The following is a 144,179-nucleotide window of genomic DNA, read 5'->3' on the forward strand; positions in this document are numbered from 1 at the left end:
ACACCCAAGATCATATGACGTATGATGCATTTCATAATTAAAAATAAATTTCGAGATATTCGAATCAGCTATAGTTATAATTATCATGGAGCAATCGGTCGCGCAATTATTGTAAATGCTTAATTTCGAAATATCCCTTAGCTTGTTAGTCTATTCATGTTTTCTGACTAGAAGTTACTATTAAACCCAAAAATGGAAACGATCTCTGAAATCAAGAAACACATAAAAAAAAAGAAAAATATGAGATGTAAACTTTTAGAAATCTCAGCTACCATAAATTTTTTTACCGAGATAAGCATTTTATTATTTTGTGATACAATAAAAACATCTGACGTTTCGTTTGAATCGAAAATATATTTTATATTTTACGATGTCGGGACTTCATCTTTGTCTGTGTTCACTCTGAAGTGAGATCGGGTTCGTGTTTTTTTTTTTTTTTTTAAATTTCCTAGCGGGTTGTTTTAGTTCTGTGTGTAGAGGGCTTCGCTCAGAGATTTCTTGAATGAAAATATTTTCCGTGCATTTCGAATAGCAAGCACTGCCTAATAAAAATTATTTACGAATTAGAAATATAGAAATGGAAAACATGACGATATATTGTTTTTTAATTTAATGTTACATTAATTTTTTGAATTTCAGACGTGACGTATATATTTGTATAAGATAGGTGGCAATAAATTTGCAATACCTACACTTAAGATCAAAATAATGCATTAGGTACAGAGTACAAGTATCAAAAATTCTGTAAATTTGAAAATAAAATTACTTTAAATCTGTCAAATCGCCTCGCAAATCAATTTTGAAAACAATTTTAACAATTGAAAAGTCTAAAAAAATCGGTATAAATCCAAAAATATAAAAGACTTTTGACAAATTAATTTTTATTATCAAAGTATATTAGTGTTCGTTTGTTTAATTATTGACATAAGCTGTCATTATTGATCCTACGATAAACAAATATTTGAATATAATGTGGTGGCTGCGTCGCAATGCGGCCCGACGACTGCCAACTTATATTAATTGACGGCCTTCTCTAACTATGTAGAGAATTTCGTTTTCAACGGAAAATTTCTAGAACTCTTCAAATATGTTACAATCGCCATCTTGATTTCGAGGGTCTTGCAAAAATTTAAACCGCTCTTTTCGTTTAAATTAAAATTGTGAATTTTTGTTGTCGAGTTGACTTTTTTTTTGTTGAACGTTGTTTTAAATGTTGAAATTATGTTTTACTTGTTTGTTTTTGGATTACTATTTTTGTTTTTAGATTTTTTGTTTGATTTTAAAATGTGTTGTATTTTTGAAAAAATATTTAATAGATTAATATTGTATTCAATGTGTTGAAATTATTACTTGTTGTTGCATGTTTTTTAGCGTTTTTTTTAGGGTTTGTTTGGTTTGTTTTTATGCAAGAATGTTTATAATTATATTAACACTAGCCAACCTGGCGAATTTCGTACCGCCATATTTGTTTTAATTTTACAATAAAAATATCGCTGCAATTAATCAAAATAAATGATACCCTATATTTTAAGGTGGACTAAGTTAAATATCTGTGCATAATTTCATTAAAATCGTCCAGTTCTAGTACTTATTTAATAACTTTGTTTTAATTGAAGAAACGCAAAAAGTTGAGTGAAGAATCGAAAAACGTACAAACATTAATATTCCATATTTTCATATTTTTATTTTCAATTTTTCGTCTTATCTTAATATAGTTCCTAAAGTCGCTGAAATTACTACAAAGAGTGAAGCAACCAGTACTTTTGTGTTGTATTTTCTACGTGATATGTACATTTAATAGGAGACATTATAACGTCATCCACTGCGCTGCATAACAGAGTATTAGTTAGACATACATTATTTCAAATTAATTTCTAATCTGAGGTTTTTAATCTTATAGTTTTCTTAAGATGAACCGCCGAAAAATATTACATGTTTAAAAATATCAAACAGTCGAAAATTTTGTAGTAATAAATTAGATTTGATATCACAACGTTTCTATTAATATATACGTATTCTATATACAAAACTATCTGTTGAAGTATATACCAAATATAAAAGTTTTATATAAAATAGTCACGTCAGTATGGGAGACGTCCTAGCTTTGCTGGGCTCTGAAGTTAGTTATGCAATTAATGCATCAAAACACATGGAAAGTTTAGATGCAGTGGATGTTGTATAATTTGAAAAAAAAAACCGAGTTCAAAAAAAGGGGAAGAAATTCAGTTCTAAAAAAGTATTTTTATTTTATACTAGCTGCCCGGACAGACTTCGTTCTGTCAAAAGTTAACAGTAAAAGATTTTTTTTTTTTGATTAAAACCTTCCATCGGCCTTAAGGAACATACAAAAAATAAATTAGCCGAATTGGTCGAGCCATTCTCGCTTAGCAACATTCATTTTTATTTATATAGATGTTGTTACCTCATAACATTTTACTAGATGTACCGATTTTGATAATTATGATTTCATTGAAAGCTGGTGCTTGTCGTGTAGTCGAATTAAAATTTGAACGAGATCCAAAAAGTAGTTTTTTAGTCATCCGTAATATTGTGCATCGTTCTATTTTTAATTTGAATTGTTTTTTTTTGCTTAGTTTGGGAATAAACACAAAGTTATAGAATGTAGTTATTAGACGAAATAGGTCTAAAATTGAACATTAATTTTCAGCTAATAATGGGAATGTGTACAAAGAGCGTCGTATAGTTGCTATTGTAGGCCAGGGTCGCGTGACTGTCATTTCAATTTGGGCTGCGGAACTCTGGTATGTGCAAAAATATTACAAGTCTTCCTTGTGGCTGTTATTTTTTGTCATACGATAGTTGTGATCCTAAAATGTTAATCTTTTTTTACATGTTTTTTTTTTTTTATATTGTATTTATTACGTGTTAACAGTAAATTTAATATGAATTTTCAATGGACTATTTTTTTTGTCATTGTGTGTTGTTGATTTAGACGACGCTTTGAGGCAATGGTGATTGTGCTATGAGCTAGTTGTTTTGGGTTCAATCATTTACTTTTACAAATATTTGTATGGACCTTACATAATTATATTAACGTCAATCATAATTAAAGTTGGATTTATAATTTTAACATTCATTCTCGAGTTTATCAAATATCACGTCTGTGAAGGTTTGTCAAAGTAATTAATGTTTTTGCAGTCATAATAAACATTATTATAAATATACTAGTTTCTGCCCGCGACTTCGTCCGTGTGGAATAGGAACAATTCTGTCATACATGATTTTTGCGAAACTTTTACTGTTTACGCGGCGCACGCAGCGGAAGATCTCAAAAGGTAAAAACCCCAATTTCGAAACATTTTTCATTGGTGCTCCACTCCTATTGTTCTTAGCCTTTTGACATAGCTTGTAGCCTTCCTCAATAAATGGGCTATCTAACACTGAAACAATTTTTTCGAATTGGTCCAGTAGTTCGTGAAATTAGCGCGTTCAAGCAAACATATTAAAATAAGAAACAAAATCTTCAGCGTTATAATATTAGTATAGATGTATCCTGTGACTGTAATCATACGGCTTATCTTTACGGCTTTTGTTATCTTTATAATAATAAACATCCCAAAGTGAGACTGAGCGCCAAAGCTTATAAATGAATATTAATGTCTTTAACAAACACAAACACCGCGAAAATACGATTTCGCATATTTATACATTTGAGATGTATTCGTAGAGAAACGTTTCAATGTATTTTGGAAAAAGAAACTATGTTTACATACTTAAAAACTTGTAAATTAATACTAATCATATGAATTACTGAGGTACGCGTAAAGGCTTTCAAGTTACTTTAGTTACGCGGTTTTATTTTTTAAATAAACAGACAGAGCGGTATGTCTATTGTTTTTCAAGTATGTTTGAATTGACAAAAGAATGCTGTTATTGTAAATAAAACAAAAAATGCACAAGTTGTTATTACTATAAGTTCTTTTTTAGCACGTTAAGCCGTCGCGCGTCGGTTCCATTTTCTATCATAAATACCTGATAGCGATCGTTACTCATAATATATTCCTCATAACCAATCCGCTGTGGAACAGCGTCGTGGATTAAGCTCCGACCCTACTCCATAGAGGAAAGGGCCTATGCCCAGTAGGGTACTACTGGGCATAGGAATCTTTATACAGGTTGAATCAATCAAACCCGTGATTTGTATGTAAAACGGTATATATGCTGTATTTGTTTGTAGTAATTTTAAGCTCCTTTAAATTTCGGTACTATTGCAAGCGCCATGGTCACGAGTACCTTCTGGTATATTGATCAATATGTTATTAATAAATCAAAGGCCTGTTTAAATATGACTAATACACACACATATAATATACAGTAATATACCATACGTATAGTTATACGTTAATCGTAGCATCATTCCAGCCTATTGCAGTCCACTGCTGGACATAGGCCTCTACAAGTTCTATATTTTTTTAATACCACTAGGTCGACAAACAAGCGTACGGCTCACCTGATGGTAAGAGATTACCGTAGCTTATAGACGCCTGCAACACCAGAAGCATCGCAAGCGCGCTGCTGACCCAATCCCCAATCCCCCCCAGGAGCTCTGGTCACCTTACTCAACAACAGGAACACAATACTGCTTGAAAACAGTATTATTTAGCTGTGATCTTCTTTAAGGTCCAGGTATAAATAGTTATATATGAAAAAGAAAAATTTAATCAATCGTTTTAAAGACCTGTGATTTCAACCTCTCGTTTCTTAGGTTAGATCAATTTAAAAAACGAAGAAATCAACAATTTGATATGTATATTATAATATGACAGACAATTTCAGAACCGGATGAGGACGTTCCTCGGATGCCCTCCGAACTAGGACAAATCCGGTGCTACCCGGATAGAAGCCCTCTGTATGGAGCTAGCGTCGATTCGTATATGGTTTCATTGGAGAAAAACTATTATTAAAAGTTTATTCTAATTCCGATTTTAATGCTTACTGATGTTGATAACGAGTTTAGATAGTTATTGGAAATCTGATATTATATGATAGATAAAAACTCCTGATATAGTTTCATATCTATCAAATAACACTAAAGTTTTTCTTTTTATACGCAAAAAGAAGTGAAACAGAAAACTAAGAACCAATTATAAATCTTCTGATAGTCTATCTGGTATATATAAATGCGAAATAAAGTTTATCAGGAATTAGTGAAATTACTTTTAAAGTTATCTCTGTCAATTTATTGAACACTATTTTAAAAATTATAGTGATATAATTAATGCAAAATCCTGTGAGAATGGATACAAATATTGAATTTATTATGAGGTTAGGTTACCATCCTTTGAACTAAGCAACTTTATAAAAGTCATTTTCTAATTATTTTATATAATTCTTAAACAAAAATAAATAAATATTTATATGTAGTTAATTATTATTTTTATATGAACACAAAAAGGAAAACAAATAAAACAACCGAATAGCGAATACAGAACTCGTAAGCATAACGTTATAAATCACAGTAATTTCACTTACATGTTTTGTGTACCGGGAGTATTCGAAATTTCGTTGATCAAAAAGTTTGCCACTTACTGGCTGATGTTATGTAAGGAATTATATAATAAAACGAGTATTATGGGAGAATTTATTCGGTCTAATTTCATTTTTAATAATAATAAGATAATAATAAATAATAAATAAATATCTACACAATACACACACGGTCGTCTGTTCCTAAAGTAAGCAACTTAATGCTTGTGTTGTTGTTGTTGTTGATAAAAGCCGACTGGTAAAGCTACATTTTTTTTTTCGATAAATATTCTTATAAATAATACAGATATAAATATATAAATAAATATTTATATTACACCTAGACTTGGGGTGGGAATCGAACCCACAACCCTCGCAGAAGAACCCCTTCCCCAAGCAGAAAACGGGGTCACTACAAACTGCGCCAACGGGCTAGTCAAATACAAACTTATGCAAGCAGTTTGTTTACAGGTAAAAAATCGAAAAACAGAAAAGCTGTGACTTAAGCTGACTAGTATTATGGCCTAATTTAGGAGCTATAAAATGGAGCTCTAACATCTTCTTCTACATTGAGAAGAGACCTGCCCATTATTATTATTTTTATAAAGATTTAATAACATATGTTCCGAAATTTTACAAAATTATAGATATTTATAATTCACAACTTAACAACTAAATATTTACAGATAGTTATGGTATAAATCATGTCCGCTGGTGGCAAGAATGCTGGCAGCATTTCGCCATTGAATAGCTATGCCGATTGTCTTGTCACCAGGGGATAATATAAGAATTAATATAATTATGACTATTAAAATGTATTTTTGAATTTTAATAGATTGAAATTGAGAGATATTGAAGATTAAGAGATATTTGATTAGGTTCAATTTGATCTTCAGAAAAAATCTTCTAAAAAATCTTAAAAAAAAAAAAGAAAATTTCTACAAATTCACGTGGCCAAAGGCGATAGAGTATTTACAATGTCATAACACGGAGAATATATTTCCGCCTGGTTTTCTCAATCATAAAAATAATCAAGAGCATCAACTAGGATATGACTCCCGTCAAACGTGCTATAAAGATAAGGCTATTTGTTACATGGCATTAATATTGGAAAAAATCATTGGGTTATTTTATCTCGGCTTCCATTTTCTATCCCAGAGGGACCTTTCTGAATTTCAGGAACTAAGCACGCAGTATCTGAACCTGTAATATTCAAATCATCCCATGATTATGTAATTTCTATTTAATAGAAGAAGAAGTAATAAGCAGTAGTTTTTGGTCCAGAATTGATGATATGGTGCTTTGTGAAAAATTGTCCAAAAATATCTTAAAAGGTCAGATAAGTTTGCTCAGATTTGCATGTAGTTTCAATAATCGAGAATCGTAGTCAGAAAAAAGTAGGGGATCTCGTCAAAATGAAACTACTATCGGAAAATTACTTTGATAGTAATAAGTGTTAAAAATGAGCCCTGGATCCTGGACTATCATGATTACAAACCACACTCCAGTAACCATTTTTTCGAAACCTTTTTAAGCGGGTAATAATCGCAGCACTGCAATTGATGAGCTTATAAGTCATTCCTCTGTCTCATTATCTGTTTATACGGGGAATTACGTACTTCTTGAAAGATTTATACGTAAATTTTGGCTGATTGTGTGGTCCTTGTAAATGTTTTAATTTAATATTCCTCTGTAAATAGTTATATGGGTCGATTAAAGTGCCCAAATGGGACTTAGGATGGCATGATATAAATGGAATGAACGAACATCAATTCTAAAAGGGTCACTTCTGAACTTCTCATCGGCTTTCGTCTGTATAGAATGTCCTTTACGGTTGTAGCGTTGTGTCAGAGATTATTTTTAGTTTAATAATTTAAATAAGCTTACAAATAAAAAGAGATAATAGTGTCTATATATTAATACGTGAAGCAAAAACTTTGTATCCCTTTTTACGGATATTGCGCGGACGGAGGAGTATGAATTTTCGCACACTCATAGTTAATATCGAGAAAAAGTGCGAAATGCTTATTTTTTTAAATTATCCATAAAATACATCTAATCAATAAAATAAAACACATGAGTTCACGTTATTTTTGGCGTAAACTTGTGGAGGCCTATGTCCAGCAGTGGACTGTATAGGCTGTCATGATGTAATGATGAATAAAATAAAACATTACACACTATCATGGCGCGGGGTAAGACAGGGGGATGTAATATCACCGAAACTGTTTACCACTGCGCTGGAGGATGTTTTTAAGATTGGGGGGAACGGGGCATCAACGTAAACGGTGAATTCATCTCTCACCTTCGTTTCGCCGACGATATCGTCATCTTTGCGGAGACGCTGGATGAGTTAGGCCTAATGCTGGCTGGCTTAAACGAGTCCTCCCGACGTGTCGGTCTCTGTATGAACTTGGTTAAGACGAAAGTCATGTTTAACAACCAAGTCATACCGATACCGGTATCGGTCGATGGTACCCTTCTCGAAGTTGTTCAGGATTATATTTACCTAGGCCATACTATCCAACTGGGCCGCAACAACTTCGAGAGGGAGGCCGATAGGAGGATTCGGTTGGGCTGGGCGGCGTTTGGCAGGCTTCGTCGAGTCTTCACTTCGAAGATTCCCCAATGCTTGAAAACAAAAGTCTTCGAACAATGCGTCCTGCCTGTATTAACATACGCAGCCGAGACGTGGACACTGACGAAGGGACTGGTCCACAAGTTTAGGGTCGCTCAACTTGCAATGGAACGGGCTATGCTTGGGGTTTCTCTTAAAGATAGGATTAGAAATGAGACTATCCGCGAGAGAACGAAAGTAACCGACGTAGCCTACAGAATTAGCAAGTTGAAGTGGCAGTGGGCTGGTCATTTGTGTCGCAGGACCGATGGCCGTTGGAGTAGACGGGTCCTAGAGTATTGACCGCGTCTTGGCAAACGCAGTGTGGGACGTGCTCCGGCCCGTTGGACCGACGATATACGTAAGATTGCCGGTGTCGGCTGGATGAGGATTGCGGAAGACCGGGATGTCTGGCGCGAACTTGGGGAGGCCTATGTCCAGCAGTGGACTGCGATAGGCTGAAGTGAGTGAGTGAGTGACACTATCATGTATTTAACACACACACGCTTAAATACTCTTCTGTTTAATTTTCAAACTTATAATTTAAATTAATTATGGTCGAATTTCCGCCGCTGTATGACCACCAGTTTTAATAAATATATAAGTAAAAATAAATTGCCGAAATGTATGAACCGCATGGCTTTAAAACGACTGCACGAAATTGGATTTTTGTCGTTGCCAGGAGAAAGTATATAAAAGACATTAAAATAATCGATTTATCTACAAAAAAAAAAAATAGGATAGTAAAATTAACAAAGCACGAAGATCTATCCATCCATCAAGGTCAGGTACTTTTAAATAAAGTGTATTTCTTAATTTCAATATGTGACTATAAAATATATACCAAATGTTATCCAACAGTTTGTCTAATCCTGATAATATCCTTACCGATCCTCAACCGTGACTGCTTTATGGAAAGCTAAATCTTTGTTATGGTTTGATATTGTAATTTAATTAATCATCAAGCACATACCACGATATAGGTTCTTTTAAATTAGACACATGATATGGACTATTGTGTCAAGAAACAATTATTTTACAATATATTTTATCTGTGACACGCTTATTAATCATTAACAATTCTATTAATTCATGTTTTATATTTGTACCCATTTGTTTCGGTTTAGTACGCCTATTTGATTCTTATTTTTCAATTCCCATTCAAATGTTGGAAGAAATTTCTTAATGCGATTAGGCCGCCTTTTCTACTTTTTCCTATTTTTCTAATTTTGTTTACAAAATTCTAGAGGACAATAATGAATTCATTATTATTATTATTAAGTAAATTTTGTCCTAGTTTTGCTGAGCTGCAAATTGGGCTGAGATGCTGAACTTATTCAAAATCATCTTTAACTCTTTTTAAATATCCCACATGATAAAAAGTATATACGTATGTATCCTAATTTATTATTATATATATTACTAAAATGTAGAGATGAATTACTAATACAATAACGATTAACTTTTTGACATAAATAAATTGTACAAAAAAGAGAATAATGTGTCGCGAAATTTGCCAAACTTCCATTACAAAGAAGGCTGTATAAAACATGGCGTTGTTCGAAACCGGGGACGACGTAGCTAAATGGCTTTACGTACAAAAAACGCTTGTATTATTCCGCAGGTAATTTAATTTGCTTCATTTCGTTAGAAAATATATTTATTCGACAATGTTACTGTATTTAAAAATGTTTTACAAGATTTGCCAATAGATAAATTATGATTTTGATTTGTGCTCGTTGATCGATTAAACGTATATAATAATATAACGTAGATATTGTAGCTTCAGTTGCCTTATACTCCAAAAAAGCATTGTTTGTCCTGGTCAAACATATTTTGTTTTTATTTAGTTGTTTTCAACCCAACGTTGACAAAAATACCCTTCAATTTTGTTATATTCCTGTCCGAGATCTTCTGTTTCAAAATCAATAATTTCTTTATTCGATTATACTTCAAAAATATTGAATCGTCTAATACCCATATTAGTTTTTAATGAATTAATAACAACAAATCTAAAACTACCAGTACCACTGATTCGGAATGTAAATTCTGCTGAGAAGAACCAGCAGTCGTTAAATACCGTCCAACATAGCTCTACCATATCCAATACATTTGTTGTATTTTGCCTGTAATATCCCACTCTGGGTATAGACCTCTTTCCCTATGTAGGAGAAGGAACAGAGCTCCACCACGCTTCTCCAATTCGAGTTGGCGGATATATTCCCAACTATGAGTAACGATCGCTATCAGTGCTCTCCGAGGCACGGTAGGGACACCTACAAGGACTAACAACCAGAACGGAAATAAATATTTGTATAAACACAAATATCCACTCCAAGCGAAAATCGAACGCGCGACCGTCGGTGTTTAGGTGCCACCGACACAGCACACGCATCACTACACCAGAGCGGTCGTCGACATAAATTACATTTATATACTCAGCATGAAGACTCGTTACTGTTCTCATACATATTAAAAATAAAAATCTACTAAATGTTCGGGCTTCAGTGAAAATCGGGAAGATGAGGAATATTGATTTTCGATGTGTTTATGACAGGTCCATACAAAAACAGAGGGGTGAATTATAAAAGCGGAAGAGCCCTGGTTTACGTTGGCGTTAACGAAAACAAAAAAAAAGTTAGAGAAGCGAGTCGGGTTCGTAAAATGGGCTCCTTTCAAATGAAAAATATAACAAAATATTTTTTAACTCGTCATATGTGGTAACCCTTAGAATTATTGGTATATTTTATTTTATATATCCTTCGCATTTAATGACTAGTAACATGTTTACTAATATTATAAAGTCGAAAAGATTGTTTGTTTTTTTTTAAATTATACTCAGCTAAACTACTTTTTCGAATTGCAAAAATTCTTTTTGTGTAGGATAGCCTATTCACCGAGAAAGGATATAGGCTAATTTCTTTTTTCCCTAAATTAACGTGTGTTATACCTCGGAGTACAGCTATATAGTTCAGTATTTTCGTCCGGAAATTTCCTTCATGAGCTCGTGAAATGTATAGGTTTCCGCTCCAAGGATCTCTATTTATATAAATAATAACTTCTGTTTTTGGGTGTTTGGTTTAGCCTTCCCTTTATTTTTGCCTCGGAAAATACGCAATGAGTTCCTTTCTTTGTATAGTCAATTATTCTTCTTCATCATGGTTCACATAGGGATATACTTTTGTATTGGCTATACAAATGTTTGCCGTAGTCTGTGCGTTTATAATAATAATACAAGAAACAACAAAATAAAAATTAAAAATAATAATTGTGTTTGCTGGCAAATGAAAACTACCGACTTTTAATTACATCGACAAGTAATACAACGTAAGTAGACGAAACAAGTTAACAAACGCAATAGTCGTCACTACGATTTTCGAGGGTTTCCCTCGATTTTTCTGGGATTCCATAATCAGACCTGGTTTCCTTATCATGGTACTACACTTGGAATATCTCCTTTCCAACAAAAAAGAATTATCAAAATCGGCTCATAATGGACGAAGATATACCCGAACATACATATATAACGGTCGAATTGAATAACCTCCTCCTTTTTTTAAAGTCGGTTAAAAAATGAAAGATGTAAAAAGGCGGTTTTATCGCTGAAAGAGCGATCTCTTCCCGACAACCTTCGGGTATAGGACACGAAACAGAAACTGCAGTTAGGAAGTAAACAAATAGCGATTGACGTCGACTAGCCCGTTGGCGCAGTTTGTAGTGACCCTGCTTTTTGCTCCGAGGGTTGTTGGTTCAATTCCTACCCCGAGTCTGGGTGTAATATAAATATTTATTTATACATTTATATATATATTATTTATAAGTTTGTTTATCGAAAAAAAAAATGTAGCTAAATACCAGTCGGCTGTTACCTATGACACAAGCATTAAGTTGCTTACTTTAGGAATAGACGACCGTGTGTATTGTGTAGATATTTATTTGTTTATTAAAAAAAATAAAAAATAAAAAATGGCGTTTGTGCATGTATTGTGTGTATTCTGAACCCCTAACACAGGAGTAAATTCTTATGTGGACTATTAAGTGTTAGGCGTTTATGTATAGGCGACAATTAAGTATAGGCTATAGTATACATACTAAGCAGGTGACGATCAATAGTTAACTAATGAAACGGAACTTTAAAGCCGCGATCTTATTAGCTTACAAATTCCAATTATCAGATGGATCCAATTAATTAAGAAAATTAAATTGAAACAGCGATGAAAATATAATAAATAAAATAAATTAAAGAGATTGCTTTTACCCGCCTTTTATTCTATTGCATTGTGATTGAAAGTGATAATATCGGCAACATTGTATTTATATACAAAGGTACGCCTTTTGTGTCGATAGATTAATTGCTTCAGATTGTATTGTGCTACTGTTTATTGATGTACAATATAAATTATATAGGTTTTGTTTTAGAATAGTAAAAAATGAATGAAAAGAATGAAATTAGTTTTCGCGTTGTAATTAACTAAGAAATACAGCAGCCAACTCTGGTTTCTGCGTCTAGGATTTTGGGATTGGTTCCCACTCCAAGTCTCAAGATTCAGCCTGTAACACCCTACTGCTGGGCATACGCCTCTTTCTCCGTGTAGGAGAAGGTTCTCCGAGTTTGTGTGTACATTTTTTATAGCAAAATACGTGTGTTAGCCGGCTGTTACCAAATCACAGTCATTACGTTCTAGTTTCTTCTTAGCTTAGGTTTCTCTTATCAGTCCCGTTTTGTATCATAGATACCTAATAGCCCTTTCTCCTCCATGAAAAAATGGTCTATGCTGTGGGATGTTACAGGCTGAATCAATCGATCACAAAATGTTTTATATTTCAGAAACTCTTAATTCAATCATTCAATGAGACTCGAATTTGAACGTCGAATAATATAAATCAAATTAATTGACAAGCCACAGTTCAAATGACAGACTCTTAAATGTTATTACTGTTGGAGATGGGGAGAATCTTAGAGATATTAAATTTATCAGTTTTTGGTAAATTTAATTTAGGTTTTATACGATATTAAATACGATATTAAATCGGTCACCAACACGCTTGCCCAACATGGTGACTATGGGCAAAACACATGAGTTCACGTTATTTTTGGCGTAAACTTGTGGAGGCCTATGTCCAGCAGTGGACTGTATAGGCTGTAATGATGACGATATTAAATGTCAATTACAAAAATATATACATTTAAAATATATAATACATTTAATTTTTTTTTATGAATTTTGTATTTCAAATTCATTCTGTAGTAAGATTCAAGCGAAACTGACTTCGATGCAAAGGCATACAAAGTAGCCTATACAAAATTAAACTTTAAAATTACAGATAATTTTAATATATGCACTAGTTTAAAGTCAACTTATATACACTATATGTATATTAGCATATATATATATTAGCATCTTTTAATTCTTCTGTCCAGGGAACCGTATTAAGTTTTATGATCCTTATTCTAGCTCATAGTATGGGTCCAAGTCATAATAAATATTTATTATTATAAAATATTATAATAATTTTTTTTTTATCATTACAATTTCAGCGTAACGCACTTTCTAGATAGACTATGACAATATATATCACATTTATCATAATATCACATTTTTTGGAAGAGTTACCGACAAAATTTTTTTTTTTAAATTTTTTGCAATGTACAGAACAATGGAGATATTTTGAACTCCTGGAACTGTTACATTTTTAAAATTAGTGTAGGTTTTGAGAGTAATACACTTAAGCTACTGTATAAATTGCAAATTTTTTATGTTTTAATTATAGACATCTATAATACCGAATCACTTTTGGTTTATATTGAAGACGAAATATTCACAAATATTCATATTTATGGTTGATCAGTTGGCACTCGTGACCATGGCGCTTGCAAATAGTGCCAAAATATGGAAAATTTAAAATCATCAACAATAAACGTAGTTCATATAAATCATACTATAATTATTATTATATTATAACTATTTTCGATTTATTTAAAATCACTAAAGAGGTTTATCTCATATCACTAGAGATCACCATCAAATGGTCACCACCAGACTGGTGATGATCAGTATGTTGTAATGTAGTGATCATCACCAGTCTAGACTGTAAAACTGTTTATACAACATCCACGATGAGAAGAATTATATATATTTGTTTTTACCTTAACCCTTCTTTTCTTTCCTTTTGCTTAGAAATAATACTTTCATAGATACACAGAAGTTTTTTTTTAAATATACTTTGTTGCTATACATATTCTTAGACTATTTCCTATTTTTCTTTCACATTTTGGAAATTTATTTCGATATTTTTTTTTATTTTTATCATTAATTGTTCAAAAATACAAAAACCTCTTATTCATAAGCCTTCAGCGAAAACTCACAAGGATTTTTTTCTGGACAAGCCATCGCTACGCATACCATATTATCACATATTTATACCGTACCGTATTATATTATAGGAATACCTAAATTAATTTAAAAAGTTTTGTGACTATTAAACGCTTAAAGATTTTAATAAACGTCCTTTTGTGTTGTGTACATGTTCTATATTTGCGTTTGTCTAGGTATAACTCTTGGTCTTCAGGAAGCTTATTAACGAATGCTAAATATTGATACTAAAATATTGGTACTTAGCATTCTAGCTAGATGAATGTTTATTTCTAATCTCGATGAATGTTTATTCCTAATCTCGATGCTTGTTCTAGTCTCCTTATTGTGCTTCGGAGAACACTTGAAGCCGTTGGTCCTAAACATTTATTGTCTTCACCGTTTGAGAAAAATTATCCATATCTATTGACAAAGAGTAAGCGTTGAGTTTCTTGTCTGTTCTTCTTAATAGAATTTGCAATTTAACTAATATAAGAGTAATTATTATTATTATTTTTTGAATATCATACCAAAAATATTTAGAATTCCTAATGTGTGGGTAACACAAAAAGAAATCGTACATAGTAATTATTATGTTTGTGATGAATCTTCTCAATGCACTCAATATGATAAATCGCTGGTCGCTACACATTCCCCATTTATTAATTTTATTATAATTTGGTAAATGACGATTCAAAAGTATAAAATAAAATTAATGGAATTTTTGTTTATATGTTAGACATTTACATACACACAAAAAATTTAACATAGTTAAATATGTTCTTTATAAACAATTTTTAATATCATATCAAAAATCGACCGTTCCAGCGGGAATCGAACCTGCATCTCCGATTTACCGTGCTTTAGCCAATTAAGCTATGGAACGATGTATCCGCTAGATCAAAATTTTTGATATGATGATTTTATATTCGGTCTAAGCAACCAATCACTATAAGCGATAAGTTCTCTATGTTTTGTTGATAAGACTGTTCCTACACCATTTCCTATTTCTTATTCAGATTTTATGAAAACGAAATATTAATATGTCAATAAAAATATCTAAATCTATATATATATATATATATACATATATATATATACGTATCAATATCTAAAAATCAAAATCAAAAATAACTTAATTTGAATAGGCCTCATAAGCACCTTCCAATTTTCATCTTACAGCTACTCCGGATTCGGAATGTATGTAGAGTGTATATTGAAGAACCGGCAAGAAACCTCCAAGTTACTCTTTAAAAAATAAACTACGTTTCTATACAAAACTTGTAATATCTTGAATGTATAAAAGCCTATCACTTATCGGGACAAAATCAATATAATATCTCGTGTAACGCTAGAAGCTTTCTTTAACCGAAAGCTCTTTTAAAGCTTCGTATTTCTTTGTGTAGGTAGAAAAAAATCTAAATTGAATAAACATTTATAATTTTTCAGATTAAATTTATTTTTTTACATATTTTATACTGACTTTCATAAGGTACTGATATTGTTATATAGAAATATTTTTAAGATATCCTCTCAAATATGATATACCACTGTTTCAATAATAATGTATGTTTTTTATGTATGTGATAGGTTTGTTAGCGTACATTATTTGTATAAATAAATTATGAACATACTGAACAAAAATGCTTTTAAGGATAATAAAATGAGATGAGGGATAATGATAACCGTACGTATGATAACCTAAAAACAATCGATATAAACTTACTCGCTCCAAAGTGTTCATAGTCCACAAGGCAACGGTAAATTGACGAATTTTACGAGAAAAAAATCATCCCCTAGATTTCACCCCAAAACGAATAACCAATATAATCACCGAAATGAAAATACACTTTCGATTTTCACGAAAATACTTTAGTGATTTTTTGGAAATTTAAATTTGATGCTGGTATTTTTTTGGATTTTTATTTTGTTTTTTTTTTTTTGAAATGGCGTAAACGCCCTTAGCGACCGACTGGCGGCGCTGCGCCGCGGCGACTGAGCTCCCACCCTGTAAAGGGGAGGTTATTCTATACTTGTGTGTTTACATCTTGAATGGGGTGGCACAGAGTAGCTTGTAGCTTTGGTACAGAATCTGCATAGACCTTGTGTACTGAAAACGAATATTACTTTTTTATACAACTAGGTTGGCAAAGAAGAATATGTCTAACCTGATGGTAAGTGTTGCCGTAGCTTATAGACGCCTGCAACACCAGAACCTAGACCCTACTCTCAATCTCACCCAGGAGCTTTGGTCACCTTACTTGCTGCAGGAATACAACACTCCTTGAAAGCAGCTTATTTAGCTGTGGTCTTTTGTAAGGTCGAAGTACTTCTTCAGTTAGGCTGCTCCAGATTTCGAGCAAGATATTTCCTGTTGTTCCTTCGCCTCAGTTAAATGTTAAAGTTAAAATTAAATTTTAAATGAATAAAGAATATTAACAAAAACATCTACTGTTATTGTAAAAGCGCAAGGAACTCTGTCGGCCTGTAAAAAATTATGCGTTGGCCGGGAATCGAACCCAGATCAACTGCTTGGAAGGCAACTATGCTGACCATTACACCACCAACGCCTGTTATTATACTGTAAATTGTACAATTTAATCAAACGTGAACATCGTTCCAATACAAATTGATCAAATGCTACAACTATTTATTCAAGTGTTTTGGCTCCATACTCGCTTGCAGTCTCTCACACATTCGATTCTTGGCATTACTAATCCCACCTTTTATTGCCAGGGTCTGCCTCTCACCTAACGGTTCTGCCACTTTGCGCGATCTTTTGTATTATTCTGAATTAGACCATTGGCTCTCATGTTCTCTAGGACGGCTAGCCATCGCTGTGGTGGACATCCGGGAGGTCTAGTTCCAGGGACAGACATGTTGAGGCACCTTCTTTTTAAGTAATCCTCAGACCGACGCACCACATGGCCATACTACCCCAGGCGCCGCTCTTGGAGTTTATCAGCTATGTCGCGGACCCCGAGACTGCCTCAGATAAGGAGTGGCATATGCGTTCGTCCCGCGTTATGCCACACATCCATCGCGGCATTTTCATTTCCATAACATGAAGCTCTTGAGTGTGCCAAGATAGTGCTGGACAGCGCTCGTTTCCAAATAAGAGTACCGGTCGAATTATGCTCCTTGAGTGTCCCATGAGCTTGGTCGTTATTTGGCGATCACAGACCACTACTGTGACCTCTCGCCATTGTCAATACATATCTTATAGTAATTATAATTTTTTGCTTAAGTTTATAACTTCATTATTTTAATTTGTACGATTTTATTTTGAGTCACTCACACATTAGGAAATTCTAAACATTTTTTTAATATCATATCAAAAATCGACCGTTCCAGCAGGGATCGAACCTGCATCTCCGACTGACCGTGTCGGTGCTCTAGCCAATTAAGCTATGGAACGATGTACTCGCTAGATCGAAATTTTTTATATGATGATTTTTTTTATATTCGGTCTAAGCGACTAGTCGGAGATGCAGGTTCGATCCCAGCTGGAACGGTCGATTTTTGATATGATATTAAAAAATGTTCACTATTTTAATAAGGTCCTTAATAAACGACGATGATTCGTGCTATAAAAAAATACGGAGAGTGAAATCGTTTGAAATAACTGATGTTTACGAACGTGACGTTTTATAACTCTTTTAGCTGGTTTTGTAGGATACCTAAATACCAGCATTAAGTGTACCGATACGAATGGCCAGCTTCAAGTTATCTTTTGATTTTGAAGTTTTATCGTTTTAATTAATATAGTTTGTTTTATTTAATAGAACATTTTAATTTTAAAAAAGTAGGGATTGTTCAATTCGCTTGTGTCTTTTATGCAGATATATTTTATTTTTTATGTACAATTTTGATGTTTTTTTAATCGAAAGGTGGTGTGACCTACTCGTTAGTTCTATAATACCGCATAACTTTTCACTGGGTGTACTGATTTTGATGATTCTTGTTTTAATCGAAAGGTTGTGCTTGTTATGTGGTCTCATTTAAATTTCGAACGAGATTTGAGAACGACTTTTTGAGTAATCTTTGATAATGCGTCTTTACTTGACTATTATTTCGTCTACCTACGTTGTATTACTTGTCGATGTATTCGCGAGCAAACACAATTATCACGGTACCTAATCGATTTTAAGAAGTAAACTCCAGTTGCGTGTGAGGGCTGAACTACATTTTTTTTTGCTTGTATTATATCATTCATATTTTAAGAATTCTCCATTGTTTGTATACTCTGTATCCAGTAAAAAGGAGATACTGAAGGAACGGATGTTATTATATCTCAATGTTAGTGATTATTGTGAATGTGCCGTTTGGTTCTAGGTTTTAATTCAGTTTAAGGAAATTATTATTTTTTTTGTGATATCCTTTTGTATGAAATCGTAAATGAGAACGAATAAAGTATATATCATTTTATTGTAATTGATAAATTTTTCAGTTTTATTGAGATTTTTTAGCCGATGATACAACTGTATGTAATATTTTAACCGACTTCAAAAAGGAGGAGGTTCTCAATTCGACAGTATTTTTTCTACTGGTCTATTTCGACGATTCTTTACTCTTCTAGTATATATTTACATTTTTTTTTTATTTTAGACTTTATTTAAATACATAGAATAATGTATTATGCGATAGCAGCCATATTTGTACATAATTGTGATTGCTCTCAACTGAAAAAAAACAGACCTCATTTACCTCGTAGACGGATGAGTATTTTATTAACCGACTTCCAAAAAAGGAGAAGGTTCTTAATTTATTTATGTTACTTCAGAACTTTCGACTTGGTGGATCGATTTCGAGAAAAAAATTTAATCGAAAGGTGGTGTGTGTCATTTGGTCCCATTTAAATTTATTTGAGATCTAACAACTACTTTTCGAGTTATGTCTAATAATGCGTTTTTACTTGACTATTTTTCGTCAACCTACGTTGTATTATACCGCATACCTTTTCACTGGATGTACCGATTTTGACGATTTTTAATTTAATCGAAAGCTGATGTTTATCATGTGGTCACATTTAAATTTCATCGAGATCTGATAACTAGTTTTTGAGTAATCTTTGATAACACGTATTTACTTGACTATTTTTTCGTCGACCTACGTTGTATTACTTTTCGATGTAATTGAAGTCGGTTTTTTTTCATTTGCGAGAAAATAATTTTTATTGATATAACTAGGTCGGCAAATCAGCGTACGGATCACCTGATTGTAAGCGATTACCATAGCTTATAGACGCCTCCAATACCAGAAGCATCGCAAGGGCGTTACCGACCCTATCCCCAATTCTCCAAGGATCTCTGGTCACCTTACTCACCAAAAAAAACACATCACATTATCATCATCATCACAGCAGCCTTTCGCAGTCCACTACTGGACATAGGCCTCCACAAGTTCACACCGAAAATGGCGCGAACTCATGTGTTTTGCCCATAGTCCCCACGCTGGGCAGTGGGTAGAAGCGCTACTGAAGTTGTCCATCCAAGTTTTTTCTACTATAATTTATAATATAGAGAGGACAGTTACTGTTTCATCATAATTGTGTGTGGAAAAAGTCAAAATCAGCATTAAACTTTTTTTATGTACGCAAGCATATAACATTAATAGTACATTAATACCTACCACTGCTTGAAAAATTTAAATCGAATTGTCACGGCGTTGGTGGTGTAATGGTCAGCATAGTTGCCTTCCAAGCAGTTGATCCGGGTTCGATTCCCGGCCAACGCACACTTTTTGTGTTTTATTTATCTATTCTTTTTGGTATTTATGGGTTGGTGAACGCAGGGCTGGCTTTGTCGCACCGAAGACGTTGCTGCCCGTTTTCGGCCTGTGTATTTCAAAGCCAGCAGTTGGATGGTTATCCCGCCATCGGTCGGCTTTTTAAGTTCCAAGGTGGTAGTGGAACTGTGTTATCCCTTAGTCGCCTCTTACGACACCCACGGGAAGAGAGGGGGTGGCTATATTCTTTGATGCAGTAACCACACAGAATCCGTAACCACACAGCATAAAGGAACACAGAAACACAACACTTCTTGCAAGCAGTATTGTTTAGCTGTGATTTTCTGTAAGTACTATCCCAGTCGGGCTGCTCCATATTTTGAGCAGGAAATACCCTACAGGGTCATCCAAAAATTTAGCGACGCCAGATGTCGAGAATTGCGCGGGACATCCCGTTGTTCAACGTCACGTCCCGATTGGGTCACGCAACGTCCCGAATTTACACTAATCCCAAAACTTCTTCCTTAATTGATAATTTTAACTGAAATGACAGAGACATATATTTTTGTATCTTCTCTGCAGAATCTTCATTCCAAATCGGTGGAAACTTAATTTGTACTATAATTTATTACATAAAAACTAATATAAATTTGATTACTTCTTCTCCTTTTTGGAAATTGGTTGAAAATAGTCTTTCTCGGTAAATAGCCTATACAACGCAAAAATAATAGATAAATAAAACACAAAAAGTGTGCGTTGGCCGGGAATCGAACCCGGATCAACTGCTTGGAAGGCAACTATGCTGACCATTACACCACCAACGCCGTGTTAATTCGATTTAAATTCTTCAAGTACTGGTATTAATGTTCTATTAATGTTATATGCTTGCGTACATAAAAAATGTTAAATGCTGATTTTGACTTTTTCTACACACAATTATGATGAAACAGTAACTTTCCTGTCTCTATATTATAAATAATAGTAGAAAAAAATTGGATGGACAACTTGAGTAGCGCTTCTACCCACTGCCCAACCGAGCCAATACGGGTTCAAGCCACAACGAAGAGGCGATGACATCCACAATGTTTTAGCTTTACATACATAGGATCGAACGTAAAAAAAAAGGTTGTTTTCGTGTCTCGCTCAATATCGTTGGGGTCCTTGATAATATGTGTGGCCAGCTCTAAACAAAGCATGGTAGATAAAGTCTTAAATCACATATATATGCTCTATATATATCACCTATATAGTGACATCCTATCTAGGCAAACTGAAGACTAAGGTTATTTATTCAAGCGTTCAGCAAACATGGTACCACGTAGCGTTACGTTCATGTATTAATTGGTAGACCGACCATCTAGAACCTGTTTTATGAATCATGATTAATCACATGGAAAATAAAGAAGTTTATTGAATGCAAAAAGGTGTGCGTTGGCCGGGAATCGAACCCGGATCAACTGCTTGGAAGGCAACTATGCTGACCATTACACCACCAACGCCGTGACAAATTTCTTGAAAGTATCGTCCTAATACTGATATTAGTATATTACTAGTAGTCACCCAGTGGTCGAATTTGGACCATAATTAGTTTAAATTATTATAAATGAGTATATGTGTGTGTGTGTCAAATACATGGTGTGTGTGTAATGTTTTTTTTTAAATTGATTTAATATATTTTTCATGCATAATTTAAAAAAAAAAATATTAGCTTTCTGCACCCCTTCTATATAAACTATAAGTGTGCGAAATTTCATACTCCTATGTCCGCGCAATTTTTGTAAAATGGGGTACAACCTTTTTGCTTCTCATAATATAATATAGATAGATATATAGGTACTAACAATAGAAACGCACCAATAAAAACACCCATACTTCATAGCGGTTGTGTAAACATGAAATTATAATTAATGCCTTTTATCACATATCTCGTGGCGTTTACTTAAAGGAGAAATTCTTTGAATGATTTTGACTTTTATAGACTTACTAGCTGACCCAGCAAACGGTGTTTTGCTTTATATGTTACTAACCCCCTTAATTTCCCCCCCCCCCTTATAATTTAGGGGTATGAAAAATGGATGTTGGCCGATTCTTAGACCGACCTGATATGCACACAAATATTCACAAAAATTGGTCCAGCCGTTTGGAGGAGTATGGTAACTAGCATTGTGAGACGAGAATTTTATATATAAGATTATAAAATTTCTTTTGTTCTGCAAAATATAGTAAAAACAACTTTTAATAAAATGGTTCTTTGGAACTTTTATCTAACTCTTAACCCGAGCCAGTATGAGTGCAGCGCAAAACGAAGAACCCATGACGTCTTAAATGACTTACCTAAGTACTTACAACAAAATCAAATGAAAAAACCATTTTTTCGCTTTTATTGCTCAATATAGTGAGTGTAATTTAGTAGTTTTGATAAAGTATTGTTGCCTCAGAAAGGGAAGGGTAGAAAAGAGTCTTAAAAACTTATTTGTCCTGGTGACATCTTGTCTAAGAATTTTAAAGACCTAACTAAATATCATTAAAACGTCCAGCAAACGCCGTGTTGGCGCAACGGTCACAGCACTGGTTTGCGACTGTTGCGCTGGTGGTTGCGGGTTCGTGCGGGGGCACGTGATAATTTGTATTGACCATACAGATGTTTGCCATGGTCTGGGTGTTTGTGCAGTTTTTGTGGGTCTCCCCACCGTGCCTTAGAGAGCACGTTAAGCCGTCCATCCCGGTTGTTATTTTGTACACCTGATAGCGATCGTTACTCATATTAGAAATATACCCGCCAACCCGCATTGGAGCAGCGTGGTGGATAAAGCTCTGATCCTTCTCCTACATGGGGAAAGAGGCCTATTCCGTGGGATATTACAGGCTGAAGCGTCCAGCAAAAGTGGCACCATATAAATTTGCGTCCAAGAATAAATCGGTGGACCGACTGTCTGCAATCTGATCTCTGACTCATATTCTTTCTCTTCGTTAAATAAAATAAGTAAGTTTATTATTTGCAAAAAAGTGTGCGTTGGCCGGGAATCGAACCCGGATCAACTGCTTGGAAGGCAACTATGCTGACCATTACACCACCAACGCCGTGATAAAATTCTTGAAATTATCGTCCCAATACCGATATTAACACACAAACAATACCACCTTTATCAATAAGAATATTATACCTCATTGTAGCTGTGTAAACATAAAGTGTAATTCATGCCTATGTCATAACATATTTTCATACACTCATAATGAAGTAATAACTCGTCTACTTAATTACTTGAAGGTAATGAGGAAATCCAGAAAATTCACCGTAAGCCGTTGAGTCAATAAGGCCTTATGAGTAGAAAACTTAAAACTTTACCTGATGATTTCATTGAGAAAGGGTACTGCCGGAAATATCTTTCTCAAAATTTAGATCAGCCTGAAAGTACATCACTCACCCTTACAGAAGATCACAGCTGAAGAACTCTGCTCTCAATTAGTGTGTGTTTCTGTGGTAAATAAGATAGCCAAAGAAGGAATGGTCAGGGCTAGGGTCAGTATTGCAATATTTCTGGTTTTGCAGGTGTCCGTACGGTACGGTATCAACACATCAAATGGGAATTTACACTTGTATATTGCTTTAGTATGCTTCAGTGGGTGACGAGGAAGTAGACCGGCTTCCGCCCGTTACTGATTCACTTAGTATTCCCCAAAACAAAATTCCTGACATACATCTCGCTGCCGCGAACAGGCCTTTTCATCAAACATCAGAAGAGTTGGAGCTCAAACCAGCACGCCGCTGCACTGGAGGCTGGCAGACAAATTTTCTACCATGAGAATCTTAAAAGATAATTGCCTCAAAAATAAGAGTAAGGTGGTACCATCAACTGTGATATCTAGGTATACTCGTCAAAATTGACTATTGAATTTATAAATGTAGATTAGTTTTTTAGACGAGGTAAGGATTATGAGAGTGGTGGTGGAAGTATGTCTGGTGTTTGTTTTGTCTATTTTCGAATCCTTGACATCCCTCATAGCAGTATAAAATATATGTTCCAATTGATAGGTACAAAATTAAAAAAGTGTGCGTTGGCCGGGAATCGAACCCGGATCAACTGCTTGGAAGGCAACTATGCTGACCATTACACCACCAACGCTGTTTGAAAATTTTATGAAATTGAATGAGAGTTTACTACTTTTTTAACCGAAGTCGAAAAAAGGAGTAAGTTCCACGGAGGTTCTAAATGCGACTGTTTATTTATATGTTACCCCGTAACTTTTTAAAGTCTAAATTGTAGAGAATTCTTTCTTTGATATACATTTGATGCTTATCGTTTGTTCTTATTTTAATTTGAACGAAATCTGACAAGTTTTTGATTAGCCCCTAATAATGTGTATTTCATTGATTATTTTCGCAACTACTTAGAGTATATTAATTGCTGATGTAATTTGAAATCAGGTTTTTTTGATTGCGAGCAAACACAAATATAAAAGTGAACACTATTATAAACTATGAATTGAAAACAGACACAGCTGTATAAACAAGCCTTAATTCTAGACGACTGAATGCACGGTTCTGCATGGCTTCCTTTCTTTTGAAATCGTGCAATAATGATTCCCACTAATTTTTTAGAGTTTACACGTCAGATAGTTCAGCCTATTGCAGTCCACTCCTGGACATAGGCCTCCCCAAGTTTGCGCCAGACTCACAGACAAAGACAGAGGTTTTCCGCAATCCTCATACAGCGGCAATTTCACGTGGATCGTTGGTTCAGCGGGTCGGAGGACGGACACTGCGAGCGGAGTTTACACCATTAGATGCGCGGTATAAAAAAATATGGGAAGTGACGTCGTGTAAAACATCGCCAGTTGCGCTGAAATGACGCTTTACAGTGCTTTCAGCTGTAGCAAAGTATACGTATAGGCTACGAGTATTTACTGTATTAATGCAAATAAGAAACGTCAATTTATGTTTTGATTTTTTTAGTTAATTATAATTTCCAAAAAGGAGAAGGTTATCAGTTAATTTTTTTTTCGTTTTTTTTTTATTGTATTTTACCTCAGACGTTTTGACTGGGTTCGATTTCGATGATTTTTCTTGTTATACGAAAGACAGTATGACCTAAGTTGTATTATACCGCATTACTTTTCACTGGGAATTTGATTCATTTGATTATCACTTCAGCGCAGGCCACAGTTGGACATAGGCCTCCACAAGTTTGCGCCGAAAATGGGGTGAACTCATGTGTGTTGCCCATAGTCACCACGCTCGGCAGACGGGTTGGCGACACACACACTTTTTACCAACTTAAGAACAAGGAGGTTCACGATTCGACTGCGTTCCATTTGTCACATCATAACTTTAAAAACTACTACTTTTATAACAATTTATGTGTCACATTAATAATAAAAAATAACTAACTAAAAATAACTTTTAACTGGGTATACCGATATCGACGATTCTTTTTTAATCGAAAGAAGCTTGTCATGTAGTCCCATTTAATTTTGACCGATATCTGAGATATATCTAATAATGGATAATTTAACTGCCTGTTGTACCAACTACGTACATGTACGTACATGGTATCACGTGTGGATTTATATAATTAATGTGTTTTTTTTGTTTGTGCAAACATAACCTTTTTACCAACTTTGTACCTAATAAAGCATGAGTATAGTCAATAATGTGCCTAATCCCTAACCTCTTCAGGCGTGTAACTCGTTGACCTTTGTCAGTTTCTTCAATTCTCTTAAGGCTATGTGTATAGTAACCCTTATCGAAAACCTCGTTGATATGGAATATTTGTTTTTATAGCTTATTAGCTGTGCCAAACAGCTTTCCCCGCGTAATTTCCGATCCTGTGGAATTTTCGGGATAAAAAGTAGCCAATGGGTTATTCTAGATATAAAATCGGGCCAGTGATTTTTACAAATTTTGAAATATTTGTAGGTTTTAATGTTGTAATTGATGTAATGTTAGTGGTAAATTCTAAGTTATAGTTTCAACACATTCGTCATAGCGTTGGTGGTGTAATGGTCAGCATAGTTGCCTTCCAAGCAGTTGATCCGGGTTCGATTCCCGGCCAACGCACATTTTTTGCAAATAATAAACTTACTCATTTTATTTCAAGGAACATGAGTCAGAGATCAGATTGTAGAGAGTTAGTCCACTAACTTATCCTTGGATGGAAAGTTACGCAGTACCGCTTTTGCTGGACGTTTTAATAATATTTACTTTGGTCTTCAAAACTCTTAGACAAGATGACACCAGGACAAATAAGTTTTTACGACTCTTTTCTACCCTCCCCTTCTTGAGGACTGACTCGTTTAGGCAAATAAGAAATTTTTTCGCTTGAACTATGAAAATTTTCTTAAAACAACTACAATTAAATATCGTAAACTCGGTAACGCTAATCTCAGTGACGGGCTTACGGGCCTTAAAAAATAATTGTTAGAGCTATGTTTTAATAAATTTAAACGTCATTACCATGTTTATCATATATGGTAAGAGTTGAAACATAATCTGATGTGCGGTTCCATTGCAGGTTGATGGATAATTTTCCCTCAATAATTAATAATTTATCCTCTGATCTGTGCCTCGGAGAGCACGTTAAGCTGTCGGTCCCTCTTGTTAACATATACACCTGATAGCGATTGTCATTCAGTAAAGAATTCATTCATTCATCTGTAGAAAATATATCCATCAACCCGTAAAGGAATTCATTCATTCATCATTATCTATAAAAAATATAGCAACACGTATTAAGCTCCGATCATTCACCAACATGGAGATAGGGGTCTATGCCCAGCAGTGGGATGTGACAGGCTGAATCGTAATCGTCAATTAATAAATCAGATATTCATTTACTTATTTGATTTAAAATAGTTAAAAAAATTATTCTGTATCAATGTAGACTGCATCTCCGGTGAGATGGAAGTCTGTAACTGTGTTGCGTCTCTCTCTAACACTTTGTATATTGTATTTCTGTTTCATAGCGCTGGTAACGCGTTCAATCGATTTGTTTTGTATGTTACACGAGATCTGTGCGACTGGATTTATCTTGAGTTAGAATCTGTTTTGATTTAATATACTATTTTATAAGAACATAAATTTAATATGGTATTTGTATGTATTTTTTTTATAATACGAAAATCTTTAAGCGATTTAAGCACAAGATTTTTTTATTTAGATTTTGTGTCGGTAAATTTATAATATAAGTTGATAACACACTATATTAGAATAAAATAAATTAATACAATTATGTAGAAAAATAAAAAAGATACAGCCATCATATTTCTTGATTTTTATAATTTTATCTTTACAAAAATCACAAAATATAACTGAAATGTCACGCACGAATTATAATAGTGGCACTTTAAGGTATTATCATTTGAAATTATTATTCACTGATTAATAACTAAATATTATTGACGTGACAACATCTAATAAATCGATGAACGCCGGCTGCATGCACGAAAACGTATGACTCATTGTCCCGTTACGCTCCTTGTACGCTTGCGCCGCATGTACATCCACTCCATTGTCCTATGCATCCGAAGAGATGTTTGATTATGAGGTTGTCACGTAACTGTCGTCCGTAAACCAACTTTACAGACAAGCAATTTTTAATTATATAATTCATGTTATCTACTTGACTAGCCTTTGACGTAGTTTCTAGTGTTTAAGTTTTCTGCTCCAGAGCTGTGATTTTGATTCCCACCTTGATTATTTATACCTATGTATATTTATTTTTATTAAACAGTTATGTATATCAAGTCTGCTGTTACCTAAAACACAAGCAAGTGGCCTACCATAAGAACAAAAGTCGACCCAACATATTGTATGTACAAATTATATTAATACTTAGCTGATCCGTCAGACGATGTCTTGTGTACTTTCAAACGCGTGATGTTAAAATAATTGTTACATTTTCTTAAACTTTCATTCAAGTATCAGCAAACTTAAAACCAAATACGACTGGAATTGTTCGAGGTGTTTGTGTTTAAAATGTCTTATATTCGAAGTAATTATGCTAGTTAAGATTTATCTCAGGATGATACTTCACGTGTGACTTAAAAGTCATGCCTCGAGGGCATTGCACGATTTCCACTCGTTAGCTGGAAAAAATGTACCTATCCCTTTTATTGGTATAACGTGGACTACACAGACTAAGAGTTTTGAGTATGTTTTTCATTTACATTTATTCTTATCTCTAGTATTAACCACCGCTCTGGTGTAGTGGTTAAGTTGTCGCTAGCAGGGAATACCTTACAGAAGATCCCAGCTAAATAACACTGCTCCCAAGACGTATTGTGTTACTGTGGTTAGTAAGAAAGTCGGAGCTCCAAGAGAAGGTAAGGGGTTAGGGTCGGCAACGCGCTTGAGATGCTTTTGGTGTTGCAGGCGTCTATAGGCATTAGCTTACCATTATGCGTACCGTACGCTTGTTTGCTTGTTTGTTTCCTTAGTATAGAAAAAGAGATAAATTAGACCTGAGGAAAGGATATTGGATACATTTGGGTGTAGAATAAAGTCTTGAAGGGTTTGAAATAAGAGATGAAAATTTGTATGGAAGTTCGTAACTCTCGAAGATTAAACCATGAAATTATGCACTTCGAAACTCGATACGAAGTGTTTGTATTGCAAATATTTTGTAATTTTTTAATTATAGCCCAAACATAATTCTGCGCAAAATGAAATAAAATCTCAGGAAATAGCAAGTTAAATTATACATTTTATAATATGAAGTGGAAATTGAAAACTTTTAGCGACAAAAGTATTGAAATATCAAAATGATCGTGAATGCCACAGTTCATGTAATGATTTATTACTACTCTGTTTACCTTTAACGGTCATACTGATCGTAAATACTCTGCATCCATCAATAATAGTCGCATGTATTTTAAGCGTCACTTAAACAGATAAATTAACTTCAAGTGCACCCGGTTTCGTCTGAAACTTAATTTCAATGCACTCCACTTGATTAATTGCGATATTAAAAGGATTACTCATTGTATTGCGTTTACTAAGTGATGCGGTGTACTGAAATTAATAAATTATTCAATCTTGTTAAGTGCTTATTGAAATTAATTATTAAATTATTTTAATAATAATAATAAATAAATAAATAAATAAATATCTACACAATACACACACGGTCGTCTTTTCCTAAAGTAAGCAACTTAATGCTTGTGTTATAGTTAACAGCCGACTGGTATTTTTTTTTTTTTCGATAAACATACTTATAAATAATATATATATAAATAAATATTTATATTACACCCAGACTCAGGGTGGGAATCGAACCCACAACCCTCGGAGCAGAAAGCAGGGTCACTACAAACTGCGCCAACGGGCTATTTTATTTTATTTTAATCTTTTATTCTAATTATTAAATTATATTTTTGGAAATAAACATTATATTGTTAGCATTGCTTGGAATTATCAAACGTTAGCATCAAATTTCTTGTCAATTTGTTTGTTTACACATCTTAGTAATTTGAGATCTAATTATTATTTTTTTTGTAAAGATCACATAAAGAAGCTTGTATGTGCTGTGCTTACTTAATTTTTGATAAAACAATAAAGCACAACGCGTAAGACAACAGCAATACAGCAATATAGTGTGCACACTATCTGATGGGACAGGTCCATGCCTTGAGAGTGTGAACAAAAATTATTACTTTCTAAACAAAAATTATTAAAATCACATGCGATATATTGTGTTTGTACTGTGAAATTTGAGGTTTACTTAACAGTATTTTGTTAAAATGTACCGAATCACATAGCGCCGGTGTGATTTTACGAGCAATATAACACAATGTCAATTTGCTATCAAAAATTGGTAGGGACTTAAGCTTTTGACTTGTAATTGACATATAACATTTTCCTAAATTGATGTTAATGTTTATTTTAAAAAGAAACATTTCTTTGTAAAGGTATTTAAATATATGAGTATATGTGGATATATGGGGTAGCCATATACCATCTAAATGTTACAATGTGTCTAAAATAAAGATGAGTTTATGTATGTATTTGTGCATCATCATGACCAAAAATACAAAAATATCATTATGTCCATTGTCACGTTTCCTGATGTCATGACAATACAGAATAACGACATGACAATGAACTGGTTTCCTATTAGTATGAGATCTGAACTAGACACGAAATTCACCATTTGCGTAATGGATGAAAATAATTTTATATTTATTTAAGTATATTAGAAAAATAAACAAATGAAAAATCCTAGCCAGGCTATATTTGATTCAAAATTTAAATACTTATTTTTATATAAAAATGCACGTACGAGTTTAAAGAATAAATTTAATTCCTACCGACATCGACAGTATGAAGCCTGTAGAAAATGCTAACATCAGGTTGTCTATTATATTACGTGTGGTAGGTATATTAATGTATAGTGTTCTAATTACTTTCAACCACATGTTAAATAAATTAATCTCACATCAAAATGAATGCTGTTTCCTTGCGAATACTCCTTCGGGCGCCTGTTAAAAGTTTGGTTGAAATTGCGGTGTGCGAATATAATACATATAGCCTGACCAGAAATCTTCCAATAACTTTTTCGTGATTTATCTTTAACAAACTATATATAATTTTTATCCATTAAACAGATGTGTGAAGATCACGTCTAGTTCGTATCTTGGACTATATGATGTGATGTAAATTGTTTTGTGTTTCTTTGTGTTATCGTATTATTAAAAAAATTACTACTAAAAGTTTTCTTTTCATGTTGTTAGTTAATGTATCTTTTTGTTCGATTTCTATACAATATGACTGAGTTTGTATATTTGTACATATGGAAACTAGTATTATTAATCTCCTAAGATTAGATAATATTTTGTAATATTTACTAGTCATTAATTATTGATCTTTCTAAGAGTGAGAATAATTCGAACATTTTTTTTATAATTAATTTTAATTTATTTATAATTATCTGTGTCAATACATTTTCTAATGAATATGTTTAAACAGGTTTTGTGTATTAACTTAAAGAGCTCTTTAACTTTTAAATTTGGTAAAGCTTCAAAAAAAAAAAATAATAGTGATCGATTAAGACGATGAAAGGAATATCATTTAAAATATTAGAAGTGAATATAAGATTAATGCAATAAAATAAAAGTTCTCAGGTAAGATTTTTTTATTGAAACACTTAAAATCATCAATTCTTAAGTACACGACAATACTATAACAAGGCATACGACGTACACCCGTCAACATATGGCAATCATTTTGTAAAACAATAGATAAACGTCTATATTATTTACAAACTTAAGTCTACCTATATACAATGTAAGAAATATAACAATTATATAAAAACTATACTTTACATCCCGCAAGGCACCGTTCTAGCACCATTTTTTCATATTTTATATAATTCTGAAAATTTTAAACAATTATTTTAATTTTTTATACCAACTTCGAAAATATATAAGTTTTTTCAATTCTGTTCATCATTTTTAATTGTTAATATCAACATTGAAGTATACATAACATTTAAAAATATTACCTACAATTTGAAACGTTATCACAACAGACAAATTTTATAGATGAATATAAAACAAACGATTTTGTATATACATTTTGATAAAAATGTTTGTACAAAAATTTATAGACTACAGGTCAATACTGCTGACAATATGCAAGGATCACATTTAATATACCACAATTTACATAATACTCTACTCTATTTTGTATTTACATGAGTAAATATATATAAATACATATTTGTAACATTATATAACAGATCTTGTAATATTTTAACAAATATGCTTAGAAATACATCTGTGAATCTTTTGTATTCTATGATATATCTACACCATTTTATTTCCTACATTTTAGATGAATACAAAAATAATTATTCAAATCTCTAAAAACCATAAACTAGTTTTATTTATCATATATATAAAGCTTGTGATGCTAACGGAAGAGGAACTACACACACTGAACGATAAGGCACTGTTGGAAAACACTAAAAAATGTATACTAAAAATAATACTGGATGAAGGCTGTTTTCTCAGAACTCAGTGCAATTACAGCACAGTGTTCACGTGTGCCTTTGTAGATACTACTAACTACAAAGAAATTCAGTCTATATTTGCAACCATAACACTAGTTTCACACAATACTATCGATTAATACATAATGATTCGACATACTTCGGGTCCATTTCGTCTATTTCGCGGCCTTTGGTTTCTGGCACAAAAAGGACAACAAAGAGAAGGCAAAGGACAGATAGCCCTGCGTACATCCAAAACAAACCATGTAAGCCTATGTAATATTGGAAATCTGCAGCAGTTTTGACGTTAACGAAACCACAAAGATGGCTGAAACTAGTCGCTAGTGCACTTCCGGTACTCCTGTATTCTAAAGGAAATAATTCACCAATTAAGAGCGAGGATATGGGACCGATACCAAGAGAAAATGCAATTGTAAATGTAAGAACGCACAACAATGGTATCCAATCGTAAGAGCCCGGTGCCGTTTGAGTTAGATCTGTTGTATTTCGGAAGACGTAATCGTAATAGGCGTAAGAACCAAAACCAGCGAAAGCTATAGACATCATAACGCCGCTGATCATAAGTAAGGGCAATCTGCCGACGTTGTCAATCAACATTCCAGAGAGACAGGAAGCTAGGAGTTGAACGACACTGGTGGCAATAGCGCCACCATGAGGGTTCATCATCCTGAAAGTCTTCTTAAACATTGGTACAGCGTAAAAGTTGAAAACATGCGCGCCAGTAAACCTTTGGAAGAACATTAGACCACAAGTAATTAAGACTGGCCTTGTTAAGCGTTTTGATAGCAGTACTTTGAACCTTCCTGCCCTTCCATCATTGTATTGCTTACTCGCTAAAATATTCGTTCTGATCGTAGCTAATTCCTGTCGAATATCAGCATCTGGGCCTCTCAACCATTGGAGAGATTCCGCCGCCTCTTCTTCTTTTCCTCGGAGAAGAAGAGAAGAAGGAGTTTCCGGGATGAATAAAAGAGCTAAGAAGAGAAGGACTGGCGCTGCTGCGACGACCAGAGCCAGTTGCTGCCAGTTCAGATAAGCTCCGAGAGAGAAAGATATGAGAAATCCAATTTGACTTAATATCTTTAATACCGAACTGAGAAGACCTCTTATTTCTGGCACGGCTATTTCTGTTACGTAAACCTGAAACAATGAAAATATTAGTTAATAAAAACACATTAAAAATATTTGATAAATAATTCATAGAAGTAAAATATTAACAACTGTACTAAACGTGGGTAGTTGTACCAGTTGTGGATAGTCCACGTAGAATGGACCGTATACAATAATTTAGGAAAAATAATGCTTTACGTTAGTAAAAGCGTCATAAAGAAAATCTTTTACAAAAACGCCTTTGTTGGAATGGAAACGGTTTGTCAAAATATTGACGCTGTCTTAAACGAATCATAAAGAACTTTACTACGGCTTGAGTGAGACTAATCGATTTTATTTTTGTTAATATTATTTACAACAAAATTGACGAAACAATTGTTTTATTACGAATAATATTACTTATTCTTTTATTATGAGTAAAGATCTTTGAACTGTAACGTTTATGGAAAAAAATACAATTGATTTCGTATCGATCAAATTTTATGAATGGACCGTTTTTTATTTAGTGCTATACAATTATTATTTAAGTTTTTCGTCTAATATAATCGCGTCATGAGAATCGTAATAAGTAAGTTAATAAGTAAATAAGTGTTTTTATCTCTTACATATAAAAATGAATGTTGCTAAGCGCATAACTCGAGAATGGGACGACCAATTCGGCTAATTTATTATTGTATTATGTATTGGGCCTTAAGGCCCACGGAAGGTTTTGATAATTAAAAAAAAATGTAATTTTTACTATTAACTTTTGACAGAACGAAGTATGTCCGGACAGCTAGTTGTAAATAAACAAAGAATAAATTAATACATGTTTAACAAAAACAAATAATTGAGATAAGTGTATAAAGGTAAAATATGACAAATAATTGTGTGTTTTAGGCGCACTTACTGACGGGCTTAGTGATGTCACACACACTTTCACCTCATACATATTGTAGTAAGGCTTTGAGGACGAATAGGATCTTACTTAGTTCACTACTTGTATTTACGTATTATTTGCATTTCTTGTAGGCTGTATTTGTTCTACACTTGTGTAGATTTTCTGTTCAATTCGTTCAATGGATAGTGAACGTAATATGAAAGAAACAGTAGAAAACAATTGTATACTTAATGAATGGATTTGTATTGAATTTTAGTGTTGTTTTAAAATTATTAATATCGCTTCCGTGTTTTTGAATAAATTACACAATTATCTATGGTACGTCAAATTGATAATGCAGAAAAAATAAATAACGTACTTATTTGTAACTGAGATCTAACAAGTGTTTTCGATTTATTTAAACGGTTTTATTTAGCTCACCCCGTTTGTTTTATTTTTTATTATTCTTGGGTCAAATTTAGTAATTTAAATTTCACCCTCTTCCTGTCAACCGATTAATCTGAAATTTTGTATATACTTTGGATTTTGGTGACAATACAATTATGTTTATTCATTATCATTATAAATTCAAGATGGCCGCCGCTACAAAATGGCGGATAATTTATGTTTTATTAATCCCATCAATATGGGTATCAAATGAAAGGGCTCAACAAGCAGAATACAATATACTATAAAAAATTGAAATCCAAGATGGCGGCCGCTACAAAATGGCGGATAACGTAGGTTTTATCAATCCCATCAATATGGGTATCAAATGAAAGGGCTCAACAAGCAGAATACAATATACTATAAAAAATTGAAATACAAGATGGCGGCCGCTACAAAATGGCGGATAACGTAGGTTTTATCTATCCCATCAATATGGGTATCAAATGAAAGTGGTCAACCAGTATAATCAATGTACTATATAAAATTAAAATCCAAGATGGCGGCCTCTACAAAATGGCGGATAACATAGGTTTTATCAATCCCATCAACATGGGTATCAAATGAAAGGTCTCAACAAGTAGAATACAATTTACTATGCAAAATTGAAATCTAAGCTGGCCGCCGCTACCAAATGTCTGATAACAATTTTTTATCAATCCCACCAATATGGGTATCAAATAAAAGGGCTTGACAAGAAGAATACAGTGCACTATACAACCTCAATATTTAAGATGGGCCTTGCAATAATGAAGCACTAAATGAATTAAACAGAATGCGAAATAAAAATAGGTAAAAAAACTTTTTAAGTTAAACGGTTTTATGTTAAACATACATTGCAATGTTTAAGATAAATGTACTAAAAACCAAAAAATAATAAAATAGATACAGTCGTGGGAATTATAAACATATGCATAGACTAGACTAAAATAAAACCGTGGGGCACGTCAATTGTCTACAAATTATCGACTTAATGTGCGATAGAAGAATCGTTTAATTCGTCGTTAAAATAGGCAGTTGGCCCGCAGACGGTGAGGAAATTACTTACTATTTTCTTGCTCATGGAAATTCCAATAGTTATACACTCCATGTAAATAAAAGAGATGTTTCAACTAGTTTATCGTTGGACATTCACACTGCTGGCTGGCGAGGAATCGTTTCACTGCTCGTAGTTTGTCTTTAATCGACAAAACATATGATAAAAGTACTACTCGCTCACCACTATGAAACCCTAAAACTCGCTTATAATCGAGCTTGCTAGCTTGTTTCCACATTCTAGCCCTACTTATCACACGTCCATCGTTGTCGGTTGAACAACTGCCTAATTATAGTGTAACATTACAAAACAAACATTTTAATCAACGATTGTAGACAATTGACGTGCCCCACGGTTTTATTTTAGTCTAGTCTATGCATATGTTTATAATTCCCACGACTGTATCTATTTTATTATTTTTTGGTTTTTAGTACATTTATCTTAAACATTGCAATGTATGTTTTATCTAATTTACTTGACTATTTTTTGGTCGACCTACGTTGTGTTATACCGCATAACTTTTCAACGCGTATTTATTCGACTATTTTTTCGTCTACTTACATTGTAATATTTGTCGATGTAATTAAATTCGGTATTTTTCTTCGATCAAATACAATTATATAACACCGAGTGTTTGTGGAAAGAGTTCGCCGTTTAGGAGCGGGATTAGTGATTTCCGTTTTATAAGGATGTGGTATTATGATTAATTGTTGTATTTTAAAATATTTATAAAATAGCTGTGTATATAAAAATACGCATAAATAATAAGAAAAGCGTTATAGAGCAATCATTAAGGTACAATAATCTATAATATACCCTAATATTATTTCAGAACATTTGTATTTATAATACACTAGCTGCCCGGACAGACTTCGCTCTGTCAAAGTTAATAGTGAAGATTTTTTTTTTTTCATTTTTATTATTATTAAAACCTTCCACGCCTTAAGAACATACAAAAATAAATGAGTCGCATTGGTTGAGCCATTCTCTAGTTAGCAATACACATTTCTATTTATATAAGATTACTATTTAATTTATAACGTCGAGGTAACAATTTTATTATACATAATAGATGTATGTCTTCTGTTATCAGTTTCACTTTCATTCTCATTGAAATCTGTAATATTCCTCGAACACGATATCTTTAGAAATACAAACAAACAAATCCTTTACATTTATTACATGAGAAAAATTGTAAATATTTATATTACAACTAGCTGACCCGGCGAACTTCGTATCGCCTAACACAAACTTTATCGTATGGTATTAAAGTTCAAATTGACTTTTAAGTATTATCACAAATCTTTTGTATGGGAATAGAAAAGTGTTGTTTTTAGACTTTTTCAGGAAATTTAAATTTTTTTTTTAGAATTTTTCTCTCCGTAAGAACCATCCTCGTACTTCAAGGAATATTTTAAAAAAAGAATTAGCGAAATCGGTCCAACCGTTCTCGAGTTTTGCGCTTAGCAACACATTCAGCGACTCATTTTTATAATATAGACGTAGTCTCCTTAATACACGTGCCATCCATCTTTGTTCAAACAAATAAAAGACCAATAATTATAACATAAAGACATCATCGCTAATGTTTTAGTGAATGTTTCGTGATAAGTGAAAGATTTATCGGTATGAAGTCAGCGTTTCGAATTGCAATAACGTTGTTTATTGTCCATTTGAGAGGTCACGGCTGCACATTGAATATAAATTAGATAGAGACTTTATATATACTTTGACTAGACTAGCTAAACGATTTCACATTATTGTTAAATCTTTTTGGATCATTTCGTGATGTTTTATAGCCTATCAATTGTATACTAATGAGGTTGGTAAACAAGCGTATGGTTCATTTGATGTTAAGGTAGCCGGAGCTCGGAGGCTGACCACAGGAACCACAGGAGACCACAAAAATTTGTGTATGATCTTCTGTAATATTAAGATACTTGTCCAGTTGGACTGATACAGATTTTAAGCCAGATATGTTCTCTGCACTGAGCTCAGCCTCAATTAAATAGGCGTCTTCCTTCATGTAGAAGAAGAATATTATTTATTATAGTCGAATGTATTCTAAGCTAATATCTTAAGTAAAAGCTTGTTAAAACAAACACATAAATTCATAGTATGAATATATATTGGAATGAAATTTATTAAGTCTCGATGTAAATTCAGTCTATTTCTCAATATTCTAGCATTCAAACTTCACGTTGTAGAAATATATGAATGAACTGATCGCAAATAGTCACGATAACATGAAAGTGACGAATTAATTGCTTTATGCTTATTTGAAATTTAAACAGTTGCTTTTCAATAGCCGATGACGTCATTGTTCATGAATATGTGTACTGTACGTCAATGATGGATAACTTTTAGGTACCATAAAAAATGTTTAGTCTGAAAATTTGTTTTCTCGAAGTTCTTACTCGGAATATCTGTTGGTTAGGTTTTATTATTAGTATTATTAGAAAGTTGCATGAAGTATATGCCGCCAATTATGTTTACGCCTCTATATTCTAAGCCTACACCTGTCTGAAATAGTATTCCTGAGAATGTCGACGTCAATAAAATACTTGCTATTATACTATACCTGGAGGCAAAATGTCAATCAAAATACTAAGCGGATTGAAAGTAAAACAGCTGGAGAAAGTGAGAGAGCTACTTTATAAATACTTTTTTTTTCTAATTTTAGTGGTAGCCCTAAAAAACATATCTCATATATAAAATTCTCGTGTCGCGGTGTTTATAGTTAAACTCCTCCGAAACGGCTTGACCGATTCTCATGAAATTTTGTGTGCATATTGGGTAGGTCTGAGAATCGAACAACATCTATTTTTCATCCCCCTAAATGTTAAGGGTAGTCCACCCCAATTTTTTTTAATTTGTAGATAAATTATATATTTTTTATTTTATTATAATTTGTCGTTGAAAAATAGATACAACCCTAAATTTTCAACCTTCTACCACCAACCCCTATTTTTAATTAGCGTTTAGCGGCAAGACAACGTTTGCCGAGTCAGCTAGTTATAGATAAATCATTAAATGTTTTGTATTAAACACAATACATGACATTCCTAGGTATGTAGGCTTATATAGGCTTTTCCGTGGGATAATATTTAACCTCATATACCAAGATACAATCACAGATTATTCACGATTCCAATAAAGTAGTTCCTATCAATCATCACAAAAACCAATTGTCAATCGTTCCCACAACATTTATGTGAACTAAATAATTCAATAGATATGGGAGAGAACGCGATCTTGGAATCAGACGTACGGTACAACTACCGCTAATTTATATGTTAATGTTGTTCGGATACCGTCTATCATATTTTTTTCCTTTATTGCAGAGGTGGAATCAAGCGTACGGTGTGTAACGTATTGATGGTAAGCGAGTAATTTAACCGCTGGCTTTGAAACACACACGCCGAAGACGGGCAGCAGCGTCTTAGGTGCGACAAAGCCGGCCCTGCGGTCACCAACCCGCCTGCCCAGCGTGTTGACTATGGGCAACACGCATAAGTTCACGCATTTTTGGCGCGAACTTGTGGAGGCTTATGTCCAGCAGTGGACTGCAATGATGATGATGATGATGATGATGATGAGTAATGTAACTTATGGATACCAGCAACATTAGCTTTGCCAGCGCGTTCCAACCCGACCCTCCCCAGGAACTCTGGCTACCTTACTCACCACAAGGATACAACACGACTATTGGTGACCAAGGTTTCTCCAAGTTTAAAGCAAGATATATCCAACTAATAAAACTTATATATCAACTGGCCAAATTGGCGCGATTGGCGGAGACTTTTCAATCAGGTTGTAATATTTATATAATGTATATCATATACGACCTCATTTTAAGGACAGATGTTTGTGAGGATTGTGTGGACTACATATAAAATAGAGTTTGCATTGTCTTTCGCCCGGTGGACCGACGACCTAAGTAAGAACGCTGGCAGAGACTGGATGAGGGTTGTTAAGAACCGGGATTTCTGACGCGAACTTAGGGAGGCCGATGTCCAGCAGTGGACTGCGATAGGAAGCGAAAGAGTGAGGGATTTATGAATAATTGCGACGATGCTTTACTAGTGGTAAATGAATGTATGTAAAAAAAAACGCCTCCCAAGTAAGTAAGTAATACAAAATTTGCGTCCAAGAAGTCAGTCATCTAAGTATCAGTTAATATCCGCCTTATCGGGTTTATTTTAGTACCATAAGACAGTCCGTGTCTGAGCGCACGGGAACTGAAGATATCAAGTTACTCATTTTTTATTCATGGCGGGAGGAGAATTTTAAGCATAGGAGTGTAATGACAATCTAATTACAGGAAATGTTTTGTAAAATAAACATACACTGATAGTAATAACTGTTTGTAGTTTTGTTACGCTCTTATTTTTTAACCGACTTCAAAAAATGGAGATGGTTACTCAATTCTCAATATATATATATATATATTGAGTATATATATATATATAATCAAAATTCAAGCATATACATATACACCAAAGAGAAAAACTGACAAGAAAGTCGACGATAATGTTTCTAACGTTTTTAAATATTCAAATAATAATTGCACATGTATTGTTACATGTAATAATACGCAACAACTGAAAATGAGTTACTAAGAAATTACATCATTATCACTTCAGCCTATCTCAGTCCATTGCTATACATAGGCCTCCACAAGTTCGCGCCAAAAATGGCGTGAACTCATATGTTTTGCCCATAGTCACCACGCTGGGCAAGCGTGCTGGTGACCACAGAACTGGCTATGTCGCAGACGCTGCTGCCCGTCTTCGACCTGTGTATTTCAAAGCCAGAACTTGGGTTATCCCGTCATCGGTCGGCTTTTTAACTTCCAAGGTGGTAGTTGAACTGTGTTATTCCTTAGTCACCTCTTACGACACCGACGGGAAGAAAGGGGTGACTATATTCTTTAATGCCGTAATCACACAGCAAATTGAATTAAGAAAAATAAAGAAATTTACACATTACATACATTCCATAAGTATGGGCTTAGTTATCACATTAGTGCAACGCTGAAATGCTATTATATATGGCCTATTGCTTTAAAAGGAAATCTATACGTTTTATATCTCCCGGTATACGAGTAACGTATATACGGGACAGCACAAAAAGATTTCGCGATACGGTGCTACTGTGAGTACGACGGCCATAGACGTGAAACACACTGTTGCAATGAACGTACAACATTGTATGATAATAAAATTGATGTTCAGTGATGCGATGTTTTCATACTTATTAAATTGTATCTTAAATGTAATCATTTATTACTTGATATTTTACAGTCTATGTTATTAATAAACAGTCTGTGTAATGGAAATAGTTTTGAAGTAAAACTTCATTACGCATGCTTGACTCGGGGAGTAAGCTGGTGAATGCGTGACGAGAGCGTTATGAAAAATGTGGTCGGGAAAGCGAACGGAAGCTGAGAGGGAGATAAAAATTAGCGAAGATAGGGCTGGTCAGCTGTGTCGCAGGACTGATGGCCGTTGGAGTAGACGGGTCCTGGAGTGGAGACCGCGTCTTGGCAAACGCAGTGTCGGACGTCCTCCGGCCCGTTGGACCGACGATCTACGTAAGATTGCCGGTGTAGGCTGGATGAGGATTGCGGAAAAACGGGGTGGCTGGCGCGAACTTGGGGAGGCCTATGTCCAGCAGTGGACTGCCATAGGCTGAAGTAATGAGTGTTTTAGTACAAAATTAGTGATATCTTGCATGAAATACAGTGTCACTAAGTAAATACATTATAACATACATTAATTTATTAAGGATTAAGCTCAGATTCTTCTCCATCATAGAGAAAGCCATCTTGCAGGCTGGATCAATCAATTTAAATCTTTATAAATAAAAATCTATCACTATCGTATACATATGTACGGGAATAACTACTGACCGATCGTTCCGAATTGGATAAACTTATCATGATTGTAATTGTCTGGATAAAGATGGTATAAAAGAACATTTAACAATAATGTATGTTGATATTCACAAAAAAATATTAATTGAGGTGGGGCACAGCAGAGAATTTCCGACTCAAAATATGGAGCAGCCCGACTGGGGTAGTACCTCGACCTTACAGAAGATCACAGCTAAATAGCACTACTCTAAAGCAGTGTTGTGTTCCTGTTGGTGAGTAAGGGGACCAGACGCGTTTGCGTTGCTTCTGGTGTTGCAGGCGTCTATAGGCTACAGTAATCGTTTACCATCAGGTGAGCCGTACGCTTGTTTGCCGACCTAGTTATATACAAAAAAAGCTTCACAAAGATAGCCATCAACTCGTAAAAATATATACATGAAAATATTGTTATTTTTATTTCTTTTTTTAGTTGTACAATCTCAAAGGTAGTGTGTCTCAAATAACTTTTTACGTGTCTTCGTTTCTAATTACATATATCCGTTTCTATGTATGTGTATGTGAACGATAGCGTATGTGTGAATGTGTAATTTTTCACATGTCGTTCATAATTACCGGTGATTGATTGTACTTGATGATAATAGCTGTATTGCGTTTTAAAAATGACTACCTTGGAAATACATATAAATGAAATTATTGTAAGTATATTTATGTTTGAAATTGGTGTTTTATACACGTAGATATTATAGAGACACATTTTTGTTGGTGTTTCTAGTAAATTTAGTCACGTATTTATTAATTTATTTTGTTTGCAACTTGTGTTCGAAATAATAAAAAATATTTGAAAAAATCTTAGAAATTATCCAAGTTGAATAATTGTTTGCTCACAAACGAAAAAAAAAGACTACAACTACATCGACAAGTAATACAACGTGGGTAGACGAAAAATAAGTCAAGTAAATACGTGCTATTAAAGATTACTAATAAAGTCCTAATCAGATATCGATCAAACTTAAATGGGACCACATTATACGCACCACCTTTAGATTAAAAAAAAAATCATCGGTCCCAACCAAAAGTTCCAACGTAAAATTCATAAAAAAATAGTCGAATAAGGAACATTTTTTTAAGTCATTTAAAAAAGAATTAGGTACGAACAACAACACAAATGACGTATTGTTATGTCAACAGTGTTTTAGACAAGTAAAAAAAATATCAATCATAGAATTATATGTGTATATATAAAATCTACAATAAAATTAAATCAAGGTAAAAAAAAAATTAGTAACATATGGACTCTCGACTGTACTCGAGATCAAAGTTATTGACCTTCATAATTTAATAGTATAAAACACTCGCTTCCCGCTGTCTATGCGCAACGGATTTTCATGCGGTTTTCTTTAGTAAATAGAGTGATTCCAAAGGAAGGCTTATATGTATAATACATGCATAATATAGTAGAGAAACACAGATAATTTTTGCAACCGTGCGAAGCCGGGGCGGGTCGTTAGTTTTGATAGAAAAATCACTTTTAAATTAGTCACGAGAAACTGCAATTTTCTACTACGTTGACGTAATTGGTCATATCATACAAAATAATAAACAACGTAAACGCTATAATTACACTTACATTAATTTAATTAAAACCATAATTACGTTATTAATATGTGAACATTTTTTTTATCTATGTAATTAATATTTTATTTTCTTTTTAAGTTTTTGTTGAATTTCGTAGTTATTGTTTAAGTGTACCTGGGTGACTGAGCTTAGCTCGGTATTTTTAGTAAATCGTGTTTTTTGAAAATCATATTTAAATACGAACTATGTATTGATAAAATATTAATAATATCATCCGATTTTACCGACATAATAATAAAAAATATGAACTGGTTATTTAAATAAAAAATCATGAGTGCAATTGGAATAAAAAGAAAAAAGGACATGGGGATTTGAACGGTCTTCTCGGTCGATCCCGACCGTACAACTTTATTGACATTTGCGAAATTTACCTTCGTATTCTAAAGATATTGTAGCCATTTTTTCATTGCCTAAAAACAGGGATAAAACGACATTTTCTAAAAATGAATCCTAGCTATATCGATTTATCGCCCCCGAAATCCCCTGCATACTAAATTTCATGAAAATCGTTGGAGCCGTTTCCGAGATTCAGATTATATATACAAGAATTGCTCATTTAATAGTATAAGATTATATTTTACTATTATTATATACTTGTATTATAGCATGCATTATCTTTTTTTTATGCAATTAAGGCAGCAAAACACCCGATGGCAAGTGGTTACTCACGACAGGAATAAAACACTAGGTAATTACAGTATTGTTGTATATATACAGGGTGACTGGTGAATTACTATCAATATTTGAGGACGTGTTATTTGAGGATCATATATGACGAAAAAAAATTACATATAAAATAAATATTCATAAACTTCTAAGTAAAGTTAACCAACAGTTATCTCGCTAATTACGCGTCGTCTGGACGCCCTAGCTGCGCAGTCGTCACAAAGCAGGTGGGTAAGGTATATGTACATTTAGTTATCGCGCGGTCGTTTACCTACGTCCAAACACCGCCAAGTGTTAACAGGGTAGCAGGCTACTTTTGATAAACCAGTATGATCCAATCCCCCTTCATACTTTAATTTTAGCTTAGGACCAAACTAAGATTAGGCCGACCCCTTCCTCTTGATAATTTGATAAATATTAATTTATTACGTAAGAATCAAAACGAAAAAATGAATACACGTTTGGTTTGTTTCAATGTTTATTTTTATTTGTACTTTAGGTAGGTACTAATAATTTTTATTTTTTGGTAGTAATAAACTTTGGTTTTAATTATGATCTTTACCGAAATAAGATTTTCAGTCCAGAGGCTTAACAAAAAAATAAATAAAAAACTACATATTCAACTACAATATTAAAATTTATCACCGAAATAACGAATGTTGTTTACGAAAGCAAGTGACACTAGTCGGCACTCGCGCGGTTGCCCGCGATTTTTCAAGGTATTTTCACTTTGCGCATTTTTGTAATTTTACCTAAGAACTATCGAGACAGACATGATCGACCCCCTCTCCCCCTAAATCGTCTTACGTAATAAATGAACCATACTTATTGTCTTTTACACGATATAACACGAACGGGTCACTTTTAAGTACTCTGCATTTGTGTATTGATAAGCCATACCTAATTACTTATGACAGGTCACATTCACACGAGACATACTAGGTATACGCGTAAGATCGATCACTAGGCGCGCGCGCGGGAAGATGGACGTACTCCGGCATACAAACCTTATGGCGGCGCTCGCCCGACTGACCTAGTGACCTACTAATCGAATTTAGGGGGGAATTAGAATTGGCGGGGGTTGCGGCGGGCGGCGGCAAGCGGCACAGTACAAGGCCAGGGCCGCACGCGCCGCCATTATGGCTGACAATTAATGTGTCTACATTTCACTTATTTAAATTGAAATGTGTGGGAATTTTGTCAAAAATTAAGTACCTATTTTTTTTACATAATTCGAATGAGAATCATGTACCGAGTATCCTCTGTAAATATTGATAGTAATTCACCAGTCACCCTGTATATGAGTATATAGTAAATATTAGTAACAATAGAAATATGGTTCGAAAATTAAGAAGGCTTTTATGGCAATTTCTGTAAGATGCGTTGGTGGTGTAATGGTCAGCATAGTTGCCTTCCAAGCAGTTGATCCGGGTTCGATTCCCGGCCAACGCACACTTTTTATTATTTATATATATTTTTAACACACTCAATATAAATTCTTAAGCATAGTATGTAATGATTTTCTATACATTATTATTTTTACGATTAAGTTTGAACTAAATATTTTATTAAAACGATGTCATTAAACACCTGTGTTCTAATAAAATTGTTTGGAGGTTGAATGTAGAATTGTAGCAAAAACTGTTTGAATTTATCTGTCACGAATAATATAGTATACTCGTATACATACAGTACATGCTTAACGCGATTTCATCCTTGTTCGTTTTTAAACCTGTCAATCGATTTTTAAAAGTATTTATTTTTTACTTCCATCCATTAGTTTTAAAATAGGAATTATGGAATAATTAATAAGAAAAAAAAAATTGAAATCAAAAGGAATTGAAAAATATAATGTCAAAATATGGAAGCAGTATACAGCGTATTTGCAAAAGTGTTTATTAGCTCCGACCTTTTTATTTATGGCATATATCCGCCAACTCGCAATGAAGCAGGGTTGATAATGCTCGATATGTATGCTTTTAGAGGCCTTTAGGAAGTGTTGTGATGTTACTAATAAATCTCATAACAAACCTGAGTAATCATGGTTATACAGCAGACGATCATGCCACCGCAGAACGAGGTCACTGATATCATATCGACACTGGTCGACAGCGCCGTCGCAAGCCAAGCCACGGTGTACGGCAATGCTGTCATGAGCAGGACCGAACGCCGGCCGATTCTCATCGCCATGCCGCCAAGTATACCGCCGATTAGGGCACCTGTAACAAAAGGTATTCAGTTGTATTTTACTTGACTAAAAAGTTGAAAGAAATATAATAATCCCAGAAAATTCATTGATTGCTGGGGCATAAGTACGAACACATTAAGCCCCATGTTATTGATATTAAAATGTTTACAATAAAATAACTAAAAGTGAATCGATAACTGATAGAACATTTTAATCCTATTAATGTTTTGTGAATATTGACTACTGAGACATTAATACAAGCTGATTAAGACTTACACTATCGACATTAAAACATTTAATTGCAGATTGCAATTAAATAAGGAAAAGTACATAGACATCGTCACTTATCACTTAAACCTATCGCAAGTCCACTGCTGGACATAGGCCTCCACAAGTTCGCGTCAAAAATGGCGGGAACTCATATGTGTTGCCCATAGCCGCCACGTTGGGCAGTTGGGTTTGTGAACGCAGGGCTGGCTTTGTCGCCATAGACATACATTTTGTTTATTTATGTGTTTTTGTTACCAATTCCTGCAACCTAATAATCTAAAACTATGCTTTAAAATTAATCAATGTTCGTTACGAAAAAAAATTACTTAGGATCATTTTCTTTTTTGTTCATAGTAATATTTTCTCTAAATATACGCCTAATAATATAATATACGAATCAAATAAATCACAATTTTACACCATTTGTATACTATATTTTCATATGCCACCGATCGTGTTTTGTTTAGTTTGGTCATAAATATGGCCGCGCGGTTAATGAACTCCTTACTAAAAACCTAGTGCCCCATATGTCTGTAAAATGTTGGACAAGGAAAGCAAAACAATAGCTACACCCGAATTGGCACAACTAGGAAGCAACCCAGTAAATTATAATGCAAGCAACACTGTTCAATCGTCAATACCACAATAAGTACACTTTGTTTACTCCGATCCCACCAAACTTCTCAAATAAGAATGGCGCCTTTACAGTTTATAGTCAAAGTAAATATATGTGGAAAATGTTTATAAATCCACTTCGCACTCGAAACGGTACGGAACGAAAATAAACAGACGACAAATGTACTATTTGTGTGTTGCAAACGTTTGTGTCTGGGACTTTTTCGTAGTTTGATTTTTTGTTGATCATTTCTTGGGGCTGCCGTGGAAAAATTATGACAAGAAATTTCATGTTTTATATGAGAGAGTATTCTGGTGACTGGTTTTCTGTGCTTAAAGGTCTCTCCTCTATTACACTTTTTAACCGATTTATAAACCGACTATTTTTTTTAATTATGTATGTTCGAACTTTTGACTATGTGGACCGATTTCGATGATTTTTTTTTTTAATCAAAAGGTCACATTTACATTTGATGAGATCTGATGAGTACTTCTTGTGATATTTCTAATAATGCGTATGGCTACCCACATTATGTAATTGGTCGGTGTAATTGAAGTCGGCTTTTTTTCGTTTCGCGAGCAAACACAATTATTTATGTTTATTATTGATTAAGATTTTTGATAAGACATAATTGTGTTTGCTCGCAAACGAAAAAAACCGACTTCAATTACATCGAAGAGTAATACAACGTAGATCGACGAAAAAATAGTCAAGTAACTACGCGTTATCAAAGATTACTCAAAAAGTAGTTATCAGATTTCGATAAAATTTATATGTGACCATATGACAAACATCAGCTTTCGATTAAATTAAAAATTATTAAAATCGGTACACCCAGTAAAAAATTATTGCGGATTTTCGAGAGTTTCCCTCGATTTCTCTGGGATCCCATCATCAGATCCTGGATCCTATTATGGTACCAAACTAAAGACATCCCCTTTCCAACAAAAAAATAATTATCAAAATCGGTACACCCAATAGAAAGTTATGCGGTATAATACAAAGTAGGTCGACAAAAAAAGCGTCAAGTAAAAACGCATTATTAGATATAACTCGAAAAGTAGTTGCTAGATCACAAATAAATTTAAATAGGACCAATTGACACACACCATCTTTCGATTAAAAAAAATTGTCGAAATCGGTCCACCCGATCAAAAGTTCTGATGTAACGTACATAAAAAAAAAATACAGTCGAATTGAGAACCTCCTCCTTTTTTGAAAGTCGGTTAAAAATACTTGATCGAGGTTAAGACGTGTTTTTTAATGTTTATTTTTATTTCAAAATACAGTTATGACTTACTCTGTCTTTTGGGTTCTAATTATTTAAAATCGACCTCGAGAGCGAAAAATTAACAATTTTGTTTAGCCTCGAATTTAATTACTTTCTCAAAGCGTTTTTTTTTTCTTAAATTTTAGTTAAAACTTTATCATTCCGTAAAGAGTTGCTACTGTTTACACACTTAATATAAATTTATACGTACACGTGTAGCTTCTCTAAATACAGTAATGGCGCTTAAATCCACATATCGGAATGCTATATTTCAGACTTGTTTATTTTCAAAAAACAAAAAAACATCAGAGTCTGCCATTTTGATTTTCTTCGACGGTAAAAAAAAGGTCTGGAGTTGGTATTTTTAATCTCATCTCCTTTATTTTAGTTAACGTTCTCTAACTTATTTTGATAATTTAAGACTGAATCATTTTGTTGTATCTTTGCTTTGACATAAAATACTTTTGTACATTAAAATAAGAATTAATTTTCTGTATAGATACTTGAAGCAAGACACAGATAGGTATTTGAATGGCCTTGACAACAGAATATGTAGATTATAATTGTGTTTGCTCGCAAACGAAAAAAAAACCGACTTCAATTACATCGACAAGAAATACAACGTAGATCGACGAAAAAATAGTCAAGCAACTACGCGTTATTAAAGATTACTCAAAAAGTAGTTATCAGATCTCGATAAAATTTATATGTGACCACATGATAAACATCAGCTTTCGATTAAATTAAAAATTATCAAAATCGGTACACCCAGTAAAAAGTTATTACGGATTTTCGAGAGTTTCCCTCGATTCCTCTGGGATCCCATCATCAGATCCTAGTTTCCTTATCACGGTACCAAACTAGGGATATCCCCTTTCCAACAAAAAAAGAATTATCAAAATCGGTATATCCAGTAGAAAGTTATGCGGTATAATACAACGTAGGTCGACGAAAAAAGCGTCAAGTAAAAACACATTATTAGATATAACTCGAAAAGTAGTTGTTAGATCTCAAATAAATTTAAATGGGACCAATCGGCACACACCACCTTTCGATTAAAACAAAATTTGTCGAAATCGGTCCACACGGGCAAAAGTTCTGATGTAACATACATAAAAAAAAAAAAAAAAAAAAAAAAAAAAAAATAAATACAGTCGAATTGAGAACCTCCTCCTTTTTGGAAGTCGGTTAAAAATGAAGTCTTGGGCTCACGTCTAGTAAAATGGAGTTTTTAATTTTCTACGTGACATTGGCGAAATCATCTGTGCTCATTTGGCACAACTGTAAGCCATTAACCCAAAAGAAGAAGAAGAGTTATTAATTAAAAAAATATTTAAAATGTAATTTTTTTTTTTCGACGGTAAGACAAAATGTCTTCAGAGAACTGCGTTTCTCGCTTCAGCCTGTAATATGCCTGTACAATGCGGGTTGGCGGATATATTCCCTACCATGAGTAACGATCGTTATCAAGTGTGCATGATAACAACCGGGACCAACGGCTTAACGTGCTCTCCGAGGCACGGTGGGGAGACCCACAAGGACTGCACAAACACCCAGACCACGCAAACACCCGTATGGCCTATATTTGTCATGTGCGGGGATCGAACCCGCAACCGCCAGCGCAACAGGCACAATCCATGGCTGTGACCGTTGCGCCAACACGGCGTTGACTTGACTTTATCTCACTCAGAGGATACTGCATATATCTCAAGAGTTAAGAAAACAGAGATTTTTATTTTTTCTTGTTGAGAAAACAACAAGAAAAAATAAAAATAAGCAAACAATATCTCCTTATGAAAATAACAAGAACAAAAGATTAATTTACTTGTTAGTCGCTATTGTAGTGTAAAACGAATTGTTTTAATTTGCTTTGTTAGTGAGATCTAGATCTGTTACCAGACCTTCGGCTATTTTTCCTGCATTTAGAAAATAGAACTGTGTCAAACATATAACTATTTATTTTATTATAATATTTATATTTTACTATAAAATTAAATGTAATTATGAAGAAGGATTGAATTGAATGGCTAAATTATATTTCAAAAAATTTATACCCCTTTAAGAGTTTAAACATTTAAAAAAAGCTTAGGCCGTAAAAAGAATAGAATGACTCAGTGCGTAACACATCAGCGGAATGCAATCAATCAGTACTTAGCTTCGATTCCAGTTAAAACAAACGTCAAATATTTCAGTTTCTTTGTTTCGATAAATCTCCTGTACAAATAAAACTTGATGTGCGGACTTCGTACGATTCGGGAATTTTGTGTTTTAAAAATAAAATGTGGAACGATTTGTGGTATTTTGAAGTTGTAAAACTGTGTTTATGTTACATGAAGTGATTAATTCTATATTTAAATGACATGACACGAGAGTGATTAGACCGATGTGAGAAAGTTAATTTTGACATATGTAGAAAGCTGTTTTTTTACTTATAGGAAAAAAAATATTTTTCTCATTCTTATCATAATACTTTATTTATATAGTATTTAATATAAAAACTTACAACTTACTTATATTATTTTATTTTACATTATAATAAAAAAAAAATTCATAGTTTGTCAATACAGTAAGTTTATACACTTACGAATAAAAAATACTGCATCATATTATTAGAACCATTCAAAATAAAAATAAAAACCATACAATTTATTCTCAAAACGCCAAGATTGCTATCAAAATAATCTTGATCCTTAGCGTAAAATTATTAACTGCCCCAAATAACAGGTGAGAAATCCAAAATGGCGGATAATTGATTCGCGCGCAATTTTAACACTTCGAAATGATGCCTTGTGGGCTTAACAAGCTTTCGGAACTCCGCCTATATTCAACAATTGTGCGATTTTTTTAAGCAACGACTCCTTTGTATAATAAAATTTATACACATAGTCAATATTGTTTTATATTTCGACAGTCTCTTAATTTTAATAATTTACTAATTTCATAATTTTTTTTTTTTTTTTTTGAAAGAGTAACTAGCGTTTCTTGTCGATACTTTTTCTTGCAAATTCCGATTCGGTGGTAGCATCTATTTTTACTGTAATTAACTAATTATAAATAATATAATTTTAATTTTTAAAATTATGATTCAAAATCTATTTAAAACCTACTTCAATAAAGTAATATTTGATTTTACAGATATTATTTTAACCTTAAATATAACAACTACCAAGCGGTCAGAATATTTGTACTCTGTTCGTCAAACGTAACAATAAATCACCTTGTTTTGATAATGCATATCATTCAATTCCCACGATTGTTACCGGCAAAGTAACAGACGTATAAAATGAGTCGATCATTAAAATAGTGTTAAAAATCTCAGTTATCAGCCCAATTACCGGACACACAAGAAATCGTGTCTGAAGGCCCGAAAACAATAATCTTGTAAGCTAGTAAGAGAATTGATTGTATGTTTGTTATGGAATTCTTTGTAAATTATAACCATAAGCAAATTTAAAATTCCTTCTATTAGTTCACACCGTCCCATTATCTATACTAATATTAAAGCTGAAAAGTTTGTCTGTTTGTTTGTTTAAACGCGTTAATCTTAGGTACTACTGGTTCTAATTGACAAATCCTTTATGTGTTGGATAGCCTATTTTTTCTTCTTCACTTTAACGTGTGAATGCGCGGGTCACAGCTAATTTAGACTTGTGTAAATATTGTCCAATTAATTTGGCAACATTAAATAAATAAACCCTTCACACTCAACGGCCCCCAGTAGGATTTTCTCTTGTGTCGGGGGTCCGGAAAGACACAAAACACAAGCACAAACGCCCAGACCACGACAAACATCTATATGGCCGATACAAATATCTGTCGTGAGCGGGGATCGAACCCGCGACCGCCAGCGCAACAGTCAATACTGTGATCGCTGTGCCAACGCGTCGTCATACATTGATTTAGTATAAGTGAAATCATTAAAAATATTTTAATGTTACTCTTTTTATTTAGAAGTGTATGTCTGAAATGGCGTTTAAGCCTTTATTGCCTTGCATCGACTAACCTAGCCTTGCATCGACTCTAAAGAGAATCACGATTCTAAAGAGATTTCACTTCAAAATCTTTAAGTACAAAAATATAACTTTTAAAATTACAAAGACATTATAAACCAAATACAAAATTCAAACCAAACGTTTCGTAAATGTCTACATACTCGTAAATCATAAGCAATTATCGTCATTACAAAAGGCGCAGTCTAATAGATATGTCAATAATGTATTTAGTGTACATTTATAGGGAGAAAGTCGGTCTTACTCGGTAATGATGTTAAACTCAATCGCGGAGCATCAGTCTTGGTCGTACATACTTTATTTATGACAAGTTATTTATCGCGGTTTCACTTTCGTTAATGTATCTAAGTTGATTTTCATTTATTTATTTATTTGGGACAGCTTACAAAACATACATTGACGACAAGTTGGCGCAATGGTCACAGCACTGCTTTGTGGCTGTTGCAAATAATTGTATCGGCCATACAGATGTTTGCCGTGGTCAGGGCACACAGGAGTTAATCTTAGTGGGTTCCGTTTAGTGTAAAGTATTTATTTATTGAAGTGCAACTTCTTTAGTCACATAAGAGTAAATTTTTTACGGATGAAACGGCAACGTTTTTTCGATTGCGCTGGAACGGGAATCTAAAGCTTATATTTGTATAAATATAAACGAGACTTAAAAATTAGTTTGCCAAAGAAGTTTCACTTCTGACATGTGTACTTTGTACGCACGCATTTTTTTATTTTTATTTAAACACTAATACAGAATATACAAAAAATTCTTTACAATAATTTATTAAGTGTTTATTAAGTGTGGTGACTATGGGCAAAACACATGAAGTTCACGTTATTTTTGGCGTAAACTTGTGGAGGCCTATGTCCAGCAGTGGACTGTATAGGCTGTAATGATGATGATGATGATGTTATACTTACAAGTTGCCACGTCATGGTAAAGGACAGTCTCAAAGAAGTAATAATAATAATAATAAATATTCATAAATATTTACACAATACACACACGATCGTCTGTTCCTAAAGTAAGCAATTTAATGCTTGTGTTATATATAGGTAACAGCCGACTGGTATATGGTAGTGGAAATTAAATGCAATTGATACCTTTTACAAAGAACGGAGATTAACAATTTGATTTCAGAAAATAGCTCATAATTAATTTTGTGACTAAAACTTCTATATTAACTAAAATAATATAAATAATAATAATAATATAATATATCAAAAAAATTCTGAATATCATGATGATAGCAACTTATAATAACATGAAATTCCCTAGATATACAGTTCCGAACTTGTAAAAAAAAAGTAACCTAACCTAACACAAGTTTTTAAGCTTAATATTTATACATCCTTGAATAGATTTCAAAGTGTATAAATGCTATTTTATTGTAATCTAAAACAATACAAATAAACATTTTGTCGTAGTAATATAACCTCATAGAGACAATAAATTTAACGTTTTAAGAGTTCTACTACTTAGAATATATGCAAACTTCGTTCAAAACAAAGACAATTTCACGTTACCATGTGGGAATTTGTTGTAAATGCGAAATTATCGTAAAATTCTCGAATTATTACCGTATTCCGAGAACGTAATAAATCTTTACAAGGGCTGATACTTACGTAAAATAATTAAATTTAAATAAATATTTTTTGAAGTAAAAACTTCTATTGGCGCACCGCACATTTTTTCGTAGGTAGTAAGTTAGGCTGATCCGTCACGCTCTGAGATGAAAGGCTCGATCGGGTGAACTCGGGACCGCCGAGTGTACCCGAGCGAGAAAGTTACAGACAGCTACTCTCGATATTTCACTACAGGTAGGTAATAACAGCTATTTAATAAAATATATAATTATTTTAAAAATTAAAGTGAAAAGTTGTCAATAATCCCATTTATGTACTCGTATAAATTTTGTTTTATTCGCGTAATTTATTCACGCCTTTTAATAGTTAAACATAAAATAGATAAGAATTTATTTTTAATTTAAATAAATTTAATAAATTATTTCTAAATCTAAATAGAATCGATATCAAATATGTATAACAAACTGACAGAAATAAATCACGATAACAATAAATAGTCAACCCTAATCATCTCAATCTCACATAAAATTTACGACTGTCCTTATTAGAGAGACTATAAGGCCGAATATTGCTCGCACAATGTCCTTACCTTATTACCTTATTTACCTTACCAGTCAGACATAAAGTCCATATTAGAGTTTAATTTAGTTTATTTCAAATAATTTATTACGCTTTTACGTTCTAAAGTATGAAACGGTTTCAGAACTAAGTTATGTATGAAACGCTTTTGATTTGAACTAAGTTTGATACGCGGATTTACTTGTGTAAGTTTTTTTTGTTAAAGTCATTAATTGACATTACTATTTTTTAGTGTGATGTAATATAGCCTATAAAATTATAAAAAAATCTACCTACTATTAGTCACTAAGATTGGTTTATGTTACGATTACTAAGCTGCTATATAGCCTAACACTTTACAAAAACAGCCTTTTTATTTAGTACGCAACAAAGCATCATCAATATGTTAATGTAGGTGGTTACGAAATAAAGATATTTGTTTATTGTATGTATTCTTAAAGTGAGTGTATTCTTAAGTAAGTAAGGATTTCCATAAAACAATTGAAAAAACTGTGTTTAAATATTCAATGACCGCAAGATCGCGTATAGAGAATCACGTTTTTACTATTTCCATAAATTTACGTTATTTATTAATAATATATTTCTTACTAACTGTGCTCCGCGGCTTTACACGTATTAAAAAAATACCCTATATCCTCCCCCAGTAAATGGGCTATCCGCCAAAAAAATTATTTATCGATTCGAACCAGTAATTCTTGGAGAATAGAGCGTTTAAACAAACAAACAAACTTTTCAGCGTTATAATATTAATATAGATATTTTACTCATAAATAAATACTATGAATCCATATATGGTCTAAGATATATTGTAATGAAAAAAAGTTTTGAAGCATTAAAAGCAGGTTTAAATTGTTATCAATACGGCACCTTGACAGGACCACCAAAACAAGTTACTAGGACCAAGGTGCATTTATAAACAGCCAGACCAAAAATTTAAGCTTAATTTTGAATTTGATCCAAGCGGGAATCAAAGCCGAGACCCCTTCCGTCTTAATAACACTTTTTTTTAACCTCGGGATAAAATCGGAACAAAAAAAACCTTATGATAGTATGCTTCAAAATTGTAAATATTTTGTTTTGTAATAAAAATACATTTATAAGTATTAAGCACTAATTCGTAGCGAAAATCGAACCCACAACCTTGGAGGTGAAAGCTGTCACTGCCAACTGCACCAACAGTCCAGTTTTACATTATTTATAGACATAAATCTTTCACTGAGATCATTTTATTTTCCGTTAAAACAAAGCTTCCGATATATATTTGTTATCGCCATTTGTACGAGCTTTCAGCGCTTTGTTTATGTACGAGACGAGGAAAGCTCGTATCGAGAATATTTCTATACAATATATCTGTTACTGATATAATGTGTGCTTTTATTGTTTTGGTTTTAGTTTAGCGAAATATGACAAAAATAACTTTTGTAAAGTCTGTTGATTGCATTTTCATGTATTCTAGTTAATTGTTCTGTAAATATTAAGCTACTGGCTAATGGTCTTTTCTACATTGGCTATAGATGATAGCGTTAGCAGCGTTTTCGATGCACCAAACCAGCCCTGCGATCCCCAACCCGCCTGCCCAGCGTGGTGACTATGGGCAACACACATGAGTTCACGCCATTGGCACTAGGGCACTACAGGAAATTTCCTGCTCAAAATATGAAGCAGCCCGACTGGTGTACTACCTCGACCTTACAGAAGATCACAGCTAAATAATACTGTTTTCAAGCAGTGTTGTGTTCCCTCCTGGGGGGGATTTGGGAATCGGGTCGGCAACGCGCTTGCGATGCTTTTGGTGTTGCAGACGTCTATAAGCTACGGTAATCGCTTACCGTCAGGTGAGCCGTACGCTTGTTTGCCGACCTAGTTATATACTTTTGAAACTTTAATTTTTGATTAATTCAAATAAATAAAATCTTCTGATTCAAATCTTTGACATACCTACAGAACGTGCAAGCAAACACAGTATATGATATCAAATTGGCATACGTTGGACAATTTCGTAAGTCTTTATTAAATTACCGCATATATTTATTGAAAACAAGCTATATACATTCAAGTAACAGAATTTTGAATGGTTACATTAAGCTGTATTCGCTCGGCCTGTGTATTTCAAAGCCAGCAATTGGATAGTTATCCCGCCATCGGTTGGCTTTTTAAGTTCCAAGGTGGTAGTGGAACTGTATTATCCCTAAGTCGCCTCTTACGAAACTCACGTGAAAAGAGGGGGTGGCTATATTCTTTCTGCCATAACCACACAGCATATTTCGGTTTTATAAATATTAAATAAAATCGATAATTCGAACAACTTCCAGCATGAATATTATTGCACGTATTAAACATGCAAATTATAACAAAAATACTGGTTGAAATGAAACCGTAAAATGTTTAAAAATGTAACAATTTTGTCACGCATTCTCAACGCGTTTAATCATGATCTCGATTCACCACGCCCTCGCCGTTACGACGGGAATCGAAGTTGTTCCTGCGCGGAATAATTACCACTTAATAACACAGACTATCGTACTAACACAGCTTTGTGGTATAAGAAAATCGTAATATTGTACGACAATTTACTGACTTCAAAAAAGTAATAACGACTAAAACATCCTGTATATAACATATAGTTAAAATAATTAATTTTCATACTTTATTGTTCATCAATATTTTCACTATTTTTGAAAGTTGTATGTAAGAGATCGCTTAGAAGCCGCCTATACATTTTTAAAAGTTTTTTTAAAGTCATAAACATTGTTATTTTTTTTTGTGTATGTTCAAATGTGCAATAGTGTTAAATAAATAAATATGATGGGAATTTATATGGGAAATGTAATTTATTATACAATACACCGAGAGCAAATTAATGTAAAATAGGACACACACAATAAAACGAGGAATATGAAACAGTTGTTTTTCTACAATAGTTACTTTACATATATAAAACACACATTATATAAATAAACATATATTATAGTGTTGTTAGGAAAAAAATAAATTTTACTATAATTATATTATTAGGTATAACCCGCATTGGAGCACCGTGGTGGATCCTTCTGCATGGAGAAAGAGGCCTCTGCCCAGCAGAGTGCAGTGGGGTATTACAAGCTGAATCATCATCGAATCCTCATATTAATAGTTATACAAAACTTTGTGTTTAGTCTGGGTGTTTGTTCTTGTGGATCTTACTAGTACGCGTCATAGAGCACGTAAGAAGACGTCGATCATGTTTACTATGATAAAAAGTTATAACTCTAACAGGTCCTATTTGGCAGTATCTTTCAATCTCCATTCATTATCCAGTGAAACGGAGAAATTGTTCGCCCCACGGTATAAAATTTTAACAAATAATTGTGTTTGCTGGCAAACGAAAAAAAATCTACTTCAATTACATCGACAAGTAATGCAACGTTGGTAGACGAAAAAATAGTCAAGTAAATACGCATTATCAAAGATTACTCCAAAAGTTGTAATCAGATCTTGATGAAATTTAAATGTGACCATGAATAACATCGGCAACGTGATAAACATCGGCTTCCGATTAAATTAAAAATCATCAAAATTGGTACACCCAGTAAAAAGTTATGCAAATTTTCGAGGGTTTCCTTCGATTTCTCTGGGATCCCAGCATCAATTCCTTATATCAAAATCGGTGTGCCCAGTAAAGAGTTGTGTAAATTTTCAAGGGTTTGCCTCGATTTCTCTGAGATCACATCATTAAATCCTGGTTTCCTTAAAATAATACCACATTTAAGATATCCCCTTTCCAACAAAAAAAGAATTATCAAAATCGATTCATAAACGACGAAGTTATCCCCGAACATACATGACAAAAAAATATATATACGGTTGAATTGAGTAACTTCCTCCTTTTTTGAAATCGGTTAAATATAAGTATTTTAATAATTAATAATTGCGCTTTATCGAAAACTTTACATATTTAATCAGACGATGGAACTTTACATATTTAATCAGACGATGGATATTTTGATAGCTGTTTTAATATAATAAAAATAAGAATTATAATTAACAATTTAAAGTAAGCAACAAATACTTGTTAGGTTTAAACGTCTGTCGTGTGTACTGTTTTGTGAGTAAATAGATTAGAATCGCCAGCGGCCTGTTCAATAGTGTCGAGTTATTATTGTAACTGAATGGAGCTAGTCGTCGGAATTCCGCTAATTATTTACATAAAATATTCAGAATGTGGGTCACGTGGTTACAAAATAATACAGCTACAACAGAATCCGTAAATAAATGTTATTTTGTAAACATTTCATTGTTTAATTGAGATAAGAACTATTTCTGTTCGGATAGGGTAAACAATTTATTATTTATATTTTCTGAAATTACAACTACTCTTGACGGACAGGTTTCGGAATAACAGAAATGTTTTCAATTTTTTAATATTTTTGGTATAATTTTTTATGGTATAAGGTTGTATATAAAACTAAATAGATATTTTAACTATTGAATACGAAATATATAAGATATTTAAAATTAAGATTCAAAGATGCTTTTGAAGCCTGTTCAAATAAAGTTAATTTTGATTTTGATCTTACATATTCTGTAAAGGGTTCCATATTATTATTTAATATTATTTAATTTATGTTCAATTTATTTTTGTATTGTCGACCTCGCTAGGTTAAATTAGTATAAATTTATATTTACAGAATCTTTGTTAGCTCCTTGACACTCCTAAGGATTTCGTTAGTAATTATTATGTGACTACCTATTACAGTTTTAAAGATACAGACCTGTCAGAAACAACAGACCTTACAGAAGATCGCAGCTAAATATTACTGCTACAAATTAATATTGTAATCCCGTGGTGAGTAAGGTAGCCAAAGCTCCATTCGTTTCCGTTAGTCGAGCCGCTAACTTGTTTGCCACCCAAGTGGTTTAAAAATAAACCTCTAATATTACCTTTTTTCGCGTAAATCGGACAAAATAAGGAAAATAAAAGAAATGCAAGTCCTCTAAACACATATTACCCTGTAGCGGACTATTGTTTTCAAATAAAACGCTACACGCATTCCAGCTGTGTTTAAATAAAACATGCCCTTGCTGTGTAACACGTGGATTCCTAACAACTGATGGATATTTACTTCCAGGTCATACGTCATAAACTACTCCTGAAAGAGTGACTTAATACCTATATAATATTGCCTGTATTTGATCAGCGCAGTTTAGAGCATAGAACTACTTTTATTTATTTGTTGACTTTATCGCTCAAGTATATCAAATATATTGAGCATTAAATAAAATTAACAATAACATTACTTGGAGTAATCTATACAAATAAATAAAATTGGAGTGTCTCTTTGTAATATTAAAATAACGCTTTTTACTAAATGCATATGGATGTATACACGGTACATATACCAAAATAACATTTTTTACAATTTATGTCTGCCCCTTTGTCCATGTGCCTGTCTGTCTGTTTGTTCCGGATAATCTCTGAAACGGCTGGGTCGATTTTGACAGGACTTTCACTGGCAGATAGCTGATGTAATAAGCTTAGCCTATTTTAATTTTAGAAATTTATTTATTTTATAACTCTGCGAACTGTATGATATTTTTTTTTGTTAAATTCCACACGGACGAAGTCGCGGGCACAGCTAGTTTAGGAAATAAACTTGTTAAACTTAAAAACAATTTGATTTCATAGTTACAGACGAGAGAGGCAGCCTCTTCTGCGTGCTCTCTTAAAGTTTCTCCTGGTTTCAATAAACGTAATTTCTGATTCCGTGGGGGTGTCATATCAAGACAAACCTATGTTGTACAAGATCTCCAGCTATCCGTTAATTCAGTAATTTTTACGCAAAAGAATAACAATAAATCACCGTCACATACATTCCCATTAATAATATTAGTACGATAAGATTCAAACTGTACATTTGTTACGGCTTATTTATTCAATTTTAAGATGTTTTTCTTCAAATTGTACTTCAAATGATGCGTAGTAAATTGCTAAGTGAAACCCATGTTTTAGTTAAGGCAAATACATTAATTCACAAACAATTACATTGTCCGCACGTATGCACTTAGAAAATGTTTCAAGACTGGTTTAAATTTGTTTGGACTTGGATTTTAACCAACAATAAAGATAGTAGATTGGATAATGTGTTTAGTTTGTTTGTTTACTTTTTATGTAAATATAAATGACATTTATCTTAAAAAAATTCTCATGCTTAACAATCTGTGGGGTCAAGGAAAAATGAGATAAGTCAAAATATTTGGTGAATATGATTTTTGCAATATTTTGAAATAAATAAAATTAAGTTGTAAATAAACCATGTCTGTCCTAGTGTAATTACTTTGTAATAGTTTAGTTACTAACAGTGGTTGTCTTAGTCTAACATTAAATGTTTGTGTTGTTTTAGGTTAAGGTGTAACAATGAAAGTCCTACTATTTTGCCTGTTTTCAAAATTAAATTGAGACTGTTATCTCAACTGCACTGATCAATCAATCTGCTACGTGTGTTCTCCACTCTACGTGACATTGGCGGAATCAACCGTGCTTCTCTGGCACAACTGAAAGCCATTAAACCAATCAATCAATCAATCAAGATTTTTGCATATGTTGACTTAAAATATTAATATGTCTCATGGCAAAAAGGAGTTAAGTCACTAATATACTAAATATTAAATAAATTACAATTTTCTAACAAATCACATCAGCTTTCTTGTTGATTGCACGTTGTGAAAAGTTCAAATATATGTACTTATCTCCTTTATCCTTAACACCAATTAAATATAAGCAAACACACATTATCATTATATGATAAAGTGATTCACTCGTTTACTATATATTAACATTGATATTATTTCAATTTTCTCGTGCGTGTCACAGTGTAATCTTATATAGCCTATAATTAAATTGTAAAATATTTGATTCGAATAATTGGTTTTAACGTGTAAATTAAAAAAAAAATGCTTGTTTTACATAACTAGATTTTATTATAACATTTATTTTCATTTTCTTCATTGAATTCAAATATTATTAATTATTGCGACGCGGTGGACCTCATCAAGCTATCCCAGGCCATACCAACAGATCAAGTTGCATCTGTCGAGAAGCCTGGGCCCCCTCTGCCGATTGATGACAACGACGAAGTCTCTTCTTAGTGCATACCACTCTGTCGCCCTTGGCGTATTTTGTGATTCTGTGTTCGACTTTGTTATTTTGTACTTATACACATATTGGCTTATATTCCGCATTACACACACTCATATTTTCACACATACACTCCACAATATCATAAATATCAGATCTCGAGCAGAGTTAAAAATTGGTAAGAAACCCCGCATGGAATTATTCTTGCCTCCGTATTTGATCAGCATAGCTGGTATGGCTGCCCTCCGCGTTTGCTGTGAACCTTCGTTTCTACAAAGCATGTACCCATGGCTACCCTAGACTTGTTATATGACGTAGATGACTCATATAAGATTAAATGCCATAAAATCTCGTATCCTGAAGAATGCTCCAATGTAATTTCAAGCTTTTCATTAAAGATCTTGAGCTTAAATATAAGAAGTTTGCAAAAAAACTTTGACAACTCTCTTGTTTTGCAGAAACGATTGGGTATTAGCTTTGACGTTATCATATTAAGTAAATGCTGGTTAAATGAAGCTTCTACAATTAATCAACTTGAAGGCTACTCATCTTTTAACTCTAAGTACTTCATAAATAAGTCCGGTGGCGTGGTTGTTTACGTAAATCATAAATGGTCTCCAGTTTATACGGAGCTTGATATAGATGGGGCAAATTGCGTTCTTGTGGAGGTCCCTAACTCCTACAAAGTACTGGGAGTGTACAGGTCTCCGAGCTTTAGGAATGCGGAAACTTACATAACATCCCTTGATTCTGCTCTTAAATCTCTCTCCAAGGGCCCATGTTTTGTTTTAACTGGAGATCTAAATATAGATATAATGGATACAACGGTTGCTAATACTCAGACTTCGGAGTACCTTTGTACTTTGGCGGAACACGGTCTTATCTCTTGCATTAACATTCCTACACACTATAAAACCTGCCTTGATCACATATTTGTGTCTGTACACTGCCGGGCAGAATCGGTTGTCTGCTCCACCGACCTAACTGACCACGACGTTACAATGGTAGGAATATCACTCGAAAACGTAAACAATGTCCGAAAATGTCACACTAAAACTGTCATTGACTACGACTCGGTTAAGTCAGAACTAAATCTAGTTGATTGGTGCTTCGTTTTATCCAACCGTGACCTTGAGGATGCTGTGGAAACATTTTCAGCAAGGATCTCAACTGCTATATGCAACAACTCTAAAGTGGTAAAGCTTAGCCGTTCCAAACACATTTTGCGGCCGTGGATGACCCCCGGGCTTTTGAGATGTAGCAGACACAGAGATAAACTTCATTTGGCCTCGCGTAAGGACCCCATGAACGATATCAAAAGACTTGTTTACACTCGCTACAGGAATTTCTATACAACGCTCCTCAGGAAGCTCAAATCTGATCACGATCGAGAAGAATTGGTTAAAAATATGAATAAGTCTAAAAAACTTTGGGGCACTATTAAACGTATTACTCACAGCGCCTCTGGAGCCAAATCAGCGGATGACCTTTTTAACATTAAATCCACTGTTCTCGAATCCCTGAATGAGTGTAATACCTATTTCTCGAGCGTGGGATCTCAGCTTGCTGAATCGATACTGAGTGAGCTACAAGCTACCCAGGAGATCCTGGCTGGAAAAATAGGCCCCGCTAAGTGTAATACCATCTCGGGCTCATTTTTCCTCGCCCCCACAGATGCTGTTGAGGTTTCAGGCCTCATCAAAAAGTTGGACTCGAGTAGCGCTCCCGGTCACGATGGGGTATGCAATAGTCTCCTAAAGGCTATTGTCGATATGGTGTCGGAGCCTCTTGCTGCACTTTTTAATCTGAGTATGGAGTCGGGATTGTTTCCCCGGCATTGGAAGACGGCTGCGATCGTGCCGATTCATAAGGGAGGACTCACGAACGTGCCGAGTAACTATCGACCCATATCTCTCCTTGGAGCTTACTCCAAATTACTCGAACGAATAGTCAACAAGCGGCTTGTCCACTTCCTTGAGAGTAATCGACTTCTAGAAGATCTTCAATTTGGGTTCCGCCGAGGTAAATCCACGGAGAATGCGGTGGGACATCTGATTGATACTATCGTATCACATTTGGACGAAGGCAGATGTTGTATCGGCGTCTTTTTGGACCTGGCGAAAGCATTTGACACGGTTTCGATTCCCATATTGCTAAGGAAGATGGAAGTGTTGGGTGTACGTGGCACCGCGCTGGATTGGTTCTCTAGTTACTTGACGGGAAGAACTCACCGGGTGAAAATTGGTAACAATATTAGCGATTCTAATCTTGTTTCATTTGGCGTTCCACAGGGTAGCATACTGGGCCCTACGCTATTCATAGCATACATGAATGATATTTTTTCGCTTGAACTTCCGAATGGTAATGTATTGTGTTACGCTGATGATACAGCCTTGGTTTTTCACGGTGACTCGTGGCAGCAGGCACAGGATATGGCGGTTTTAGGGCTCCGCCGTATATCCACATGGCTAAATAACAACTTACTGACTCTCAATGCCGACAAAACAAAATTCATTAATTTTTATAAAACGGCTGCATCCCGGCCCCCCGGATTCTTTAAGCAGCTTAAAGTTCATAGAATATCGTGTATGACTCAAGGGGACTCGGAAATCTCGGACTGCGCATGTGAATACATAACCAATGCATGTTCACTTAGATATCTAGGCGTCATATTAGACGAAAAGCTTAACTTCAAAAATCACATTTCAATGACAGCAGGCCGGGTTCGTAAGCTTGTATACACGATGAAGCTGCTGAGGGAGTCCGCCGATACTCAGCTACTTAGAATGGTGTATTTAGCACTTTGTCAGTCCATATTGAGCTATTGTATACTTGCGTGGGGTGGCTCTGCTAAGTCTTTTTTTTTTTTTTTTTTTTTTTTTTAAATATATAGACTAGCGCTTGACTGCGATCTCACCTGAAGTCAAGTGAAGATGCAGCCTAAGGTGGTGCGCGCTTGCCTAGAAGATGCCTATTCACTCTTGATTTAAAGATACCCGGGTTATAGTTCGTTGGAAAAACGGAAGCCGGAAGGGCATTCCAAATTTTAGCGGTGCGTATTAGGAACGAGGAAGCAAATCGTTTAGTGCGAGATCGTGGGATTTCAACCACATAGCGGTGCAGATTCATGCGATGCCTTGCGGTTCGGTGGTAGAAAGGTGATGGTGGAACCAAATTGTATAGTTCTAGAGCACACTCTCCGAAATACAACCTGTAAAATACCGACAAACAGGCAACCTTGCGCCGATGTTCGAGACTTTGAAGTCTAGAGCGAACCAGCGATTTGTCACCGATGAGTCTTCTGGCGCGTCGATCCACAGAATCCAAAGCAGCGAGCTGGTACTTGGCAGAGCCATCCCATAAGTGGCTGCAGTACTCCATACACGATCGAACTTGTGCTTGGTAGAGAGTAAGAAGCTGTTCCGGTGTGAAGTACTGCCTGACTTTATTGAGGATACCAAGTTTCCTACCAGCAATTTTTGCCTTGGATTCTATGCATTGTCCGAAGTTCATATTAGACGAAATATTTATGCCTAGAAGATCAATACTATCGGTGATAGGTACAGATACACCCCGGAAAGTCGGAGCTAATGGGAATGGACTCCGTTTAGCAGTGAAAAGACACGCTTGTGTTTTGGAAGCATTAAACTTGACTAGGTTGGCGTCACCCCAATCGGATACCTCTTTCAAAGCCAAATTCATGCGTTCAACCAGGGCCTCTCTATGCTCATGAGTTTCAGCCCCACCAGCTCGGGGACCGGACACGTATCTCTCCGTAACAGTGCTGTCATCCGCGTATCCAAAGATACCGGGCCTGAGGAGGTCATTTATGTGGATCAAGAAGAGGGTTGCAGAGAGAACTGATCCCTGAGGGACACCGGCATTAACCGCCATCAAGTCAGACGAGGAGCCATCTAAGACCACCCGAAATGATCGCCCACTCAGGAAATCTGATATCCAGTCACACAAGCTCGGGGGTATTCCGTAAGCTGAAAGCTTGCTCAATAGGCTCTCATGCCAGACCCGGTCAAATGCCTTCGATACATCGAGTGAGACAGCTAGCGCCTCTCCGTGCTTGTCCAAGGCTTCGCCCCAGATGTGCGAGGCGTACACTAAAAGATCCCCCGTGGACCTGTTGCGGCGGAAACCGTATTGCTGGTCCGACAGGAGGTCATTCGATTCGAGGTATGCAAGGAGCTTATCGTTCAGTATGCGCTCCAAACTTTTACACAGTATGGAGGTGATAGCGATTGGTCTATAGTTAGCCGGGTCGGCACGACTACCCTTTTTAGGTACAGGTTGTACGTTGGCAATCTTCCATGCTTTAGGAACTTGAGCGGATTTTAGAGAGAGGCGGTACAAGCGCGTGAGAATAGGAGACAACTCAGGAGCACAGTGCTTAAGTACTCTTGCTGGTATGCCGTCAGGACCACTAGCCTTATTCACGTCCAAGTTACGGAGTACTCTCAAAACCTCAGTTTGGCGAATGCGTAGTTCTGACATAACAGAGTCGCAAGGTGGATGTCTGGGCGGTGAGGCACTACCTGCATCAAGGAGCGAATTTTCTGCAAACAGATTCGCTAAAAGGTTAGCCTTGTCTGTCGCAGTAAAGGCCAGCGATCCATCTGGTTTAAGCAGAGGAGGCAGCGAGGGACGGCAGAAGTCTAACTTAATACTGTTGGAAAGGGCGCAAAGAGCTGTTTTGAAAGTGTCATTGCGAAGGTCTCGACGGTACCCTACTTCTGAACTCTTCCGGGAAGCTCAAGTTCTGAGTGTCCGGAGGCTTTTTCTAATGCGTGCTGTCACATATGTCCACATGCAGAATTTGAGATCTTTAGATCGCGATGATATGATTCAAAAGCGAATTTATAAAATGTCTAAACCTCGCGTCAACACGGCGTTTGCAAAGAGATTTGCCAGATTTCTTCTACCGCACATATATAATAGATTATCGGGACTCTGTGATTTGAGGCACGGCTCTATTAAAGAAGCTAAATCTCAGGTTCATAGGCTCTTGTTATCCTGGGATTACGACAAGTCGGAAGAAATACTTCGTGTTTAGGTAATTGTAGTGGACTGTAATTTTGCTTGCCGTCCGACCCCAAGAGACTAACTATTCGTAGAACTTTTGATCCTTTGACTCTTCTGCTCGAGCTCACTTTTCACACACACACACACACACATACACACACACACAAACACACACAAACACACTCAAATACACACATACTAACGATACACGTAACGTACACACTTCATGATATATCGTACATACTGACTGACAACATTCAGTTTAAAGTTAGTGACAAGTTAGTAACATTGCAAAGTATTTTTACTTGTAACTTTTGGGTTGAGATTTCTGTAATTTAACTGTCAATCTCACTTTAACTACCAATATAGTTCTAGTTCTGGCTCATTATAGATACTCGTATGTTTTACCAATTCACGCGCAAATTAAATATATTCTATTGTAATTCAGTTATCAATAGTTAGTTCTAAATATACCTATTATCTTCTTAAGCTGCACTACGCCTGGTAATTATTTATTTGAGTTTTTGAATCCCACGACACAGGCATTGCCTAGTGTGGGATTCACTGTTCTTTTCATGTAATGTGTATCATCTTTACAGTTAAATAAACTATTTTTGATTTTTTTTTTTTTTTTGATTTAGTAAACCCACAAATCCTTGTTCTTTTATTCTTCTCTCGTCAATCTTTTACAGTAGACCATTATTAAAAAACTTTAAACGAGCCAAGCCGCGGGTACAAGCTATTCTTACATAAACGCATACTTCAACTTTAAAAAATAATCCTTCTTCGGCAGTTGGTCGACATATCAAAGACATCTTTATTATAAATAAGTGTATGACATTACATTTAAAAGATGAAAGATATTTTTAATTTGTGGACATATTAACAGCTTAATAAACTAATGTACGTACATAATAAGAAACATAAAAAAAAAAAAAATTAAGATACACAGACCTACGTCTGTTCCGAAGGTAATCTATATAATTATTATGTTTTAAGCAACATCCAGCTAACATAGACACATTTTTTTATCTATAAAATTAAAGACATTAAATTTTCTATCAAAATCAAAATATATTGTTCTTGTTCGATATCGCGTGAACAAAATCCATTACTCGTGTTCATATTGCCTTTATGACATTATAACAGCCATGTTAATTTGAATATGATCTTAAAAGGTTCATTTTATCAAGTCGGGCATTACTCATTTATCATTTCATTTTTATTATTGATGATGTAAAAAAGATAATAATTTTGAAGATAAAATTATTTATTCTTGTTAGTCTTACTTTAAAAAAATATTAATTTGTAAAAAGAAATATAAAATTTAAATTTCAATAAAAAAATGTGGTCGCAAACTCTACAAGAATTGTTCTTATCAATGTAACTCTATTTAATTTTTATGAGTCATTATGAAAGACCTAAATATGAAATACATTTGACATTATAAACAAGATGGTAGGAGGCAAGTAGACATTAAAATTTACAATCATTAAATTACAACTGCTATATTTAGCCAACAGTCTGTTTATATATTTTTATTTTTATACTAGCTGACCCGGCGAACTTCGTATCGCCTAACAGTCGATTCTTTAATTTTATTAATTTTTTTTTTAAATTTTTCTCTCCGTAAGAACCATCCTCGTACTTTAAGGAATATTTTAAAAAAAGAATTAGCGAAATCGGTCCAACCGTTCTCGAGTTTTGCGCTTAGCAACACATTCAGCGACTCATTTTTATATTATAGATATGCATATTTTTTAAAATTAACTTTTCATTTTATTTTTTATTATTTCATTCTATCATCTTTATTGTACCTAGATTGATGTACCTGAACATAAAATTATATTTAATTTAATAATATTAGTACAATTGCAACATTTTCAAATAATTTATGTATGGACCATCAGTGCCCATCAGTTTACAATCAGATGAAATATTCGACAAGTGCCAAAACGAATATAACTTGACATTTTCTAAAATACTAGCGACGTCGCCCGTCATCGCGCCATTTTCAGTTACCGTCTAAAACTACCGTCTGACGTAATGGTTCACTAATGTATGGGAGATTGTGTGACATATCTTGTGTCTCAGTAATGTATTGCTAATATTTTAATTGTTTTATTATTGGACTTGCTAACAGACGATGTCCTGTCATGCGAGCTGTCAAACATGTCATTTCTCATTTTTTTTATATTTTCATTTTTTAATTCCCTAAGAACATTCAACAAAGTATTTGTAAGATGTATAGCTATCCAATCTATCTTTAATTAAAAGTAATTTTCGGTTACTTATCGATTACATATAAAAAAAATTAAAAAAAAAAATTAAAAATTTTGCCCAAAAAAAATTACAAGGGAAATTGTTCAGGATAAGTTTATAATAAAATATTATCTAACATTAAGATTTACCTCAAAGGGAAGCAACGATTTCACAAGAATATTACAGATATCAAGTAACAGTGATTACAGTTCCTATATTCACAAAAAGGATTCGTTTACGGACCTGAATATAGAAACAAGTAATGATTTTTTTTTTAATAATAGGACTTACCAAGTAAACTCAAGCTAGCAATCCAGCTAGCCTGCTGATCGCTCACTGTGAAAGAGTCATTGTGATGCCTCGCATCCTGCATGGACGCTATAGCTGGCGACATGTACCCCTTGCTCAGTCCAGCCGCGAAGGGACCGAGGGACACTGCCAGGGCTGCCAGAATCTAGAAAAATATGGATTTATTAGCTGTGTCTGTTATTTACTGGTTAACATCCTTAGCTGGTGGGAAGTTTAAAATAAAAATTCAGTTTTTTATTCGGCTTTAAAAAAAGGAGATTTATAATTCGTTAATGGTTGTTCTGATTTAGACGGTACTGTTGTTGTCCCATTAAAATTTGATCGAGATCTGCCCAAAACTTTTTGAGTCATCCCTAATAATACGTATTTAATTGATAATTTTTTCGACTACCCGCTTTGTAATTATTACTTGTCGATGTAAATTAAGGACAGTTTTTTTTTTTATTTGCAAGAAAACACGATTATTAAATGTTTGACGCTTGTTTCTATATATGTGTTATAGGTAACAGTCAGCTGATATTAATATATATTTTTTTTGATAAACATACATATAAGTCATACACATGTAAACAAAAGAATCGATCGAGAATTGAGCCCAGTAATCCCCTACTTTACAGGATACACATTTTATTGATTTATTTTATTATTTATTACTTAATGAAGATATCTTTTATATTTTAGATAGAAATCAATCTGCTCCCTAACGTTATATCAATCAGTCGTAGTGATGTAACGGAGATGTTGTGTTGCTCTGCATTCGATGTGGGGATCGATCAATGTTTCAAGCGTCGTCGTGTAAGTGCGATAATGGACGCTAAGGATGTTATTTATTTATCGATGATTGGTTATCGATTCAGAGATAAAAATAATTTGTTGAGGTGTAAAATATGTCCGGTGATTTTGTGTTACCAACAGTCAGTCGGAGATACAGGTTCGATCCCCGCTGGAACGGTCGATTTTTGATACGATATTAAAAATTGCTTATGTCCAGATTACCGTAGCATAGAGACCCCTGCAACACCAGAAGCATCGCAAGCGCGTTGCCGACCCTACCCCCAATCCTCACCTCACCCCAGACCTCAGGTCACATTACTCACCACAGGAACACAACACTGTTTGAAATCAGTATTATTTAGCTATGATCGTCTATAAGGTTGAGGTACTTCCCCAGTGAGGCTATTTCAGATTTTGAAAAAGATATTTCCTGATGTGCCTTACCTCAATCAAAATTTTTGATGATTTAAATTTATTATAAAGATTTATATATTTTAAAAGAAAATATTATGAAGATAATTAGCTACAATTAACTATAATATGTATTACTGCAAGTTAGTGAATATTACACTACTACGCTTCAGCCTGTAATATCCCACTACTGGGCATAGGCCTCTTTCCCCATGTAGGAGAAGGATCAGAGCTTAATCACCACGCTGCTCCAATGCGGGTTGGCGGATATATTCCCTACTATGAGTAACGATCGCTATCAGGTGTACATGATAACAACCGGGACCGACGCGCGACGGCTTAACGTGATCTCCGAGGCACGGTGGGGAGACCCACAAGGACTACACGAACACCCAGACCACGGCAAACACCTGTATGGCCAATACAAATGTTTATCATGTGCGGGGATCGAACCCGCAACCGCCAGCGCAACAGGTACAATCCATGGCTGTGACCGTTGCGCCAACGCGGCTAACTACTATTTTGAATGAAATAAATAACGATCCTATAGTAAAATATGAGACCGAGGGTCCAAAAACATGTTGATTAACATAATGTGAAAATACTCGATGGAGTATGTTAGTCAGTTTTGTCACAAGTCTTGATATCTATCTAAGTTTTCAATATTTTGTGACTTGGATCTTTCTTAAATACCTAGTAACTGTTCACAATAACAAAAATTTTATATATGTACTGGGTATAGTAAAAAAAAAATCGAGAAGAGTTTTAAATTAAAAAAAAAAATACGACTACAAGTTTGACAACACAAAGATAAAGCAACAGTTACAATTTAACTATACCAATAAAAATAATTATGTAAATTACGAAGAACCAGAAAAATTCTACCATCACTCATTAAGATATAAAACGTTTAAACAACCTTCACACTTAAAACAACCACTTAATTAAAACAGAATCCAGAGCGGAAGAGATCAAAAAAACAAATTATGTCGTAAAAAGTTTTCTAATATATCTTATCGACGTCGATAAACAGACCCGGAAGTTTCACATCACTAGTACATTTTAGGGATCAACGTCCGACACACTGCCATACATTCGAAACCAAATATAGGTCCCAATATACACATATATATTTCCTATAAAATAAGATCTCCATAAATACAATATTTATACACACATACATATTTTATTGGTTGTAAAGTTTGTTTATAAATTTTATTAGAAATTGCGTCAATAAACTACGTAGGAAGTATAGTTTGATATTTTCACGCGGTAAAAGGAATTCATTCGACTATAAATATTATTCATAGTCAAATAATGAAGCATAAATTTTAATGATATTAAAACTTGTAATTATATGTTGTATAGTTTTATGCGTTAATTTTAAATTATCTGACTTTATTGTAATTAGAAACTAGTCAAAATACTGAACAGAAATTGTTTGTAAATCTTTTACTGGAGGCCAAAGGTCTAGTCTCTATTTAGCAGAAAATTTGGAGGTAAATCCATTATACTATCTTCTGCAGTTTTGCTGATAATTTCCCTTTGATGAGTGACGATAACTATCAGGTGTCAGATTAGGCAAAGGCCTCTTTCTCCGTGTAGGAGAAGGGTATTTGTGACAGTAATGTACTGTCACAATATTAATCCAACACTCTGCTCTGGAGGGCACGTAAGGATTGGCAGACAATTTCTCTGTCGTGACTATCTATCTCTGTCAGTACCTAAGATAACGGCTTTGCTTACTCTCCAAGGCAAGGAACCACAAGGTTTTAAATTTTTTTACTTAAATGCAACTATTTCTATCCTTGTTGCCAATTCCGATTGGTTATCGATCTCAGGAGCGTCAGCATTATTACCATTTTTCATATCATCGTAACATAATGCTTCCTTAAATAGAGTATAATGAAATATGATCATTAAAATACACACAACACACACAAAGTGTCATAGATAAAAAACTTTAACACTTAGTATAAAAGTGGTATCACAGATTTCGTTTGTGTATTTAAAGTACTCTAGTATGACATTTCCATTATTCAAAATTCTAAGTTAAAGTACATAATAAAGTACAGCATCGTTTTATCAACAGAGAATTATTAATTCTCTTAATCACCGCTATAGAATTAATTAATTCGTGAGATTAATTTTGTTAATTAATATAAATTTGAATGCATTTATAATGTAACTAAATCTTTTCAGGGTTTTTGACTCGTTTTCACCTTTTTTTTATATACAAATAGGTCGACAAACATTCGTAAATTATTACCGTAGCTTATAGACGCCGGCAACACTAGAAGTATAGAAGCAGGAGCTCTGGTCACCCGACTCACCACAGGAACACAACACTGCTTAAATACACCACATGATGTCACTTCAATACATATTACTGGTTGGTTCCGGCTAATATTTATTTTCATATTCTTTAACCTTTTATCTATATAAATAAAAATTAATTGTTTAAATGTGTTCCTAAACACAATTTGATAACGACTAAACTGACCGGCAAGTTATTTTTTTTAATGTGGCGAAAATCCTTATGGAATACAATATATTAAAATTAACTAAACGTCTTACGTTCAGCTACTATAAAATTTTCAAATTTCAGATTATTTGAGGACAAGAAAATAATTGTATTTTATTATGGCCTATTTATTTCAACTTGTTACTATATTTACATTACATTTTTATTTAAATTATATTCTATTGTGTAGCTACGGTAGTAAATAATATAGCGACCCCCTATCTTCCCGTGGGTGTTGTAAGAGGCGACTAAGGGATAACACAGTCCCACTGACACCTTGGAACTTAAAAAGCCAACTGATGGCGGGATAACCATTCAACTGCTAGTTTTGAAATACACAGGCCGAAGACGGGCAGCAGCGTCTTCGGTGCGACAAAACCAGCCCTGCGGTCACCAACCCGCCTGCCCAGCGTGGTGACTATGGGTAAAACACATGAGTTCACGCCATTTTTAGCGTGAACTTGTTGAGGCCTATGTCCAGCAATGGACTGTGATAGGCTGAAATGATAATGATGATGATGATGATGGCCTATTTACTGGCTAAAATTCCGATTCCATTTCAGATCCTTTGTGCTAATATGATTAATTTATTTTAATTTATATACATAGTTATTCAAAGCTAATTATTTGAAATATTGTTTAATTTCAATTGTACACGTTTTATTCGGAAATAAGGTTAATGAATACAAAACGAGAAACCGCAAGGATTCCCTTGATTGGAACGAAGCCCGTTGAAGCCGTTTCACAGACCTATTTACTAGTGTATAGATAATAATGTTGTTTGAAGTTTCAGTTCGTTAATTTATATAACGATTAAGTATTCAATTCGATTCAGTTTGTTTTGGTATAGTTTCAGAATACTGTTTAGTATATTTCTGATACTATTAAACGAGCAATTCTTGTATATATATTATAAGCAAAATTGAAGGTAGAAGTGGGAGACAGGAGGCGTGGCTTGGTCGTCGTTCGATGTTTTGAAATACTGAAGTGGCAACAATAGCAAGGAGGGTAGCAAGCACACCGCGGAGAGCTCACTTTGGCTCCGGCTCGCGTAGCGATCACTTGTTAGGCAGAACTCTTGAATTATATTTAATTTAATTGTTATATAGTTTAGTTTGTATTAAAGTAGTTCTAATTTTGCTATCTTGTTATATTTTTCGAATGAATATTAATTTTGTTAATAATTAATAAATGATTGTTTTTGTGGTATTATATTTTTTTATTGATAATTGAAATAATCGCTAAAATCAGAAGTGGGATAGTGCTCTGTAGCGCTATCCGCTTTTGGTTGTCCTGGCGGTACATCTAGTATAATTAATAAATTACTAGTGACGGTACATCTAGTATAATTAATAAATAACTAAAGTACTTGCTTTGAGAAATGTCTGATAGACGTAATACTAGGAGTCGTACTAATAGAGGTAGGGCCGCGACGGATATTCGAGATCAGCTCGGATTAATCCTGACACGTCTTACTGCATTAGAAAATAGTGCAAATGTGAACGCTACGCGTGGTACGGAGCACTCGGTGCCACAGCTCGCTGGCATTGAAGCTGTGCAGGGGGAGCGTGACGACGTGGTGGTAGCAGCGAGTGCTGGTGCACGTGCTAACGCGCCATCGTCTTTTTCCTCGCCACCTGGGTCCCACGTGGGCTCAAGCAGTATCGGAGTCACAACGTCCGGGCTTGACGCTACAGACAGGATCATTGGAGCACTAAGCGCATTGTCAAAAGTAAGATCTAACCATTTTTACATCTCAAATTTTGACCCCAATGTTAATGACATCGATTCTTGGTGTGATGAGGTAGACAGGGCGTGTGAAATAAACGGCTGGGACGATAATGAATGTTTGTCTAGAATTAGTAATTGTCTTAAAGGTGATGCCAAGTCTTGGCTCCAAGACTGGGTTACTAACGATCGGAGTTGGACTAATTTTAAAATAGAATTTAAGCCCTTATGCGCACGAAGAATCGATGTTGCTAGCATTTTGTTTGATGTAATGTGTTCAAATTCCGATCATTATGCCACGTATGCAGATTTTGCAAGACGTTCACTATTGCGCCTAAATATTGTTAAAGGTCTAAGTGACGAACTAAAAGTTGCGATCATCATACGGGGTATAACCGATCCTCAGATTCGCGCAGCGGCACTAAATTCTAAACTATCCCCTAAAGATTTAGTAGACTTTTTTTCTATTTATTTAAAGCCGAAGCCCTCCAATGATGCTGTGCGTAGTGTACGAAATATTAACGAACGAAACTTGCGAAAACGTCCATTTAATAATCACAATTCTAAGGGCATAAAATGTTTTTCGTGTGGTGATGTAGGTCATACTCAAAAATCATGCTCAAAACGTTCAAATATTTCATTAAATAATAAGCGTACATACGACAATGTCACTAATAGTAGTACAAAGGAGACGTTCAAATCGTGTTCTTTTTGTAAAAAGACGGGACACGACGTAAGTGAGTGCTTCTCAAAGCAGCGTTTAGAAATCCGTAAGCAAAAAGTAAATTTTTGTCATAAATTGGAGGGTAGATCGACCGATAACGATGTAGTGACTGCAGTAATACAGAATGTTCCTACCGACGTACTTATAGATAGTGGTTCGCGTGTTTCCCTTATTTCCTCGGCACTACTTAAACACTTTAATTGTCGACAAATACCTACATACCAATTATTACGGGGCATCGGTAATCAGAATGTAGAATCAACTAGTTACGTCACTTTAATTATCGAATTTAATGACATATCTTTAGAAGTTGATTTTCTTATTGTACCCGCAAGTTGCATGAATGTACCCGTAATCATAGGTACGGATGTATTAAACCGAGAAGGCGTTGCGTATATACGGATTAATAAACAGCAGCGTTTGACGCGTGTCGACAAAGCGATATGTATGAACAATGTATTACCCGTTAATTACAGTGAAAAAATATCCGTTAATACACCCCTCGAGGGATCTGATCGCGATAAATTACTTTCAATTATTGTCGAGTTTAAGAATAATTTAATAAGTGGCACAGCGGTGTCAACCGTTAGTACTGGTAGCATGCATATACAGTTGACTAGTGATACACCAGTTAGTTACCGGCCGTATAAACTTTCTCTTGACGAGAAGATTAGGGTGCGAGCTATTATCCAAGATTTATTAGAAAAGAATATTATCCGTGAATCAAATTCTCCGTATGCGAGTCCTATTATCCTTGTGAAGAAAAAAGACGGGTCAGACCGCATGTGCGTAGACTATCGCGCCTTAAACGCTATTACGGTTCGCGATCGTTATCCCTTGCCTCTTATAGACGATCACATTGATCGACTAGGAAAGCATAAATATTTTAGCTGCCTAGATATGGCGACTGGATTTCATCAGATAAAAATTGATGATGATTCCATACCGAAAACTGGATTCGTAACGCCTGAAGGTCATTACGAATATCTAAAAATGCCTTACGGTCTTACAAATGCGCCAATAGTCTATCAAAGAATCATATCTAAAACTTTACGATTATTTATCGACTCTGGCAAAGTACTAGTTTACGTTGATGACGTTTTAATCTTATCGAACTCTGTTACTGAAGCCTTACATGATTTAAAAGAAGTCCTGAGGACGTTAACGGCTGCAGGATTTTCTGTTAATTTAAAGAAAAGTACATTTGTGACTACACAAGTAGAATACTTAGGTCGCATAATTACTCAAGGTCAGGTTAAGCCGAGCGATAGGAAGGTACAAGCCTTAGTCAATTCGCCTAGACCCACAAACGTGAAGCAAGTTAGACAGTTCTTAGGTCTTGCTGGATACTTCCGTCGGTACATAGCCGGTTACGCTTCTAAAACTGCGCCTATTGCTCGACTGACGCGTAATGGAGTTCCATTCGTGTGGGGTGAAGAACAAGAAGAGGCTCGAAAATATTTAATAAATTCAATTACTTCTGAGCCTGTATTAGCTATATTTGATCCAAATTTACCTACCGAGCTCCATACGGATGCCAGTTCAATCGGTTACGGGGCTGTATTGATCCAGGAACATGCAAACAAAAAACGGCGCGTGATTGGATTTTTCAGTAAAACCACACAAGGTGCGGAATCACGCTATCATTCATACGAGCTAGAAACACTCGCCGTTGTTAAAGCGCTTCAACATTTTAGACAATATTTATTAGGGATTAAATTTAAAATAGTTACCGACTGTAATGCACTTAAGCTAACCGAGCGGAAAAAGGATCTTGTTCCTCGTGTCGCGCGTTGGTGGATATACATGCAGGATTTTCACTTTACTATTGAATACCGAAAAGGTTCTTTGATGTCCCACGCCGATTACCTAAGTAGGAACCCAATAGATGTTCTTAATATCGATAAACCAAAAAATTGGGCACAAATTGCACAATCCGCCGACGAAGAGACTCGTATATTAATTGATAGAGTAAATAACAATGAATTAGATCAGTCCCGTTATGTAGTCTGCAATGACTTGTTATATTATAAATACAGTTCGGTTGGTCACGAGCCTAGATTACTTTGTTTCATACCCAAGGGGTACAGATTGAGTTTATTGCGTATCTTTCATGATCAACATGATCATATAGGTTTTGATAAGACGATCGAACTTATATTACGTCATTTCTGGTTTCCTGGGTTAATTTCTTTTGTTAGAAAGTATATTGCGCACTGTTTGATTTGTATATCATCCAAAAGGATACCAAGGGCTCCCCATCAGCCTATATCATCATGGTCTAAACCTGATTCTCCGTTTAGTACAATTCACGTAGATGTATTAGGCGCACTACCTGAATCTAATAGTTTTAAATTTGTTCTTATTATTGTTGATGCATACTCAAAATTTTGCTTACTTTATGCAATTAAACGACAGGACTCAGATGAACTAACCCGAGTCATGTCTAACGCTCTTTCATTATTTGGCGCACCTAAACAAATTGTGTGTGACCGTGGGCGCATGTTCGAAAGTTCACAGTTTCGTAAATGGGCAGACGATATAGGTAGTGAAATTCACTACATTACCCCTGAAATGCACAATGAAAACGGTCAAGCCGAGCGTTACTGTAGAACAATATTAAACATGATCAGGGTGGAAGTTAATAATAAAAATAGTCTGTGGTCCGATTCGTTATGGAGGATTCAACTCGTCTTAAATTGCACCCAACAAAAGACTACGCGTGTCTCCCCAATGCAATTACTTATCGGCATAGATGGTACCACACCTGTGATAAGATCTCTCATACGCGACGTTGCCATAAATAATTCTAGTCCTAATCGTGAGGCAATGCGAGAATTACATCGTCAAAGAGCATCTGAACTGATGGAGCGCAATAAAGAAAGACAAGACGCTTACGTTAACAAACACCGAAGGAATCCTCGAATTTTTAAACTTAATGATTTTGTGTTTGTCTCTAAATCTGCACAGGCACGCGGCAAACTAGATTCTGGAATGCGTGGTCCTTATCGTGTTGTGAAAATTTTGCCTCATGGACGCTATGAACTGCAACTATTAGGAGCGTCCCATGGCAAAACTACTCGAGCCGCAGCTGAATATATGACAGCGTGGCACGGGGAGTGGACGCCGGAATCGTGTGCTGCGTTTTTCAACAGTTAGTTTGACTGGTTTTCTTTGTTACTGTTTAATTTTGACGACTTTTCTTCGTATCATGATGATTACGAGTGATGTGCTATAAATAATGTTATTATTATAAGCACAAAGGATCACTCGGCATGTTAACTGGGTCATGCCGAGTTTAAGTGGACATGTTAACTGGGTCATGTCGTGTATATAGCAGACATGTTAACTGGGTCATGTCGTTTATTTGGCTGACATGTTAACTAGGTCATGTCATGTATATAGTTGACGTGTTAACTGTGTCATGTCATCTATATTGCAGATATGTTAACTGGGTCATATCGTGCATAGATTAATCGATTCGCAACATGTTAACTTGGTCATGTTGTACTTGTGGTTGGTATGATAACTTGGCCATGTCAACCCTACTTTACTCTGACACCACACGCGATAACATGATAACTTGACCATGTTATCTTAGAATTACTAACTTAGCTTAACAAAAACAAACACTATACATAGTCACATTGGAATGAAACACCAAAAATATATGTATGTGTTAGAGGATGATACTAACTGCTTGCTTGTTCTGTTTTGTCTATTTTGACTAACATAAAAGTTTATGTACAAGTTACAAATTAAAGGTTACTCTAATTATTCCTTTACAGCGGATGATATGAATGATCCGGAATTTTTGCAAGTTGAAAATCCTGCAATAGCGGAAACTATGGATAACCATAGTCTTGAGGTGAACGTGGACGTTCACCTGTCAGGAGAGGCCGTATAAGCAAAATTGAAGGTAGAAGTGGGAGACAGGAGGCGTGGCTTGGTCGTCGTTCGATGTTTTGAAATACTGAAGTGGCAACAATAGCAAGGAGGGTAGCAAGCACACCGCGGAGAGCTCACTTTGGCTCCGGCTCGCGTAGCGATCACTTGTTAGGCAGAACTCTTGAATTATATTTAATTTAATTGTTATATAGTTTAGTTTGTATTAAAGTAGTTCTAATTTTGCTATCTTGTTATATTTTTCGAATGAATATTAATTTTGTTAATAATTAATAAATGATTGTTTTTGTGGTATTATATTTTTTTATTGATAATTGAAATAATCGCTAAAAATATATATATATAGAATCTGAATCTCGGAAACGGCTCCAACGATTTTCATAAAATTTAGTATTTAGGGGGTTTCGGGGGAGATAAATCTATCTAGCTAGGATTCATTTTCAGGAAATGCCGTTTTATCTCTGTTTTTAGGAATTGAAGAAAATATCGTTAGAATACGAAGGTAAATTTCGCATAAGTTAATGTAGTTGCAATAGCTCGGTGGGAAATCGACCGCTCGAGATCAACCGAGAAGATCATGGTTCAAATCCTCATGTCCCTGATCAATTATTTTTTCTTTTTCTTTTTCTAATTGCACTCGTTATTTTTTATTTAAATAGACTGTTCTTATTTTTTATTATTGTGTCGGTAAAATCGAAAAATATTATTCATATTTTATCAATATGTAATTTGTATTTATACTTTATGATTTCCAAAAAACACGATTTACTAAAAATACCGAGCTTAGCTCGGTCACCCGGGTACTATTTCTGAAATGATATCATTTTTTTCGTCATTAGTAGGATGACATACAATTATGAACGTCAAAAAAATGCCAATATAACTACACATTTTTTTGTCTTATCATCAAAAAATGAATTACATTCAGTAATGAGTTACTTAATTAATTTACTGGTGACAAGAGGGCTGGTGCATTTTTGTCCAGAGAATCGGCATAGCAATTCAACGGGGAAATGCTGCCAGCATTCTTTGCCCAATTCCACGCGAACATGATTTGTACGGTAACTATCTGTAAATATTAAGTTTTTAAGTTGTAAATTGTAAATATGTAAAATATTGTGTGTATGTAAATTTCGAAATAAAAAAATTACCTATTTAGTAAATCTCAAAATCTAATACACTAATAATAAATAATAATAAAAAAAAGTTCAATAACCAGAGTATAAAGTATAGCCTTTATAAAACGCTTCAGCCTGTAATATCCCAATACTGGGCATAGATCTTTTTCCCCATGTGGGAGAAGGATCAGAGCTTAATCCACCACGCTGCTCCAATGGCGGATATATTCCCTACTGTAAGTAACAATCGCTATCAGGTGTACACGATAACAACCGGGATCGACGGCTTAACGTACTTTTCAAGGCAACACCCAGTCCACGGCAAACATCTGTAAGGCCAATACAAATGTTTGTCATGTGCGGGGATCGAACCCGCAACCGCCAGCACAATAGCCACAAATCAGTGCTGTGACCTTTGCGTCAACGCGTCGTTTATTTTGTTTATAAAACAATATAAAAAGTCATTCGATTGCTAGATTATTTCATATACATATATAAAGTTTAGACCATATAACATCACGTCATAGCTACTAAAACTACTGTTTTCATTCGATAATTTACGTTACAAATGAAATCAAAAATAGCTTTATTCAAAAAGGCTTCAAAAGCCCCATCGAATCGTCATCTTACGAATTAAAAATGAAATTATTGTAAAAGTGACGGTACCACTGATTCAGAATGTAGCTTCTGCAAGAAACTCCGCAGTTAATCTTATACAAAAATGAACTGTGTTTAATGCAACATTTGTAATCATCATCATCATCATCATTGGCCTTGGTCTTTATATTGCAGACGATTTAGACAGTATCAGACAGACACTGTGTCGCCTAGGACACTATTCAGGAAAACGCAGAGTTGCTCTGCGCCACCCTCTCGACCTCACTGGCTAGGTCCACAGGAACGACGAGTCGATACGTGTGGAGCCAGTTCAGCTGCAGGAGTATTTCGCATTTTAGAGCTATGCCACGAATGCTTGACGAATACCCCAGTCCGGGTTTTAAATGGAGTTTTCCTTCTCCAGGGCCCTGATGATTTTGAACCAGGTTTATCCCTCGGTCGCCTTTTATGACCCCCGCGGGAAGAAAAAGGATGGTGCTATTCTACTCGGCCGACACCACACAACACACTCATCTTTATCATCTATGTAATCCTGCATCGAATAATAAGCTTTAGCTATCAATTTCTTTTTAACACAAACTTTGAATTTAATTTCGGACAATTATGAACAGTGTAACTCACCTGTCGTCTATAGCCCTGCCTCCCGTCCTCCCCCCGCATCATCATTATCCTCGTCTCCGGAGTAATGTTCGTCATCTTATCCACGCACACTTTTTCACTCATATACACTGTTTTACTTACACTGGCACTAACTAACTACAATGACAACTCTAAGCGTAGAGTTGTTACGTTCAGTCGCACATTTTTATCTGTAACAAATAATATTATACATTAGTATTACATAATATACTACATAATGTATAAAATTAAGTCGCTTCACGCTGTTTGGATGCTTAGATCTTTTAAACTACGCAATGGATTTTGATGCGGTTTTCTTTAGTAAATAGAGTGATTTACGGGGAAGGTTTATATAGATAATATATAAATAATATAGTAGAGGGATACTGATAGTTTTTGCAACTGTGCAAAGTCGATTTGCTAGTTTATAATAAAATATAAAACATAGTTCATTAAATATTAAACTGGTTATGAGTTGAATGATATAATGACTCAATGACAACAGTGGATTTAAAAGATTTCAACTCGTGTAATCATTTTCTATATATCATGTTAAAAGAAAATTACAAATTAATTTCTGTTTTGATATAAATATGTTTGCTTCACAAGCTTCCTAACTTTCTTTCAAATGAGATTTACTTACTAAATAGTGGGAAGTACCTAATATATTAAGTTTAAACTAAGAATTTTTATACCGTTTCACTTGTAAATATATTATGACATAAATGCAAAAAACATATCTAAAAAGACGGTAAATACATATAAGCATATAATAAAATAACATCACAAAATTAAAACAGATAAAGTAAGAAAGTAATTCGTTACTAATACGGTGTCAATGTTTTTTTTAAACATTTTATAGTCATCATAAATAAGAGAAAATATAAAAAAGTCGTCTTCAAGACTGTAAATTATTAACATTTATAATTGTAATTGTCTGTTATTGAAGTTGAAAGAAAATTAAACCCTTTTTTATGATCCCAACAAACAGAAAAAATCTTAAAAAATATAACACTAAAACAATTTCACAAAGATAATAATAATAAAAAAAAAACAGAATTTAAAATAAAAAGAGTCACTACCTCAAAACTGTAAAAGTTTACTATATAAAACTTTTAAAAGTTATAAAACTTAATTATGCACACGTAAACAATTTTCCACATTTATTCGTCACAATAAAACAACAATGACCAATCGTTGTGTCCCGACACAAGTGTGAAATACAACTGAGATGGCCGGAGATCGGTTTAGCAATCCGTTAACAATGAAATGATAGACAAAAGCGTACGTAAGAGCACTCGTCACTCGCCATTAGCTTGTCAAAATAATGGTTTCATTATTATAAACATCATTGATGTTTTTATACAATATTTATTATGGAATATTTGTTATTTCGCTAATGTTAATAAACAAGTGTTTGTCAAATATTTGTTCTCAGTAATATTCAATTATTTTTAATGAAGAGAAATCTTTTTTTGGCGCTCCGCACATACGTTTTTTGTAGGTAGTAAGTTAGGCTGATCCGTCACGCTCTAAGGTGAAAGGCTCGAGCGGGTGAACTCGGGAACCTCCGAGTGTACCCGAGCGACAAACATACAAACAACTGCTCTTCGCTGCTAAACGGTGAAAAGCTCGATCGGGTGAGCTCGGGACTTATTATGTTATTGCTTGATCGCGATAGCCAGCTATTTTCACTTCTGCCGTGCGGTCTTAAGCACTAAGTTTTTTTTAAATTAATTTTGACTTTATTTATCACATGGCTGGACTGACGATCTACGTAAGGTTGCCGGTAGAGGTTAGGTGAGGATTGCGGAAAAACGAGAAGTCTGGCGCGAACTTGGGAAGGCCTATGGCCAGCAATGGACTGTAATAGACTGAACTGACTGTTTTTTTTTTTTAATAATTTAATAGTAAATACAAATTTATTACAAAATATATTACTTAAGTACAAATTCAAGTGTTAAAACTAATAATAGCGGTGTTAATTATGTTAATTACACGTTAATTACTATTTGTTTACTAAAACATCTTATTATTGTTTGGTCTTTTAATGCTTGTTTGTTTAAACACACGTTTGCTAATAAAATATGCTATTATACTTAATACGTGTTTAAAAAAAAGAAATTGTTTCGTTTCTTAATCGACTTAAAAAAAAAGGAGGTGGACGATTTCATTGTATTTTATATGTGTGTTTTCTCGTCGTAACTTTTTACACGATTGACCGATTTCGATAACTTATTGTTTTAATCTAAAGCCGGTATTTGTCGTGTGATTTCATTTAAATTAAATTGATATTAGATGCGTACTTTTTGTGTTACCTCTGAGTATTTTTTCGTCTGCTTTACGTTAGTCGATGTAGTTGAAGTTGTTTTTTTTTCTTTCGTTTGCAAGCAAATACAATTATTTGTTTAAGCATTCGCTAATAAAATGTGATATTATAATTAATAGGTGCTTAAGAAAATGAATTTGTCTTTATTTTTCTTTCATAAGCAGTATAACTTCAGTAGTTTTCCAGTAGACTTCTAAAGTCACACGTTTTCAGAAAAATGTTACACTCAGTGCATGGTTCGACGTCACTGCTGTGTTACTGTTTCACTTCCAACATTTTTACATATGACCCTCCCTTCCTTATATCGTTTCTTAAACGTAACTAAGTCAATTTATATATATAAAAAGTATGTGTGTACGCACGTAAAAAGTTATACTTCATTGGCTAACTAACTCGCTTCAGCCTGTAATATCCCACTACTGGGCATAGGCCTCTTTCCCCATGTAGGAGAAGGATCAGAGCTTAATCCACCACGCTGCTCCAATGCGGGTTGGCGGATATATTCCCTACTATGATAATAATCGGACCCACTAAGACTGCACAAACACCCAGACCACGGCACGCCACGGCTAACTAACTACTCGTTGCTAATTTCTTCTTCGTTGAGTGGCTAACTTCAGGGTGTCGGTTTTTCGTGACGGTGTGCGCGCGCATCGTACAAAATTTACTCTCATCATTTTCCCCAACGCGCTAAAAGAAATATAACTTGAAAAAAAAACAATGTTTACCATAAAGAACACGAATGTCAATTTAACGACATGCCTGCATTTATGCCTAACCACATAGTGATTAATTTAATCATCTCATAGAATTGCAGAGGTTAGGTCATCTACATGATTTTATGTTGCATTGTTTCTATAAAATAAAGTATACAATAGCATATTTATTACGTATGTAATTTGTGGTCGCCTGGTGGTCGAAATCCGACCATATTAAATTAAATTATACGTTTGAACATTATTAAGGTCCTGTTTTCAAAGACTATCTCTTAATATATAAAATTCTCGTGTCATGGTGTTAAACATTGAACACCTTCGAAACGGTTCGACCGATTTTAATAAAATTTTGTGGGCATATCGGGTAGGTCTGAGAATCGGCCAATATCTATTTTTCATACCCCTAAGTTATAAGGGGGGGGGGGATTAAGCGGGTTAATAACATATATGGCAAAGAAACGTTTGCGGGGTCAGCTAGTACTTCTATAATAATACACAAAAGAGTATATATGCGTATGTATGGCAAATACATGGTTGTGTGTATTTTTTTTAAATTGATTTAATGTATTTTTTATCCATAATTTTTAAAAATATTAGCATTCTGCACTCCTTCTCTATATAAACTATAAGTGTGCGAAATTTCATATACCTCCCGTCTGCGCAATTTTCGAAAAAAGGGGTACAAAGTTTCTACTTCACGTATTAATATATAGATATCTTTTTATCTAAATAATTTACATTTTTGCTGATACTTTTATGAACAGATCAGTAGTCAATGGATTTTTTTTAGAATTTGCAGTTATATGTATAATTATGTAGCCTATAAAGAACCCTTGCTAGTTGTTTGTTAGTTGGATTTAATTAAACAGTAAAAATTAGAACAAGATTAAAGACAGATATAAAAATAATATCGTCACAAAGTTACTTGATCTAAAAGATACATAGGCTTAAAATATATACAACTATTACTGCCAGTACGTAGTATCAGTAAAATTTAAAAAAAAAAATAGTGAAAACGCGTGGGAAGTGCTGCAATAAATCATCTCATGTAATTATAATTATAAATTCAGAACCAGAACTTCCGCTAAAATCAATAATAAATGTTACTGTGTTAGTTCAAGAAAACTGATAAATAAACAAATGAGTGTTAGAATTTAGGCTTCGTTTATAATTATAAGCAACTATTTTGAGTTCATAGAGCAGTATTGACGCAGTTTGTAACGCTTGCTGTCTAGAGCAAGCGTTACCATGGCAGTGATACGCTACATATTCTGTCAAAATAATATTATGGTATTTAAGCTTAATTGTCAGGATAATAACTGAAGTATGTGTTTTATAACCTCTAGTATTCGAAGTACTTATTGAATAAAAGTACAAGTGTGTTTATTAAAATATAAACAAATTTCAAAAATTACTCGTGTTTAATCCAAAAATTACTGTATTTAAACACATATATTGGAACTTATAACATTTCAATAAAAAGAGTACACCTAACCTGATTTTTAAAGCATAGTATATTACATCTCCAAATGGCTAACTATCATAACGTACAAAGACCTCAAGCATAACCGGGTCAATGGTAAGCGATTATTTTAAATCGTACACAGCTGGCTACATGAAATTATATACAAGCAATAGTAAGCTTTATTTAAACACGCTATGTCCTATAAAAGCTTGTATAATTTAGCCTTCTAAATTCATTTGTTTATGTGCCACGACTCAAGGTATTATAACCGGATGCGTGTAATTTCTAAATCGATAAATTTGACAACTTATTTTATAATTATCTATATTTTTATACAAAAATAATATGTCTTTTAACTGTCAATATTGATATATGTATGTTAACAGTAAAAAGAACAAAAACGATAAAAAAAAACAATTACATAATAGAAACAATAAAAAAAAAATCAAAGAAGGTAGGTAGTCTTATCTCTTTCTTTGGGGATTAAAAACGGCATAGAAAACGCGGTTAGGCTGTATTTATTACATCTGAAAATACTTTTAGTATTATTGGAATAGGTAATATTTAATGCAAAAGAAACTGTCTTTTTACCTTTTCCTAGTTTTATTCTAAATACTATTGGAACTAAACGGTACGATCGGTTTACGGAAGCTTAAGACAAAAACACAATGAAGTTATTTATATTCCTAAAACGAATGTCTAAATTCGAATCTTTACGAGCTTAGAATTAAGGGTAGCTGTAGACTAACGACGTTGAAGAAAAATATATGCATGCAATCATTTGAGATGATAAAAAAAGTTAATTAACGTATTAAAAAAAAAGAAATGTAGTACATTGAAATATACGATGTCGATTCAGCCCGAAACATCCCACTTCTGGGCATAGGCCGCTTTCTCAATTTAGGAGAAATTTAATCCACCTCGCTGCTTCACTGCGGGTTATTTAATTCGTTATATAGTATGAAACAAAGTCGCTTCCCGCTGTCTCTATGCTTAGATCTTTAAAACTACGCAACGGATTTTGATGCGGTTTTCTCTAGTAAACAGAGTGGTTCCAGAGGAAGGTTTATATGTATAATGCATGCAAGATATAGTAAAGGAACACTGAGTATTTAAGGTTGCTAATGTGATGTAAAACAGATATTTTTGCGCTTACATTAAATATTTATTTTATATTTTATATTTAGTATCATCATTGCACCTGTGTGTGGCAAATTGTAATAATATATTAATACACACTGCTCATTTAAACTTTACACAAAAAAATAGTCTTTTCTAACTTGTATCTCCCTCTCAGCTTCCGTTCGCCTCGCCCAATCACACTTTTCGTAACGATCTCGTCACGCATTCACCAGCTTACTGCCCAACTTAAGCGTGCGTAAAAAAATACTTCAATAAATTACATTATAATTATGTACATAATTATGCACATGCGTGCATGTGCTTGTGTGCCCGCCCTTCGTCTACCAGTGAAACAATAAAATTAACAAGAATGCACTCAACAGATTGTTCATTTCACTCTAATGGCACTTTCAGACATAATACAGCCGATTTAAACACTTATTTTGATGTTACAGTTTTGATAATCTTAAACAAAAGTTTAAAACGACTTTACGTTGTAATATAGTCATCAAATGTTTACGAATGGTAAGAATTCACCTAATTTCTCGAGTTATTTTAGAAATTTCATTGTTATAATAAATTTGAGAATAATAGTTTAATTTTTGTTTAGAAAACTATAACGGATGTTTTTTTCAAATAAATCATTTTTGTTTTAAACTACAGTTAAAATTAAAAGAATCTATTTTAGTTACTTCAGTACCTCACTGTAAAATTAATTATATTTGCTTAAGTTAACTGGCTCGTTGGTGCGGTAAACAACCCTGCTTGCCACTCCAGGGTTGTGGACTCAAATCCGGCTTCGAGTCTGGATGCAATATATAATTTTATTTATAAAATGTATCTGTATCAGTCGGCTGTATAACACAATCATTAAGTTTCTTACCATAGGAACAGAACGTGTGTGTATGGTAAAAAAATGTAACAAAACATTATTTACATTATATATATAATATATATTTTCCTCAAATAATAGTCTTAGTTACCACAAATTCTTAAATTTGTCGATTTTTCGATACTTAGAACATAAATCAAAGTAGACGTAACTTAGAACATAGTATTAAATGCGAATAAATTAGAAAAACCACAATTCTCACAATAGATATTACCTATTTCAAAATAAATTTTGTGTTACCTAAATACCGTCAAGTAGAATCAGATCATTGGCAGTGCGTTTGGCAGGTGCGTCACTACACGTAGTAATAACGTATAAATAATGCTCTGATTGTAGTACGAAGACCTTTGTGGACGTAAATATACATTCGATTACTTAAAAATATCAACTAGCACCATGATTCGTTGAATAAAAGAACGTTCCAATGTAACAATTGACCAATTTAGAATAAAATTGAAACAAATCTGGTACCTTTTACTCGTTGAAGGATTTAATGAGAAGGAAAATTTGAGAATTTCTATCTTTACAGAAACAAACAACAGATAAACATCTGCTTATCTGGGTCCCTTGATGTTAACTTTTCCAGAAGCACTTGTTGCTTTGAAAGAACAATAACGAACAATCATATGAACTACTTTGCCCTAAAGTTGCCTGGAAGAAATTGCTTTTAAACAATAAGGCCGCCTTTTGTACATTTTTCTACTAATTATTGTTAATGTTGCTTGGTTATTTTATTTCTTGCTGTTGTGATAAAGTGTAAATAAATAAATATTAAATGCACGGTTAAAGGCTATAGATTTTAATTAGTTGTTACTTTTTTCAATTATTTTTGTCACTAGTTGAGGAATGAATGTTCAGGCTTGCAGTAGGTAGGTTGGTATCTTGTTACGTACGCACTCAAACACAACCCAGCCCTAAGATACTAATCATACAACCCTTATTTCTAATCATTATTAATCACTATGTCATCATTTAACATATTTTAAATTAATTAAAAATACAAAATATTATACATATTTACAATTCACAACTTAAGAACTAAATATTTACAGATAGTTTTGGTATAAATCATGTAATCATTTAACTGAGGTGGGGCACAGCAGGGCCTTTCAGAAGGTCACAGCTAAATAATACTGCTTTAAAGCAGTGTTTGTTCCTGTGGTAAGGTGACCAGAGCTCCTGGAATGTGGATAGGGTTGGCAATGCGCTTTCGATGCTTCTAATGTTCCAGATGTTTATACGCTAAGTACGGTTACGGTAATAGCTTATTATAAGGTGAGTCGGACGCTTGTTTGCCGACCTAGTTGTATAAAAAATAATAATTACACTTCCCTACCGCTTCTCTTTTTCTTCACTATGTCCTATGCCCAAAGGTTGTCTGGAAGAAATCGCTCTTAGCGATAAGACCGTCTTTGTACATCTTTCTTTTCATGTATCACTTTTGTTGTAATGTTTCTTTGTGGTGTACAATAAAGAGTATTTATTATTATTATTATTATTGCTAGCACTTGTAATCATAAAATCATTAGTCTAATTGTGATACTTTTGTTCGAGGACGCGTTAGCGCAGCGGTAATAGCACTGGCTGTTGCGCTGCGCGGGTTTGATTCCCGCTCACGACAGACATATGTATCGACCATATAGATATTAGTCGTGGTCTGGGCGTTGTGTTTGTGTATTGTATGTGTGTCCGGACCCCTACACAGGAGAAAATCCTACTGGGATCCGTTGAGTGTGAAGCGTTTATAAATTCTTAAATTCTAATTATTTTGTCTTAATATGTACTAACATTCGTAACTAACCGTTACCACCATAAGACTAGCTAGTAAGCTAATTGTATTTAATATTCATTAATTCGTAAATAACCAAACATCCCTTAATATCGTACATCACGTGTTACGGCTTGTGTTTCGAGTACTTGAAACCACCGTCCACGTTATCTTCAAGTATCACCATGTTGAACGACATGGGTTGAATAGAAACTTTGTTATCGATATGTAGAGAAAACAATGTGACGTGAAATATCAATATTAAATGTGTTAACATATTTAGTGTAATTTTGTAACATGATTTATATCACGCAGTAACTGCATGAACTGCAACAAACTTCCAAGCCGAACAAATCATTCTAATCTCTGTATCGTCAAAGATAGACGTCACCTAGACTTGAAAACTAGTCTTAGTGTTACATTTAATAATAATAATAATAATATTCTGTATTGCACACCACTAAAAGATACAAACAAAAGTAATACAATTAGTGGAGGGCGGCCTTATCGCTAAAAGAGGGATTTCTTCCAGATAACCTTTAGGACAACCATAGAAAAGCGGTTAGGAAGTGTACAAATAATTGTTATAGAAATTAGAATAAATAACAATAGAATATAAAATTATACATATAGATACATACGTATATGGATACATACGTATATGCATACATACATACATAGTAAAATCATTAAAATAATTCTAGTTTGGTTTTAATTAAAAGTGCTCTGATCATGACTTCCGTAATTAGTTTTGAAAAAGACATTTATTTGTCGCACCGAAGACGCTGCTGCCCGTCCTCGACCTGTATATTTTTTGAAATAGCCAGCAGTTGGATGGTTATCCCGCCATCGCCGGTAGTGGAACTATGTTATCTGTTAGTCGCCTCTTACGACAGCCACGAGAAGAGGAGTGGCTATATTCTTTACTGCCGTAGCCACACAGTTTATTTACGATAGACTTCTTAAGACAAAACAATTAACATCAGCGGTGTCAGTTTCAACAACACTGAAATTATAGTCAGACATTCGTGTCGTCTAAATAAAGCTGACAAGTTTAAATCTAGAAATATACTAACGTTGCTCTGCCAGTCACTAAATTTAAAAATAATTTTAGATTAGGACACTCTAATCACCGAGCGGTTTAAAATATCCTTTACTCCCAAACCTATCAAATGTGTACAAATACTTTCATAAAAATCGGTCGAGTCGTCGGAGAAGTGCGACACGAGATTCCTATAGATAAACATTATATTTCTTTCCGTGTGTAAATATTGTGGAAATGAGTATTTTTGATTATCAAGTTGATTTTTTAATATGTATAGGAAATATTTCTGCTGAAGTTATACCGGTAAATTGAGTCTTCAGTAAATTTTTAATTTACGTTTTTCTCTTGATTAAAATATAACTGTTTTTATATCTTTTTCTCCGTTTCAGTTGAGTAAGTTCATATTTATTCCATATGTGGGTATTTGTGTGTGTGTGTGTGTGTTTGTTTGTATCTATATACATATTTTTTTTATTTTTTTTTATTATTACAGCCTATACAGTCCACTGCTGGACATAGGCCTTCACAAGCTTACGCCAAAAATAACGTGAACTCATGTGTTTTGCCCATAGTCACCACGCTGGGCAGGCGGGTTGGTGACCGCAGTACTGGCTTTGTCGCACCGAAGACGCTGCTGCCCGTCTTCGGCCTGTGTATTTCAAAGCCAGCAGTTGGATGGTTATCCCGCCATCGGTCGGCTTCTTAAGTTCCAAGGTGGTTGTGGAACCTTGTTATCCCTTAGTCGCCTCTTACGACACCCACGGGAAGAGAGGGGGTGGCTAAATTCTTTAGTGCCGTAGCCACACAGCACATTTTTACATATACATACATATTTAGTCTATTATTAATTCACACCTATAACATTTCATTTATTTTGATGACGTGTTGGCGCAATGGTCACAGTACATGTTAATGGTGTGGTGTGCAGGCGATTTCGGGTTCGATCCCCGCACATGACAAACATTTGTATTGGCCATACAGATGTTTGGCGTGGTATGGGAGTTTGTGCTCGTGGGTTGTGTTTTTCCGAAGTGTGAGGAAACAGAATGGTCTAATAATTTTCTATACATTTAGCTTACAATGTAGTTGAGCTTTGTAATAAAAAGTAAAGACGAGTCGAGACGCTTATTAATTTACAAAGAAAAATACGTAAAATCTACTGAAATAAAGTCATAATCAACGTTTGTTCACCGCTTTGAAATAAACAGAAATCTCAATAGCCATCGCGTTTCGCTGAAAAACTAAAAATAAACAGTTCTCTCTGAATAACCCGTATCGACTTCAATGAGTTTTTAAATAATATCCAGTGAGTGGGTTCCTTAAATAACAATCATAACAAGTGCATTTATCTGGATGTAATCCGTGCGTGTATCAGAATGAAAACACTACTAATTTCGACTACAAAAAAAAAAAAAAAATCCGTTTTTTATTTTGACTACAAAAATAAAAAACGGAGTATTTTGTCATATGTAATAATTTATGATAAAAATACGAGTATATATCGATTGAATTGTTACTTTTTATGTGTCTTACCTCATATCTTTCTGGGATGACCGATTTCGATGATTCTCTTTTTAATCGAAAGATATTGCTTGATATGTGGTCCTATTTAAATTTAATTGGGAGCTAATGAGTACTTTTTGAGTTCGTTTTTTTTTTTGAAACACAATTACGGCAAACAAATTAAACAGCTTTGTATTATAAGTATAGAAATTTATATTAAAAATACATATTCATACATCCATTAAATCCGTCATACATCTAAAGACCGTATTTAAGATAATAAAAGTGAATAAAGGAGATACCATAAAAAACGATTTTAACGCTTGAGGCGACCATTACACATACATGTTATCCACAAGTAAATTGCCTTATATCTACGTGTTACATCTTCATACGATTTTTTACACGATCCGATTCGATATCTCTTTGATACGACATTTTTACGAGTAATTTTTTTATATACCTATTCCTAAAAATTCGTATTAATTTGAATTTTTCTTTCGACTACCTACATTGTATTACTTGACGATTTAAATTATTACGATGTGAATTTTAAGTTATTATAATAAACCAGATTTTTTTTTTTCGTTGGCGAGTACACACAATTAATCACATTTTTAATCCAACAAAGATAATAACACAATTCTGATGGGCCTATAAATAAATAAAAATTTGGTGATGTTCTGTTATTTTTTCATATATGTGGTTTCAGTAACTGTTAACTGTTTATAAAATTGAATATGTGAATGTATCGATTCATTATTATATGTATTTATTAGTTATACGAGGAGTATGTTTCATATTTCTTGCCATGCACATATTTAGTGTCATAACAAATTCAACAGAAATTAACGAGATAACAAAGAAACTCTCGTTTAAAAGTCACTGAACTAAAAAACGAATATAATACATAATTTACTTTCTGATAAAAATTGTAAATAACACACTCAATATCGTACGATCCAAAGTCGCCACAACTAAAATACTTTAATTATAATCGAACATTCATTACCGGTCGATCAAGAATCCATGGTAATGGGACGCGACGCCGTCAAATGACTGTTGTCGTTTAATCTATACACCATACCATACATACACACTACAATATACATGGATAAACAATTGCAACCCTTAAGATCTAGTATTTAAAAGCTATGATACCTTGAAACTATAAAACTAAAGGCAATTGTAATTTGGGTACGAGTAACACCTACGCTCAGATGTAAGATTTGATTGCCTTTAATGAGATTTTAATTATCAAGATTTCGTGATCATTGAAATAAGGTTTTTTTCTGTAATTACTTTTAATATGTTGTACTTGAAATCTACAACTATATTAGCATATTTTGTTATGAATATTACGATAACCTGTCTTATTTACACACCACAGAAACACGAAACTTCTTGAAAGCAGTATTATTTAGCTGTGATCTGTAAGGTTGTAGTACTACCCTAATCGAGCCAATTTTATTTTGAGCAGGATATTTCCTGCTTGTGCAAAGATTCTATATAAATGAATAAATTTAAATTTACATCAATACAAAATAAATAGATTGTATTCGTCATCACAGCAGCCTTTCGCAGTCCACTACTGGACATAGGCCTCCACAAGTTCACGCCATTTTTGGCGTGAACTCATGTGTTTTGCCCATAGTCACTACGCTCGTCAGATTGTATTAGACCGTCGCTATTCCTAGTTACCCCGTACTCGATTTGCCGTACCTCTTATACCAAACCCCAATGTGGAATGCATAAGACTCAAAAATAATTCGAAATCATTTGAATTGATCTGAAGTACTACAAAAATACTATAAGTAAAAGATATAACAGCGAAAGCCGTGGAATTTTTCCGTTTTTTGTTCTGTACTACTCCTTAATACTGTTATTCACAAACACATGTATTCGTCTGAATCTGAAATTATTAATGTGTGACGATTTATGAAAGCTGACAATTCACATATTTATTATTCTCCTTTTAACTGAGATATTGTACAAAATGGCGTATTGAATTTAATAAAAATGATCAGGATGATTTATTCTATAAAATGTAATATATATCTAATATATAAAATTCTCGTGTCACAGTTTTCGTTGCCATACTCCTCCGAAACGGCTTGACCGATTTCGATGAAATTTTTTGTGCTTATCCGGCATCTATGAGAATCGGCCAACATCTATTTTTCATCCCCCTAAATGTTAGGTGTAATCCACATCTAAATTTTTTTTTAGACAAAATTTTTAATTTCTATTTTTTTATGAATTAAAAAATACATACAACTCTAAATTTTCAACCCTCTACCATCAACCCCTATTTTTAATAGCGTTTAGCGGCAAGACAACGATTGCCGGGTCAGCTAGTGTAATATATAAAATTCTCGTGTCGCGGTGTTTGTAGTTAAACTCCTCCGAAACGGTTTGACCGATTCTCATGAAATTTTGTTTGCATATCGGGTAGGTCTGAGAATCAAAAAACATCTATTTTTCATACCCCTAAGTTGTAGGGGGGGGGGGATTAAGGGGGTTAATAAAATATATGGCAAAAGAACGTTTACGGGGTCAGCTAGTGTAAGAATATTTGTTTACGAGCATAGCCGTTGGAGGATGATCGTCGTCAAATAGTTTTATTACTCATCGTTACTTTTAACAATGTGAATAGACCTTGACATTTATTCCCAATAGTTTAGATATAAATAGACACCTCTCAACGGACCCTACTTCCACGTAGGGTAGGTGGTGTATCAATATTTTTACACCCTAAAAATAAGATTCCTAGCTTTTCCCGTATAATACGTGATTATATATCTTACACATACCTCTTCAACGTTTTTTTGTCTGAAATTGGTGTACCTACGCCTCTTTGTGACTCTCAAAAGCGTGGAAGAAGATAAGTTAATGTCTTCATATTATTACGCCGTATTACTGCTTATCATACATGTTGCTACGAATGTTCCAAATGTGATAATTCTTAGATTATCAAAATCAAAATCTTTTGTGCATATCCGAATTTAAATCAATTGCCCTTCCTTCGTACCTTCATATTCTATTTAAAAGGGTGGCTGCCTAAATCATTCCTTAATAACTACATATGACTTAAATATTGCTAATGTGAAATGTAATGAAAATTTATAGATAAATTTAACACCTAAAGCTCTGCAATGTTAGCCTAGATTTCAACTTGCCGCTGTCTTATATCGATACACCTGTTTCATTCAGTGATATCTTGACTCTGCATGTCTTTGTCGTACACCAAATGTTCAGTGACGTTGCAGACGTAAACGGCGTAACAATAAAATAATATGTATGTCAACCCGATATCATCCATAATTTAATATATTATTGTTAAGGTTGTGAGTTACGACCAATAAGTCGTTAAGTAGAGAATGAACGAATACCATAACACTCGATCCATTAGAGTTTACAGCTCGACAATTGATGATGTTAATAGAAATGAAATTGAAAATGATCATGAAACGGTTATTCGTATTAGAAACGTTTAGCGAATTTCATTTGGAGCAAATGAAGTTAATTTGTTTTATTTATTTATTTATTATTTATTACTACTTTTTGCACAATACATTAAAGAATAGTACAAAAGGCTTATGTTATGTCCTAGGAATATTTCGCGGGACTGTTATTTTACTTATTATCATTTTATTTACGTTGTAAGGTTAGTTAATAAAAGTGTAGCACTATTATTAGCTCAATGTGAGTTTTATTTTTGTTGTAAAACATGCTAATAAATGAATACACAAAATTATATATTCTACTCTGTAATGAGATAAGATTATATCAAAAAAGTCCTCTTAACAACAAATATAAATATAAAAAATAGTTACCTTACAACCAAAAAAAAAAAACAGGAAAATAGATTGATTATTAACTTTTTGGAAAAATACTCAAAAAATATATTTGAAACCGAGAAAATTCCCTCTTTAAAGAACTATGGGTCTCCAAAGCCCATATAAACCAATCATCCCATCAGACCCATCACGTTTACTCAAGCACGTGTCCTGGTAACTACATCCGGAAGGTGTAACTTTATGCAATCGACGCTCGTATTTGAGATGCATCCATCACGTGTTCGGCATCTATCTTAAAACGTGACCCTCGTTCTTGATCTTTCTTTGTATCTCCTCTGTCACATGTTTGAATTTTCTCTGATTTTATATTTCGACTATCTGTGCTTTTTTTAACCGTGGATACTTTTGGCGGATAAATTTTATGAACTGGGTTAAGAAAAATGTTATCCATTAAAATGTCGTTAATCTTCTATTACAAATGAAAATCTCCTTAAATTATTTTGCTTATTATTTTCGCCGGATTTTGATAAATAACTTACAAACTTACTTACTACTTACTTTATAAAATTATTAAATAATTATATAATATAAATGCAAATATTAATTCTTCAAAGAGGGAAATGAGCTCGTAACGTAGCTAACGTAAGCTTGTAGATAAATTTTAATCACCAAATAACATAACATATTTTTGATAAACACTTTTTGCTTAATTAGAAATCTTCCACTATACCGAATATAGGCAAACTTTATCATGTTTGATTTGTACACATTAAAAAATAAAGTTAAAACGTAACACATAAATCGTAAAAAAAGATTCGTTTATAAAAATTTCCTATTCGTTATAAGAATATCTATTTAGAGAGTACAATCAATTTACTTGGCATCACTGTCACAACAGTTTGCACCGCTCTGATCACGCTCTGATATATAGCATCTTGAGCGCTCTGGAAACTACTGTTTTATCCTTCCATACAGCATTATTGTTTTGTTATGATTCAATTTTAACTGATTTAAGAACTGTACGACAATTACTGGACTCTTCGATATTGTCTTGATTTGATTAGTGTTGTAGTTGATTGGAATTATTCTTTTGCGGTCTGATTTTAGAATTTAAGTGCATAAAGGTTTTTATTTTCTCATTTCTGCATTTTTTTATATTAAATAGTATTTTGGTTTGGTATTTGGGCAGGTTATTTTCATTGTACTTAAAGGATTTTTTTTGGTCAATCGATGGTCTAACTGATATGATTAATTTCAATTTACTTTCAAATTAACAAAAATGTCGATGTGCAATTAATATTTTATATCGTTTAGTTTAGACCTAACAGCTTGTAGATATCTACCAACCTTCATCACTTTCTAATAAATAATACAGCTAAATCCGAATAGGCTTTAACTATCAACGAACTCAGAACAAGAAAAGAAATGTTTAGTTCTATCTATCTGAATGTTGCTTTATGATTATTCTATTAAAGGTGGAGATGAAACACGGAAAATTGATTACCATACATTTAACCATAAAAGTACAATGCCCCGTTGTCAAGTTGTGGTTGACATTGAACACCATGGTTGAATTCGCACGGTATGCCATGAAATGGCAACGTTAATGCAAGGTACACTTTGCGGTTTGCACACATGGTATACTCGCGATCGCTTCCTGGAAATGTAGTGAAAGAATCTGGTAATCTAATACTTTTAGTTTTCAATTTTGTTACTTTAATTCTTTTTTTTTATATTACCTAAATTTTACTAGCTAATTACTTTAGTCTTCTCTTTTCTGAATATCATGAAACGACTGTGTCTATTTAAGTTGTGTGACAAAACTTTACTTATATAGATCAACAAATATTACATAGAAAATAATATCGACACGAGGCTATCTATCACATAGCTAATAAAAAGACTATACAAGGAAAATATACAAATCTACGCTGTGAGTCTCTTCTTTAACTTGACAATGAGATTGAATTACATGTACTCAGCATGCGTTATACGCACGGGGTTCCTAGTCTGTGATTAGACAGTCATCCGCTTGCACTACGCAATCTGCATTTGCGGTATGCCTGTACTCAAGACACATACTGTTCTAATAGTTCTACTAATATCATATATATGAATGTTAGTGTGGATGGATAAAGATTTGTTACTCTTTCACGCAAAACTACTGAACTAATTGTAATAAAACTTAATACGAAGAAGGTGGAAGTGGAAAGAAAGAAAGAGATCCAGAATAAATACATTGGCGAATCGGATTGGAAACTACGCGAGTGAAAATGAGGTACAGCTAGGGTTCTTTATATGGTAACTGTTCAAGTGAGGAACATGAATTGATCAGTAACGAATTCTTTACAAAATAAAAAATTAGACCACCTTACGAAATACTATATAATCTTGATATTGAATTTTATCACAACTAGATCGATAAAAAAACGTACGGGTCGTCTGTTGTTAAGCGATTACCGTAGCTTAAAGACGTCTGCAACACTAGAAGCATTGCAAGACCGTTGCAGATCCTACCCCCGTTCCTCCCAGGAGCTCTGGTCACCTTACTCACCACAGGAACACAACACTGCTTGAGAATTATTAAGCTGTGATCTTCTGTAAGATCAACATACTTCCATAGTAAGATATTTCCTGCTACTATCCTACTTCAGTTAAAACTGTTTCAAATTTTTAACCAACATGACATAATAAAGTTTTTTAACTCGTTTTCTATATCTTTATCACTTTATTTTCACGTAACACATTTAAAACTACGGTCTTCGAAAGCGATTACGATGGATGTAAAGACAATAGGACTTTGCACGATTTGTTTCATTTTGAAGTCGACCGAGTTTTCTATTGTAGTGACGTAGGTATATCATTGTGTTAAACAATGCGCTTGCTATTCTTGTTCCGTTGAAATGTTTTATGTACCTTGTTATTTAACTGAATCAGTACATCCTAGTGCTGGGCAAAGTGTTTTTCGTGATATATGATAGAGTTTGAGAAATATTTACCAAAAACTAAAGATAGTTGTCAGGTACTTAAAGGCAAATACAACTAACTGAGGTAGGGCACAGCAGGAATTTCCTGCTCAAAATATGGAGCAGCCCGACTGGGGTAGTACCTTGACCTTACAGAAGATCACAGCAAAATAATACTGTTTTCAAGCAGTATTGTGTTCCTGTTGGTGAGTAAGGTGACCAGAGCTCCTGGGGGGGTTGGGGATTGGGTCGGCAACGCGCTTGCGATGCTTCTGGTGTTGCAGGCGTCTATAAGCTACGGTAATCGCTTACCATCAGGTGAGCCGTACGCTTGTTTGCCGACCTAGTGACATAAAAAAAAAAAAAAAAAAATCGTTGATTCTAATTAGTTCAGTATTGTCCATAACGAACGAATAGAAATAGCTGATCTGTGAGTCGAGCTATTCGTCGATTGATTAAAAATATTTATTAATGATGATTGGTAAAATATAAGTTTTTACATGTATTGTATATTTTCCGTTTGCACTCGGCTTGAGCTTAGGCTAGTGGTTGTTCTAGTTCGGAAAATGTATGTATTACTAGCTGTGTGGTTACGACATTAAGAACACAGCCACCCCCTCTCTTCCCGTGGTGGTCGTAAGAGGCGACTAAGGGATAACACAGTTCCACTATCATCTTGGAACTTAAAAAGCCAACCGATGGAAGAATAACCGTCTAACTATTCACATGGCGAAGACGAGCAACAGCGTCTTTGGTGCGACAAAGCCAGCCCTGCGGTCACCAACCCACCTACCTGCCCATCGTGGTGATTATAGGCAAAATACATGAGTTCAGTCCATTTTTGGCGCGAACTTGTGCAGGACTGTGTCCAGCAGTGGACTGTATTAGGCTGGTGATTATATATTACTAGATACTTCAATTTTACTTCCCAATCTTATTCATAAATTTTGCCCAACTGTGGGATGCTACACCTTAAAGTTTTAAATTCCTTATTCTTCCATCGCTTCAGAACAAGCAATTCACAAATAGATGCAAAGAAAACAGTATAAAGTGTATTGCTAGTCTGTTCGTCTGTTGATATCAGATGGTCGTTGACCTTTCATTATAATTAGAATTAAAGTATGATACGATCTTGGAATAGATCCAGAGATCTCTCGAAAAGATTGTGACATCAAATGGTCAAAATTATACGAATAATTTAAGATGTAATCCTATCTCTTAATGTTCGGATTGAGATAACCGAAATTTAATTTAACCGGGTTATCTGGATACGATAAAAAGTTTTCTAAAGTTTCCTTTTTGAATGTTTTTATGATTAATTTGTTTTATGTTTATATTTTTGAGAAGGCCTGTATCCTTATTTTTACAGTACAGTACAGACCGTAAATTACTTATAATTAAATGCTTCAGGCTCAACAGTTCCAATAGATTAAAATCTAGGATCTTAAAAGACTAGCTCGTTGGCGCTGTTTGTAGTGGGTCTACTTGTTGTTCCGCGGATTGCGGGTTCGATTCCCGCCTGAGTCTGGGTGTAATATTTGTATTTATATATGTAATATTTCTATGTACATTTATCAAAAAAGTATTTAGTTATATCAGCCAGCTGTTACCTATATTACAAGCTTTACGTTGCTTACCTTAGGAACAGACGATTATGTGTGTATGTTATAAGATATTATTAAAAAGACATGACACATACACAAGCGTTCAGATCACATCTGCATGACCCATACAAACCATGTGTCAAGAACAAGAATTAAATCTATCACTTCTGTGATAGCCGCTAGTTACTTAAACCACTACTACTCACTTCAGCCTGTAATATCCCACTGCTGGGCATAGGCCTCTTTTCCCATTTAGTAGAAGGATCAGACCTTAACCCGCCACGCTGCTCCAATACGGGTTGGCGGATATATTCCATAGTATGAGTAACGATCGCTATCCGGTGTACATGGTAACAACCGGGACTGACGGCTTAAGGTGCTCTCCGAGGCACGGTTGCAAGACCCACAAGGACGGCACATACACCCAGACCAAGGCAAACATCTGTATGGCCAATACAAATGTTTGTCATGTGCGGAGATCGAACCCGCAACCGCAAGCGCAGCAACCACAAACCAGTGCTGTGTGCCAACTTTCCTACTCATATGTAAAAAAATTAAGACATATTATGCAATCACATAAATATAAACAAAAGTTGGTTATGTAATGCTAATATAGTTGCCATAACACGCCAGGTGTGCTGCGAAATGAAATAATGTAATAAAAAACAGTGATTTTTTTGGTCTCGTATCGCAGTAAATCTATTTTACGAGACTCGTTCGAATGCACTGCAATATGCTATAAAATTTCAACAGTAAACTCTTTTTTATTATATTTTATGGCAGTATATGTTTTTTTCAAACTTTGTAACAAACATTTGACCCAATATCGGTGACACATGACACCAAGATTTCATTTTCTTTCTCTTGCGATTTATTTTCATGTTTGATAACATTTACGATAGCATTCTAATTAAGAATAGGCTATTAAAAAGAAATTTATTCGTGTTATTTTGTAGTTGGAAAACAAAAAATCTTGAGCAGACAAAACTATTTAGCATTTATCGAAGTCACTTGTCATTGTGCCAAAACTTATAAAAACAATATAACTAATAGACATGTAGAATAACGTTTTAGACATTTCCACACATTTAAAAAAGTCCACTAGCTAGCTACATTACGCAACCAATTCAAAAGACCACCTAAACTGACAATGAGCGATCACAGGCTCAAATCACCGTTGTACTTCTATGCCACTAAGTTCTTCATACAGGAACAGACAAGTTTGTGTGTTATAATTCATACTTCACTTTGAAAACTAGGCTATAAATAATTTCGTCTGAATTGGGGATATTTGTATATTACGAAACTAATTCTTAAATATGTTTATCATGACTATTACTATGAAGCATGGCTGGTTCAGTATCACTCTTCTTTTTACAGAAGAAACAGAACAATTCTTTTTCAACTTAAGTCTGGAAGAAATTGCTTTAGCAACCGCCTCTTGTACATTGCTCTCGTAAGTCATCACTCTGTACTTGTAAGATTTTAGGGTATGTAATATAAAGGTTCTTGTTGTAGTTAATGTTGACATAATCGCTACGATTGTTTGCAACAGAGAAAGTCAATAACAATATATAGTTTGTGGCCTATATTTCCGAATCACTTGGTTGGACGCGTGACGCCGTCGTATAATCATCAACACATTCTAAACTTCAGTATCCAAAACGCTTAATTCAACAAAAAAGAGTCCGCAGAAAGATTTAACGTTCTCTATTCTGGGAAAGCAATAAAACTTAATATTCCAGATGGTATACGAATTTCCTTAATAATTATCAAACATTAAAAATTTACAAAACTATTAACGTTTTAAAAAGAATGTACCAATTAAAAATGTATAAATTATAAATAAGTTTTAAATAACTGTTTTATTTAAATTAATGATATAATTGTATGTTACTTTATACTTAAATATTATATATATCTTATTATATACCTACTTGTTCTTCAGTCGCGGCTTCGTCCGCGTGGATTACATAATTTTGAATATTCCGTTTTCTCCCCTTAAAATAGTAGCCTATCGCCGAGTTGCACGAAAAGAAATTAAAATTTAAGTAGTGATTAAACTAATTTAATCACAAGAATTGTATGACATTCAACTCGGCGTAAGTCACTGAGTAATAATAAAAAAAGTAAAAATTGGTCCTATAGTTTTTTAGTGCCTCGATTACCTACAAAATTTTAAAAATACAAATATTTCATAGTTACAATATTAGTGAGGTGTCTAATGTACAAATATGTGTAATTATATTATGACTTAATTGAAGATTGTTTCTCAGAAGCATATTATGTATTAGAATAATTCGTACGAGAAAATAGAGATTATAAAATGTAAATAGTTTTATTTATCATTTTTTGTATTGTGTGAAAGACCTTGGCAATATTTAAAAATAAATGAATAATTTCTCATTCTTTCATATTCATACATATTCATACAAATAATACATAATAGTAATACTTACTACTAAGTTTCGATTTTATATAAAAAAACGAGTGTGCTTTAGACCACACGACTGAAGTAAAACTTACAAACGTAACTCTCTCTCTTTCTATCTTCACTAACTTATATCTCCCTCTCAACTTCGATTCGCCTCGCCGGATCACACTTTTCGTAACGCACTCGTCACGCATTCACTAGCTTACTTCCCCAATTTGAGCATGCGTAAAGAAATTTCACTTCAAAAAAAAAATAAACTCCTTATTCAAACGGCCTTTAATAAGACGAAAGTCCTAAAAATTAGGAATCTGGAAAACCCCATTATAAGAACACAAACATCTTGACCATCCTATGCTTTATACGGTTATTTGTCTCAAGCGCTGACCAAATATTACTTCTAGATAATAGCTAATGACCACTACATTAATAAATGACAAACACATGAAAATATTTGCAAATTTTTTTAGTATTTTTAACACACTAAAAAACCAAACATAGATCATAATCAAACAAGAACAAGCTCATATTATTTCTTACTTGTATTATTTATATACTCAAATACAATTTAGAAAGTAAACAATCATTTTTTTTTACCTATTTATTTTATTTCTCAAACCTAGAATTACAAACAGAGCATAATTCATAGCAGAAAAAATAGAAAAAAAAACTCAATTATTAAATAATAATACTTCTCAAATTTTTTGTACTTATGTTCTAATTTAACTTCAAAATTATGACATCATATATTTAATTTTTACGATTCACACCGAGAAGGAATTAAGACAAATCGTGTTTCTCGCTACGTGACTAAAGGCACAGGCATATTTTTATCGCCAGCCTGATTCTGTTAACTAATGAGTAATGAGTTACTGTTTTGATCTATGAGGCTAGTTAAATGTGAAATGTTTATAAATAAGTGTGATGCTTCGGGGATTTTTGATGTAACAAAAATGTTTTTTGGTTAACGAAAATTTTCGACTTATTTTTTTTTTTTTGTAGCAAGGAGGTTGTGAATGTTCATATACATATGAATATATCTTATATATTATAACATACACACACGGTCGTCTGTTTCTACGGTATTCTTGTGTTATAAGTAACAGCCGACTGTTATTAATATTTTTTTAGATATACATAGAAATACTATCGAACCCGCAACCTGCATAACAGAAAGTAGAGCCGCTACAAACTGCGCCAACGGGCCACTTAACTGTATTTTTAGTAGGAATTGACTTATAAATTTTATTAAAAAATGTGTTGTATGTAAATAATAATGTATGTGTATTATGATAATGTGAAACAGAATATTTAATGAAAACATTTGGATTGATAAAGAAATAGTATACAATTCTGCAATGCTAACGTAGTATTAATAATAATAATTATGGCATTTTTTTGTATATTCACTGAGGGCGTTATCCCACCAGACACAACACCCGTCTGGTTGGAGGATCCTTCCTTTTCGATGGGGGGTGATTTGAATTGAAAAAATTTGAAAAAATTGAATAGGGAATATATCCGCCAACCAGCAGTGGAGCAGCGTGGTGGATTAAGCTCTGATCCTATATGGGGAAAGAGGCCTTTGCCCAGTAGTGGGATATTACAAGCTGAAGCGTACTCGCAATAAAATAAATTTGCACAATTTGATGACAAAATTTAACGTCTTTTAAAATGTTCTAAAATGATAAATATTTTTTAATAAGAAAAAATTTCTAAAATAAATTAAATCATGCCCTAAATGTTGATATTACAGTACTTTCATTTACCTTCTCGCCAGCTATTTTTGCCAAATGAATAAAGTATATCACATAAGAATAAGTTACGTCTGCTACTATTCATAAGTAAGCTATTTAGGATAAAAAATTTTTGACCGATGAATTTATAATTAATTGCATAGACAATCTGAGCACAAGTCGGTGGTATCAGATTGTATTATATTACAAAACAAGCTTCAATTGTTTCGATTATTCTGTTTATTTCAACATCTTTCTTCTTAATCGATATATGTATGATTTATTCAGCCTGTAACACTCTGTTCCTGGTGATAGACCTCTAACATCGGGTATTCGAAGCGTTAAAGCTAACACACACAAATTGTTTTACTGCGGGTTGGTTCAATCAAGTAACGTTCATTATCAGACGCTCATAATATGAAGCTAATGGATTGCAAGTTAAACGTGCTCTCCGAAATACGGTGGAGAGATCTACATGGACAGACACTCCGATTATAGGCTCCTGGGGGGATTGGGTCGGCAACGCGCTTGCGTTGCTTCTGGTGTTGCAGGCGTCTATAAGCTACGGTAATCGCTTACCATCAAGTGAGCCGTACGCTTGTTTGCCGACCTAGTGACATAAAAAAAAGACAATATTAGAACAAATACAAATATCCATACTACGCAGGAATCAAACCAGCGAATACCAGTTCTTAGATATTTAAGCGCACCATTGCACTAAAGCGGTCGTCACTATAAATATATACAGTAGACGTAAACCTACATTTTCCCGCCATCAAACATCAACACGAACTGTGAAACGTAACCGCAAACGTAATATACGATGTTTAAAAGAAATATTTATCCTGTCACCGAATGTCGTACAAATGTTTAATCTTTATCTTTATAGATAAACTTGACGTTATCTGTGAATAAATATAAATAAAACTTTCGGTCTGCGTGTCACTGTCAGTTGACACTTGGCTACTCATGGAATAAGGTAATTTACAGACTCCGCTTTACACGCACAGTAATAAACGCTATTTTGTTGATCATCATCATCATTATCATCATTTCAGCCTATCACAGTCCATTGCTGGACATAGGCCTCCACAAGTTTGCGCCAACAATGGCGTGAACTCATGTATATTGCCCATAGTCACCACGCTGGGCAGGCGGGTTGGTGACCGCAGGGCTGGCTTTGTCGCACTGAAGACGCTGCATACCTGCTCGTCTTCGGCCTCTGTGTTTCAAAACTAGCAATTTTGTTGATAAATAATGGAAAATAGAGGTCTGCTGTTATAGGAGCATCACGAAAAATTAATGTATAGATTTCATTTTTAACCGATTTCAAAAAAAGGAGGTTCTTAATTCGATTGTATTTTTAAATATGTGTGCTCATAACTCGTATCTGGGTGCATCGATTTTGACTATTCTTTTTTTATCCGAAAGCGGTGATTATCGTGTGATCTCAATTAAATTTGATAGAGGCTTAATGTGGACTTTTTGAGTTTTCTCTTTTAATGCGTAATCATTGACTTCTATGTCAACTACCTACGTATTACTTGTCGATGTGAATCGAAGTCAGTCGGTTTTTCGTTTGCGAGCAAATACAATTATCAGCAATAAAGCCTTACTAGTTTAACTTGACACTTGGGTCTTATCTAAAATTATGTTTTGATATCTTACGCACTATAAATATACGCACATAGCTTCCGACGATCGCAGCAAATTGGATTTTCGGTGTGTTCTTTATTATCAGAACAAGGCCTACCTAAAACAAAAACAAAAAAAAAAATCAGTCAATTATTTTAACATTAAATTACTATAGTCACAGTGACGCAAAAATAATTGACAGTTGGCTATTTTAGATACCACAGTCAACGTGTTATGCTATAAAAGTACAAACCCAGCACAAGGACGCTTGTAAACTGATTTTCAATACTGCACTACAGATAGAACTAAATTTAATATAGTGTTGTGTGGAGTCGGGATTGTTTCCCCGGCATTGGAAGACGGCTGCGATCGTGCCGATTCATAAGGGAGGACCCACGGATGTGCCGAGTAACTATCGACCTATATCTCTCCTTGGAGCTTACTCCAAATTACTCGAACGAATAGTCAACAAGCGGCTTGTCCACTTCCTTGAGAGTAATCGACTTCTAGAAGATCTTCAATTTGGGTTCCGCCGGGGTAAATCCACGGAGGATGCGGTGGGACATCTGATTGATACTATTGTTTCCCATTTGGACGAAGGCAGATGTTGTATCGGCGTCTTTTTGGACCTGGCGAAAGCATTTGACACGGTTTCGATTCCCATTTTGCTAAGGAAGATGGAAGTGTTGGGTGTACGTGGCACCGCGCTGGATTGGTTCTCTAGTTACTTGACGGGAAGAACTCACCGGGTGAAAATTGGTAACAATATTAGCGATTCTAATCCTGTTTCATTTGGCGTTCCACAGGGTAGCATACTGGGCCCAACGCTATTCATAGCATATATGAATGATATTTTTTCGCTTGAACTTCCGAATGGTAATGTATTGTGTTACGCTGATGACACAGCCTTGGTTTTTCACGGTGACTCGTGGCAGGAGGCACAAGATATGGCGGTTTTAGGGCTCCGCCGTATATCCATGTGGCTAAACAACAACTTACTGACTCTCAATGCCGAAAAAACGAAATTCATTAATTTTTATAAAACGGCTGCATCCCGGCCCCCCGGATTCCTTAAGCAGCTTAAAGTTAATAGAATATCGTGTATGACTCAAGGGAACTCGGAAATCTCGGACTGCGCATGTGAACGCATAACCAATGCATGTTCACTCAGATATCTAGGTGTCATATTAGACGAAAAGCTTAACTTCAAAAATCACATTTCAATGACAGCAGGCCGGGTTCGTAAGCTTGTATACACGATGAAGCTGCTGAGGGAGTCCGCCGATACTCACCTACTTAGAATGGTGTATCTAGCACTTTGTCAGTCCATATTGGGCTATTGTATTCTTGCGTGGGGTGGCTCTGCTAAATCTAACTTAATACTGTTGGAAAGGGCGCAAAGAGCTATTTTGAAAGTGTCATTGCGAAGGACTCGACGGTACCCTACTTCTGAACTCTTCCGGGAAGCTCAAGTTCTTAGTGTCCGGAGGCTCTTTCTAATGCGTGCTGTTACGTATGTCCACATGCAGAATTTGAGATCCTTAGATCGCGATGAGATGATTCAAAAGCGAATTTATAAAATGTCTAAACCTCGCGTCAACACGGCGTTTGCAAAGAGATTTTCCAGATTTCTTCTACCGCACATATATAATAGATTATCGGGACTCTGTGATTTGAGGCACGGCTCTATTAAAGAAGCTAAATCTCAGGTTCATAGGCTCTTGTTATCCTGGGATTACGACAAGTCGGAAGAAATACTTCATGTTTAGGTAATTGTAGTGGACTGTAATTTTGTTTGCCGTCTGACCCCAAGAGACTAAACTATTCGTAGGACTACTGATCCCTCTGACTCTTCTGCTCGAGCTCACTTTTCACACACACACACACACACACACACACACAAACACATACACACACGCGCACACACGAGCGCACACACACGAGCGCACACACACGAACGCACACAAACACACACAAACACACTCAAACACACTCAAATACACACATACTAACGATACACGTAACGTACACACTTCAAGATATATCGTACATACTGACTGACACCATTCAGTTTAAAGTTAGTGACAAGTTAGTAACATTGCAAATTATTTTTACTTGTAACTTTTGGGTTGAGATTTCTGTAATTTAACTGTCAATCTCATTGCTACCAATATAGTTCTAGTTCTGGCTCACTATAGATACTCGTATGTTCTACCAATTCACGCGCAAATTAAATATATTCTATTGTAATTCAGTTATCAATAGTTAGTTATAAATATACTTATTATCTTCTTAAGCCGCACTACTCCTGGTAATTATTTATTTGAGTTGTTGAATCCCACGACACAGGCATTGCCTAGTGTGGGATTCACTGTTTCTTTCATGTAATGTGTATCTTTATAGTTAAATAAACTATTTGATTTGATTTGATTTGATTTGATTTGTTAGATTACTATTAAAAAAAAAGTAAAATGCAGAGAGTAAATATTATTTAAAAAAAAGAACTAGTTCCGCGCTTGATTTAATGCTTATATTTGACTAAACATTAATCTGAAAAATTCTACTAGTAGTAGTAGTCTACTAAACTAAGTTTCATATAATTTAAATTTCCAACCAATAATTTTAAGTTGTAGGGTTAATATAAAACGTTCAGTCTGTACGCAACTTAAAGCTATCGGTTCAATATTAACATGTCAATGTAAAAAAGCTATTTCGCTTTCAATTGCATAATATTTATTAGCTTATTTTATAACGGATCTTGTCCAGCCGGTGTTTTATTTTATTATATTAATCTTGATAACTTACATAACTTTAATTATTTTTTCTTTTACTATTTAAAACGTAGGGTCTTTTTAGTAAGTCCACAGGCAACAGTGTTAACACCCTTCATCAAGTTTTGTGTACGAATATTCGTTGTTTTACTGAATAAGTTGACTTGGAAACTAATATATCTTAAAATAAAGTCGTTCTAATCTATACTTAATAAATAATTATATTTCGTGAATCACTAAAACATTAATATCGCTAATTAAAAGATTGACGTAAAGATTTGTATTGTTATCATATTAATTATGTGTATAATCTGTACATAAAAGTATGTATGTAATAAACAATACTCATAAATAATAAGTGTAGATATTAGTCTAAGATATTTTTTTTAATTAATTGTTCCGAAAACAAAACAGTAAAGAAAAGAATATTACTTGTTTTATAAGCAATAGTAAAATTAGTTACAATAACTTTATTATATACAATCGTTAATATACCGATGTTGCAAAGACTTGCTTAGACCAAGAATATCGTCAAAAAAATTCTAATTGTCTATATATACAGACAAATTTATCAGTTTAATAACATTTGTGTATAAAATGGCAACGCCATTATAAAAGTCGCGAACGCAAAATTATCTTAAATTAGATATTAAATTCACTTACGTATTACGATATAATCACAATCAACAAGATATCTTATCCTAACGGAATTCGAAGGAAATTAAAACTTTTATGTATAAAAAAATAACGTAATTTAAAAATCAATGTAAAAAATTTGTAAAAAATGTGGAATCATACAATGTAATTTCATATAACAAATGGAATTTGGCAAAATAGACAACGTAACTTGTATGAAATAATCCTTAAAAAGGTTCTTCACATAACTTTGCCCGAGCAATTACGAGATTATATAATAAGTATGTAAATAAATATGTTAAAAACTAAATATATGTATATAAAATACACAGTATTTAATTTTTAATATTAATAAATGTACGATTCAGCTTCGTTAATATGATACTGCTGGGCATAGGCCTCTTTATCCATGTAAGAAAAAGATGTATGGAGCTTATAAGAGGAAACGTAGATTACTACGTTTAACTTATACGTGTTTTTTTAGTTAAGATATTATTAACCTTAATTTTTTTAATATTTTAGGAATAGACATTTTCAGAATATTATAACATAATACTAGTAATAAGCCTTTACTTTACTTTAGTATAACTTGTGTCGTAATTAGCGCCAGTGATCTTAAGGTGAGTTTAAGCAATCCTCACAATGATTTACATTACAATTTACTAAGCGCTGCAGTCACGACTGTACACTGACAGTTGCTCTCTCATTTGTTTTATACTAGATAACCTGCGCAATTTTACCTTTCTATATGTTTTTTATTAGGACTCATATGGTGATGTTTTATAGCCTATACCACTCATCGTAAGCCATTAAGGGAACAAAAATCAAACAATTAAATGGCAAAAAAATAAATATACAAACTTAACCAATTAATATGAAAATCCTGCATCTGGAAACATAACTCAAATCCAAATCAGAACTAATATCAATATGAATTCTACAAACATTTGCCATATGCTTGGACAAAATCGACCAACTCAGAACCCATTGTCCTGACTACTTTACCAACCCATCTACAAAGTAGCTCCAACATTAGAAACAAACACACAAACACTACAAATTTGTAGATACAGACACATTTATATTAGTGCTGATTCATACACTAACAAGAATCTGTCAGAACCTGTCGTGACTCTGCGTCGTACTTGATAATGATACCGTTCTACCTAGCAATATATTTATTAAATATAATATTAGATAGAAAAGTTTACCGAGTTATTTTAATAGGAGGCTGTAGGAACACTTGATACCGTTACGAGATCGCCAGAGAATTACCACTGGTACTTGAAATTATGTGTGTGTCCATTGTAAAGTTATTTGGATAATTCCCTAATGAAGATTGACTGACAATGCACACTTTCAAAGCGGCCAAACCTGCACACGTGTGAGAACAATATAATACAGTCAATTTAAAAACTCATGGATTGATAACCTTTTTGTAGTTGTTGGTATTTTTTATTAAACAAAAATTAAAAAAAAAAACACAAGTTGGAGTAATCAGATAGATACGACAGAGCAGGCGGGGTTTCTGAATAGTTTAGCCACATTTATAAAAAAAAATTAGACCATATTAGGTAACAGCAATTTATACATCAAGCAATCATTATACAGTCCAATTTTTTTTTAAATTTTTTATCGTTATATAACTAGGTCAGCAAACAAGCGTACGGCTCACCTGATGGTAAGCGCTTACCGTAGCTAATAGACGCCTGCAAAACCACAAGCATCACAAGCGCGGAGCTCTGGTCACCTTACTCACCAAGAGGAATACAATACTGCTTTAAAACCATATTATTTAGCTGTGGTGTTCTGTTAAGTCTATAATGTAACTTCTATAATGGTTTATATACGAGTTTCTTTACTAACATAAATACATCAAACGTTATTAATTATTGTAAATAACCAAAATAATGTAAAACTGTCTTACTTTAATTGCAATCATTACCAAATTACAAAGCCTTGACTTTACTTAAATATTTGTCAAAATCATTTATATTTTTTTTAAAAAATACCTCAAAATTAGTGTGTTATAAATCACAGTATAGACACAAGTCATAACAATAAGTCAAAAATGTCGGTGCATACAACAATGAAAACGAACGCCGTGTCAAGTGTCAGTACAAGGCGAGCTTTCTTCCGAACAGAGTATTATACTGCACATGTGCTGCCATACGAAAAAGCACCTTACACCTTTACATTAAGGTCCATCTACCCTCTAAACCAAACCACATAAGAATCTCACAATCAATGCCTTAATACCTTGCAATAAAGGTCATTGTATTTCTACATGTTTTTTTATGTGTCGTAAAGAATGAGATTGTTCAATAGATACACGGTAACCAATACGTACATACAATAACAGTAAAAAATTTAATGTCTACGTTTACAAGGTATATTTGTACGGCGGCTATTCTGATGTACATTTTTTATTTATTTAGTAACCTCACTCCACGTTCTCTGGCATGTAACGTAAAATTTGTTATCATAGACACCTGATGGCTATCGTTATCAATGCTAGGGAAATTATCCCTCCTTTATTCCATCCATCCTCCATTGACCTACCATATGCATGTTAGCAGCATGGTCAATTAAGTTCCAATTTTGCTAAGTTTTTCCATGCAGTAGCATGTTTATAGGCTAAATCAATAATAAAGATTAATCTAATATATAAAATTCTCGTGTCGCGATGTTTGTAGTTAAACTCCTCCGAAACGGCTTGACCGATTCTCATGAAATTTTGTGTGCATATTAGGTAGGTCTGAGAATCGAACATCACCTATTTTTCAGCCCCCTAAATGTTAAGGGTAGTCCATCCCTAATTTTTCTTTTTTAGATACATTATTTTTTTTGTTTTTTTACGATACAACATTAAAAAAATACATACTTCCCTAAATTTTTAACCCTCTACGCTAAACCCCTATTTTTAAATAGCGTTTAGCGGCAAGACAACGTTTACCGAGTCAGCTAGTAATTCAGATTATTTCAATAATCCGTTTTATAAATTATATATCAATTATAAAAAATACAAGAAATCGAACATGAGATTACAATTTCAATATTGACAGTACAATCTACCACAACCATACCTAGTTTTAATCAACTTATAAGCAGAAGAGGTTTTACTCAGTAGTAGGACGTTAACAGACGGGTTTCAATTAATACTGTTACCAGCTTTTTTTATGAATTATTAAAAAAAAATTCAAACGTTGAATCACCATTTTACAATAAAAAATATTGACAGTTTACTATCCAACTAGATTATAAAATCGACTACAAAATTTTGTGTAAATTGAAAGTTGAAACGCGTACGTATCAACTCGATTCAGTTATGGATGAACGATTTTTTTGTACGTAGAGCCGAGTACAAAGGCCTTCCCGCTTTTTGAACGTAGCTCTAACCCTATACACTTTCAGGGTCCTCTTGAAAATAGAAGAACTAGCTCCCTATGCAGGCGTGCGGTTTTAGTGTTTCATTTTTTAGTAGATGAGAGATCAAACCACGACATTTGGCAATATATCATTACATAGTATAAAGCAAAGTCGCTTCCCGCAGTTTGTATGATTACTTAGATCCTTAAAACTGCGCAATGGATTTTGATGCTGTTTTCTTTAATAAATAGAGTGATTCCAAAGGAAAATCTATATGACATGCATAATATATTAGAGGAACACTGATGGTTTTTGCAACCGTCCGAAGCTGGGGCGGGTCGCTAGTTGTTAATAAACAAAATGAATTAATAAAGATAAAATTGTCATAATGACGTTGACATTTCCATAGATAAAGCAAAACGTCATGTTGGGGAGATCATTCGTTTTGTTTCAACTAGATATGTGAAAACTTTAAATCATGAGAATGTCAATCTGGAACAAAGTCGAGCGATTAGTGATGCAATTCAGCCTGTAACATCCCACTTCTGGGCATAGACCTATTTTTTCATGTAATAGAAGGAGCTTACTGGTCACAGATGATGAAAATCATACAACATGGACTTGAATTAATGGTACCAATTACCATTACTATCAATTTTCTTAGCGATATAATTATAGAAAACTTTATGTGACGACCTTCATATTTAAGGAGAAATTTTAAGATGTGTAAGAATTCTGCAATCGAATGTACAAGGCCGATGAGACGTATTAAAAAAACCTTTGTCTATAAATAAAATTTTATTAACTCAGTATTGAGATTAACTAAAATTGGGCAGTTCTAATTAAATTACGTTCAATTGTTGTCTTTAGTTATGCAATGTCAATATTCAATATTGGCATACAAGCACAATTACTTTTTTTTATTTGTGGATGTTTGTAACTGGCCGGAAAATTAAACTACACTGAAAAAAAATTAAACCGACCAAAAATAACGAAAATAGAAAAGGTCTTTTTAATATAAATCATTATGAAAAATTTGTATGCTAATAAATGAAAAATCTAATCAGTAAAAATGATATACAAACTCTTAAAATGTTATCAGTCGAATTGATATACAAACTCTTTTGTTTTATCGTTAGCTTAAAAACTCATTAAAACACAGTTCATTGGCCAATTACGATCAGATGATTTATTATTAAAATCGTCCTCATAAATTAGAAATTATATAAAAAAATAAACTACATAATGAAATTATATAAGCGTATGACAGATAATTTTTGTTATTGTAAAGCAATAAAATTACAATTATGATTTTATCTATTGCTCGATATATTGCTATCTCTCCGCCATTGTGCGTTACAAAATTCTTGTCATTTTTAGAGATATGCCTTGTTTTACAACATTTTTTTAACTAACGGGATATTTACCATGTTTCTTATCAATCATTTTGGGTTTCCGATATTTGGCCACTTACAAGCGTTTTATGATCACCGGTGCACTGAAATGAATGTGTGTGAACGTGAATATTTACGTATAAACCCTATTTTCACCCGACTGCCAAGGAAGGGTTATGTTTTTCGCGCGTATCTTGTATGTATGTATGTATGTTTGTATGTAATATTCTTTATTACCTCATATTTCCAGAACCACTGAACGGATTTACATAATTGAGGTATCGTTAGGTTCGTCTTAGCTGCCCAAGTGTTCTTAGATAGGTGACATTAAAAAAAAATCAAACATGGCGGCTGCGCAAAGCCATTGTATTATTATATACTTTATTGCACTCAAAAAATACATGTAAAAACAACATAAGAATAATATTTATGGCAAAGGTGGACTTATCTCTGAAAGAGATTTCTTCCAGTCAACCCATGGTCATGAGTAAGTGTTTAATATAGCGAGGCAAACGGTGCAAGAAGATTTACAAAGAACGTAGTCGGAGACATGCACAAAGAGAGAATGATTTGACTTATCCTTCAATTTCATGCCTCCGACTGCATATTATCTACGACGTTGCATAAAGTTTCGAAGGACTACCGTATTAATATATTTTAAATGTACAGCACAAAATGTTTGATATTGTTTCTATTTATTTCGCTGACTTTGTGTGCATATTGAATTTTTATCTTGTTCCAGCTTTTTCAGTTGATTTTCTATTAATTGTTCTTCACGCAGGCGGGTTTTTTGTTTTTTTTTTTTTAATTATTATTTTTAACATATTTGGATTCTACATATTCTGAAATACATGTCTGGGTGAGACACTCTCCGATGTCAAAACCCCCTTTCTATGAGTTTCTTCTACTTAAATTTTATCAACGAAATTAATATTAATACCTCTTTGTATGTGTAGTTACTAGTTATATTATTATGTCAGTTAGAAAGCGCTTTGAAAACCATAATAGGTGACTGTTCGCTTCAGCCTGTAATATCCCACTGTTTGCCCATTGCGGGAGAAGGATCAGAGCTTAATCCACCACGCTGCTCCACTGCGAGTTGGCGGATACAATATGATGAGTAAGATAAAAATATCGCATTTAAATAAACAAGTTGTCAAACATCAAATATTTCGTTAAAATCTCATTCCGTTGTAAGAGGTGAGCAAGCCGGTGCAATTACAAGGCCCTAAACTAAACTATAAAATAATGTTTAAACATCACTAAGCTTTCTACTATAAATTATAATGTGTCAGTTTTATGACGACCCATGAAAGCCTATCGTAACCTTTACATTAAGGCAATGAGCATTACCTATATATGTTTATATAATGGCGGTAGCTTCACATTAAAAAAAAATGGTAAAATGACGATTCGAAGGTACTTTTAAAGTCTGAATAAATATATTTTTGATTTTGTAAGCACGATGTACAGTAAAACTGTTAAATTATATTTAAAAATAAAGTAGATATTATAGTTAATTAATTTAACGAATTTTGGCGTTGGCGCAACGGTCACAGTACTGACTGTTGCGCTGGCGGTCGCGGGTTTGATCCCCGCTCACGATAGATATTTGTATTGGCCATATAGATGTTTGTCGTGATCTGGGCGTTTGTGCTTGTGTATTGTGTGTGTTTCCGGACCCCAACACAGGAGAAAATCCTACTGGGGGCCGTTGAGTGTGAAGCGTTTATTATTTCTAAGCCCTTTTCTCGGTCAAGATCCAGCCTGTAATATTCCACCGCTGGGCATAGGCCTCTTTCTCTATGCAGGAAAAGGATCAGAGATTAATCCACGGTGCTAAATCCTTCCCAGAGATCATCCTTCTCCTACATAAAGAAAGAGGCCCAAGCCCAGCACTGGGATGTGTGTGGACAGGCTGAATCGTATTGTATATTAATCAGATCTTTATCTATAAAGCATGTTTGTTAAGGGTGATCAAGACTATAAAACATTTCATTTTCGACTTTGTTTTATTGATTGGGTTAATATCAAGTATTATTTATATACAAAAGGTGTTCATTTAATGCCCCTTTATTATGAAGAACGTTGATTAAGTGATATGACTTTAAAAATTCCTACACCTGTTTGTAGAAACAGTTGAACTGAAAAGTATCGAAACACACTGCAAATATATTCACACCGTTTCTTCAACTCGTATAAAATTAAATGTTTTATATTTATATGTATTTATATGTATTTTATTTATATGTTGTTGTAGTAAAATAGAGAAAAGTGAAAGTACAGTTACACGTAAATATTTATAGTGGTATAAAACATAAGCCGTCCCATTAGATAGTAATGAAAACATACCGCTGTATACAACATTCATAAACTCTTGTTTCGTTAAGTGTACATTGTAAGTAGCAAATAAGTGTACATATATTGTAACTAGAAAATAAGTCTGCATGTATTGTAGTTAGCAAATAAGTGTAAATATAATAAAAATAATTACTATATAAAAATATAAAAAAGCAATATATAGAATAGTCTTGGTCAGTGGACTCGCGTTGAGTTTTAGAAATTTTAAGATTAGTTATTAAGGCTTCTAGGATTCTAGAGTTGCGGTGATTATACCGATGCATGTTAAAAAAAAGATATACCTATATATATGGAATAACAAAAGCACGGGCATAATAAGCCTGTGGATATATCACTAAAATAAAATAAAAAATAAAAAAACTCTTGTTTTTGTACTAAAATTGTACAAACTATAAAAATAACACGGGCGATAATAACACCTGTATATAGTATGGTATCTAAGTTTGAACTTGAACTTATTCAATTATTATTTATATAATTATTATTATTAACATTCTTCTCCGATCTTTCTGGTCTTGTTGTCCATCCTTGTGGGTCGCCAAATTGTGCCTCGGAGAGCACTTGATGTCGATCTCGATTACTATCATAGATTCCTGATAGCGATCGTTACTCATAGTAGGGAATATATCCTCGAACCTTACAATCTTTAAACTAAAATCCTTTTCCTTCATTAAGAAAGAGGCCTGTGCCCAGCCAGCAGTGTGATGTTACATGCTGAATCGATCGATTAAGGTTAAATCTTATTAAAGTTATCAAAGGAAAACTTGAGCAAGAGAATTACATAGTCAAAACAAAACACCCATACATACAATTTATTCGCAAGATTACCTTTAAAGTAGTTTTTACAGTTAACAAAGTAAAGAGAAAGTTCATTGGCTAACTATAAATACCTACTAATCTAGTACACTTTCAAATATCTTTAACTTTCTTAGCTGTTCTTGGATTATCATTATTTTATTTCTTAACTAGCTGTGCAACGCGGTTTCAGTCTATATATAGCCTTTCTCGGTAAATGGATTAACTAAGATAGGGTACAGTAGGAACTTCCTGCTCAAAATATGGAGCAGCCCGACTGGGGTAGTACTTCGACCTCACAGAAAATCACAGCTAAATAATACTATATTAAAGTAGTATTGTGTTCCTGTTGGTGAGTAAGGTGACTAAAGCTCCTGGGCAGGGATTGGGGATTGGGTCGGCAACGCGCTTGCGATGCTTCTGGTGTTGCAGACGTCTTACGGCCGAACCCAATATTCAATCTATCTCTGGTTATGTCCTGCTAGAGACAGAAATATCTATCTATCATTCATTTTACTGACCCAATAAACTTGTCGACGATAGGCAATCTTATCCTTCAAAGCTGTCTATCGACGAGAGGGAGGATAGCTTACTAGAGATAACAGTTCGTATGAAAATGACAGTGTAAGCGTCCCAATAATAATAGAGTTCTATCTGTCAGTAACGTTGGTTATCTTTAGTAACAACAATATCCGATCTATAGTTTCCGGGGGATAACTAAGATTTATTAATTGAAAAAGTATTTTCTTTGTTTAAAATAAAATTAATTTCGAGTGAAAAATAATGGCAGACTCAAGTTCAAGTAGCAGTTCAAGTGATATTGCTCTTTTGCAACAATTAATTGCTGTGCTGTGTGGCTACGGCACTAAAGAATTTAGCCACCCCCTCTCTTCCCGTGGGTGTCGTAAGAGGCGACTAAGGGATAACAAGGTTCCACAACCACTTTGGAACTTAAGAAGCCGACCGATGGCGAGATAACCATCCAACTGCTGGCTTTGAAATACACAGGCCGAAGACGGGCAGCAGCGTCTTCGGTGCGACAAAGCCAGTACTGCGGTCACCAACCCGCCTGCCCAGCGTGGTGACTATGGGCAAAACACATGAGTTCACGTTATTTTTGGCGTAAACTTGTGGAGGCCTATGTCCAGCAGTGGACTGTATAGGTTGTAATGATGAACAATTAATTGAATAAAAATAATAGGTTTCTTGTGAAATAATACTTACTTTACTCATCTTGTGAATAAAACAAACAATTTGGTGAATGATTGTACCTATAATTTGCAATGATTTGTATAATTTGAATTTTGATTTGTAAAAAAATTATACAAATTCAAACGAAACAACGATTCAATAAAGCGTAATGGCGTCGTAGCGTCTTTTCGTGTCGTGTTAAAACGTTCCGTTACTAGATTTACCATGGATTCCATATTAAAATAATGTCATTTATTATAAATTAAAAAGTCTGTGTAAAAATTAATTTTTCCATATTTTTATAAAACAAGATTACTTTAATATGAATAAAATTTGTATGACAAATTTAAATACTACAAAACATCTGTGTAACATAACTGAGGCCGTCTGTGACGCTGCGTATACTGGAATGTAAGGAAGAGCTCAGGTAGCCGGTCTATCTACAGCTAACTGGAGATAGTAGTCCCCTATGCGAATTATTGGGACAACTACAAAGGATAGATAGTTAGTTATTAGCAGTCGATGATAACTACCTATCTCTATCTTTAGATTGAATATTGGGTTCGGCCGTTAACGACGAGCTACGGTAATAACGCTTACCATCAAGTGAGCCGTACGCTTATTTGTTAAGTTTAAGTTTAGTTTTAATTAATTATTATTTATTATTTATTTATTATACAACAACAAATTATTTCTTCATATAAATTCTAAGCCTAGTGTTGTCTGGATAAAATCGCTCTCGGGCGATAAGCCCGCCTTATTGTCTATTTTCCTTTCTACTTATAAATTTGTACTAAATTACTCTTAAAAAAAATAAATTTATATTAAAGTTACACCGCTAAATATTTCGGTTCGATCGAACACGCTTTCAATTTAACAACAACACATATAAATCTAGACGAGTACCCAACAAAACGTAAATATATATAACAAAGTGGAGTACATTGAACCCCATTTTTAAACAGAAGTGACATTCACTCGGCAGCAGAGAAATTAAAAAAAAGTACACTGTAAAGTTTGTCTCGAGTAAAGTCTAAATGCTTATTTAAACCTGTTTTGTATTACACGAATCGCGTTGTTCTGAACTCGCCGCCTTGTTACACATAAGTGATGATTATGGAAATGATATCAAACTTTTAAAAGACTATTTGGTATTGTATATTATTTAGCTTTGGAATGTTTGAAATAATCCTTCTCCTACACGGGAAAGGGGCCTATGCCCAGTAGTGGGATATTACAGGCTGAAGCGTATGTTTGAAATGAAGACAGTTACAGATATTTAGTGAATTTTCATACGAAAAAGCTTGGGGGATCAAGTGAAACCAATAAATCGTGATTATCATATCTATTTTAACTAAAAATTAATTTCTATATTTTAATAAGATTAAGTTCAATAAAAAAATTAGTTACATTAAGATATTCTTCCTTTTTTGAAATTTGTTTAAAAAGTGTGTGTGTACTTGTACGCACGCAAAAAGTTATACTCCATTTGCTAGGTAACGTCACGTTGCTAACTTCTTCTTCGTTGATTAGCTAGCTTCAGGGTGTCGGTTATTTTCGTGAAGCTGTGTCCGTGCGTCGTAATAATTTACTCTCATTATTTTTATGACTAACACACCTAAAGAAGTATAACTTCAAAAATAGTAATCCTTATTAAAAGTTGTGCCAATATACTAATGAAAGGAACCATAAAAATATAGCAATACAATTATACAGTCATGAATATATAAGCAATCACGTTTTAATTAGACAAATTTATCACCGATATCATTTACTATGACCATCTCTGTTCTGTTGCATAGAAAGTGTGTGGGAATTCCGTAACGTAACATTGTTAGAGCGTTCTAAAACAATACGTTGTTGGCGGCAACGAGAAACATTTATCAAAGCTATTTCCACACACACGTTGTTCTTTGACGGTCCTACGATATTTGCAAACGTATGTGGAAAATAGTTTGTAATATTCCGCAGCTGGACAAAAGATTTACAAAAGACGCGGAAATTCATATATTGCAGTGGAGTTGTTCCGGAATTTTTTCCGACATGTTGTAATATGGTTGACGAGTTAACGCAGTGGTCATTCTTCGCTCACGACCAATGTTAGTGAAGGCTTTATAGGTATTTGTCTTATTCTGGAATTTCTGTGTTTAAAGTAATTCCAGATTCCCGACACAACATTTCAACATCGTTGGACCGTTTAGTATAGTGCGTTTAACGACGTTTTAATCATCGGTCACATGAAAAATAACTTTCATAATCCAGTAATCCTAATCATTATTTGAATGGGAAATAAAGAAGTAATATGAAAAATTCTTTCAACTGTCATTTTAGCTGTAAAGCGGTGTTCTAAGTCACGGGAAGATATGTAACGTGACCTCATACAATAAGGCCAATACTTCACGATTCAGCATGTAACATCCCACTCCTGGACATAGCCTCACTCTCCGTGTAAAGGTAGGCTCGGAGTTTAATCCATAACGAATGATTGGTTTAACGATAATATAATTTACGTTCAATTCGTTTTATGTTTGTTTGTTAATAACGAACGGCGAATTTACGATAACTAATCAAAAATGTTATAATTTTTAAGTAACAAATGTCAAACTAATTAAATTTTGTAACTAATTTAAATAATTTATTATAACATATCTTAATCACCTAATAACATATTTTATACAATTTCAAGGCTATAAAATAGTTTTATTACAATTTAAATAACTATTAACGTATTAAATTAATTTTGTTAACACATTACATACATATTCGAATGTAAATGGACTACACATTTAAATATTTTTTTCTAATTTATGTAAAATAAAAGACTTATGTATTCGTTTATATTTACATAACAGCTTTATATTTAGATAATAACTGTTTAAAAGTTATTTTGTGTGTATAATACATACTGAGTTAGCGATTTTAATTAAATTATCTGGTAAAGTTTACATCATCATAAAAGCTCGGTTTGATCTTTGCCGCTAGCGCTTAAAGCTTGCAGTAAAAGCGTCAAAAGCTTTAAAAGGAACTATAGTTGTGTTTGAGTGGGTTTTGAGTTATTGCAATTCAATCTCATAAGTAAACAAATTTTATAAAATGAGATTTATGTTCAAATATTTCTGAAGTACCTAAAACTTTTTTTTTGCTTGTCGAGAGCGTTACGAAAAGTGTAATCGCACGAGGCAGACGGAGCAAGAGAGAGAGGTATGAGCACACATTTTTCTCTCTTTCTCTCATAGTTACATTTAGTATATCTTAGACTCAGTGCAAACCTATTGTGCAGAAGTTTTACTTCAGTCGTGTGGTCTAAAGCACACTCTTTTTTTAATATAGTTTTTAGAAGGTAACATTTAAAAAATAAAAATCAATTTAAGCATATTAATTATGTACATGCATACTCGATAGTTCCCAAAAATGAAGTTAAACAACAACAATAAGGCGGCTTTATCGCTTTATAGCAATGTCTAACAATCTTACGAGTTTTATACATTAAAAGATTAGAGATTTTATAAGATTGTAAACGTAAATAACAAATTAGCGTGTTTCCTTGTTGATCAAAACAATTTAAAACTTTCTTTAAATAATAAGTCTGTTGATTGGCAAATAATATAGGCCGTAAAACGTAATACTATAAATTACTAAGAAGCAAGATAAGCGACATTGTAATAGCGTGTTGGATTAAGCTCTGATCCTTCTCCTATATGGAGAAAGAGGCCTATGTTCAGCAGTGGGATATTACAGGCCGAAGCGTAAGACAAGCATCAAACAATTAAATTTTATTGAAATTTACGGCATTTTTTTTTTAATTAAAATATTATGTTATATTTTATCGGCATAACGTTCACATTATTTAAAAAAAATATCAAAAAATATCGCTTCTAAATTATTAAATAATAAAGATTTCCGATACAAATTTTATTTAAAAAGGAAACTTCTCATCTATTTTTTTTTTGTCTTTTCCGCATTCCAATCTCCAGTCACACAATTCTTTACTATTCAACACTAAATACAAGAATTATTTACCTGACAGCGATACAATAGCAGGTCGTTCATGATCCGTTAAGTTTAGATAAAAAACCGTAAACATAAATTTCACCTCAAAACCTATGGAAATAAGACTAAATATTCTATAAATCATTTTACCAATAATCTACGTTCCAGGAAATAATTAGTCAGAACAAAACTTTAAGAACCTTTTCGTTTTAACTTTTTTAAAAATGTGTATCGAAAAGTGATTGTTAAATTGTTTTTAAATCAGTGTGACATGGTTCTATGGAATTATACAAATTTTGTATTAAAATTGAACATTTTGCCCGAACGGTATGGATTTACATACAATAGTGTTTTGCGTTTATTTATGGAAATATTTTTGTCAAATACTGTCACAGATAAAAAGGTAATGGAAAGGGCATCAATCATCCCTACTTTATCGTTGGACATACAAGCAAGCGACTTCAAGATTGTAGCCTTTTTTGGATACATACACCAAAGGTTTAAGGGGTCATGCTTGTTTGAATATTTCCTAATACCACTAAGGCCCTATTTACTGGTGGCTGATGAAGTTTGTTACATAATAATAAATAATAAAATCTTCACACTTAACGGTCCCCAGTTGGTTTTTGTGTCGGGGATCCAGGAAAAAACACAATACGTAAGCACAAACGCCAAGACAGACATATATGTGGCCAATACAAATTTCTGTTGCGTGGGGAGAATCCAACCCGCCGCGGCAGACAGTGCAACGGCCAATGTGACTGCACCAACGTGTGTCACTTATCAAAAAAGGAAATGTCCTTTTTATCTTTTTATTTTATCTGACAGAAATTGACAACTGAAGGATTTGATGATATAAAAGAAAACAATGTCATAAGCTTTTATCTACTGGGTACAGTTATACCTCAGATAGTTTGCCGGTGAAGTATGCCATTACATTTTTGAAAACTACTATCGAACACTTGTTTTGCTAAAACAGACTTCAAAAGTCCACGATGGCTTAACAATAAAGTGATTGAATCTTTTATTCAAATAAGTATAGGTATTACAAAATATTTACTAGAGGTGGTAATTAAAAACCTTAACCGATTTGTCTTATAAAACATATTTCAATGTGTACACACACGTATTAATTAAATAAACACAACACACACACACACACACACACACACAAAGACACATACACACACACAAACACACACACACACACACGCACGCAAGATGTCAGATAATAATAATAATAATAATAAATAAATATCTACACAATACACACACGGTCGTCTGTTCCTAAAGTAAGCAACTTAATGCTTGTGTTATAGGTAACAGCCGACTGGTATATAGCTACATATTTTTTTTTTCGATAAACATACTTATAAATAATACATATATAAATATATAAATAAATATTTATATTACACCCAGACTCGGGGTGGGAATCGAACCCACAACCCTCGGAGCAGAAAGCAGGGTCACTACAAACTACGCCAACGGGCTAGTCAAAGTCAGATATATAAATATAACACAAAAAGTCAGATATATAAATATAACACAGACAAACATTCACATACATAAACATTAACACTGTATTGATGGCGGGAAATTCCCGTGGACGTTTTTTTTTTCAAATAAAAACATGACACATACGACAATACAATTATCAAAATGAATCTTAAGAGTTTTGTTTTATAGAAAGAAAAAGATATGTCGGCAGACCACCTGATTGATTGTAAATAGAACACAAATACACAGCAGCTTCAAACAAAAATATAATAACAGCTTTGAAACTTCAAACTTTATCAGTTCAGCTTATTGCAGTCCACTGCTGGACATAGGCCTCTCCAAGTACGTAAGATTGCCGGTGTAGGCTGGATAATGATTGCGGAAACCCGTGATGTCTGTCGCAAACTTGGGGAAGCCTTAAACTTTATGCGCTTAACTAAAGAATGTAATTTGAAACAGAATAATATTCTTTTCCATTTCATTTTGTATTATCAGTAAAGAAAATGTGTCTTACATAAGATGCCTGTGTATTACTATAATTTTAAATAATTTTTTTAGTCTTTTTTTTAATTTTAAGTTTAATAACATTGCATCGTCATCGACAAAGTCACCATTGAATTATTTATTTATAAATGAAGGATACAGGCTGAAAAATATAACGTTATGACATCATAAGAGTACAATACAAAACGCAAGACTCAAAACGAGTAATCTAACATCTACTTTGAAATAAACTTCTATAGAAAGCAATGGTAGTTAGAAAGGCCTAGGTTTTGTAATTGCTGTAAACATCTGTGCCTAGATATGCTTATTATGCAAACGGAAACGGAACTAGGCTATGATTCATGAATATTTATATCTAAAATTACTCTCTGCTTTCATATTTGAGGAAAATTTATATGACAATACAAGTTTCTGAAATAACAACTTTTCATTATTACGTTATTATGTTAAGATTTGTAATTTCGAATTGAGAAAATTGTAAAACAATTCAAACTTTTTTTTGCGTGATACAGTTCAATGACCTCTATGGCGTTTTAATACTGTCACGTATCAAGTACGTAGTTAAATAAGATTATACAATCACATACTGAACTATTATTTATATTCCGATTTTGTAAGACAAAATTGTAAGACGTAATTATTTTTATCGCGATATGGTTCAATGACCTGTGTGTGTATATTGTTTTATTGCCATTTATGTATTTTATAATTAAGTTATATTCAGCCTCCTATATTAGATACTATTTATAACTATGTAATCATACAATCATCACGTTTTATGTTAATTATATATCTTAGTTAAAAGTCTAAACTGTTCAAGGTGGCTACGTGATGGACATTTCTTATCGAGATCAGATGCCCTTGAGGTACTTAACAAAATTTTCCTTATTTAGATTATTTAGCCCTTGATCATATCCGTTTCTTTGTTCCCGTGACAATGATTCCTTAAAATCCATTTCCAGACAGGAATCTTAAATGAAAATAAATAAATTGAATTTTTTACTGAAAAGAATAAAGCTTACGATTTTGGAGGTTTCCTAAAACGATTAACGAAACTAACCTTGAAAAAATCACAAAAAATTGATATATTGTACTATACTTATAACTTTATAATTTGTCTCGTTCAAAATTTTTGCGCTCCTACACACACTCTCTACATTAGTTCCAGTCAAAGATTGGCTGGAAGAGATCGCATTATTAGAAGCAATTTAAAGTTTTTTTATTTTTTTAATATCATATCGAAAATTGACCGCTCCAGCGGGGATCGAACCCGCGTCTCCGACTGTCCGTGTCGGCGCTCTAGCCAATTAAGCTATGGAACGAAGTACCCGCTAGATCGAAATTTTTGATATGATAATTTTTATATTCGGTGTCGTCCAGTCGTCGCGGAATCCAATTTTCGATATGATATTCAAAAATGTTTAGAATTCCTAATGTGTGGGTAACACAAAAATAAAATCGTACATATGAAATTTAAAGTGTCCATTAAAATGAAATTGATAGATAAAGCGGTTTCTATGTAGGATTACATAAATGATAAAGATGTGTGGACTTAGTGACGTTGTATTTCATGCAAGTTTTACTAATTTTGTACTAAAACACAGCTTCGATTTTTCTCTGTAGAATCTACATTCCGAATCGGTAGTAGCTTCACTTATAAAAATAATGATCAATTTTATAATTTTAATTTGTAAAACGACGATTCGAAATGCTTTTGAAGTCTATTTGAATAAAGGTTTTTTTGTTTCTGATGTTATCGATAAATGGCCAGTTTCAATACTCTATCTATCTCTAAATTTGCTTACTAGAGATAGAATTTTGACGTTAACTCCATATAAATTGTGTCAAAAATCTATCGCTAGTAAGCAAATTTAGAGATAGATAGAGTATTGAAACTGGCCAAAAGCCGCCTTTTGCAAGTAATGCATCTTGTATTTTCCTAATGTCATGTATTGTCACAACTTTGTACGGGTGTGCGAAATTGTAAATAAATGCTGCAACTGCATGCCTTATCTTAGTAAATTTCAATTAAAACATATACCTATACATCGTAAATAATTTCTTATCTATAATACATAACATCAAAGAATTACTCAATCAAAAACTATAGTTGATTTCATTTTAATTTCCCAATTTACATTACATCGGTATAGTATTGGTACATTTTAATCATAAATCAAGCCCTTCAAAGAACATCAGTCAAAAGTTTTGTAATAAAATGTGTGTCTACGTTATTAGAGAATCCGAACGGTGTACGCTATAATTATCTTAGCCAGATGCGTATCTCTTGTGTAATAGGCGATCGATTAACAGACGAGAGAGATACTTTGCAGTTATCCGCTATGTTGAACGACGGATTATTGCAAAGTTCGTGTATAAATATGTTTGTAATTTTGCAAATATTGCAGCTACTATAATCACGTAAATGTTAAATAATAAAAAAATGTTTATCATAATTTCGATAGAATATAATGTTATTTGACATTTTTGTTCACATTTTATGTATTATTAACATTATTATTGAAATAATTTTGCAAGCTTTAAAATATATTTAATACACAAACTGTTTACGTTAATTTTTATTTCGATTTTTTTTTTTTTTTACTTTTAAATACTTTTTTAATGTCTGTCATTTATTTAATACTAAATCATTATTTTACATACAATTATAATTTTGCTACCCCTTAAGGAAGATATTATAAAAAATAACAAAATTAACTCATTAATTTTTCAATACGCATCAACACGTTGAAAAATAAATTAAACAAACGCTCGCTTTCGAAGGAATGCAATAATATTTATTACGTGTTGATAAGTTTACCAAACCAGCGTAGATTTATAAACAATCCGCTGATAGTTCGAATTACTGCGGCTTTGATGAAAATTATACCGTATTTAGATTACTTTTTCCGGTAAATTAAATTTTTGCTTTTTTAGATCTGAAACATATATATAAGTTTATTCTTATGGTGACTTTTTTAATTCTGAAACAATGGTTGAAAAAGTAACGAGTTTTTTTTAAGTACCACTGGCGCGTGCCACAGATAAACTAATTGAGTAATTTTAATTTTTTATTGGATTCAACCTGTTAATTTTTACTCTGTGGACTGTAGCTTGATAAGTTAGATTATTCTGTACTAATACTCGTTGCAAAAAAAATTAAACCTTTCAACGTTTAACTTGACTTTATAGCTATGAATAACTTAAAAAAACACATTATTGTGAAATAAAAAAACATCATAGACATGATAAGTATATGCATCTGAAATTGAATATCTAACAAAATTATTTTAATTTCTAACGAGTTAAAAAAAAAACTAAAAAAATAATTGTAAAAGACATTTCCGTCAAATTGAAGCGGAAACAAGGTCAACAACCTATTAGTACGTGTACTGTATCTGTTTTATTCATAAAAAAATACAGTAGCTACGAAGAAAATACAACAGACAGATATAGAAAAGCATTACCCTCCTTTCGTTTCGTGTGATCCGGTTAAAAATAGCCAGCCTATCTGGCAGACTATCGGCACTAGTGTAGTCGATAGATTTCAATTACCTAGTTACAAAAAGTTTGAATTGATCGTTCACACATATGTGAATCCTTTAATTAGGATGTAGAAAGTTATTATATTAAATAGTTTTACCAAAGGATCTGTAACGTAAAATTAATACTTTTCAATAATTTTAATATGACATAAGGTTTGTATTATATCCTCTAAATATTAAAAGATCGTACGTCGTCGTCGTACATATCAAAAGATCAATATTTTTAAGCGTTTATAGAATGAATCCACAGCCAGTTTATTTTTAAGAAAATAAAATATATATACGCTAGCCATCTCTATCGCCTTATTTTAATCTATTAAAACCTTTTTAACCGACTTCCAAAAAAGGAGGAGGTTCTCAATTCGACTGTATTTTTTTTTTTTTTTTTTTTTTTTTTATGTATGTTACATCAGAACTTTTGCCCGTGTGGACCGATTTCGACAAATTTTGTTTTAATCGAAAGGTGGTGTGTGCCAATTGGTCCCATTTAAATTTATTTGAGATCTAAGAACTACTTTTCGAGTTATATTTAATAATGTGTTTTTACTTGACGCTTTTTTCGTCGACCTACGTTGTATTATACCGCATAACTTGCTACTGGATATACCGATTTTGATAATTTTTTTTTTGTTGGAAAGAGGATATCCCTAGTTTGGTACCGTGATAAGGAAACTAGGATCTGATGATGGGATCCCAGAGGAATCGAGGGAAACTCTCGAAAATCCGTAATAACTTTTTACTGGGTGTACCGATTTTGATAATTTTTAATTTAATCGAAAGCTGATGTTTATCATGTGGTCACATATAAATTTTATCGAGATCTGATAACTAATTTTTGAGTAATCTTTAATAACACGTAGTTGCTTGACTATTTTTTCGTTGATCTACGTTGTATTACTTGTCGATGTAATTGAAGTCGGTTTTTTTTTCGTTTGCGAGCAAACACAATTATTTAGAAACAGGCTATTGTTTTATAGACGATTTCCTAAAAGCCATTTTTTTACTTGACGAAGACGCCTTTTTATACAAAATGGACCACCGTGGTAGAACAAAATTTCATAAATTTTGACCTATCAACAAATATGTTTACTGAGAAATAGACCTTATAATTTCACTTCAAAATTCTTTTTTGATTGATATAAATTTTTTTAAGGATACAAAAGGTGAGAGTCCTCTAAAAGAAATATAATCAAGTCATTCCCGTGAAGACGAACTAAAATTTTATAGACACGACATGACAAAGTTATAATTACCATTGTAAAACGTAGTTAGATATATTCTGAACCCTATTTTCATTGGAATAAGGATAAATTTAAATAGCTTACTTGTTATATATATTTGATATATTTTTGCTATTGAGTCGTGATGATGTGTGGTCCAGAGTAGTTAGAGATAATTGAGTTTTTTTGAATTAAGAGAAATTAAGTTGTGGACAAATTAGGATCTTCTTTTTTACTTCATAAATTATTACGTTTTCTACGCGGAAGCCTTGACATAATCGTCCTAATAGATTCTGATTCTGATTCGCTTCAGAGTACATGTAGTGTCTGCACTACATGTACTCTGAAGCGAATATAATTTTTACGTTTTATGTATGATAATGGTGGCTTATTAATGGTAAATTTATCATGACACACGTCAAGCTTATTCGTTATAAATCTGGTAATATAAACTCCGTGTCATTATGTCATGTCATGTCGTTATAGGCACTAAATTGAAATTAGTTTGATTAATATCGTACTAAATATGACCCCTCCTCGTGTCTTCATATGCTAATAAATTTAACAGGATTAACTGAGGTAGGGCACAGCAGGAATTTCCTGCTCAAAATATGGAGCAGCCCGACTGGGGTAGTACCTCGACCTTACAGAAGATCACAGCAAAATAATACTGTTTTCAAGCAGTATTGTGTTCCTGTTGGTGAGTAAGGTGACCAGAGCTCCTGGAGGGATTGGGGATTGGGTCGGCAACGCGCTTGCGATGCTTCTGGTGTTGCAGGTGTCTATAAGCTACGGTAATCGCTTACCATCAGGTGAGCCGTACGCTTGTTTGCCGACCTAGTGACATAAAAAAAAAAAAAGGATATCTACTGATATAAAAAATATTTTTGGAACTTTGTTATTTTCAAAATTGCGCAAATTCCTTTAAGTGTTTTGAGATCCCAAAAACTATTTTATATATCTGTAGACTGTGTACAAGTAAATGGTTCGATTACTCGATTTTGTAACGCAGCTTATCGTCTGCATGCTATATAGCGTCTGCAACACCAGAAGCATCGCAAGCGCGTTGCCGACCCTATCCCCAATTCCCCCCAGGAGCTTTGGTCACCTTACTCACTAACAGGAACACGACTCTGCTTGAAAACAGTATTATAGAGCTGTGATCTATATTATTACGAATCCTCTATCAAAAAACATCTGGTATTGTTCCATATTCAATAAAAAATTTAATTTAAAATAACTGACATCAGTACATAAACTAGTTATATTAGCATTTCCTCAATATACTTGTATTATGCAACATTAGAACTGCGCCCGATTGTATTAGCGTTTTCAAAAGTCGTCCATATTTTTTGTCATGTTCAAAAGTTCCTTAAAAATTTCTGTTACGTGAACAAAGCTCCCATTTATTATTTATTCCGCATTTAGAACCAACTCGTGTCATTTTTATATATTTTTGTTCGTCGAATTCTCGAAAACGAGTTTGTATGTTTTTATATTTGAAGAGATTTTCAACTGACATTTAGAGCTAGATAAATCTATTAACATATAATAAAATTGAAGTGTGTGTGTTTTATTAAGTATATTTAGTTATTTACATGATACTACAACGCAAATTAAAAATTATACATATTTACAATTTATAACTTAAGAACTAAATATTTACAGATAGTTTTGATATAAATCATGTCCGCGTGGAATTGTGCCAAGAATGCTGGCAGCATTTCCCCGTTGAATCGCTATGCCGATTCTCTGGGCAAAAAATGCACCAGCCCTCTTGTCACCAGTGGAGGCAATAAGGCGAGGAGTTATCTCATTTAAAAATTTTTTAGCACTGCTACTCCAAGGTCCAAGTGTTTCGACTGCAAACGGCACAAAGATGTAAATAATAAAACAACGCAAATGATTTTAAAATTGTGGTCTATCTATCTGTAGTTTTCCTGTTTTTTTCGGGCTAGTCTCTGTAACAGCTGAATCGATTTTTATGGGACATTCACAAGAAGTTAGATGAGATGAGTCTAGCAACATATAAATTACTTTTATACCGGAAATCTCGCGAAATCAGGATTTACGCGGGAAAAACCGTGTTATCCACGCCCGAAAGTGGTTTGTTTAAAAGCGCCGATTTCAGGAGCAGCCGGTTCGAATTGTAAAATAATTTTTGTTTTGGATAATCCATTTACCGAGGAAGGTTGTAGGCCGTTTTTCCACAAATCAACGCGAGTGAAAGCGCACGGCGCAGCTATTGTATGATAAAATTATTTCTATAACTTCATATTTTTTATATATCACATAAAAATTACATTTATATTTATAAATATCTTTTGACTTAAATGAAAAATTCTTGAATTATTTTTGCAATACCGTCATTATATGCTTAATTATGATAAATCAAGTATTTAATTAATATGAACACCAATGACATTCTATATGACGACGCGTTGGCGCAATTGCACTGGCTGTTGCGCTGGCGTGCGCGGGTTCGATTCCCGCTCACAACAGACATTTATATCGACCATATATGTTAGTCGTGGTCTGGGCGTTGTGTTTGTGTATTGTGTGTGTTTCCGGACCCCCGACACAGGAGAAAATCCTACTGAGGATCCATTGAGTGTAAAGCGCTTAATATTGATTCTATATTAGAATACCTATTTTTTGTTATAGGCTATAAAACATCATGCTATGAGTCTCAGAAATGTCAGCAATCAACGTCAAACAATTTGATTCCAAAGTATTTACAGGAAGTCTTTAGTCATTTTACAAACCTGTCATAATGTCACCTGTATTTGCAGTTATAACCTGTTTGTAATGATGTCCTTATTAGGAGTAGAGTAGTCGGTAAAGTAACGATAGAATTAAAATAGAAATATACTTAATTTATTCGCTTTAATATTGAAAACTATTATACATACGTTTTCTCGTATTTAGTCCCTACGCTTCAGCCTGTAATATCCCACTACTGGGCATAGGCCTCTTTCCCCATGTAGGAGAAGTATTAAAGCTTAATCCACCACGCTACTCCAATGCGGGTTAGCGGATATATTCTCTACTATGAGTAACGATCGCTATCAGGTGTACATGATAACAACCGGGAATGAAAATAATAAAAAACAATATGAATCTTTTACACAAAACCTCAGAAAACTATCAATAACACATGACAAACATTTGTATTGGCCATACAGGTGTTTGCCGTGGTCTGGGTGTTTGTGCAGTTCTTGTGGGTCTCCCCACCGTGCCTTGGAGAGCACGTTAAGCCGTCGGTCCCGGTTGTTATCGTGTACACCTGATAGCGATCGTTACTCATAGTAGGGAATATATCCGCCAGCCCGCATTGGAGCAGCGTGGTGGATTAAGCTCTGATCCTTCTCCTACATGGGGGAAGAGTCCTATACCCAGTAGTGGGATATTACAGGCTGAAGCGTTATCAATAACAACTACATACAAATTCTACATCTAGACATAAAAAATTAAAAACAAAGTTTCACCTGCTCAATAGAGATTATTAAGTTTATTTTAAGCTTTCTCACTAAAATAAAACTGAAAACGAAGCGTTCATTTCGCCATATCGTTAAATAAACCTCGCAGTTCATCTCAGGTTTCCCTTATATCTTTATATGTCCGTCTGTCACGGATTTCAAGCTTGTCGACTATAAGCGATCCGTCTCATGACAGATTGTTAACGTACTCTCTTTTTGTTCGGTTTATTTTCGTTTGAAATGTATAATGTTGGACTAATTAAAATTAAATGTATAATTTATTTTTATGTATGTGTATAGATACTTTCATTTTTTATTTGAGTGATTGGAATTTAATGGATTGGCGGTGCTTTTTTGGTAACCATCGATATGAAAATTAACTACTCAGAAAGACCCAAATTCTGGATTTACTCCTTAGCGGTTAGGGAAAAAAATATACAAACATCGTAATAACTTGCTACCTCGTCAGCCATTTTTTGTCATAATTGCACTGATGCCCTTTAAATCTTATACTATTAAAGGAGCAATTCTTGTATATAATCTGAATCTCGGTAACGGTTCAGATGATTTTCATGAAATTTAGTATACAGAGGATTTCGGAGGGGAAAAATCGGTATAGCTAGGATTCATTTTTAGAAAATATCGTTTTATCGCTGCCAACAAAATAAATATGACACGATGAACGAAAAAAAAAATTTCAAAATTCAAAACAAATCTAAAACAAATAATATTAAAACAAAAAGGACACAAAACAAATAACGCCTATATATTATGTATTTTCACTACACTATTAGTCGGGTCGCTTCATTTATCATACTATATTTGTTATTCGTTTTCTGCCGTTATTTCTGTCCGTCTGTCGCAGATTTCAAGCTTGACATCTTGGTAACTAATCCAGATTGGATTTTATTTTGTTTCACGCCTATTTATAATATAAATCGCTTGAGTTGGATGAGAAATATAGTTCACATTTTAGTAATGAGATTTTAGTTTCATTTCGAAAATGAAACTAAATTTTGATAGAATGATAAAAAGAATGAATGAATGATGATGAAACTGATGAAACGAAAATGCTTCGTGATAAATACCTTCGCAACGGCCTACATTCCTAAGACATTTCAGAAGTTTCACTTTATATGAATTGCACACACAGCCTTTTTTATAAATAAAAATCTTAGGGCATTTATTTATTTATTCATTTACATTTTGTATTAGTCCGGTATATAAAACAAACCGAATTTAAATTAATTCATTTCAAAAATCACGATGTGAATAAACTCAAAAGGATCATTCTAGACACTGAATTAGCTTGATAAGTTTATTTTTTCAATTAAAATTATTGTAATTATTTATTATTAGGTATACTTACTTATATAAAAAAAAAAATTGGAGTTTTAAAATGATATAAAATAATACGAGGCAAACCGCACAATATTGTTAACTAATAACCGTGTTATTTTATGGCCTAAAATTTTAGTAACGTAAAAACAATTTCAAATTTAAAAAAAGAACCCCTACTCTTCAATTTATAATTACTTTATTAAGAAGATAATATTAATCATATTTGTAAAACAACAACTTAGTAAAAAATAGTACTATCAATTCAACGTTAATCAAACGCATTCCAATTAATTTAAACAAATAATGTGTGTTTTTAAATTCCAATGTTGATTACAGAACGTAATGAAAATAATCGGCATTTATATGAATAAAATGATATACCTAGATGAAACTTTATGCGCATCACGGAAAAATTACTGAATAGATTGAATTTAAATGACGTCATTCCAGACCCTATCTATTAAAAAATATTAAAGTTTTAGGAAATAATAATATCGTACATCTACATGTTTATTAGTGCATATTAAAATATAGTAATTTACAAAGAAGTTCCTATTTTATTTTTATTTTTATAATCCAAGAATTGCCAGAATAAAAAAAAATAAAAATAAAAATTAAATACACAGCCGATTTTAATTATCTATATATCTCTGTTTGCTTACTGGCAATAGGTTTTTAACACAATTTGTATGGAATTTACGTCAAATTCTATCCCTAATAAGCAAATTTAGTGATAAGAATATTGTAACTGGCCGTAAATAAAAACAAAACTTAAACTTAAATATTATGTATTAATATTACCTATTATGGTGAATACAGCATACACAACCTAGAAATAAAAAAAAAACTTATTAATAATATATTTCAAGTTTAGGTAACAAAGCAGTCAGTAAAACTAAAGGAGTAACATGCATAAAAATTTAATTTATAAATAAGTACCGTAACTATACTTTGTAAGTGACATCAAAATCAAAAACAGTTTTATTCAAATAGACTCCAAGAGCACTTTCGAATCGTCATTTTACAAATTAAAACTTTAAAAATCAATTATTATATTTGTAGAAGTAAAGCTACCACCGATTCGGAATGTAGATTCTGCAGAGAAGAATCGGCAAGAAACTCCGCAGTTACTCTTTTGAAAATAATATATAAACTGTGTTTTAGTACAAAATTAGAAACATTTTGTATAAAATACAGCATCACTAATTCCACGCATCTTTACCAACTATGTAATCCTGTGTATGTGACGTAGACGAAGTCGCGAGTTTGAACTAGTATTTTATAATTAGCAAAGTAAATAAATAAGTAAAGATAAAACAAGAAATATCAATGATTATTATGAGTTGATAACTACGAATCTAATGCTTTAAAATTTTTATCTGTTAATGATAAGAAAATTAAATAAAATTAACAAACTTTTCCTTTCAACGATTCATAAATATTTATTTATGTCAATTATATAATTCTTGTTTTATTTGTTCTATATATTTCTTTGTTATACAAACATATTATAAATAAATACAAAACATGTGTGACTTGAATTTGAAAATACAAGGTTCAATACCAATTTACACTATTGTATGTTACTCGTATAAAAATTTAGCACAATATAATTAACATGCAGGTCAATGTGCAACCTTTTAAAAGCAACATAATTATCATTATAAGGAAATACAAAAACGTACTAAAAACTTAATTACGTATGAGTATTTATGCGTTAATTTGGCTATTCGATGACGAATTGGCGCAATGATCACAGCAACTGGCTGTTTCGATAACTTTTTTTGTTATATTTTTTGACTATCTTTAATTTCTCTATAAACTCCTAAAAACTTTTTCACCGACATGTCATGACATTATCCACTGACTTCAAAAGATGATTAGATTCTTAAAGGTTACCCATACATAACTACACCAGAAGAATCGATAGAACTATGTACAATTAAGCAGATAATATTTACTCTACAACGTAAAACAAACACATTAAGGAGGCCTCAATTATGCAAACATTTGACTTATTTAATTATCGTAGCTTATTTTTAAGAAAATAGTAATCATATGTATATAGCCTTTTGTACATAAAATTATTTTACATTTGAAGTGGGAGGTTTTGTTGTTTGTAGTATAAAAAAAAGCTTTTATACAATATATAACGGCGATAAGCACTTATATTAAAATTAGTCAATTGTAAGCTATACCAAAAATAAATAAATAAATAAACGGAAATAAGACCCCTCTAACGGCCAGTTTCAATATTCTATCTTCGCCAAAATGTTATTACTATAGATAGAATTTTGACGCTTTGTGCTGTGTGGCTACGGCACTAAAGAATTTAGCCACCCCCTCTCTTCCCGTGGGTGTCGTAAGAGGCGACTAAGGGATAACAAGGTTCCACAACCATCTTGGAACTTAAGAAGCCGACCGATGGCGGGATAACCATCCAACTGCTGGCTTTGAAATACACAGGCCGAAGACGGGCAGCAGCGTCTTTGGTGCGACAAAGCCAGTACTGCGGTTACCAACCCGCCTGCCCAACGTGGTGACTATGGGCAAAACACATGAGTTCACGTTATTTTTGGCGTAAACTTGTGGAGGCCTATGTCCAGCAGTGGACTGTATAGGCTGTAATGATGATGATAGATAGAATTTTGACGCAGGCTTCATACAAATTGTGTCAAAAACCTATCGATTATTGAAAACGGCCATAACGACGGGTGCAAAGTAAAAAAAGTTAACTACAATTTTGAGATTTTTTTTTATTGCAGTAACTAACTAAAAACTTTATATTTTACAACGTGGCAAAATAAAAAATACAAATATCACCTCATTTCTTGTACTTTTGTCAAGTAAAAGAAGACAACTACTGCTGTTTTGTAAAATTACACGACGTACATGCGTTCAACTACCACCTGGTCGCTTTTACGCAGTCCGCACGGGGGGCGCACGTTCATTCCTATTGTGTCATCAGTCAGATGTCATGTGCTTCGCCGGCCGGCAACAATGTTTGTTTGTTTTAGTTTTTTACGTATTAAGGTTTGTGTGAAAGTGTTATCATAATAATAAACCATTTGAATAGATCACAATAGAAATGGAAAGACGTTTTTGGAAATTTTTGGAATTGGAAAAGTCATACTTATAAATATATGAAACATCTTTATTAAACCCAGATTTATTAATTCCTATGTAGAAACGACCAAGTGGTAGTTAACTCAGTTGTCATATTTTTAAGCACAATGTAGAGGCAGACAACTGCAATATCTCGTAAATTAAACATAATTAGATGAAATGAAATATACAATTGTTTGTCTTTCTAAAAAATATAGCAGTGATGAAAATTTCAACAAATTTGGTTTGAAATTGACAAAATGGGAGCACTTTTTCCTATTTTGCGCTCTCCTGAAAAGTTGCTGTTTTGTATATAACTCTTTTTACTTTGCACCCGTCGATAATACTTTAAAACGTTACATTCGTGATCTTGTGTTCCAACATTATTTTTAATATTAAATCAATATTTCCTAAACATATTGTGTTTGCTCGCAAACGAGACAAAAGCCACTTCAATAACATCGACAAGTAATAAACGTATGTAGACGAAAAAATAGTCAAGTAAATACGCGTGATTAGATATAACTATTCTCTATAAATATTCTATACGTATTTGTCAGATCTCGATTAAATTTAAATGTGACTACGTGACAACAACAAAATCATCAAATTCGATCCACCCAGACAAAAGTTCTGAGGTAGCATACATAAAAAACACAGTCACATACAGTCGAATTGAGAACATTCTCCTTTTATGGAAGTCGAAAGTGATTTAACAATATATGAAAAGTTACACCAATAGAATACAAAAATTATATAATTTATAATTAATAACTGATACATCAACAATTTTCAAAAGACCATTGATATTTTTGCGGTTTTTCTCACCGTCGATGGTAGCTTTATCATCATCATCATCATCATCATCATCATCATCATCATTTCAGCCTGTGCACAGTCCACTGCTGGACACAAGCCTCCACAAGTTCATGCCAAAAATGGCGTAAACTCATGTGTTTTGCCCGTAGTCACCACGCTGGGCAGGCGGGTTGGTGACCGCAGGGCTGGCCCTGTCGCACCGAAGACGCTGCTGCCACGGCTGTGTATTTCAAAACCAGAAGTTTGGTGGTTATCCCGCCATCGCTCGGCTTTTCAAGTTCCAAGGTGGTAGTGGAACTGTGTATATACTGAACTGGTAGCTTTATATTATTACAAAAAATTATTGTACCATGATGATCCATAGCATCATTAAAACCTACTACAATAAATAAAATATTTATTATTATTTTTGATTAATGAAAAACAATAAATCAATGAATACAATACGTACATTTTCATATTGTATTTATTACCAAGCGCCATGTCTGTGGTTCTTAAGTAACAGCAATTAGTTCATCGCAGAATGATTAGTCATATGTTGCATTCCACGAGCATGGACTTTAATCATGAAACTATGAACTGATTGATATGTTCATTGAACGAACATTAAAATAAATGGAAAACCATCTGACCGGCAAACTTCCTACCGTCCTATCCATACTTTTGACCGTGAATATTCTTTAATACAAAAAAAAAAACCAATTTCGTGCAATCGTAAGATATACGCGTAAGTACATTTCGGCGCTTCATTTTTATTTATATGTTCCATATCCTTAACATATTATCAAGCTGTCACGAACTGCAAAATCTGTCTGAATACTTTAAAAATTTGGATTCCAGACTTGAAAAATTTGGGTTGCACTTAATATTCGTAATGTTCTCGTTTTGTATCTTGAAGATAAACATAACTCAGTATTTATGTTCCTATATTTTTAGGAAACTGAAAGTGATTTGAAATCAGGAACCACTGTTGATTGAGTTTGTTACTAACGCCTACTTTTAGAAGGTGATCTAAAATCTGATCTCCTCAACTCCTCTTCAACTGTCTATCACGGTAAATACGACGGTGTGCAAGTTCGTTCATGTTTGTTCACACACAGATAAATAGATCTGAAGAGGGAAAATGTTCTTTTTTAAGAATCAACGGGATTCTCTTAAAGATGCGTATGTTAGCTTAGAATATAATATTGAATAATCAATATCATATCTTAAAATACTATATACTAAAAGAAAAAACAGGTTTCAGTTGATGAAATTAAATTAACTGAGGTGGGGCACATCAGGAAATATCCTGCTCAAATGTGGAGCAGTATTCCCGACTGGGGAATTACCTCGACTTTACAGAAGATCACAGCTAAATAATAGTGTTTTCAAGCAGTGCTTTGTTTCTGGTAGTGAGTATTGTGACCAGAGCTCCTGGGAGGAATTGGGGATAGGGTCAGCAACGCGCTTGCGATAGTACTAGTGTTGCAGACGTCTTAGCTACGGTAATCGCTTACCATCAGTTGGGCCGTACTCTTGTTTGCCAACGTAGTTATATAATATATATATTACTATAAATTACTCCTAGTGGTATACCTACTACCCTTTACCCTGTGTATACTCTATACCCTTTGATACCCTCAAATAGAGAAAGAAAAAACACAAAATTGTCACGACATATTTATTTGCGTGACCATATCTGTAGCTACGAGCAAGTATTGAACTCGTTAGAGTTAGCACAACAGCCTGTAGCAGCGATCACTACACCCAACATTAGTTACGGATTTATATTCATCAGTATAACAATGTTGCATATATTAATTTGTAATAGCTTTTGTTCGTTAAGTTCGTAATCAAGCCGGGAATTAATAATTTTATAGATTATCTATAAACAACAATGTGTTGTGTTCCGGTATGAGATACAGTCATATTTTTATCCGGGATGATATATGAATATATATATCATCCCGGATTATGGTAGTTCGTCCTGGAAAACAACACGATGATATTTGCTTTGATTTTTGCGAATGAATGAAAATTCTCAACGATGGACGCACGCTTCAGCCTGTAATATTCCACTACTGGGCATAGGCCTCTTTCCCCACGTAGGAGAAGGATCAGAGCTTAATCAACCACGCTGCTCCAATGCGAGTTGGCAGATATATTCCCTACTATGAGTAACGGTCGCTATCAGGTGTACATGATAACAACTGGGACCGACGGCTTATCGTGCTCTCCGAGGCACGGTGGGGAGACCACAAGGACTGCACAAACACCCAGACCACGGCAAACACCTGTATGGCCAATACAAATGTTTGTCATGTGCAGGGATCGAACCCACACCACGCGACCACGCACGCATGCACGCACACCGTCACAAAAAACCGACACCCTGAAGTTAGCTAGTCAACGAAGAAGCTAGCAACATGAAGTTAGCTAGCCAATGTAGTATAACTCATTACTTACATAAGTACACACACTTTTTTACAGGATTTATTTTTGACTTGATACTTAAATTAAAATCAAGAGGAAATGCGTGATCAAACTATGGACAACCTAGTTACATATCTCATATTGCAAGTTTCGTTGTTGACATAGCGTTTTATTATACACATATGAGCGTCCTTGAGTTAGTTGAATTTCAAAGAAATATTGACTCATTTACGAGTACATTATATTATTGTGATGTTGTAATTGTTTAAAATGCTATTTATTTGTTACGGAAGTATTTCTGTTTAACTAAAACTGTATCTTTTTTTAAACACATAAATGTGTGTGACTCATACATTTTATGGGAGTAAAGTGATTTTGATTGTGCGTGTGTTTTTACTCACACACAGTTTCATTAAAAAATTTAATTTAAACAAAGGCATATCTTATTATTGATTTTTGAAAAATAGTTATTACATTGATAACTATTTTTTTCATATGATTCGACTTATTATTTATTTTAATAGTTTCTACAGTTTCTAGAAACTATTCGCTTCAGCCTGTAATATCCCACGGCTGGGCATTTAAGCCTGTTTCCCTGTGTACGAGAAGGATCAGAGCTTAATTCACCACGCTGCCACAATGCGGGTTGGCGGATATATTTCCTACTGTAAGTAAGGATCGCTATCAGTTGTAAATGATAACAACCGGGCTTGACGGCTAAACGTGCTCTCCGAGGCACAATGGGGACTTTACAAACACCCAGACCACGGCAAAACATCTGTATGACCAATACAAATGTTTGTCATGTGCGGGGATCCAACCGTTGAGAATCGACCGTTACGCGTACACGTCGTCCTAGAAACTCTACTCTGAAAGATTAATTTATTATTATTTTACGTTTTATATTGTGTAGTTGTAAGCAATATGTTATGATAAATATACTTTTTTTATCTCTAATTACAAATGTGTATAGGGTCAACCAGATTCAAAGCCACTACCGCGGCCTATGAAGGCTTGAAGGCCCACAAAGGACCATCGCATACGTACAGCGGACCCTATACATGTCAACACAACGCATTCCCAGTATTTATATATATTTTATAGTAACACATAGTATATTGTATAACCGAAGAATTGATTTTAAAAGCCATAGCCTACTGTTTTTATATGAATAATGTATTATTAACAATTTAATTTAATAGCTATCACTAGTACAATAATTTGATTAAACTAATTTTGATTTATCAATACAAACAATTTTATTATTCATTATCAATTAGAACGAAGAAGACGCCAAGGAGATTATTCACTATGATATAAATAATATGTATGTCTTGTCAATAATTACTAGTGTCATACTTCGTGACGAAAATCATTATAAAGATCTTAATATGTTTTTGAAGCTCTGTAATGGAGTTTTAAGTGTCCCGATAATTTGTGATCCTCGCCCTTCCTGTTTCCCAGGAAGTGGTATCGGTTACAAATTATATAACTAATGTGTGATGATATCAAATATATAGATAACAGCTTTTGACTAGCCCGTTGGCGCAGTTTTTACGAACCCCACTTGCTGCTCTGGGTACTGTAGGTTTAACTCCGACTTAAGTCTGGGTGTATTATTTATATTTATTTATATGTTGTGTGTGTTGTATTTCCATGTATATCTATAATATAAAAAATTGCTATATCAGTCGGCTTAGGAACAGACAATTGTGTATGTGTTAAACATATTTATTATATTATTAGTATGTCAAATGTATTGCTAAAAATAGTACTAGCAGACTATTTTGACGTACAAGAGACGCAGGGATTTAAAAAAAAAACGTTACAATTTTAGAAGCAAATACATTAGAACGTAAAGTCTGAAAAGATTTAGTTTCCATTTCCACACACAAAAGACCGCATATCTGTCAAATTCGTTGATACGTGACTGAAGGCATTAACCCTATTGTCGCGCCGTTGTCGGATATAAAGAATATAGGTCGTTGATCTCATCTATCCGTAATGCAATTCTAATACGTCATTTAGATAGGCAGAGACATCTATTAAAGCGGCGCCGCTCATCGATTGAAGGGAATTGTCTAAGCCACTTGAGTTCCAATAAAATGTTGAAAATTGGGTAATTGGATGTGGGGAATGGAATAATTGTTGGCTTTTTTAGTTATTTTATGTTCGTGTTCCTGGAAAGCTGTAAGTGAAATAAATGCGGTCAATGAACTAGTTAGGGGCAATTTTAGACTTAATAATATAATAAGGCATTATAAAAATAAATGGAGCGTTCCTAATGTTACGTACATATTTTTTGTTATCTATTATACCCCAATGAATAGGTAAAAAACAATAATAAAAAAGTTAATGTACAAAAGCCCTTATTACTAAAGAGCAAATTCGTTAACTACATTTATAGCTGATTGAGTTACCATAACAAATATTTATAAACCAAAGTATAAAATTAATTACGTTAATGAATCACGTCTACGCGGAATGGTGGCAAGAATGTTAGGATTGTTTGTTGCGCCGTACTTCCTGATATTCTCGTTAGAAATTAAACAGTCTCCTGTGATAAATTGTTAATATTTTCATTTTTAATTCATTTAATAAATAAATATATTTATTCAAGACCGACGATCTACGTGAGATTGTGGTGGAAGTTGGATGTAGTTTGCGAAAAACCGGGTGTGAGCTTGAGGAGGACTATCTGTATGTCCAGCAGTGGACGACGATAGGCTGAAATGATGATTGGGAAAGGTTGTTTTATTATAATGAAATGTGACTTGTCACTTATGTCACTTCAGCCTATCGCTGTCCACTGCTGGACATAGACCTACACAAGCTCACGCCAAAATGGCGTGATCTCATGCGTGTTGCCCATAGTCACCACGATGGGCAGGCGGGTTGGTGATCGCAGAGCTGATTTTGTCACACCGAAGACGCTGAATGAAAAGATGATGTTTAATTTAAACATAAGTTTGTTGTGGTTGTTAAGGTAGGCAGCCTAATGCGTGCGTTATATACATAGTATATAGGAAACTTATGCATTTTATAGATAACAATCGGATGATACTATAGATATTTTTTTTAATAAATAATAAATTTAATCGAAACTACAAACCTAAAACGGAGATTAGATTAAAAACAACTGCACGAGTGGGCTTGTCAAATCTAGATCAAACGCATGAATGCGCGAATTTGCTCAGTTTCCTATTATACGCAAATATTTGCTTGTGCGTCCTAAGTTTCGCTAGAAGAGGATACTTT

General features: G+C 33.8%; 1 protein-coding gene and 8 non-coding genes across 9 annotated transcripts; 3 read left to right on the forward strand and 6 right to left on the reverse strand.

Annotated features, from left to right (window-relative positions):
* Positions 1 to 16,955: 16,955 nt before the first annotated feature.
* Positions 16,956 to 17,027, reverse strand: Trnag-ucc. The gene has a single exon. It is a non-coding gene; the product is annotated as a tRNA-Gly (tRNA).
* A 3,094-nt stretch (positions 17,028 to 20,121) lies between these two features.
* On the forward strand, positions 20,122 to 20,193 carry Trnag-ucc. The gene has a single exon. It is a non-coding gene; the product is annotated as a tRNA-Gly (tRNA).
* A 743-nt stretch (positions 20,194 to 20,936) lies between these two features.
* On the reverse strand, positions 20,937 to 21,008 carry Trnag-ucc. The gene has a single exon. It is a non-coding gene; the product is annotated as a tRNA-Gly (tRNA).
* A 603-nt stretch (positions 21,009 to 21,611) lies between these two features.
* Positions 21,612 to 21,683, reverse strand: Trnag-ucc. Its single transcript has one exon. It is a non-coding gene; the product is annotated as a tRNA-Gly (tRNA).
* Positions 21,684 to 23,193: 1,510 nt separating this feature from the next.
* On the reverse strand, positions 23,194 to 23,265 carry Trnag-ucc. Its single transcript has one exon. It is a non-coding gene; the product is annotated as a tRNA-Gly (tRNA).
* A 971-nt stretch (positions 23,266 to 24,236) lies between these two features.
* Positions 24,237 to 24,308, reverse strand: Trnag-ucc. The gene has a single exon. It is a non-coding gene; the product is annotated as a tRNA-Gly (tRNA).
* Positions 24,309 to 26,170: 1,862 nt separating this feature from the next.
* On the forward strand, positions 26,171 to 26,242 carry Trnag-ucc. The gene has a single exon. It is a non-coding gene; the product is annotated as a tRNA-Gly (tRNA).
* A 5,366-nt stretch (positions 26,243 to 31,608) lies between these two features.
* Positions 31,609 to 81,552, reverse strand: LOC123664674 (facilitated trehalose transporter Tret1-like). Its single transcript, XM_045599184.1, has 4 exons — positions 81,478 to 81,552; positions 69,036 to 69,198; positions 45,855 to 46,042; positions 31,609 to 33,332 (listed from the first exon to the last, which is right to left on the reverse strand). Exons 1-4 carry the CDS (start codon positions 81,550 to 81,552, stop codon positions 32,301 to 32,303), a joined length of 1,458 nt encoding a protein of 485 aa, XP_045455140.1. The 3' UTR covers positions 31,609 to 32,300.
* On the forward strand, positions 45,204 to 45,275 carry Trnag-ucc. Its single transcript has one exon. It is a non-coding gene; the product is annotated as a tRNA-Gly (tRNA).
* Positions 81,553 to 144,179: the final 62,627 nt, after the last annotated feature.

Source organism: Melitaea cinxia, chromosome 22 (genome assembly GCF_905220565.1).
Source record: "Melitaea cinxia chromosome 22, ilMelCinx1.1, whole genome shotgun sequence".
NCBI lineage: Eukaryota > Metazoa > Arthropoda > Insecta > Lepidoptera > Nymphalidae > Melitaea > Melitaea cinxia.

What these genes read in the sequence shown, in the direction of transcription:
- LOC123664674 (XM_045599184.1), bottom strand. Translation starts at nt 81,552, where the DNA reads ATGACGAACATTACTCCGGAGACGAGGATAATGATGATGCGGGGGGAG. An exon ending in GGCAGGGCTATAGACGACAG is followed by an intron (nt 69,199 to 81,477) that starts GTGAGTTACACT and finishes ATATTTTTCTAG; the next exon opens with ATTCTGGCAGCCCTGGCAGT. An exon ending in GTATAACCATGATTACTCAG is followed by an intron (nt 33,333 to 45,854) that starts GTTTGTTATGAG and finishes TCATTGTTTCAG; the next exon opens with GTTTACGTAACAGAAATAGC.